This window comes from Rosa rugosa, chromosome 3, assembly GCF_958449725.1.
Source record: "Rosa rugosa chromosome 3, drRosRugo1.1, whole genome shotgun sequence".
Lineage (NCBI taxonomy): Eukaryota > Viridiplantae > Streptophyta > Magnoliopsida > Rosales > Rosaceae > Rosa > Rosa rugosa.
In genome coordinates, this window is record NC_084822.1 from 45041615 (window position 1) to 45183339 (window position 141725).

The following is a 141725-nucleotide window of genomic DNA, read 5'->3' on the forward strand; positions in this document are numbered from 1 at the left end:
GATTTGGTTGAATTTCCTGAGCGAATGGATTCCTGTTTTAGGAAAAGGGCATACAGAAGTTCGTTCCATGCATCAGGGACACCAGGTAGGCACCAGTGGCTGCAGTCTTGATGGTTGATAGGGGCTGCTCCATTAGGCCCTAGATAGTACAGAGATGCGTGGCCATCTTTTCTCCATAGAGACATGTTTGTTACATTCAGAAAATCGAATTTTCTTACATGCGACTCATTTGACCGCTCAGATAACACATCAAAGATAGTCTTGTAAACACTGTCGGATAAAACAGGCAATGGGCCTAATCCAGGTAGAGTTTCCAAGTGACAACCACCGCCAGCATTCCAATCACCACCACTGATACATAAACAGCCTATTTATTAGTGCTCAGTATGTATACCGTGCTAAAGCCTGAAGCTTAAAGAAAACACTAACATCTGAAGAACAATTCAAACTGAAATTTGATGCGACAAAGAAGCAAATAATAATCTACCAATGAGACTAAGCAACTTAAATGATAGAGCAAACCTGAAATGCACAGGAGCATAAGTTCGAAAAAGTACATAAGTCTTGCTTATGTTGACTTCACTATCAATCCAATCAAGCAAAGTTTCCATTGATCTCTGGTATGCAGTTTTAACAGTCATATTCATCTTTATCTCCTCCCCTTCTTGAAAGTAGCAACCCCTAACAAATAATGCACTTCAAAAGATCAAACATCCTATTCATTAAAGGCATATATTTCTTTCCACATGAAAACTTTGATCCTTACTCAACCATTCAATTGAAATACCTCTAAAGTACAATGTTCTTTGCTAAATATCCTTCTACTTGACTTTAAGTGGAGAGCTTGCATATGTATCTTTAAGAAATGTAATGAAAATAGCAAAAAGATCTAGAAAGTAATCAGAACATAAATCTAACTTACTCTCTTATGGTCTTCCCATAATTCCACCAGTGCCCAGCATTCAAAACCAGCACATCTGCATCCCTCCAGTGGCGGGAAATCCAGTCCATTTTATCCACTTTTAAAGCCAACTTCACCTCCTCAGGGGCGCCAGCCGGGGGATGGCCCTGAAAGACTAGAAAAGGTGACCTGTAGTATTCCACTGTGCAGTTGAAGTCCTCAAACTTAAAGACCAAAAACCCTGAGTGCTTCGTGATTGGCCTCCCATTCACCTCATAGATTGAAGTCTTGTTAGGAATTACAAAAGAGAGCATGCAGAGAAGAGACTCCCACTGGTTCCTTCCAATCGAGTCACCAGCAAATACAAGACGTCGGTTTCGAAGCTTTTCCAACATCATCCCTGCATCAAATCTGTTCTCAAGAGAAGACAGAAACCCAATAAGACCAAACTACCTGGTTAGAACAGAACTCAAAGTACGTCAGTAACTAATGCCCCTAAGCTAGAAGGAGACACGAGGTTGATCATAGTTATAACCATTATTGCAGTATAATTGAAGCTAAACCTACAGGTACACTTGATCACAATGTTAACTGTATATAAGTATATAAGTGGCTACCATCTGTTTGGACTGAAAACAAGCAAATGATAATCAATTATAAACAGAGAAAGAAAACCCAAACCTCCAATTTCAAAAAATACCAAACCCAAAAGGTTCACGGGTGCAGCTAATCATCAAAGGGGACATATCAATCAACTTGTACAATGTCCATAATTCAAATTTGTTGGAACAGAAAATGACAATGACAACAATAAAGAGAAGGCAAACATGAAACGAGAAACAGAATCCAGGAAATCAGGCCAAACTTAACAGGGAAAAAAAATCTACTTCCATAAAGATGCAAACTTTATACACATAAACATGACCATTATATCAAAAATCCTAAACATAAATTTAACTCCTGCCTATTACTCTATCATTACGACAAAACCTTTCACCTATACTAATCCAAAGCAACAGAGATATGACATTCAAAACTTCAAGGAATGAAATTCTGGGCAACTTCAAAAAGTAAAACCACAAACTAAAGAGAGATAATGGTACAAAAACCTGGGCAAGTTGCAATCTTTGGGTTGCCAGCGCCATTTGGTATAGAAGCTATCAGGCCTTCCATTCTCAGTACACCTAAACCCTCCATCTAAAAATGAGCAATTCTGGGACTGATACAGAGGATAGCTCTCATCCCAAACCCAATTCCCATCAAACACATCACAACTTTCATTCCCCTGATCAAGAAATCCTGACCGTGCTTTCCCACCAGGAGATGAACCATGCAAAAGATGAGAGCGAATCCCATGGACAACTGTGCGGTAGTCCAAGTAGGAGAAGCACCCAATGAGTAAAACAGTGACCAAGAAGAAGCCAAGAATGCCCAGAGAAGGCTCTAGAGGATTGAAGCGCTTGATTTTCTTGAAGAACTCCAAGTGGGTCATTCTTTGTGCACTGTGGAACTAGTAAAACCCACTTTGGTCATATAATGGAAGCTTAATAATTCTTCAAAGGGCGTGCTTGAGAGAGAAATGGTCCAAAGGCAAAAGGGGTGTTTAAAAAGATGGGAGCTTTGGACTTGGACAGGGAAGTGGGGTCTCAAAAGAGAGGAAAGGTGAGAGTATTAATGGTGAAAAGGCCTACGAAGGCATCTTTTGTAACTGGGTTTGGTTTTTCTTGGTCTAAGATCAGCATCAGAGTTATTAGTTTCAGTCTGTAAATCATGTTAAGCATTCAAAACGGTGGTGGTGTTTGATTGAGGCAGAAGAAGGAGATGGAAAGAGAAAGGTGTCTTAATTTGACAGGAGCGAAATGGGTTTGACGACAAAGTGAGAGTTTTTTTTTTTTTTTTGGTCGAAGCACTAAAAACATTGATGCGTGCTTCTTCCACCCACCTAGGTGGGTGCTCACCTGGGTTCTTCAACGGTGCGTGCAATACACGCGCTGTTAGGATCCTTTAGGCCAAAAAAACGTCTAGGTCAGTAAAACTTGTTTTACTACACTCACATGCCTTGCACGTGATATACAGTGGAAATAACCTAAAACCAAAAAAGAAATACACTCTAATTTTTCTCAGCAGCCGCATAGAATGGTTGGGTCTCCACAAAATATTGGGAAGGAGAAAGCAACTATTATGAATACCCAAACGAGAAGAGGAGACACAGAATATTGGGAAGGAGAGATCGAATCAGGCTGATTAAACCTCAGCATCGGTGCCTTCTGCAGATTCCCCTCCTTCTTGAAGTAGGCACGGTCCCGGAATTGTTATCCGGTAATTGTGTGTTATCTTTTTCCTTTGATTTGGGTTTCCTTGCTAATTGATTTTTGTGCTTGTTTCATATGGTTTTCTTTCAAAGAACGATTTAATTTCATGTTGTTTACATAGTACACGATCATCACTGTCCTCGCATCTTTGTTTTAATTTCTTCAATTCTTCACATAGTACTCCATACCGTATTAGCTTTTTGTACATACATGTACATTTGCAAGCATAATTAGCTATAATGGGCCACGCTCGTTCGACCGCCAAAGGTACTAATTCCAACCAAGGGAATGACATGCAAACACACCGCCAGGCGGGCTACAATCTCGGCGGCGGATCACCCCCAGATCACCGCCAACGCGCCGCCACGCGCCGCGCCAAGGTAGCATCAGAAGCTCCCAGAGCTGGGGACTGAAGCACATCAGTCCCACATCGAAAACAAAGAGAAGATCAACCTCTTCCTCACCTATAAAATGTTCTCTCCTCTCTCCTCATTAATTACGCATTCAATACTTACCTACTGTTACTTTGTCAACATAAATACATTGACTAACTTAGACATCGGAGAGTTGAAGACCGTCCAACGCGGTCTCCCTCTGACGCCCTTTGTATTTTACTTGACAGGTAGCGGAGACTTTGAGAACGTCACAAGTATCGATCCGCCCGCCGGATCAGCGTTAACAAAGGTTCAGCTACCGCCGAACTTTTAGACATTAACACTTTTGTTGGCTATCTTAACTAAGAATTGATTGGCCAATGTATGGATAGTCTCTTGGGTTCTAACTTCTTAGCTGCTTCAATTTTGAAATTTTGGTTTGCTTTGTTTCTGAACTTCATAGAACTTAGTTTTCTTCCTTTGTTTTTGTTGTTGAAAGTTTATGAACTGCTGGGGTTGAATATGGCTTATAGGCTTTGGGTTGAGATTTCAGTCTATTCCTCAGTTAAGATGTTCTTCATTAGCTTGCGGATTGCTTGGATGTAGATTTTCTTTTATGAGGTGACACCACAAAAATATTAAGAATTAATGAAATTTCAACAAGTGTGTCAAGTTCTGCTGCATTTAGAACTGCAAGGGAAGAATCATGAGGTTTCTTTCTGTTTAACATGTTTATCATATCTTCTTCCTTTGATATTCAATTAACTCCCCTGTGATTTGATTTGGACATTACTCTACCTAAGGTTTCTTTCGTACAAAACTAAATACATATGGTATTATTTTTTTCGCACACTATTTGTTCTTTAGAAAACTTTTGAGGTTTCGTTTTCAAAAGATTTTGGAGTTTCCCACCTAATAGATTTTTTCCTGTGGTTTTCTTTAAATCTTTCAGGTATCTGACTAATTATGGTTCCAGGTAACCCCTTTGTTCTTCTCCATTGAACTAAATTTGGTTTCCCAAACACCTGTGGTTTCTTTTTTCAATTGATCTCAATTCCTAAACAATTTGAACAAATCCTGACCCATTTTAGCTTAGTCTTTCCCTTCTTATGTCACTGTTTGGTTAAGCTTTTACATTATACTGTTTGGTTTAGTATGCAATTGCTATGAATGGGAGAAAATGATTTGGATTAATTTCATGATTTTCATCGTCTGTATTTGCAGGGGTCCATTCACTTGCAATTGTCATGACTGAAACAGAAAGAGGAAGACTTGAGCAATACAAAGGTAAGGGCATAAGGCATGCTTATGCAGATTGCAGATTAAGGTTTGTCCTGCAATTGAAGGTTTAACTTTTTTTTTTTTTCAGGTCTTGATGTTTTGGAATTTATATAAGGGGTTCAAACCAGGTGAATGGACAATATATATCACTGCAAGAAAGAGATTGGTTTAGCAATTTATTTGGATTTGCTTACTGAATGATTTTGATTCCACGTGTAGTAATGGATCCATTGCAATCACTATGCGGAAGGAAATAACGAGGTTATCTGATGAATGTGTATGTAATTGCTTAGTGTTACTGATTTGAGTCTCCTTTCTTTTTTTTTCTTTTCTTTTTTTTTCTTTTTTTTGCTTATTAATATATATTTTAAGCTGTGGGAGGGGAGAAACATGAGTTCTCTTCATGTCCTTGTGTGTTTTTTTACTCTCACTTTTAACACTCATTGTTAGACTTACTGTTTCGTGCATCCATTACTTATTATGGACTACAATACCATTTTCTTTTTTGGTGAAGGACTATGATACTCTTTAGACTAGCAAGAAACATGGGACAACTGCATTCTTTATGTCATCCTCAGTTGGTATGTGTGTACAGTAATGGCAACGATATTATGCCTAGAATATTCCTTCCCAAGGGAAGAGGTTTCAAGCAGTCATTAGAGATGGCAACTAGAGAAAGACTCGCCCCTCAACTTGCTACTGCCTAAACTGTTAAAAGCAATGTATTGGTAGTTAAACTTATAAAAGATATTTATGCTGTTTGTGGTAAATGGTACTAGGCAATCAATTGTATCTTTTTTATTTTGTTACTTATGTACGTAAATGAAAATTTTTCTTCTTCTTTTTTTGGTTACATAATACTTGATATGAATGCAAAGATTTGTCCAACTTAGGTAATACCATTAACATGTGTCTAAGGACATCTAGGTTATATCTTGGTCTTAACTATTAATGAAATGACAGTTTGAGTAATTTATTGTGAGAGCCCGTACCCAAAAATGTTTTTATTTTGTTTTTGTTTGGTTGTTGTGGTAGTCATATTTTCAGTTTATCTAGTGCTACTGTTTTCATAGACTTTGTGATATCCTTGTGTATTATTTTTGTTTCCATGATAAGCTTAGTCCTCGTAATTTTTGTTTGTTTGGTAGTCATATTTTCAATGAGGATTAGTATGTGCAGCTTCCAACTTTGCAGCAACCCATTGTCTAACTAAAGTCGACAAATCTTGCGCAGCTTATACAAATTGGACCTCCAGAGCAATTGATTTCGACCGCATTGTTCATTTGACCACGAAATCTTCAATCCACTGCTAAATCAAAACCCACGAAATTGAATTTAATATCAATCCTTAACCCTTAAAATTGCCCAAAATTGAATTGATTAAATTGAAATCATACTTGCATTGAATTGATTGATTGCCTGAAATTGAAGAGGGAGACTGACGGAAGTAGGTTACTTTGATCTCTGAGAGAATAAAGAAGGTGAGAGTCTGAAAGACTGAGAGGGAGTGAAAGGAACTGTCCGGTGAACAAGACGTAGACTCGGCCACTCGGGATTCCAGTTCGGCAGCGGTTTATGGCTTGGGGTGGGCTTGACAGTCCTACACCCAATTAGAAAAACCTAAAAAAAATAAAAAATAAAAAAATCAAGCCTCCCAAGTCCTCTCAAATTTATTTTTTTTGTTGAAATCTTTTTAGTAAGTTATACCTCAAAATTTATGTAAATAATTAACATTAGTCACATGAACATTTGCATGTCAAAAAAAGACCAATTCACCGGAAAAAAATTGTGAAAATATACTGTTAAGTTATTTCTCAAGTGGACGTCATAATCATTTGAATAATGTATTAATATAGTAATTGAATAGCGCAAGTTGATAATTTTACACTAAGGTGTAATCTCAAATTTATTAATTTTCAATTTCAATTATATGGATCGTACAAAATCCTTATATGTCTACTAATGTATTCTACCTTGTTTATTAGTTATATGAAAAAGTATACCTTTCATAACCAACAAGGCTGAGGAAATAGAATTTATGAAATTCAACCGCTGGATATTTTCATGACATGAAGAAATGGCTATGATCAAAGTTTCAACTATTTTCGTTTTCGTTTGGATCTTGATCTCTGTGGTCAACCGTAAACCCTAAATACACATAAAACAAATATTCACATAACCACTCATCCACAACCCTTTTTTTTCAAGCTGTCAGGTCTCACACTCTCGTGGGTATGAGCTATATAAACCAATTTAAAATTTGCAGAAATTCTAGTTCCTTGTGGTTCAGCTCCTCTTAGGGAGGTATAAGCGTAAAAAAGGTTGACCGTTTTGTTCCATATTGAAATGACGGCGGATGCGGTTAATAATTTTACACGGTACCTACTAAGACGCTATAAATATATGGGTAATCTCAAATTTATCAATTCACGATTTCGATTATATGGATCGCACAAAATCCTTGTATGGCTACTAATGTAGTCTAACTTGTTTATGGAAAAATAACGGCGGATGCGGTTAATAATTTTACACGGTACCTACTAAGACGCTATAAATATATGGGTAATCTCAAATTTATCAATTCACGATTTCGATTATATGGATCGCACAAAATCCTTGTATGGCTACTAATGTAGTCTAACTTGTTTATGGAAAAATAACGGCAGATGCGGTTAATAATTTTACACGGTACCTACTAAGACGCTATAAATATATGGGTAATCTCAAATTTATCAATTTACGATTTCGATTATATGGATCGCACACAATCCTTGTATGCCTACTAATGTAGTCTAACTTGTTTATGGAAAAATATACATCTCATATCCAACAAGGTGGAGGAAATAGAATTCATGAAATTCAACCGTTGGATGTTTTCATGACATGAAGAAATGGATATGATTAAAATTTCAACTATTTTCGTTTTCGTTTAGGTCTTGATCTTTGTGGTCAACCGTAAACCCTAAATACACATAAAACTAATATACACATAACCACTCATCCACAACTTCTTTTTTCGAGCTGTCAAGTCTCACATTCTCGTGGGTATGAGTTATATAGACTAATTCAAAATTTTCAGAAATTCTAGTTCCTTGTGGTTAAGCTCCTCTTAGGGAAGTATAAGCGTAAAAAGGATTGACCGTTTTGTTCCACATTGAAATGACGGCGGATGGGGTTAGTAATTTTACACGATACCTATTAAAACTCTATAAATATATGGATAACCTCGAATTTATCAATTTCTAATTTTGATTATATGGAGCGGCAGGATCGCACAAAATCCTTATATGCTTACTAATGTAATCTAACTTATTTATTAGTTATATGGAAAAATATACATCTCATAACCAACAAGGTGGAGGAAATAGAATTCATGAAATTCAATCGTTGGATGTTTTCATGACATGAAGAAACGGTTATGATCAAAATTTCAACTATATTCGTCTTAATTTGGGTCTTAATCTATGTGGTCAATTGTAAATCGTAAATCTTATTTTTTTTTTTTTCAAATTTTATTCAATTTGATTTTTAGGTCACTAATTGCCACCATATTTGAGATAATCAATTCAGTTTATTATAAATTGAAAAAAAAAAAATCCAATTGCCAACCATATTTTTAGATAATAAATTCAGTTTAGTATCAATTGAACAAAAAAAGAAATAAAAAATAAAGAACAAAGTGAAAACAAAAAGGGAATGAGGTGGCTCGAACTTGAGCTGCCACCCCAAACGCATCATGCATTAGCCACCGCACCAACACCAAGACTTTTCTTTAATGACTTTGGTTTATTAACTTTAATTCGTTCTGACGGCTGATTCTTCTTCTTCCTTCTCCAGATTCTGCAATTTCAGTCTTTAATCCCTTCTTCAACATTCTTCCAGCTATAATTATCCATCTATTCACCCATCAAATTCGATCCACCATTTAATTCCTAAACCCACATATTCTAAATCAAACACGATCTAGCTTCACCGTTGACTTTTAGAAGAGGATCACAGCCTTGATTAGCTTCAGAATCATTGTGATTCGAGCTGAATCTGGTTTTGGAAGAGGCTTATTAATACCGAAGAAAAAGAGATTTAAAAGTCTAGAGCACAAAGCAATTGTGAGTTTGTGACTCGATTTCCATTTTTCCACACCATAAAAATTCACATCAAGCAGAAGACCAGTGTCCAGTGAAACGCTAAATTGCTTGGCTGCGCAAGAAATTTTTGGTTTGGTTTCCAGGCGGCAATGGTGATTATATGTCGACTTCCCTATCAATTAATACGATCGAAATTTAGTTCCTAAACCCATTAAACCCATATATTCTAAATCAAACACAATCTGTTTCTTGTTCGCCTACTTCTCGATTTCGTAGATGAGGCACAGCAGTCGACGACCTTGACGATGAAGGCCTTGCGGCCAGCGTAGCGATCGTGGAGGAGGATTCGCCCAAAAAATGAAGAGGACCTCTTCGTAAACAAGGAAGAAGAAACAGAGATTTACATTTACCCATCCATTGGTTTTTTACCTCATTGATCGAAGAGTTTTTTATTTGAAACCGTGACTGTGTCTCCGTCTATTAACTAACGACCGATCCAATGGCCTACATTGGCTAGTCGCGTAAGGAGCGCCAGATCTCTTGACAGCACACGGGGTGACCACCCACCTGGGTGGGTGGAAGAATTTTCGTTGTTTAAGGCTTAAATTACTCACACTTTGTTGGTGTGTACTGTGTCGATTAATGTAACGTAATCTTTAATTTAACTCCCCACAAAACCACAAGAAAATCATGAAGGCAAAGATCTTGATGCTAAAACCGCAATTAGCTTCTCGAATTAGTGATGGATGGTCGTGTGAACGTGCGTTTAAGGCCTAAAAGAATTTTAATTTCCAAAAATGGTCACTAATATTTTACCATTTGGTTTTTTTTGCCCCCTCTTGTTTCTTTCATTTATTTATGGGTTTTTGTCCATTTACCCATTTTTAGGGGTTTTTTTTTCCCACTTACCTCATTAAGTTTTTTTAATTTCCTCTTACACAAAACACTCTAAGGAGATCTTCCATAATACTCTATTAAGGTTTTTTTTTTGTTTTTTAATTTTTTTTAATACCATTTTACCCTCACCCCTTTGTTATTTAGAGAGAGAGAGAGAATGTGATACGCTCAAAGCAAGCGCATAATTTAACCCTGAAAACATCGTTAGTAGTATAAGCAAATAGGGATCGTTCTATTCCGGGGATTGAGGGTACACCTGTCATTGTCAAAAAACAAATAAAGAATTAAAATAATAAAGTAAAAAGTATTATGTACAAAAATAAAATAAAGAATAAAAATATATACAAGTTAATATAAAAAGGGGGGTTTTGAGATTATAGAATTGGAATTAAAATTAAATGAAATAAAGAAATTGTAAAAACACATATACAAGGGTGGAACACAAGAAACAAAGATCAAAACTACAATCATATGAATGAAATCCAATTACAATTCCTATAGTTGATTATCTATGTCATGAGAAATAAGTTGACCATGTGAAACATTCGAAGCAAATGATTTCCCATATTTTACTTTCCTTGAATATTTAATCTAAATGAAAGCACCTAAATTAAACCTATTGAACATGCAATCATAGTCTAGAAAACTAGCTAATCAAGAACACATTCAATGCATGAAGAACAAAGAAAGGATGTCAACCAAAGTGCACAACCTAGTATGAAAAAGTCCATCTATTTGCAATCCTCCTTAATTGATTTCGACTTTTGTCCAAAGCCTTTACTACTTAAATCTAGCACCAATTACATGCATATATCCTAAGTTGGCCATCAAAGAACACATACATATAAAAGTTTTCCATAATCCAAAATCAATTAAGCAATCTCACATAAGCAACATAAAAATCAACATAAAGAAATCACAATTTTTATTCCAACATAGAAATTGGGCTTAAACTTTGCCCTTAATGTTATTGTTAACTAGAAACAAATTCCTACGAAATTAAATAAGGAAAAAGAATGAATTACACCGTGAGTTGGAGATGGAGATGGAGTGCTTGAAACGTTGAAATCTTGAATCTTGGAAGCAAGCCTTCAAGGTGGACGATGGAGGATATGATATTCCCGGCTCCTTCTTCTTCTTCTTCTTCTTACTTGAAAACGCAGAATTTTGCAACTAGAGAATGGAGAGAAAAATGGAATGGAAATGGAGAGACAAAGAAGATGAAATGGATGAAGGAATGTTTGAAACGTTGAAATCTTGAATCTTGGAAGCAAGCCTTCAAGGTGGACGATGGAGGATATGATATTCCCGGCTCCTTCTTCTTCTTCGCTTGGCTTGGTTTCTCCTAGCCGGAGTAGGAAAATGTGTAAAATTGACATTTTAGTACATTTCCATTTTTCTCCACCATTTATAGGTAAGTGTGGACCTAATGCTCATTTCACCATCATTTACTCCAATGTACCTAAGAAAATAGAAATTGAGTTAAAAATCGATTCGTTAAGGAATTAACTAAGCAAAATGTGAGGAATTAACTATTAAAATACCACATTAAAATGCTCCTATCAAATTCCCCCACACTTAGCTTTTGCTAGTCCCTTAGCAAAATCAAAAACTAACAAACCAAAAAGACTATGACACAAAACAAAGAAACCAACGAAAAAAATGACTAAGTATGGAAACAAAAACACAAAGACTCAAAGAAACCAAAAACGTAAAACACAAAGCAAAACACAAAGAAAAAAAAAAACGTCACACATAAAAGAGTAAATTCAAAGACAAAGACCAAGATGTTGACATCACAAAGACCTCTATTGCCCTTTAACATATTGTCTCAGAAATCTCTTACTTTCACAACACCAAGATTAGCACTCAACCAAGAATCAATGTTAAGCATTCGAGAGTTAATTAAAACATATGATCCACACATACACAAGTAGGACTTGGTTGTAATAATGGTGATTGGGGTTTAGCTTAGCATGCTTCAGACAAGTATGATTCATATCCTCACAAGGTATATCCACTTTTTCTTCTCTCAGATCAAGGCAATGCTTAAAAGCTTATAATCACTCATTTATATGTGAGAGAACATATTTTAAGGCAGTCAAATAGCTCACATATATAAGAAACGAAAAGCACTTTGTGAATATAATTTTTTTTTTTTCAAAAGATCTCATGAAGGATATCAACTACTTGCACGAATGGACCCAAGCCATAGGTTCAACTCTTGTAACTCATCTCCACATCAAAGGCTGTCCCATCTTAGGGATCAAGAAGGTCCTCTCAAAGGTTGTAATGGGGCTAAGGCTCAAGGTTTAAAGAAATGAAAGGTAAGGATTATCAAAGTGTCCTAAAAACCTAGTAGAGCTCATATGAATGTATAGATCTCGAAATATTTCACCAAGGCATTGCAAAAACGTCACTTCCCCATAGAGGTAATATAAGAGGGCCAAATGTCTTCATGTTGGGCCCAATCTTCAATATAAACTTCCCTTGAACTCTAGTGAAATGGACAAAGGCCAAATTTTTCTGTAGTGGGCCTTCAATTCAAAGCAAACTCCAAAATCACTAAGTATGGGGGATGAAAGTCCATAAACATATATATATATTTTTTTTCTTTTTCTTTTTAGCCGTACACAATTTTTCTCTTTTCTTTTCATTTTTCACGGCTTCAACATATCTTTTTCTTTATGGACAAGTCTATCCCCACACTTGAACTTTCACCTCTTCTCAATCTTCATCCTTAGCACCAAACCCATGTAGTATGTCTCAAAAGATAGCTCCACTAAGTCCTTAGAACAAAGGGTAGGGTTGTAACTATACTAAGCTTCATGGTTAAGGATTTTAAGGGTGATGAACGAAAAGGCTCAAAGTAGGCTCAAAGGGGCTTATCTAGGGGGGTCCCACGACGGGCACAAATGGGGACACAAGTTTATTTGGCAATGGTGGTAATTCCTAGAGAACCTCTATCCCTTCCAGAATCAGGGCCATGTATTGATATCACGTCTCAACAAGCACAAGAGCGAATTCTAGCATTCTCTAGTCCATTAAACTTAATCTATGGCAAGCAGTCAATCAAGATGAAAGAATAATGAGATCATCAAAACATCGCCAAGAAATTAAGAATATATTTTTCATTTCACTCCAAGAAAAAGGGACATGGTTCAATTATCTCACATGGCTTTATGAATCACACCTCATCTTAACATGCTCATATTCTGTACCAAGGTCATGCAATCCATATCCACTACAAGGCACACATTTTTCATATATCTCAATTAACCAAAGAATACCATGTTTAAAATCATCTCAATGTTGTGATCCTCTTTTAGTCATGATTTCAGAGATATGGAATCATCCCAGACAGTTGAAAGGCATCCTAAGACTCAAAACAAAAACAAAAGCAACGAAATTTTTTATTTTTCTGACATTTTTCGATTTTTTTTTTTTTTGTTTTGTTTTCTTTTTATGACAAAAACTAACTACAAGCATTAATCCTTCCCCCCACACTTAAATCATACATTGTCCTCAATGTTAAACAAGTTAGAGCATGCAATGAACAATTATCATGTGAATGGAATGATTAACTCAAGAAAACCTAAAAACAAAAACTAAAAACGCAAATAACAAAGATACAATCAGAAAATAGTAATAGAGGAGATAGAGTTTAAGAGAGCAAATCTGCGTTGATGGCTCCTCCACAGCTACGGTTGAGATGGGTTGCCTCCCATGCAGCGCTTAATGTTTAAAGTCTTTCAGCCTAGACTTGTACCTCCATTTACTCCTTTGGAGGAGCGGTATGCGGGCGAGTGGCAGCCTTCTTGCTGGTTTCAGCCTTCGGAGGAGGGTTCTGATGGAGTGACATAAATAATAAAAAAAAACGGGGGAGGCAAGGTTCGAAACCTTAACCTGCTACACGAAACCTTTGTCCCCAACCACTGGAGCACAAGCTGTGCTTAATATAATGTGTACAAATTTTATACTTATTATGTCATAAACGAACATAATAAAAATAAACGAGAGGCGAGGTTCGAACCTCAGACCTCTTGTACACGAACTTTACACTCAACCACTCGAGCACGGCTGCTCACGTTATTATCCATACCAATCCTTTTATTTAAACCAACTGTTTCAACTGTTTCAACAATTCGGCACAAAACATCCAAGACTGTTGCAGAAACCCAGCCCAACTCATCCAAAACTGTTTCAGAAACTCGGCCCATCATGTCCAAAACTGTTTCTGAAACTCAGCCCATCAGGTCCAAAACTGTTTCTGAAACTCGGCCCATCAGGCCTCCACCCACAGCTACAGTGATGCCTTGATCCGAGACAGGCCCAAGTACGGCCCACTTGTGTCACGGCTTATCCCTTCCGTGATTTACGGCAGTCAAATCTGCTTTCGGCTACAGCTGTCTGCCACAGCGCCTCGAGATTCCCTCGGTCCCCTTACACGCTCTCCACGCGCCAACAACTTTTCCGGGTTTCAGGGCGACTTTAATCCATCGCGTAGAATGAATCACAGGAATCGTCCATCCAACGGTGGAGATCTGCTCACCTCGCTCTATAAATAGGTGCATTCTGAGGGCGCAACTGTTCACTCCAAAGGAACGAAAATCTCTCCTGAGTTCCAGCCCCTCTCTCCCAACTCTTCAGCTTTTCCTCTTCTTTCAAAACTCAAAATATTTCTTCTTCGATTCAATCCTTCTCTTCTGATCTTCTCTCCCATCTAGTTGATTCAATCCCATCTTTCCTCTGAACTTTCAGATCTCCAACACACCATCATCATCCTTAATCCCTTTAACAACAACTCCTTCAAACACTTGACAACTTTACTCTTCGATCTTCACATCCCCTCAACCCATCACCATGGAACCACGAACTCTGCAACTGATGGAGCTACAAACCCAGCAACAAATCGAGGATGGAGGAAACAACCAAGCAGCCGGGAGTAGTGCCAACACAGATTTCTGGCGAAGCCGTGCCAGGTGGGTTCCTACTCCAGATCAAATAAGGATCCTCAAGGATCTTTACTACGACAAGGGAGTTAAGCGCCCAACTACAGAGCATATTCACGAGATCTGTCTCCAGCTGAACCAGTATGGACATGTTGAGGGCAAGAACATTTATTTTTGGTTCCAGAATGTCAGGGCTCGAGAGAAGCAGATGAAGAGGTGCAATCAGGCTGCTCAAGTGCCCATGGGAACTAGTTCTCCTGGTACTGGTGGATCCATTGATCTCAATTTTGGGTCCACTGGTTCTACTGGTGCTGGTGGATCCATCGACATCAATTTTGGGCCAGCTGGTGGATCCATTGACATCAATTTTGGGTCCACTAGTTCTACTGATGATGGTAGATCCATTAATCTCAACTTTGGTTCCACCGATTCTACTGGTAATGAATGATTTCTTGATTTAAAATTTGTTTCATATTCTTCCTCACACTTCAACACTAATACCAGTACAACTCTTTTGGCACAACAGGAGGACAAACATCCCAGCAACAACGAGGAGGAGATCACCAGGAGATTGAAACCCTTCCATTGTTCCCCATGCATGGTGAGGACATCTTGGGCATCATGAAGACTACTTCCGAGGGAGGTAGCGGTTATGGCGGTGGCTCTCACATTTCCCTTGAGCTCAGCCTCAACTCCTACAGAGATGCAGACATGGCTTAGTATAGAGTATTATTATTATTATTATTTTTTTTTTTTTTATTATTATTATTATTATTATTATTATTTATTTATTTATTTTTTTTTTTTTTGTAAATAGCTGAAATTAATAAGACTGAATGAATGCATTTTTTTTTTTTTTTTTTTATTATTATTTTTTTTTTAATTTTTTTTATTATTATTATTATTTTTTTTTTTTGTAAAAAGCTGAATTTAATAAGACTGAATGAATGCATTTTATTTTATTTTTATTTTTATTTTATTTTTATTTATTTTTATTTATTTTTATTATTATTAAAAATATAGGACTCAAAAATATTTATAGGACACAAAATGAAAGACAAAAATATTTATAGGATTCAAAATGAAAGACAAAAATATAAATCCCTTCCCCCACACTTAAATATTGCATTATCCTCAATGTAATCAATTAAAAGCATGCAATGAAATAAGTAAGCATATAGTGATGGAATTTACGAAAATAACTACTAAAACAAAAAGAAAATGGAGGAGTAAAAGGGGAAGAGAAAGCAAATCTGATTATATTCTGAATTGGGTTGCCTCCCAAGCAGCGCTTGTATTTTACGTCTTGCAGCCAGACGGTACCTACATTAAATAAAGTTAGTAACTTAATATTAACAAAGAAATACAAAAAAAATATAAACAAGTAACTATGAATTACAAACTACAAGTATAATTAACAAGTATTTTGTACACAAGACACAAGTTAGGTACACAAGTGAGTAAAAAAAAAACATGAAAAATATTTACACAAATGTTTTTTTTTTTTTTTTTACCTTAGTGTATCACAACATTTTGTTACATTTTCTTTTGTCATAAATATTATTGATATCAAATCTAATTCCAAGCGGTAAATCAAGTGGACATGCGGCCCAAGTATAGTCGCCTAGACACAAAGTCCCTCCTACATCCGTTGGGCAACCTTACTGAAATGGCCAGGTAGGGGAGGGCGAACACAAGAGGAAAAATCCATTTTGGCATGAGCTAGGCCCATTTATAAGCACTTCTGGATTCAAAAACCCGTCATGAACGTTGTCCCCTTCCTAGACACCATCTCACATAGGATATTCTTACTAGGATGTAAAAGGTCCTAAGTGTGTTAGACAGTTCAATGAATGTTAATAAAGGCCGCCCTCAACCTTAAGGGACCTGAACTAGGTACCAATAAGGGGTTTAGGCCAATATTAATAAACACGACTTCACCTATTCCATTCAATTTACAACTTACAATTAAAACTCGTGTTCAACAATATAAAAAAAACAACCTAAGTAATTAATTAACTAAGTTTCAAACAGTTTATATACAATAATTATAAACAAAAACAAGTGATTTTTCAATTCCCCGGCAACGGCGCCAAAAATTGATACGCTCAAAGCAAGCGCATAATTTAACCCTGAAAACATCGTTAGTAGTATAAGCAAATAGGGATCGTTCTATTCCGGGGATTGAGGGTACACCTGTCATTGTCAAAAAACAAATAAAGAATTAAAATAATAAAGTAAAAAGTATTATGTACAAAAATAAAATAAAGAATAAAAATATATACAAGTTAATATAAAAAGGGGGGTTTTGAGATTATAGAATTGGAATTAAAATTAAATGAAATAAAGAAATTGTAAAAACACATATACAAGGGTGGAACACAAGAAACAAAGATCAAAACTACAATCATATGAATGAAATCCAATTACAATTCCTATAGTTGATTATCTATGTCATGAGAAATAAGTTGACCATGTGAAACATTCGAAGCAAATGATTTCCCATATTTTACTTTCCTTGAATATTTAATCTAAGTGAAAGCACCTAAATTAAACCTATTGAACATGCAATCATAGTCTAGAAAACTAGCTAATCAAGAACACATTCAATGCATGAAGAACAAAGAAAGGATGTCAACCAAAGTGCACAACCTAGTATGAAAAAGTCCATCTATTTGCAATCCTCCTTAATTGATTTCGACTTTTGTCCAAAGCCTTTACTACTTAAATCTAGCACCAATTACATGCATATATCCTAAGTTGGCCATCAAAGAACACATACATATAAAAGTTTTCCATAATCCAAAATCAATTAAGCAATCTCACATAAGCAACATAAAAATCAACATAAAGAAATCACAATTTTTATTCCAACATAGAAATTGGGCTTAAACTTTGCCCTTAATGTTATTGTTAACTAGAAACAAATTCCTACGAAATTAAATAAGGAAAAAGAATGAATTACACCGTGAGTTGGAGATGGAGATGGAGTGCTTGAAACGTTGAAATCTTGAATCTTGGAAGCAAGCCTTCAAGGTGGACGATGGAGGATATGATATTCCCGGCTCCTTCTTCTTCTTCTTCTTCTTACTTGAAAACGCAGAATTTTGCAACTAGAGAATGGAGAGAAAAATGGAATGGAAATGGAGAGACAAAGAAGATGAAATGGATGAAGGAATGTTTGAAACGTTGAAATCTTGAATCTTGGAAGCAAGCCTTCAAGGTGGACGATGGAGGATATGATATTCCCGGCTCCTTCTTCTTCTTCGCTTGGCTTGGTTTCTCCTAGCCGGAGTAGGAAAATGTGTAAAATTGACATTTTAGTACATTTCCATTTTTCTCCACCATTTATAGGTAAGTGTGGACCTAATGCTCATTTCACCATCATTTACTCCAATGTACCTAAGAAAATAGAAATTGAGTTAAAAATCGATTCGTTAAGGAATTAACTAAGCAAAATGTGAGGAATTAACTATTAAAATACCACATTAAAATGCTCCTATCAAAATGGAAGAGAGAGAAACCATAGGAGACTTCGACGGAGCCGGTCGCCGGATTCCGGCCAACTTTCGTCAGATTCCGGTCACCGGCCGCTGGATTCATGTCATCGGCCGCCGCCCACCAGACTTTTCTGAAAACCTCGCCGGAGATCCCTAAAGAGGTCGTCCGAGATCTCATAGGTTGCCGGAAAAGTTTATTACCCCAAATAGACGTCTATTGCTCCCGAATAGAGGGGCAATAGAGGTTTATGAAACCTCATCGGAAGTCTCCAAAGAGGTTGTTGTAGATCTCATATGGGGTCAGAGAGGTTTATTGCCCTCTGAATAAACTTGTATTGCCCCCCAATAGACGTCTATTGCCCCCTAATACCCCTTTATTTCTTAAAATTAGACAAATAAAACTTCGATTAAAAAAAAAAACGAGGAGATTACATCAATTCAAAATGTCTATTGCCCCCCGATAATTTTTTTTTCTTTGTTCTTTCCTTCTGGGTCTTCTGCCCCCACTTTACTAAAAATAATAATAATAATAATAAATATATTAAATTCTGCACTCATTTTACAAAAAAAAAAAAAAAAACGATTTAGGCACCCATGTCAAAAGCCGGATGCGTTTCTCGCCGGTGTTCGGAGCTCCGACTCCAAAGTAGTTGCATCTGGTCGAGCTGGTCCAAAGTAGATCATTCAATCAATCACAGCTTAAGAGACAACGACGCCGGTGATGCCGAAGATGACGACGATGAAGTCGGTGCTGGAAAACAACGGGGAAGAAGGCCGACGGAGGGATTAGTGCGGGGAAGAAGGTTCGGATCGGACTCGGAGCTTTTGTAATTAAGATCCTCGTCGTCGACGACGACAACGTCCTTGCACAGAGAGAGAGAGAGATGGATCCTCGGGTCGTCGTCGACGTCCTTGCAGAGAAAGAGATCGGTGATGAGAGAGATAGTCGTCGACTTCTTCCTTGCAGAGAGAGAGAGAGATCGGTGATGAGAGGGAGTCGTCGATGGCGTCCTTGCAGAGAGAGAGAGTCGACGTCGTCCTTGCAGAGAGAGATCGATGATGAGAGAGAGTCAGCGAGAGAGATAAGAGTGACGACCTGTAATTTTTTAATTTTTTGGAACCCAAAATCGTCATTTAGTTATCAAGTGGGGTTAGTGGGAACAAAATTTTGTTGGTGGTGTAAGTGGGCATTTTAGTATATTTTGGTGCTATGGGTCAAGGACCCTTTATTTATTGTGTTTCTTCCTTTCTCCTTCCTTATGTCCATTTACTGAAATTTGAACTACACTAACCTCACTTACCCAAACATCTTATAAGATTGCCCACTTACCCAACAAATTACATATTTTTTACCCATATTACCCAATTAAGTATTTTATTTATTTATTTTTGTTTATTTTTTAGACTATTTTGCCCTCCATCTCTTTGTCACTTAAAGAGAGAGAAGTCATTGGAGATTTCACCGGACTCTGGTCACTGGTCGCCGGACTTCGTTCATCGGGTTGCCAAAAACCTCAACGGATGTCCCTAAATAGGTCGTCGGAGATCTCATAGGTCACCGGAGAATATTATTGCCCCCAAATAAAACCCAATAAATTGTTTATTGCCCCCCAATAGAATGATTATCCCCCCATCCCCCAATAAAATGATTATTTCCCTCAATAAAATGTTTATTACCCCCCCCCCTATAAAAAGTTGATTGCCCCTCAAAAAGGATTCCTGAACATTTGTGTTGTAGTACTACCACCCAAAAAAACGATTCAAAACTATAGAAATTAAAACAAAAGAAGATGGAATAAATAACCAAGGTACTGCTACTATATTACAATAACGAAACTTGTTGTGGCTGTTTCATCATATAGAAAACGACGTCGTATCCTCCAACGGCAAACATAGACCGAACTCGGACAACTTCCTCAGACAATGATGTTCAATGAAACATAATAGACTATGTATAATCATCATCATATTACTCCTATCATAATATTAAAAATAAACAAACAATTACTTGGGGCACGCCGACGGTGACTTGCTGTTACTTCTCACCAGATTCTCGACTATCTGAGCCAGCGAATTCACCTCCCAAACTTGAAACAAAATCAAATCCCAAACTTGAAGCAGTACTAACTATATATTAAGCATGGTTATTGAGCAATTCACATGCAAAACCAATTGTTTCTTAGAGGATACAAAATTGACGAGGCGGCTAGAGTTATCGAAGACGTAGCAATTGGATCTTGGCGCCAAAATCAAGGCGGCCGGAAGACCTGAAAAGAGAAAAATCGAAAGCTCTATGAGTGAAGGAATGGCGAGGCCGTCGTGGATTATCGGAAAGGCTTGAAGTGGAGAAGAAAAATAGTGTCGTGACGCCACGCCATCAGCCGGCGCAACTCGACCTGGACTTCTGTCCTTCAAGAGCTCAGAGTCAAAGATGACTGGAAGGTTTACGATCGTCTGGAACGTGAACAGAAGCTTCTCCTCCTTCATCGCTATCCGATCCCCAACGCCGAACTCTGCCACCAACTCCGGCTACGAGATTTCCATCCCCAACCGCCTCGTCAATCGCCGTCTAGTCCTCGTCCGGCGGAGATGGTGGTGAACTCGGGATCGTCAAGGCTGACGGGGTGGTTGGTGTCTACTGGTTGTGAGACTCTGAGTCGACTCGGTCGGGGAAGGAAGGAAGAGAGAGAGAGAGAGAGAGAGAGAGAGAGAGAGAGAGAGAGATCTACATGTTTCAGTTTAATGAATAAGGCAAAACTGTCATTAAATGTTAAATTGGGTAAATGAGAGTTTTTTACTCTTAGTAGAGTAAGTGGGAGTATATTGGCCCAAATTTGGGCATCGAGTCAAGAACCCTTCTTACAATCGGTAATTCGGTATTTCTTCCTCAAATGACAGCACATGTGGATTTTTTTTAATGTAAAGTCTGATTTTTATCAAGGGTGTTCATTTAGTGGTCATTAATTTTGTGGTCACCTCCCTTGAATTTAATATGAATGAATGAAATTGACATGCTTAAAATTTAGGGTGGTGCTATTCACACACCCATTTTCTCTATTCACACACCCCCTTTATTTTTCTATTATTTTAATTCAATTTATTTTTACAAATTACCCTAACTACCCTCCCTTGCAATTCTGATTTTTTTTTTTTTTCTGTTTGGCAAGTCAATCATCCCTAAATCCTAAACCTTTATTTTCCCACATACGAGGACTTCAAAACTTTTTGTGATTCCTTATTTTCCCGCAGGTGAGGACTAACATTGTTGACTATGTTCAATCGTATTTTTGCTATTCTGGCCTTGCATAATACATTTTTATTATTTTTTATTGTGAGATTAGCAATTACATACTCATCATTGTGTATAAACGGTTGTGGATTTTTTGGCTAGTTCACTATAAGATGCTTTGATTCCATGCTGATCAATGTACTATGCTACTTTGCAACATTTGAGATGTTATTGCATATAATCTAATTGTTACATACTGAAAATAATGTTACAAAGTCTAGTTTTTTTTTTTTTTTTTTTCAGCCTAATGTTGAACTTTTATTTGTGGGTGAGTGTTCTTTCAATACAGTTATCTAGAATACATTATATTAAGAGTTTCATACCATTGATTATGCGTGTGTCTGCATTTGTGTAGGTCCTCAGGTAAGTCTTGTTCCATCATTTCATTTTGAACTATACTCCAATTTATTTTATTTATTATTATTATTATTTTTTTGTACCTAGTCCCAAATTTGCAGACTGCGTTTGAAAATAGCTTATTGTCAATCTTTAAGAGACAAGAAACTCTAATAAGCTAGGTGCAATAAACCCGAGACAACAAAGGAGTAAAGCATGCATCTTACCCCTCCTACTTGTATAAGGAAAAACTTTGCAATTTAGATTTAGTTGGATGAACGTAATTACCTGGGAAGCATATTCTTTGTCTAATAACACAGGTCTTTCCACTTAATGAATGCATTATTTTTCCTAGGTAAAAAAAAATTGATTTATTGTATAATGATTTTTGATTCATGATTGACTTCCCAAATAGAAAAAAAAAAAAACAAAAACAAAAAAGAAAAAGAAAGAGGGAGGGTAGTTAGGGTAACTTGTAAAAATAAATGGAATTAAAGTAATATAAAAAAAGAAGGGGTGTGTGAATAGAGAAAATGGGTGCATGAATAGCACCACCCAAAATTTATGAATCTAATTCTAGTTTATTATATTCAAAGGAACACATTGAAATCAGGCCAAGTGAACACCACTCTGATTTATAAAAGTTTGAGAAATTTTTGGAACAAAAATATATTTATGACATTTTTTTTTTTGAAAGGAATTACGGATAGTTATTGATGGTTTGTTGTAGTTAATTTCTAAAGTTCATGAAGTTGAAGAAAAAATTGAAAGAGATAATTTGGAAGCAGAGTTGTAATGAGGGATGTAATGAGTAATCTGGGGTCACCTAGATGTTGAAATTTTCGGGAGGTAGAGAAAGATAATCTGGGTTCATTTACATGGTCTACAGTAATGAGGAGCGTAATGGATTAGAGTTTTAGAGTTAGGGAGTGTGTAAGTTTTTTGAGGCAAGATGCCGAGTGGAGGGAAAATGTTCACAAGTGGTACTACCGGAATTTAACTTTTTGGATCACTTGTCGGAAATTTTGGATGAAGCTTGGAGAATTCGGCACGGTTAATTAAAATTAGAATTGCATGGATGTTGTTGATGAAATTCAAATAACAGGGATTAATATAATGTTGGACCTAAAATTAGAATAGGTAAACTGAGAAAATACTTTTATGTTTATGTAAGCTTCTAAAATCCTACATCACCATGACATACACTATCTACTCATGTCAATTTTCAATTTTCAAATACCTTCAACTTTTATGTAATTGTCTTCTTTTTTTTTATTGGGTGGTTTGAAGCAACTTTTTATGTATTTGCAAGTCCATTTTCAAATACCTTCAACTTTTATGTAATTGTCTTCTTTTTTTTTATTGGGTGGTTTGAAGCAACTTTTTATGTATTTGCAAGTCCATTGATAAAGAGGAAAAATAAAGGGAATAGAATTTGGTCTTGAAAACCACTTATTGGACATGAAAGGACATGCCGTCCATTTACTTATTGTCACCTCAAATGTTAAAACTTATACGACTGGTCTTTCTCAATCAAATATGAAAATATAAAATAATGAAAGATTTAACCATTTTAAACGAGTACATCCAATTAATTATAGAAGGCTTCTTTCATGCCACAAACGCTAGAATGAGAAATTTAGAATTATTTGCAAGTCCATTGATAAAGAGAAAAACCAAAATGAAAAAAATAAAGGGAATAGAATTTAGTCTTGAAAACCACTAATTGGACATGAAAGGACATGCGGTCCATTTAGTTATTGTCACCTCAAATGTTAAAACTTATACGACCGGTTTTTCTCAATCGAATATGAAAGTATGAAAGGACACTAAAATAATGAAATATTTAACCATTTTAAACGAGTACATCCAATTAATTATAGAAGGCTTCTTTCATGCCACAAATAGGCCTCATCAAAAAACTCGCGGATCAAGTGGGCCGATGGAGGCCCGCCGGCCCAGAGGGCTAAAAGCCCTGCCCGGCCCGTTAAAAAGCCCTCAAAAGCCCGCCTCGGGTGGGTAGTGGGCCGCCCGCAAAAGCCCATGGAGGCCCGTAGGCCCGGCCCGCCAGGCCCGGCCCGTAAAAGCCCGTAAAATATTATATATATATATATATATGTGTGTGTGTGTGTTTATATATATATATATATATATATATATATATATATATATATATATATAGATGTGTCACTGATGTGTGTGTGTTTATAAATATATTTATATATATATATATATATAATATGTGTGTGTTTATATATATATATATATATATATATATATATATATATATATGTGTGTGTGTGTGTGTGTGTGTGTGTGTGTTTATATATATATAGAGAGACATATATATATATATATAAGTGTGTGTGTGGAAGTTCTTATACTTCTATATAAAATATGTGCATATATATATTCTAAATATCGGTTGACCAATTCGATCGGATTCGAAAATATGGTGAAATTTGATGAATTTTTTACCACACTCATAATTTATTGTAATAAACTCATCTAACGGTCGGTTTTTCCATTTTCTTTGAATTGATAGGGGTTGCTCTTTGGAGTGTATGATATATAAATATAGGTTTATAAGAGAAACTACGTTTGACCTAGTTGATCGAATTCGAAACGATAACCAAATTGGTTGGATTTTCTACAACCACCATAAAATATTACAATCTCTCAATCGAGCGGTTAGTTTCTCCGAATTCATCTTCCACTTCATGGTTGTTTTAGAATGGACCTCAACAATTTAAATGTAATGTATAAGTCATACAACTTTAGGAGATAAATTAGTATAGGCCAACGTATTTGTAATTAAAAATTGAAATTTTAATCTTATGTCCACACACATCCATCGATGAATTATTTACAAGCGTGATGTAAAAAAATAAACAAGTTTTGCGTTCATCACGCCATCGGTCAACCACGAAAACATGCAAGTGACTACAGTTGACCAATCCGATCGGGTTCGAAACTATGGTGAAATTGATTAAATTTTTAACCACACTCATAATTTATTGTAATAATCACATCCAACGGTCGGTTTTTCCATTTTCTTTGAATTGATAGGGGTTGCTCTTTGGAGCGTGTGATATAAATATAGGTTTATAAGAGTAACTAGGTTTGACCTAGTTGATCGAATTCGAAACGAAAACCAAATTGGCTAGATTTTTTACAACCACCATAAAATATTACAATCTCTCAATTGAGCGGTTGGTTTCTCCAAATTCATCTTTCACTTCATGGTTGTTTTAGAATGGACCTCAACAAGTTAAATGCAATGTATAAGTCATACAACTTTAGAAAGAAAATTGGTATAGGCCAATGTGTTTGTAATTAAAATTAATTTTTTTTATCTTATGTCCACGCACATCTATCGATGGAATATATACAAACGTGATGTGAAAAAAATGAGCACGTTTCACGGTTGTCACGTCATTGGTCAACCAGGAAAACATATAAGTGACTACGGTTGACCAATCCGATCGAATTTGAAAATATGATGAAATTGGCTAAATTTTTTATCACACTCATAATTTATTGTAATAAACTCATCCAACGGTCGGTTTTTCCATTTTCTTTGAATTGATAGGGGTTGCTCTTTGGAGTGTATGTATATAAATATAGGTTTATAAGAGTAACTACGTTTGACCTAGTTGATCGAATTCGAAACGATAACCAAATTGGCTAGATTTTTTACAACCACCATTAAATATTACAATCTCTCAATCGAGCGGTTGGTTTCTCCAAATTCATCTTCCACTTCATGATTGTTTTAGAATGGACTTCAACAATTTAAATGCAATGTATAAGTCATGCAACTTTAGGAGACAAATTAGTATAGGCCAACGTATTTGTAATTAAAAATTGAAATTTTTATCTTACGTCCACACACATCCATCGATGAAATATTTACAAACGTGATGTAAAAAAATAAGCAAGTTTTGCGTTCATCACTCCATCGGTCAACTAAGAAAACATGCAAGTGACTACAGCTGACCAATCCGATCGGGTTCGAAATTATGGTGAAATTGACTAAATTTTTAACCACACTCTTAATTTATTGTAATAATCACATCCAACGGTCAGTTTTCTCATTTTCTTTGAATTGCTATATGTTGCTCTTTGGAGTGTTTGATGTATAAATATAGATTTATAAAAAATTAGTGCCTTTAAAAATTTATTTATCAATAAATTAGTATCTATATATAAATAAAGATTTTTTTTTGGTACAATATAAAATTATAGATATGTTATCTTTGATTGTATTTGATCATTATCCAATGAATTTCCAAAGCTTGATTAAAAAAAAATATATTTGTGTCTTTAAATATTTATTTATACATAAAGCCCGCAAGGCCCGGCCCAAAAAAGCCCGCAAGGTCAAGCCTGGCCCGGCCCGAAAAAGCCCGCAAAGCCCGCTTTATATAGACGGGCTTGGATCCGTCTATTTTTAATAAAGCCCGGCCCGGCCCGGCCCGCTATTATTTAAAAATATACCAAGGCCCGGCCCGGCCCAAGCCCGCTATGAATGGGCCCGGGCCGGGCCGGCCCGGCCCGTTGACGACCCCTAGCCACAAATGCTAGAATGAGAAATTTAGAAACATTTGACAAATTTCAAAATTAAAAAAAGAAGAAGTTAATATTAACAAAATAGATGATAAGAAAGAAAATGGGAAGAGGTCACCATCCTTAATGTTAACAACCAGGAAATAATGGATATATATACACACACACACACACACAACCTTGCTCAGGAGCGGATATCTGTACTTAAGCAAAAGGTACGGATTTCTATATTTGACTCACTTTTCGATCATATTTTCACATCTTAACTGTTCAGTTTTTAGGTCCTAATGTATCATCTCTACAAATTTTCAGCTAAATTGATAATCGTTAAGGCATCCAAAACTGCAATTTACACGAACGAACCGAATCTGTCGAACCGGAACCGTTCGTGTTTATAATGGTAAATTGCATTTTTTGATGCCTTAACGATCATCAATTTGGCTGAAAATTTGCATAAGTAATCTACTCATATATACCTAAAAACTGAACAGTTAAGATGTGAAAATGTGATAGAAAAGTGGGTGAAAACTAGAAATCCGTTCCTTAGCTTAGGAACAGACGTACGCAGCCAAAAAGGGGCTGTATATATATATATATATATATATATACAGTCCGGCTACACTAAGGACGTCCTTAGTTTTTCTTAGGTACGGATTTCCGGTTTTCACCCACTTTCCGATCAAATTTTCACATCACATCTTAACCGTTCAGTTTTTAGGTCCTAATGTATAGATCACCTCTGCAAAATTTCAGCCAAATTGGTGATCATTAAGACATCCAAAACTGCAAATTACAACAATGTAAACGAACGGTTCCGGTTCGACAGATTCGGTTCGTTCGTGTAAATTGCATTTTGGACGCCTTAACGATCACCAAATTGGCTGAAATTTTGCAAAGGTGATCCATACATTAGGACCTAAAAACTGAACGGTTAAGATGTGAAAATGTGATTGGAAAGTGGGTGAAAACAGTAAATCCGTTCCATAAGAAAAATTAAGGACATCCTTACCTGAGAAAAATCCTATATATATATATATAGAGGCCCGATTAGGAGCGGACGTCCGCACTTTCGCTAAAGTGCGGACGTCGATGCAGCAGCGGCTTCCAGGCGATAGCGGCGGCGCGGGGTTGGCCGGAGGGAGGCAGGAGGCGTCCCAGACCTCTGCTGGCCGGCGTTCGAGGTCGGAGGAGGTCGGGCTTGCCGGTTTCTGGGCAGCCACCTCACCTGCAGTTGCAGGTTCTGTGCAGCACCGCATAACCATCGCCGGCGACTCCACCGGACCGCAGACCCCTCCGCACGACCCCCAGCGTCCCTCCGGCAAGCCGCGCCGCGCCGTTGCCGCTCGATCGAGGCCGGAGGAGCGATGTCCGCACTTTTTCTGGGTTGCGGACGTCCGCTCTCTAACGGCTTTCTATATATATATATATATATATATAATTGCAAAATTGAAGCCCCAACCCATTCCCACAAGCCACAATCTTCCCGAATTTTGGGGTCAAATCAATTAATTATCTAGTTGAGAATATTGGTGCCTTGCATATATTCCTTTTCTGAAAACAGAAATAAGATAAATAATTGAAGATAAGAAATTAATATTAACAATGAAACTAGTACATGACAGCTAAATTCCGGTGGTACCACACGTGTGTCAAATCTCAATTATTAATCTTTTGTGGGTTAATAATAGACCTGTAAATGGACCGGATTTTGATCCGGACCCGCTCCAGATCCGTAGCTATTAAACGGGTTTGGATCGAACATTTTGATCCGTTGATCCGTTAATGATCCGAATCCGTTAACCCGTTTAATAAACGGATCGGATTTGGATTTAGGTCGATCCGATCCATTAATGATCCGACCCGTTTTAGTAATAAATAAATATTATTTTTTATTAATATATTATTATTTTTTAAAAATATAAAATATAAAATATAAAATATTAAAGATTTCTAATATTACTTTTTTGCAGAAATCTAAGAGGCAGTCTTTGTAATTATTGTCAAAAATAAGTAATTTTATTTTTGGTGATACTCTTCATGTAGATCATGTTATTTTAATATTTTATTAATATCTTATGAGATATTATGATATAAATTTAATATTACTATTTAAAATTTAAAAATATTTGAAATTATAAACGGATCGGATTAGCGGATCGGGTATCCGTTAATCCGACGGGTACGGATTTGGATCGAGGTATCAATGATCCGCCGGGTTAACGGAGCGGGTTTGGATCGAATTTTTTTTTTAGTAAACGGATTTGGATTTAGGTCGATCCGATCCGAACCCGATCCATTTACAGGCCTAGTTAATAATAATACTAATTACTAATCAGAGATTCCCCATTTTCAGTTTCATAATGCAGCACTCCCCTCCCACTTTCCAGTCCATTTGTAATGGGGAAATAGACAACAAAATGAGTTGCAAACCGAAACATTTTGCATTCTGTGCACATGATTTCGAGATCATTTGGCTTTCTTGATTTTTTATCTTTGATCTATTCGGATCAGGTTGTAATTGAGGTTTTGTTCTGTTATCTACATGTTCTCCAGCTAAAGAAAACAAACAATTTGCACAGAAGACATGAAGGACAAAGTTTAGAACTTGCTTCTGCAATATAGTCAAGAACTCGACAGCAATGTTGGTTCCCATGTCCCGACAGACAGGTTTTGCAGATTGCAATGTAGCAGATTCTGCTGTTGAAACAACTTTCAGAATAAACGCAGGCAAAACCTTTTGATTAAGTGAAGCAAGATTTGAATTTTACATCAGAAGAGTACAAACGCGGAATGTTTGTCAGAGCTGTTTCAGTTAAGTGTTGCGAACAAAAACCAGTAATGTCTTCACAATACATAGTAACAGAAGGATATAAATGCAGCAATGCCACTCAAGATACAAAGTCTATCTAACCTGCTTTCGCTTCTCATCTTCTCCTCTTTGAGCTCGTTCTGCACTTTCGAGTACAAATTGCACGACTCAAGAACTTCACTGTAGTTTTTGCTACGGCGGCAGCTCAGCGCTTCCTTGAGAATTAGCAAACTGTTTCTTCCATTGACATGAGAACCTTCCATGTCTTCTAACTGCATGCTCAATTCTGTTAACTTGAGGGTTGTCTCAGCACCTTCTCCTTCAGTACAAATCACTCGGAACTTCATGCTGAGGATGCATTCCACTACTTGACAAGGAAGGATGTCTCTAGCAGGAAGAATGGATCCGAAGCGAATCACAAAGTCCTTGTCTGTTGGCCAATGCCTTTGACCACCAATAGGGCACCAGCTAGCAAGATTAGCAGCTTGCTTCATTTTTCTATTTACGACTATCCAACTAAGCCGGAGGCCATCACGGAGCCCCCGCCATAACTTCCCATCTTTCCTTTCTGTCTCCATAGATGTGATTGGTGGCAGGCCGTTAGCAACAGAAAGGAAAGCTTCCCCGTCATCATCATCTCTAGCTGCATAAGTAAGAAGATCAATTCGAAATGGGCAGTTGTAAAACCAACCATTGAAGCCGTTTGCATTTGGAATCCCCCAAAGAACTTTTGAGCAAATTAGTTTATCCTTGTACCGGATGTCCACAATTGAAACAAAATCTGATGGTGATATACTTTCGAACTCATCCATGTCACCGTAATATTCAGCTTCGGTCCATTCTTCCGGGTACTCAAGGTAGTCATTCCATTGGTAGTCAGTAACTTCCTTGTTTACAATAAGGGGAAAACAATCAGCATAGAACTTTCTGAACCCACCAATGGACGATATTAAACTCTTGACATCTTCCCTATTAGTCGAAGGCCACATAGAAGAGCATACATCTTCCCATAACCTCTCTTCTTTTGAGATGGAACAGAATGCTGCACATGTACATGCTGCAGTAGCTAAAGTTGGTCCATCGAGACGTCTCAATATATCATAGAAAAGGTCTGTGTTCAAAGATGCCATGTTCTCAACTGGTGCAACTGACATTGTAGTCGATCTCTGTTATCTGAAATACAAAGCCATATGATAAATCCAACTATAGCACTCCAACTATTCACAAATAATTTCATGATATGAAATCACACAATTTCAAAACAAGTTACACAAACAAGTGCCTTCAAATCATACGACCATTTTCTTATTCATTCTAGAATAGTATTTTAACGTCAACTACTTGATAATGTGCTTTAGTAGAGAGCTTTGCCCCCAACTTGAAATATGTAGAGTAACTATAGTTGATCCACTACCAGCATGGGAACTAACTATTACAAAGTTTATATGCGTAACCAAGTTTCACGTAATTTTTTTTTTTTTTTGGACAAATGTTTGACAGTAATTTGAAGTGATTGGACAAAGAACCAAAAATAGAAGAAGACTATGAAGGAGAAAACAGTAGTTACTCCCAAATATTCATTAGTCAAATCAAAGCTCCAAGCTTGAAAATCCTTTTAAGATAACCAAGTATTGCATTCCTTTCAAAGATTCTTAGAAACCAATAAAACCTAATCCTAAGCTCCTAACCATTTATCTTCACAAAACCGAACAAGGACATTAAAAAAATAAATAAATAAAGGGGAGTCAGTAACAAGGACTTGAAAGAAAAAAAGTCAGTGAACTGCCATTATCACATTATTACTTACACCAAAAGATCACTTAACTCATTATCCAAACCGATGATGGAAACAGTACAAGAAAGAGGAAAGGTGTTCATAATGATAACTTAGTCTGGCAGGACAATGCAGTAAATGCACCCACAATTTCATAATTCAACTCAAAGCTTCAAGCTTGAAAATCATTTTAAGCAGAAACATTATAACCAACATTTAAATTCCTCCCAAAGATAATACAGTCCCTATAAAACATAATCCTAAACAGTGATCGTTCACAAAAAAGAACAAAGTTTAAAAAGAGTAGAAAGAAAAAAGGACAAGAAAGTTGATGACAATTATCACATTATTGTGGAGTGTTTAAATGACAATCATTTTAAGCAGGAACATTATAACCAACACTTACATAATACAGTCCCCATGAAACATAATCCTAAACATTGATCTTTCACAAAACTGAACACAAAGATTTAAAAACAGTACAAAGAAAAAAGAAGGAAAAGAAAGTGAAATGACAATTATCGCATTTTGTGGAGGTATGTTTAAAAGAGAACTATACAGAAGAGTAAGAACAAAGACCACTTAGATCCACATTAAAAGTTTGAAACCAATAAAGGAAATAGTACAAGAAAGAGGTTATAACATTATTGTTATCCCCAAAGACCACTTAAATCATCAATGGAATAATTAAGGAAACAGTACAAGGGAGACCACTATATGCAAAAGACTGTTTTGGGTTTTATATAGAACTATTAGAAATCAGTCAAATTACTATATAAGCTGCCGAGTTGCAAGTGGTTCCTTGAAAATTGAACAAAGAAGACTTGCAGATTGAGGGATCTTGAACTTGCTTCTGTTTAATGTAAGCGTAAAGACATGAAACATTTCAAATCAACAATTGGGGAATGAACAATTAAATATACTTCTTGCATTGATTGAAAAGAGTCTGATGCTTATATGCATATCCCGACTACCCAACTTGAGTGTGTGTATAGTTAGAAAAGATGGCAATTACTACCAAACAGGATGAGTAAAAAACCTAAACCAGAGATAATCACTCTCTAAATATGTGAGTTAGCAATCACCAATTCAACTAACTCAATCAGTTACTACGGTTTTGGAAAGAAGGCATAGTGAGAGGAGCTCTTTCTTCTTCTATTCTTTTTACATATCCACAATCCAGAATAAAAGTAGATACCAAGGTCATATCTGACTTATATTGTTCTACATAATGCAGGCTTCATATGAATTCAAAGGCATTGATACCTCTGAAACCAAAATATACAAAACCAAGTTTTCATTCTATGAGCAGTAAGAGATAATGACTTAGTAAGAGGAGAAGATAAATCTGACAGAACAGTACTCCAACATGAATGACTATACATCACATATTGGATTCTCTCCTTGGCAAATGAGACACGTAATTGATTGAAAAATTCAATTCAAAAATGATAAAGACAGAAATCAATACACGCAATAAAGACCAAACATTTAAGAGGCGGACAGGGTAGGAACCAAAAAAGGCAACTCAAAGAGTACCAAAATTCTGCAGAAGAAAATGAAACATATCATGGGCAATTCCCTTTCTTTTGTGACTTCAAAAGAAAAAGGTTCCAATCTAAATGCTTCCATAGGGATGCCTTGATCAATGAATGAAACACAATCCACCCAAATCAAAACTAACCCACCAAAACAAAAAATCTTCATCACACAAACAAGAAATGAAACTCTTGCACAATCAGAACCAAGAAACTGGAAAAAACAGGAACTGGGTTTGGTTTTACCAACCTCATAGATTAGTCATGAACAACTCCCACGAACAAGAACAATGATGCTGCAACCAAAACACAAGAGGCCGGCAACCTTTTGACTTTTTGTAGTTTCCAATGAAGAGGAAGAAAGGAGGAACCTTAAAGAAAAGGTATGCAAATCCGATGAAGGGTGTTTGATCAAAGAGGTGAGAGAGTCGTGAGTCACTTTCCACAAGTTTTTTGGAAGGTTATGGACTGGTGCACAGTACCTTTCTTTGTCTTCGTTACCAAATTATTTACAAGGAAGAGGGAAACAAGTACAAGTTATGAGATTTTTGTAGCTTTGGCTCTCTCTCTCTCGAAAGTCGAAACTCTCTGCAAATGCGACCAGTCTATTTTGTTTTAACCACACAAGTTTGGCCACATCATTGGTAGAATTTATTGGACCAACCCATGCCATATGTCCTCATTTATACCCACCTCTATCTATCCACTTGTAACTAGTGTTTGTTTGTTTTTTTTTTTTTTTAGTGAGAATTCTTGTAACTAGTGTTTCCATTAGGGATTCTTAAAAATGTTTAATTCATGTTCTTACCAAAAAAAAATGATCTTCTTTTCATTTTTTTCTCCTATTTTAAGGGGAGGAGGGAGCATTAACATGAATTAGGTCAATGAAAGAGAATTTTCAGCCATACTTTCCCGCCACGTGGTACGTTTGTCCTACGTAAGAATCTCTCTACTTACTTCCCGTGTGTTTGGTATGATTCCACAATTTATAAGCAACAATATAGTACTTGGACCAGTCAATCAATCAATCAATCATCTCCCACTATGGGCCATTCTGTACAAGTACAATGGTGGTTTGGCTTCTTCAATATCATTCATGTTCATATGCTACCCTCTATACAAGAAGCCATGACCAACCACTCCCAAGCTCCACCTCAATTCAACTCTGATAGGTCCCAAGTCTATCGCCCGGTTGGTCACCGGTTATAGGCGACCGGTGAGAACTACAAGATGTGATGGTTTTATAAATTCATCACAAACCTAAATGATGGGGGGGGACTTTCTAAACTAATATTTCCGAGAAGATGACACCTCGCCAGCACCAGAAATATATGGACGTCTCTCTTTAAGCTCCATGTCGTAATATTACATAAGATAAAAATCTGGACTCTATTTGATAACGACATGATGCCAATGCTCCATACCTTCAGGCTTCAGCTTTATACAAAACATTAACTAGGCATTTCTAGTGTAGTATCTAGAAAATAGTGGCTTTGCATTCGGTAGGTACAAGCACGTTCACGATATTGATTTCAATTTTGATAAAAATTTGATAATCTAGATTCATTCATTAATAAAAATTGATAAATAATACATAATTTTGAACACACTTTTAATATCGCTCAAATACTGATAAATTTAAATGTTAAGAAATTATAGTGATCGATTGGAATGGTAGGGTTTTCTTAGTACTTCTTGTTTAATTATAGACTTATAGTAGACTAAAATTTGCTCACACCCTATGACCGCGTTTGTTTCCTTCATATAAGGACATAATAGGATAAGATATATCCAATCTGATTGATCAGTGTGTGTGTGTTTGGAGCCTTGAATACCTTGTTGCTAGAAAATATTTATCTTGTCAGACTTTGATAACAAATCCTGTTAGAGAGGTAAGATATAAGTTATCCATTCACCCACCACTCAATTAACCACGATAAAATATTAGAGAATGAAAACCACGTACTTGCCCCCCGCCCCTCCCTCAAACCATGGCGCTCTCTCCCAGTACCACAACTAATTGGCAAACCTCCATCTTCGTCTTCAACCTTCCGAACCACCTACTTCTCTAATCGTCGCTGCCGCACCGCAACATAATCCGATCACCGGATTCAATGTTTGTCGCCGCCGCCTATGGGTTTCTCAAGACTAAGCTGATAGGCCTCTTTCATTGATGGTGAATTCGATATTGATCTGGAATTGTTTGTTTCCATCTATGTCAGTGTTGAGCTTCTTGCTTTTCTTTAATTTTTAGATATCCAATTTTCAGTCCAACTTGTATATTGTTGCTCCAAACACTGAGTAAGATTGAGATTTTACAATCCAATCTATTTCCAATTCAATCCAAGTCAGTCATGGATACTAATCTATTCTAGTCAGGTCTGCCAAACGAGCCTATGGGTGTGGAGAAGTGGGTGGTTAACATTCTAGACGTTGGTAGCTAGTTTTTGAAAATAATAATTGTTTTTATTAATTATATATTTATATTTGGATGAAAAGTCACTAACAATTAGAAAAATATAGGCTTAATAGCCAATTTGCTAACTTAGGTTTCACCTTGGTGTCAATTTGCTACCCTAGATTTTATTTCAGCCAATTTACTACCCTAAGTATTATTTCTGCCAATTTGTTACTTTATGTTTTCAAAATTAGCCAATTTTGCCACATGTTCGTCATATTAATTTGTTCACTTCTTCATCCAAACATTGATTAATTTTGAAAATCTAAAGCACCAAATGGCTAATTTTGAAAATTTAGAGAAGTAATTTAGTTAATTTTAAAAGCCTAGAGTAGCAAATTTGAAGGAAGGGTAGAGAATGAGCTAAAATAGTAGCAAATTTGCTAATTTTAAAAACCTAGAGTAGAAAAATGACTGAAATAAAACCTAAAGTAGTAAATCGAGACTTGGGTAGCAATTTGGCAATTAATCTAAAATAATATAAAGTTATTTAATATTCTAAAGGTATAAAAGTTTTTAAAAAATCAGTTATGGTGAGCAAGCCTAAGAATTTCTTAAATATAATATAGATAAATTATAAATATAAAAGGGATGAAACATATTGGGCAGGTCATTGTTCCTAAACCCAATTGTCATGGGCTTATGTAATGTCATAAGAGCCCAACATACACAAGCAAGCCCAGAGGCACAAGCCTGGAAAATTATCAATGGGATTTCCTGGGAATGATTTAGATTTCTTCTAGAAAATAGAACCTGTGGGCTGTGGGCTGTGGCAGGAGTTCAACTAAATAATTCTCATCCATGGAAGCATAGTTCGATGCCAAAGGTTTCAATAAGGCACAGAAATCCATAATAGATAGGGTTTAATACAGCACAGAGTTCAAATTAAGAGCAAACTGGTGAATAATAACATAACATAAACTAAAAATTGAAATCCCACAAGCTCAAAAATCCCCAATTGAACTACCTCAAGCATCCTTGGGGGTCTCGTCAGTCTTGGTGGCGGTATCCTCCCCCTCGACGACGTCGTCGTCGGGATCGCGGGCCGGGTCAGACTTGTTCATGGCGGATCGGGCCTTGTCAAGGATGGGCTTGAAGGCGAGCTCTATGGCCAACCATCCGACCGCCAGGGCTCCGAGCACAATCGCCGCTTGCTTCGTAGCTGAAGATTTCGCCATCTCCGTCTTCTTCCCTTTGCTTCACCACCACTCGCGTTCTTCCTTTGAAAGCAAGTAAAACTTTTGACCAGGTTTCAAATTTCTGTACGAGTCTCAGTCGACGACGACTGGGTGAGTGGGAGGAGAGTTATATATAGGGTTCTTTTCGGATTTTGGGCCTGTGGCCCATTTTGGATTTGTTTGAGAATCGCACAGTTTGGAAATGCCTACACTGTATATCGCTGTATTTATCCATTTTAAAATAAGTAAATAATGCATTTTAGCTTTTTCCCCAAGAAAATAAGAGAAATAAACCCCTAACTAAAGAAAAAAACTCCTAACCACAAGGTGCAGGGGGCAAATTCCACGAGCTTCCAAGCCCCGTACCCCCAGGCCCCAGGTAACGAGTACTCGGGTTCGATTTTAGCTGAAAGCATCTGTCCATACCTGAAGTGGATTATTAGTCTTCTTACTTGTCAGCTTTCGAGAAATCACTTTAAACAAACATTTCTAATACAAACCAACAGAACAGAAGACAAACTAAACTGGTCTCAGCTCGAGGTGCATTTCCCATTTTCATGTAAGCCCTTAGTCCCATAAGAAAGAGAAAGGGTAATATGAACCACGACAGTAAAAGAAGGTAGAAGCTGAGAAATGTAAAAGAGAAGCTAATACTACTTAAAGCTGCTTATGCCTATGGCGATCGCATGATGCGCATTGACATGGTGATGCTCCTTCATGCTGCACATGGTCATGGCCATATGTACATGACTTCTGAAAATCAGGAAAACCACCAACTGGCTCAGAGAAGTAAAGGAAAGCTAATTTTGGACAACCCAAAAGGAAAGTAGATATGAGAAGTCAAGAGCATATTGATTACCAAGTTCATAATGAAAGCTAATTTTGGACAACCCAAAAGGAAAGTAGATATGAGAAAGTCAAAAGCATATTGATTACCAAGTTCATAATACCATTTTAAGAATTTCACTGGGAATAGACAATCGAATAACAGTGCAATGCTTCATTCATGTCTCCAAGATCATAGATAAGTACTTCCTACAAAGGTGTTTACATAACCAGGAAAAAGTGCCGCTCATTTCATGTCTCCAAGATCACAAACAAGTTCGTCCTACAGAGGTGTTTACAAACCAGGCAGGCCAAGTTCTTGCCACAAAAATTAACCAATGTGGCGTATTTAACGACCACCACGGCCACGACCGCGTCCACGTCCACGGCCCCTTCCCCTTCCCACAGGCCTCCCTGAAATTTTTAAAGGTAAAAGCAATTAGAAGATTCATGACAGTGATTCACAATATCAAAGATCGTAAATTAACAATGTGCTCAAAAGAGAAGGTGTCCAAGCCAAATACAAGCTTGTAGTACCTGCAGTTGGCTTCTTGGGCTTGACCCTAGGCGTCTCTTCGACCAGCAGAGTCTCAAGATTCAAGCTGTCAGGAAGGATGTAGTATCGAATATTGTTACCCCTCACACTGAGATGATCCAGAGTCACTGGATTCTTCCCCCTGAGTGTAAGTTTCACCGTCTTCAAATGTGTATTCATACTGATATCTACACCTGTAACAAGCAGTAAATTACAAGTCAGAACAGCTACTTTTCCCCCTTGTTAAACTTTAACAAGTTTAAGTTCAATTCTTAAAAAAAAAACTGAAACAAGAACTTACTTTGAACAGTAGCAACAGAAATTAACTGTTTTAAAGTTATAGTTGAATTAGATTACGGATGTACACAGACTCATCTCATACATATTTTAGATTAGTGATCAAATCATTTCCCCATAGCACTTTGCAATACCATTTACCAATTCAAGTCAAACTTCTGTTCCTTGAGGAACACATTCCTTTTTTGGACAATAAGAGAAGATGCTTGAAAACAAACTTAAAAGCATCTTCCGGCCATTACAAAGTAAGGACTCCAGAGTTCTGCTGAACTTGGTAACTTATGCTTAGCTAAGGAATTATCAAGTAATGCATGGAAGTAATCACTGTGTTCGTGTTCTGAAATGGCATCCATGGTTTGGAGGCAGACCAAAACTATACAAATCTTCAAACCCCAATGTAAGGATATTCACTAGTTATGACTCTTTTGACTCCGACCTCCATTTTGATGAGTGGAAGCCATTTCAAAGCATGCAACTTCAGAATCATTGTGCTCATGCACTTTATGTTCTGATATGGCATCCTTGGCTTGAGGCCCGGGAAAACCAACACCCCAAACCTTGAAAGTTAAGTATATCCACAAACTCTGGCTATTGGGCTTCAAAAAACAAAAATGGAAATAATTCGAAACTCATAACTTCAAACTTCTGAAATGCCATCCACGGTTTGGAGCCAGAGCAAAACTAGTCAAGGACATTTGCAAGATCTGATTTTGACTCCACAACTTCAAACAACAACAACAACAACAAGCAGAAGTATTTTAAAGCATATTTTCAAATACGATACATGCCTACAAACTATCTGATGTGGAAACTTTTAAACACTGTGTTACACAACTGATGCAAGTGTAATGATGCTCTTAAATCAGTCTGACCTCATACAGATGTAAATGTGCCCAAAACAAGTTCAGTATTCTAAATACATGGACATATCCAGGCAGGAGCAAACCCAAAGTCTAAGATAATATTTTTCCGATATTATATGCAAGAAGCAAACTCAGACTTACGAGCAACAAAAGTGTTGCAAATTGCCAACAAACTTACACTCAACAAGACATTAATAACTCATAAAACCAGTCAATTGCATCTTAGTGTACTCTAATTTGAGTGGTAACAGTCTCCTGGTAATCCTTCTACATGCTCAAACTACAAGAATTGGTTGACCCCCAGAGGCGTGCAAACCTAATTCTCTAACTCCATATGAAACAAGGCTCCGCTGTGATTCAATAGTGGGAATATCTGATTTCACTAAAAGCAAACAATGACGAGGGAGATTTCACACAAAGAGAAACCAGCATCTTATCTATTCCATGATTCGAAGATTGAATTAAACAAATAAGGGCGGTCTAAGCTACCAAAACCTAGCAAGTAGCAACCAATTCCATTATAAGCTAATTAAAAGAGAAGAGTAACAGCGCGGCGCAAAACCTAGGGTTTTATTAAACCCTAAACGGTACAAACTTGATAAAGCAGAGAAAACGGTAAGAAAGGAGCAGAGGGAAACCTGTGATGGTGCCATTCACAACGGTGCCGTTCTTGAGCTCGATCGACACGGTTTCGTTGTTCAACTTCATCAAGAACCTGCACATCGTCAAAATTAAGGCGTATCAGTACAAACCAATACATCGATTACAGTAAAGAACTGAGAAATTTTACAGAGAGAAAGAGAGAGGAGGAGGAGGACTGACCTGACGAGCTTCATTGTGGCGATGAGAAATTGGAGAGCTAGGGCTCCAAGTTTTTCCAAAAACAAAGCGGGAGAGTTGGGGGGGATCTGTCTGTGCCGCACTAGCTGATTTTAACCTTAGGGCTCGGGTTGTAGCAAAGACTGAGCAAACGACATCAAATAAGTAGACGCCCTTCTTATATATAGTGGGACTACTTTACGACACCCCAAAAGCTGTCGGTCTATCAATTGGACCTTTCTGAAGATGTGTGTATACTGGATTGGGCCACTCCGCCGCAATGACGAGCTTTGGCCCAACATGACCCGTCAAAACTCAAAAGATGTTAGCATAGAACGATTGATTGCCAAGTACGGCACGGCTCCTACTAAAACGCAATGTCATAGAGGAACATACAGAATCCAGTATTCCAATGCATATGACCACCGCGTGCTAGAGGACGACCAGAGGCGCCTCGCAGGGCGACTCGCCGGTGAATCATACCACAGTCAGGAAAAAGACCTTGACGGTAGTTCATGTGCGAGAAAGAGAGCGAGTGCATTCCATCTGACATATTCAATAGTGTATATCGTATTTGGGTTATTCATCGAAATTCACCGATTGGAAGTGAGAATAGCTTAAAAAAATGATAGGAAAATAATTTGATATAAAGAAAAAATGGCAAATTACCAATAACTACAATCTCAGCCCATATAGCATGCCTGTTTTTTTTTTTTTTTCTAATTCCCTTGCGGTACTGTAGCTGAACCCAAATTACCAAAATAACCTCTATAGACTTAATGTACTGGGCTTCAGTATCATTCTGAGGAATTGCATATTTAATGTACTGAGCTTTAGTATCATTCTGATATACACGATTTGCAGTTCTTTCCAGTTTCTAGAGGCAATTCTAAATGATTAACCGATTGAATTGTTTGTATACACATAAAAGAGCCAAAGTTATGTGACCTTGCACCATTTTTTGTTTGTTTGAAACTTAGTAATAAAATCGATCCATTAACATTAACCAATAAAGAAGAGACTACAAAAAACCTGCATCTCTGTCGATTTACTTTCATCAAAATCCTATCAACTCACAAACACAAATCCATATCCGCAAAAGATCAACATTTTGCTATTAATCTCACTTAACAAAACAAAACGATTCAAAATGATCAAATGTAAATCTTAATCCTAATCCAATCCAACACATGGTCTTTGATTGCCTTCAATTATCACCTACTTTCGAATACCAGCTCTTGTCAAGGTGAAGAAATCTCTCCACCATGGTTCTTCTCATGTTCTTCAATCGGTACATCATTTTTGTCTATTGTAGCAGCTTTCCTCTTTGCCATTTGTGATTAATATGTGTATATGATAAATGCAAATATATGAGTATTGACCCTCAATAGTGTACTAACCCTCAATAGTTTACTGACCCTCAATAGGGTACTAACCCTCAATTTGATTAAAAAACCAATGTAGCTTATAAGAATACAAAGGACCTAATCAAAAGATCCTCACAGTTGCAGCAGATCAATGACCAGAATTTCAATCAAAAAAAAAAAAAAAGACTAACAGCAGTAATAAGATCAAACATCCATAGAGCCTATAGGTAGACATAATTTCAATGACCCTTCCATAAAGTAAAGCTAACAAATCTGTCCAAAATCGCAAGCTCAACTGAACCGATAATAGATTTGAGTTTAATACCTCATGCAATCAAGCGAATGTACTCATGAAGCTAAAGCTATTTATCCTCATATATAAACATCAAATGAGGTTGCAATACACATAAGGTTACTGACCCTCAATAGCATACTAACCCTCAATACACATGGTTCTCTAACTTCAGTTATACCATTCACAATCTCAAACCTCTTAAATCAACCATCACATACAGAAAGGCACATATGTCATCATTGCATATTATAAACTTAAAGATGTCACTCAAAGAATGATCTTGACATGTTAATGAAGTAATCATTATGGAACATAAACTCGATACAATTCGGCACCATTATGTATCCAAACATTTTAAGACATGTCTAAGTAACATCATACTGACTTATAACAACATTCTCCAACAGAGCATGTCAATTATGAAGATCACAAAAAAAAAAAAAAATGAATCAGCCTCTCTATTCTACAAAGCTCCAGCAAACCAATTCGAAACACTCAATTACGAAAACCAGAACCAATAGTTATTCTCCTAACACAAGTTTGAGGATAATAAACATAGTGTTAGTGAAATCATGAAGCTAAGGCTACTAACCCTCAGAAACTAAAGCTCATACAATTTCTTTTGTACTATTGAGTCACAAAACTCATCATTTTCCATCAGAACAAGCAAATCTCAGAAAGCTACTGACCCTCAGAAACTAAAGTTAATGATCTTTAGAAGGTCCATAAAATCATAGATTACACATACTGCAGCATTTTAGTGCTATTGACTCTCAATAATCATAGATTGCACATATTGCAAGCATTTTAATGGTAATGAGTCTCAATAAGCTCATACAATTCATCATCAGTCACATAACATCAAGTTTCCCTACCTAGCAACTCATCTTAATTGATACTGACCTCGCTCTTCGGTGGATTTGCAGGCTGAGAACAAACCCTAGCTTCGCTGCGTTCCTTGCCGGAAGATTTGCAGGCCAAGACCAAAAAATAGGTTCTCCGTCTAGCTTCGCCGCCTAGCTTCACCATCTCGCTTCGCCACCTTGCTTCTTCGTTCTCTTTGATGCCTCGCTTCTTTGCCTAGCTTCACCGCGTCGCTTCTCCGCCTCGCTTTTCCGATCTCAATACGAATCTAGATATCGATCTAGATCTCTTCTCCCCCTCTCTCATTTACTATTCAAAATTCCAGTTTGAATGAGAATTTCAAATTCATCGTCTTGATTGATTTCAATTTCGATCTCGATCTCAATCTATATTTGTTATCTCTCTCTATCTTTATCTGTCTCTTTATTGATTATCTTCCTCTATTAATATATTTAGGGACATTTTCGTCAGGAAATAGGCCGCACGGGGTTTGGGCCTTGCGCATGGGTCAAAAACAGTACCACCGTAAGGGAAATATAAAAAACAGGCCTGTTAATGGTAAATACTGGACTAAAAGTGTAGTTAGTGGTAATTTGCTAAAGAAAAAAAGTTAATGAAATTCATACTTTCTAATTTTTAATACACGATCATTTTTATTTTTTTTAGTTAAAATTCTTACAAAAAAAATAAAATTTACATTATTAAAAAAGTAAATATAGAGTGTAGATCGTAAAATGAAGAATGTAAATCAAAGCGCAGGATCTTGCGGAAAAACAAAATGGACGAACAGGAATTATCACTCTGGCGTAAAGAAAGTAAAAAAAAAGAAATAAAAAAAGAAAAAGAGGCCAGAATGGCGGTTCTGAGATGTTTATAAACGAAGAAGTATCTCTGAAACAGTTAAGTTCGTAAACTCTCTCGTCTCTCCCAAGGTCCAGACCTAAAACCCTAACTTCTCCTTCTCCATGACTCTTATCGATTCTCCAAATTGAAGCCATCTCCAAGTCGATGGTACATCATTCAATCCATCACTTCTTTGCTTCTCTTTGAAATCTCAATCCCCTCTGCATAACAGAATTGGGGATTTTGTAAGTTCTACTGTTTCAATTTGTTAATTGTTGCCTTTGTTTGGGTCTACTGCTTTATTAGGATAGAGAAGAGAGACGGATGGGGTTCAAAAGAAAATTCCAGTATGAGGATCCAGCGATTCACAATAGGAACCAACAGCCTTATGATCGATACGCGCTTCCAGAAGGTAGTGCTAATTGGTTTGGTCATGAACTGGGGATTCGTATTCGGTTTTCGAGCTGATGATTGTTTCGTATGGGTTTTTAGGTTGGGCTGGTTGTCCTGCTTTCGGAGATGAAATTAGTGGTATAATTCCTTCAAAAGTACCTCTGGGTGAGTCTTTTAGTGACCACATTCGAGGTGAAACATACACTCCAAAGCAAGTCATTCATCAACAAAGACTTCTAGGAAGAGAAGTAATTCCTTTCGATTCAAAATTGACCCTACTTTAGTACTTTAGGTGTGTTAACTGACTGATTTTTCGTTTGACTTTCATTTTTCAGCTTGGTTTAGTGATTGATCTAACAAACACGACTCGATACTATCCCTTATCCGATTGGGGAAGGGAAGGTATTCGTCATGTTAAGGTAAGTTTATGTGTGTAATCGGTACTCTGTTGCTAGTTACTGAAATTTATCTGTTTATTCATGTCCATAAATTTGTATGCACCAGATAAAATGCCAAGGAAGGGATTCAGTACCTGATAGTGAATCTGTAAATAAATTTATCGATGAGGTAAGCTGCTTCTGTGTTAGTGTCGTGCCAGATTTCATGGTTACACACTATGAATGCTTTACAATTTTTTTTTTATTTTTCTACCTCTTAACTGCTTTATATCGAGATGCTTTTTTTTTCTTTTGGGTATTTAGTGATATAAAGAAGGCTTATCTCAGTGATTGACTAGTAACTTCTTTCTTAGGTATCAAAATTTTTCTCCCAGAGAACAAATCCAATGAAGTTTATTCTTGTCCACTGTACACATGGGCATAACCGCACAGGTTTCATGATTGTTCATTACCTTATACATACCAAATCAATTACTGTCACTGAGGTAAGTAATTAGTTCTGCAGTTATCATTTTAGTTACGATTAATCTGTCCCGCGATTTTAGATTATTCATTACACAACTGTCCATTCTGCAGGCAATAAGTCAATTTTCCAGGGCTCGTCATCCTGGGATATATAAACAGGACTATATTGATGCGCTATACTTGGCTTATCATGAAAGGAAGCCTGATTCAATTGTTTGCCCTCAAACTCCAGAGTGGAAGAGAAGTTCCGATCAGGACAATGTATGTGTTTGGGGATCATACTTGCATCATGTTTTTAAGTGTGCTCCTTTTCTTTCTTTTTTTTTGGAAGAGAACATTTTCTCTCGTTTATGTTACTCACTGGAATGGTTAAAATGCTGAGCTGGCAATACACCGATCAGTTTATACGCTAGATCATACGTATGTATAAAGACAGTGCTTACGGTATCAGTGTCTTAAATTGATGACCTATTTAGCTGCAATACATTATATAACAACATATTAACTTCAGGGAAATATATATGTGCAAAGATTGAGGTGCATTTACTTGGGTTTCCATGGTTTAACTGAAAGATCTGGAACCAGAATAGTATTTGTCTCAGTGTCATGTCTGTTTAATGTTTCATGATCCCTCTGAGTTCAGTTTTAAATAAATGCCAGATTTGAGGCATCAGAATGATTTGATTAAAGTCCCACTTCTAAGTTCAACGCCTAGGAAAGAAGTTATACATGTGGCTCTGCTTATAGTTACTGAATATGGATTTTTTTAATTATTATTTTTTATATCTAACTTTCTTTCCCTTTAGGAGAATCATGTGAGAAATGGAGCAATGACGATTGATGATGTTTTGGGAGATACAATACCTTTTGACCAGCAAAAGATGTTGCAGGAAGCCTGTTATCATGCACTCGACTTGGTTATAACGGTAGGCTCCCAAGTGTGATACCTGGAGTTTGGCTCTTAAGCCTTTTTACAGGATGCTGTTGTCAATATATAAATTTATTTCTGGCCCTCTTCAGGGTAGAGGGAAGTTGCCGTTTCCAGGGTCGCATCCTGTTTCTCTCAACAGGTTTGGTCTAACATCTTTCCTTCCAGTGATTTTGACTTAATTGTAAATATCTTTTTATTAAGTATTGTGTTAAGATGATGCTAAAATTTATATGACATACTGGATCTTTAGAGAGAACCAACAATTACTAAGGCAGCGCTATTACTACGCCACATGGAAAGCTGATGGAACTCGCTATATGATGCTAATTACTTGGGATGGGTGTTACTTAATTGATAGAAGGTTTCATTTCCGAAGGGTCCAGATGCGTTTTCCTTGCAGATTTTCAAATAAGGTCAGTGTCCACTTCCACATTTGCCATATGGAATGTGCTTCGCTCGATGTGAGGTGTTTCTGTAAATGACTCTCACCTCTTTGTATAATTATTCTTTCAAAGGTTATACCTGAGAAGACTCATCATTTTACATTACTTGATGGAGAGATGATAATTGACACGGACCCAAATACCCAAAAGCAAGAGAGAAGATACCTCATTTATGATGTCATGTCAATTAACCAAGCCTCAGTCGTGAAGGTTAGTGAGGAATTGGAATCTGTTTTGCTGGCCCCCCCTTTTACTTTTGATTTGGATTGTTTATTCCCAACCTCATGATTGCAGGGAGGTATCTACATTTTTATTTATGTATTAATTTAGATTTATCTGTTTTGATGGCAAGCAATATTTGTATTCTTTTGTTTTCTGGCTGTTTGGGAAGGAGTGTTGTCTGCTTATGTACCCTTTGTATTCATAAGCATGGGCATACTTAGATGCCATTGTATGTTCACTGGCAGTTTTCTATCATAAAGCATCCTATTATTGGAATGTTACTTGACCTGTACGATTGAAGAGATTTTATGGCAGAATGAACTTAAAGTTTTTAGAAATTATCTTGTCCTCGGCAGTTCATTGCCATTTTTTGAGACTATCTCCAAGCATTTGATTTGAGGTTAAAGGGTAGAGAAACACTATAGGGAGCAACTTTTACGCTTCAATTGTCAGTCATATATTCATGTCCCCCATGTTGTGTCAAGCATGATGTCTTCTGCTTAGGTTTATGCTTTTGACTGCCAACTTTTGATATGACAAGTAATCTCCGCTTTTATCAATTAACTAATAAGGTGATAACTAAAAATCTTCCAGCTGCCATTCCATGAACGGTGGAAGATGCTGGAAAAAGAAGTGATCGAGCCTCGAAATATGGAACGTGATACTCTTTCCAGGAGTGCAGAGCCGTATTACAGATATGACTTGGAACCGTTCAGTGTACGTATGCTAACAACCAAGGATTACTTAAACCTCTTTTGAACCCACATAGCAAGTAATCTGAAGTTGCATATTCTGTCAAGATTGGTAGTTTACTTTGTTATAGATGTTCACCAGGTGAGGAGGAAGGGTTTTTGGATACTATCTACTGTTACCAAGCTTTTGAGGAAATTCATTCCTGGACTTTCACATGCATCTGACGGTCTGATATTCCAGGTGATTTTTGAACTCTTCAGAGAGCAGGTTCATAATGTGGATGATAGAATAATTGAAACCAATATTTTGGTCAAACTTGTAGCATCTAAAGGTTACTGAGTTCCATATTCAACAATTCACTAGTGATATCATTAGATACTATACACTACTATGCTATTGTTGATGATTCGTCTTTTTCAGGGCTGGGATGATCCTTATGTACCCAGAACGCATGAAGGTCTTTTGAAGTGGAAATTTCCTGAAATGAATTCAGTTGATTTCCTGTTTGAGGTTGTATTCCGACTCTGTACTTAAGATCTCGTTTATTTTATGAAGTTATTCTGAGGGAAGAATTAAAAATATTTTGTGTTTGTGTTGACAGTTAGGAGTTGATGATCGTCCGCTACTTTTTCTGAATGAGCGTGGAAAGAAGAAGCTGATGTCAGGCTTTAGGGTTGTTTTTAAAGGTCGACTTAAAATGCCCTCTATTTGCTTGATACTCACCTTGACGAATGTTGAAGTGTAGCCAATCAACCTTTTTATTTCATCCTTAATTGTCTGTTGCTGTGGTGCTGAAATTGCAAGATCTTGCATTTTATGGTGGAAGTAACATAAATTCTTGAGATGAGAAAAGATAATTCAATAGTTCTTCTTTTAGCCAAGACATAGAGTCAAATCAATTACATTGTTATATTGGTTTGAATTTTGGTCTTAATGAGTGTTTCAGTGTTTTAATACTGTAGTACGTACCTAATACAGATAGTGTTGATATTCAAAAGCTTGGCTTGGAATCTAACACCGTGGTATTGCAGATGAATTGGACCCAGCTTTTTGTTCGGGGAAAATCGTGGAGTGCGCCTGGGACGCAGAGGGACACGTGTGGGTCTGTTTGCGGCTAAGGCCAGACAAATCGACGCCAAATGAGTTCATGACATATACAAAGGTATCTACTATGTCCTGTCCTTTTGTAATCTTGCTGCATTTTTGAAACAATTGTCCAGACTGATGAAGAAGCTGTGGCCTCCCAAAATCAAATAGGTGATGAAAAGCATTAAGGATAATATAACGGAGGAAGTTGTGTTGAAGGAGATTGATGAGATTGTCCGCCTACCTATGTATGCTGATCGAATAAAGACTGATATTAAGGCACACGAGCATACTTCTTCCGCCCGGCGTAGGTGAATAGCCAAAAAATACATATCGTCACTAGACACAGGACAGCAAATTCATCACAGTACACAAATATGAGCTTAAGTTCATCACCCATGTATTTTAGTTTTTTTTTTTTCTTTGGTCAAATTAGCCAAAAGAATTATTATTAATTTGTAATATCATCATAAGCAGAAGTTTTGTATCTTTAGTCGTTTTGTTCTGGATCCGTGTTGTACACTAGCAATGAGTTGATCATTTAATTAAATTGATTTCATTTTTATCAGCACCAGCTCGTTCTCAAGAAGTGAATGTATTGTTGATTGATATTCGAAATGAAGAGATCCATACAGGGATGTTTGTGGGCAGATCGGCTAACGATGAAAGCAATAAGTTCTATGTTGTGATCAAAGTGGACAAAATTTTCCACCGAAGAAAAACATTGACTCTATAGTCTATTCATTCTCATAGCAATAGGCCGGTATGCCACTTTCCAAGAAGGTGAAGGTTATACTGACCAATTGCCAGGGCCTCAATTCTTCGACAATTAGGAACTTTACGTTATTACAAGAGCTTCAACTCCTTTATGTTTTCTTGAGAGTAGCCATTGTGAGCTTACCGTTAGGGTGAAATCTTGAGAGTATCCATCAGGAATGATCACCGAGGTCACAGAAATCATCGCGGACACCAAAAGGCTCCAAAGAAACTCAGAAAGAACAAGAGGGTTCGCATATGATGAGTTTTGGTAAGGGTTTTGGAAATGTTGAGTTTTGAGGTATTGGATAAGTGACTAGTTTGTATGGTTTCCTGGAATCCAAGATGGAGAGTTTGAAAGTCACTAGCCTTTGGGCAATACTGGTACTTTTACACTAGCAGAAGAAGAGCCTTGTAAAATGTTCCTGAAGCTTTTTTATTGTAGAAAAACATATAATTTAATTGGACAAGGCATAGAGAGTTAGATCGACTACACTGTTTTAGATTTTTATTGTTTAGATCTTGATTTTTATTGATGACAAGTTCTACCAATTTAAATTCTGGCTACTACACTGCTTTAGATTGAATTGTGTTTACTGTTTACAAGCAATAATGAAGTACAACTTAAGTTAATTGTTTTGATCAAAATGCATCTATAAGCTTAGGTCAAGCGGCCGGCTAGCTATTTACTTTCCTTAATCAACTAGTTAATTGTATCAACTTTTCCTTGATTGAGTGGGATATCTTAATCTTAATTTTCCTGAGCTGTCTGGGAAACACTTGTATATATCGCCTTAATCACCTTCTATTTCACACCAATTTTCGTTTCAATAAGTTGCGACTTCCGAGTGTTGAAAAGCTACGTACCGTCACCATGGTGACGAAATCCCAGACCACCAAATCCGGAGAAAGGATCAAAGAGATCAGAAGTCTGAGATCTTTGGAAAAACCAATTCAGAAGAGAAAGTCCACTCTGAAGAAGAGCGCGAGCCAGCTCGAGATTCTCTGCGGTGCGCAGGTTTGCTGCATTTTGGTGGGGCCAACTGGGAATGTTGAGGTCTGGCCGGAAAACGCAGCCGACGCCGTATCCATTATCACCAAGTACAAACAATGCAAAAAGAAAACAAAGCTTTGTAGGGAGGTCAACCGATCCAAGACCGTGGAGCAGTTTGAAGAAAATAAGGGTTTGGCTATGGGTGATGATGACATTGATCAATCTCTGGAGAACTTTGAGGAAGACAAGGGGTTTGATATTGATCAATTTCTGAATAACACTATGGAGAACTTTGAAGATCAAAACAAGTGTATCGATATGGGTGATGATATTGATCAATTTCTCATGAATAACACAATGGAAAATGTTGAACCAAACAACGGTTTTGATACCGATCATGATTTTGATCAATTTCTGAATGATTTTTTTGGTGATACTAATGATCTTAAAGTGGGCTTTCCAGAGTGGTTCAACCAGCAATGCTCACATGCCAACACCAGGGTTTGAGGTTCATCAGATTGATAATGTATGTGGAGTGTGGCCGTGGGAGACATTATGGTCCACGCCACAATACTCAGGGTTCGACGGAGCATACTACTTGCCGAAATTTGAGAATGATGACACTAATATTAGTCTTTCTTTGTCAAGAGCAGCCAAAATTGATGGGTTCTAACAAAACTTTTCGAGATATTGGAAGCAATTAAAGAACTTTTTGTTATACGATAACTGTTGTACGGTTAGGAGAGTTAAATCAAGATCCTCTACTTATGTAGATGAGAGTTATGTTACTAGATTAGAAGGTAATGAGTTCGAATAAACTATATGAATGACTGTTCGTAATTATAGTTTTGCAGTTTCTAGTTCATTTTATTTTCTTAGAAAGCCATGTAAATTCAATTAGCTAGTGTAGAAATTATTACCCATGTAGCATCTCCAATAGCCTCTGCGCTACTTAGGGATTCATAAAAATGCTGCTCCGATCATGTTCAAAACTTTAGGAAGCCAAAAATAATTTTAAAAATAATAGTTATTAATTTTTTTTTTTTGAATCAAAGAAATTACTTATCATTAATCGATGGCTCAAGTGAGCTGTTTACAATCATTCTCAAGTACATCTAAGATGTCTTCTGGTGCATGACTAAACCAAACTACACCTTGATCAGCTTCAAAACCCAAGCTTGCTAGGCGATGAGCCACATTGTTGCATGTTCTAGGAGTGTAAACTAGCTTCACTCCTTGCAGTTTACATGACAAACACAGCAATGGGTAGTTGTCCACAAGATCTTCCCGCACATCATTAGTGCAGAGCAATTTTATGTGGAACTATTCTATAGATATGATGAAAAATTCAACCCTCTGATATAAATCTATGGAGAATACACTAGACTCATGGTTGATTATTGTAATTTCCTCCACTATCCCATACATATCTAAAACAGAAGAACCATGTTGATTTCAAGTTGCTACGGAAATAAGTAAGAGAGAATCAGTTTAGGGACAATAAATGACACCTAAATGCAATGAAAATAATACTTGGAAAACATATTTGTACGAGATGATGAGCAAATATGGTATTGTTGCCTACACTAACCAAGAGTCGACAATTCATTGAAAAAGTGCTAGCACCTCTGTAACTCATATATGGAGGATGAACTTCCCAAAAAAGAAAAAAAAGTTGCTGCAATTCCAATTCTTCAAAAACTGAAGGAGGTCCAACTACTGATTTTTGAAAGTATGAATATAATCCTAAAAAAAAAAGCTTTTATTGATTTCATTGGACGATGACCATTATAGGAAAATTAGAGAGGTGTAGATAGCAAATTGGTTATTTGTAAAAGTAAGTTGGAGGTCTATTAAGTGGAGAGGTCCAAATGCCAATTTTGGAGGTATGAATAGAAACTCCCTATTTGAAATTGTGGTTCCCGGTAAATATTTTGAATTTAAGCTTGAGTATAATTTGGGAATATATATTATAGATTGAGTATTTGTCATAATTTTTGGGATTAATGTAGAATTGTGGATGCATTAATTATTGTGGAGAAACTAGGAGAGAGAGGATGGACTATTGACCTCAACTTATGACACCAGAAGAAAGGGGATGGACTGGTAGTCATAACCGGAGATGAGGCACTAGAAGAGAGGGGTGTACTAGTGGTTATGCATGGTTGTTGTTGTGACACTAGGAGAGAGGGGATGAACTGGTGGCCGTGATGATTATTGATCTGACACGTGTTATGATTGTATGTTTGAGTATACTTTGAATTATCTGGATCAATAAATGCCATGACATGATGAGAATTATATTTATGAAAATATTGTTTGATATGCAAGTTAATATTTTACTTGATACAATTGACTGATGGAAGTGTGGGAATATTATTATAAATTATTGTGGAGATAGTTGTAATTTAGGGGGAGCAGGTAGGCTCAGGAAGATTGAGGATTGGACTTGTGCTATTAGAAGCGTTTATTTGTCTTGCAGATTTGGATAGTCTATTTTTAGGGAAAGTTAAGCCGAATTTTCAGTAGAACTTCTTCTAAAGTGGGTTTCGCATGGCCACTTCGGATTTCAGGGTCAAATTCGGAGTACTGGGTCATGTCACTGACACTATCATAGGGTGCCAACACCACCTAATTGGCACGATCAAAACCCCACGGCCCTCCTCGAAGAATCAGATTACGATCTGACGGATCCGATAACATAAATAAGAACGATCATCATGCTCTTGGACAGTATAACGACCATTGAGTCGGCAGGCACGCTGGAACATTATCAATGAGCGTTTGTTAAAAGCTTGAGCAGTCAGAAGCTTCCCCACCAAGTACGTATGTCACCTTCGCATCCCCTCTAAGCACACTGCCATTTCATCCATAGCTTCCATCTTCGACCTCTTTAGTCTTCACATAAAAAGGTAGCGTTCTGCGTATCAAAATTTATTCTCTCTCACGCTCGCTAGTGTTTTTAATGTTGATTTTTTGTGGACAAGTCACATTGTTTCTTCCTTCACAAAGAAATGAAGCTAAATTTTTTTCATTAAAAAAAAAAAAAACTATACAGAATTCAAAGAAATGAGACGCAACCCACATTACGAAATGATCAAATTTAATTAAAATCCAACTCGTCCATTGTTCTCATACAACAAACACAACTCGTCTACTGTTACTCACACAACAAACATAACTCGTCCCCAATTCCACGCTGGCAATCCGCACCTAAATCGTCCACTCCTCTCACATAATTCCACGCTGGCAATCCGCGTATTTAGAGCAAGTTCACCCGTTGGGGGTAAATGTCAAGATCACTGGGTCAAGACACTGTTCATTGGCACTGGACATGTGTTTCCACCTGTTTTGTTTCTTGACATGTCAGTTACTGTTCATTGAAAAAAAAATTAATTTTTTTTTTTATATTGTAAAATTGAAATATATTTGATGTAAATAGATGGTAATAATGGACATTTATGGATAATTGATGTAGAACGGATGACAACATTTGTCGAAGAGTAGCTTGATTTGGCATTCGGTTTGCTACAAGTTTGGCATTCGGTGTTAGAATTGTGATTGCTATAGCTTTTCGAAAAGGGAACGACGCTAGGAAGAGAACTCGTTGCTTTGCCATGACGTGTGGGCTTTTTCTGGCTTTCAGGATCGTTTTGGCCTCAAAACTATAGTTTATTATTTTTCTGATATTTTCGATGGACAAATTATGAGCCACCTACATTTACCAACAATTTTTATTGTAATGGGTGAAGCAACCACCGACATTTTTTTAAAAAAGATTGAAACAAACACCGACAACTTTGAACGAAGCAGATCATTTGCATACTATTCAATCTAATAGTTATTGTGAACGTAATCTTATCTAAGATTTTGGATAAGATTACATAGAAGTAGGTGTCGACACGTGTCCTTATTATTTGATCACGTTTGATGGGGAAAATGTCAATAAATAGAGAAAGATGCAGCTCTCCATTCACACAGAATCTGACATTGGCAAATCTCCTCCTTTTTCATATCTCCGGAAATAACACATTTCCTCTCCTTCCCTCATATCAATGAAGAAATTATGGGCTAAGATTCGACAGTCTCGAGATGAAGATTATCAAGAGATGTGTACGACTAATGCCATTGTGATCGCAGCAGTTGCTAAAGCTGAATCTGGTAATCAAACACGACAACAGGGTTCTCGACCAGGTCATGCATCAAACGAGGAGCGATTTAGAGAAGTAAGAGGCAAAAACATGATGGAAAATTACTTTGTTGAACGTTCAGTTTTCAATGATGAGGAATTCCGAACACGCTACAGGATGAGTCACAATGTTTTCAACTGCATCTCCGGTGACGTTTGCCGCTATGACCGGTACTTTGTCCAACTAATTTTTTGGATGTAAGAGGTAAAATAAATGGTAAGGTATCTATAGGAAAAATTTTAGAATTTTTTTTCTTACCGTTTTGTTACCGTTACATGTATATACATACATATTAATCATTTGTCGTCAGATCTCCATATTAATTGAAACCAACGGCCCAGATTAATTGACCATTGGTTTCAAAAATCCAAACCACCCAACTGCATTCTTCCACGTGCACCTTTTCTGTCCCCTAATTGTCGCTACGCGACAAACATCTGCTGCAGCACTTTTCGGCGCTACGCGAAAAAGTACTGGCCTCCATGCGAGGGTGTGAACATGTCCCTCTCTCCACCATCTCGCTGACATCACCCACGATCTTGCTCTGGGTTGAGCTGGCAGCCAGCTACACTGGGTCAACAAATTTGTCATGGGCTTGCCATTTTTCTTGGCCTGGGTCATGAAAAACCTTGCTTTGGCAGGTCAAGCCTTTGGCGGTGGAAGATGGTTTTTGCAAAAACTTGGTCACCACCTCACCAATCCAAGGTGGAGACCGACCAAGGGACTATGGCTAAACTTGCTCTTAGAAGCAAATGACCCAAAACCAATTTACCTCGATTACTATGTAAAATGTCACTCTCTCTCGCGATCAAATTGTAGACCATTTGAGCGTCGTCTAGGGCTAGGGTTTCTCAGAAAATGGACAAGTATGAGAAGCTCCACCACATGGCGCTTGGGCGTCGCTTGAAGTCTAATGCGCTCGTCACTGCACTACCGGCGAGTTGGTAACTGTGAAGGAGTTCGACCCTAATGGTCATCGCTTTGGATTGAGGGAAGTGGAGGTTGAGCTGCTTGAAACTGCCTACATTCTGAAGGTCTTGGGCCATCACTGGAAAGATAGTGGAGGTATTCTTTGTGTGATTTATGAGCACAAGACTTGGATGAGTCTCCGACAGCATCTAGACCGTCTCTGTCAAAATCGAGACAAAGTTGTTGTAGCAAATCAGATTCCAAATGCACCACCGCCACCAACAAGGATAACCGACGCTCAAATCCAGTTACTGATGTATTTGCTTTTCGTCGGCATAGGGAAGTGCCACTTCGCGAGTTGTCCCCGGGCAACGCGTTGATCGATTTTGGGCCAACTAAGCTTGTGCTTATGTGCTCTGTGATTTTCGTTCCAAAAAGGCAATGCCAGTGTTGCGTGGCTTACTCGACAAGGGCCAGAGCGGTGGACATTTCACTCCCCCGAGTGAAATTTTCGGAACCTATCTGCACTACACAGCTTTGGAGCTGCTCTTGCAGGTCGAAACATACTCCTATTCCGTTGATATATGGTCATTGGGAACCATCTTTGGTAACGAATCAGAATTTATTCTATCCTAAGATTAATGTGTGGATTCTTTATTTTATCGTACTGAATTGTTAATTCCTATGCTTATCTTGGAGTGAAATTATTGTCTTAAATAATGATGCGTTTGGATGAGAAAATTATAAAATCCGGAGAAATTTATAAATGATGGAATCTTTAACTCCATCAATCTAAAATTCCAGTAATTGCAATTTCTATTGTTTGGTTGTATCTATTTAGGATTTGAAATGTGTAATAAATTAAGAAAGTTTAAAACAAATAAAAAAATAAAATAGAAAAAAGCCTTGTTTTGGAAATAAATGTTGAATACAGCAAAATAATTCGTAAATGACACCTATTTTGGTGGAAATTGAGGTGGGGAATTTAAATAATGAATTCCTTCATTTTTTTCTACAAAGAAATTTAAAATTTCCAATCTGATAATGCCAAACGAGGGAATTGGATTTTAGGAATTATGAAATCCTCACTTTTAATTAAATTCCATCATTTTTTTCCCTCATCCAAACACACTCTTAGGGCACGTTTACTTACTTGTAATGGGAGGGAATGATTACGGGGTAAAACTATTTCTATGTTTACTAACACATAAAGGAATCGGAATGATTCCGGATAAAAATATTCCTGCGTTTACTAACATATGAAGGAATCGGAATGGGTGTAGGTCTCACTTCCTTATAAGGAATCGATTCCTGAATACTCAAGAATTTGATTACGAAGGGGGGGATGAGTTTAGGAATCAACTCCTCCGGAATCAATACCGATTCATTTCTTCTCACACTCCAGTTGTCTCCGATTCATTTCTGATCCTTCAACCCCCTGCCCCCTCCCTTCCTCCAAAATGAAAAAGGAAACTAACTTTTTAATCTTCATTATAAAATGCAGAGAATGCTAGAGTGGGTTCCAGAGAATCGAATTACTGCACAGGAGGCCCTCAGTCATCCTTACTTTGCCAATATGCAATTCGGTGATTGATTTTTGTTTCTGGTGTGATATGTGGAACAGTCATCCTTACTCTGCTTTACTGCACTGGAATAGTCTTTTGTTGAGTTTGCAGTGACGAGAATATTGAAATTCTGAATACTCAATAGGAAAAAACCCCTGTTTCTTTTCTATTAGTAGCCTGAGGTTTGCTTTGATGCAAATTGCTTTGATGTGTATAGCTTGGAGTTTAAAACTTCGTTTGATTGCACAAGAGTTTATTATGTAGCAGTTTAGCTCATTTTCTCATGTTTACAGTTTACTATGGATGCACATAATTGCACAAAATCATCTTTGGAAGAAAAGTTAAATTTTTTGTTTTCCCGACGGAAGTAAAGTTAACTAGTAAAGTTAAATGGCTGACCTCCTTCTGCTGAAAATAACTTGTAAAGTTAAATTTTACTAGTTAACTGATAGAAATAGAGAAATGACTGAAAAATTGAGAGTATGCAATGCTTTATAAATTACACCGGGTAAAAGATCAGAGGGTTGCTGGTTATGCAATCACCGCCATTTTGGGTGGGAGATAGGGATCCAAACACCCTGAAGATGAGTGTATATCTCACCAAGTTCAAAGACGATGAAGATCTGGAGTCTTGTGGGTGAAAACAAATATGCACAGAAGAGCGTTTACCCTGCACTGAACAAAATGGTGCGTCCCATGACTCGCAATAAAGCAAAAGAACTGCATGGCATTATAGTATTGGTGGTGCGGTAAAACCAACTCATACATATGGTCTTCATAAGCTAACAGAAGATGCAAAAGTAGCATACTAGTTGTGATTCTATGTATCTTGTTAGTCTCCGCAGGGCGTAAGGTAACAAACAAGATGATTTTTTTATGTATGGTCTGAAGCAAACGAGATGATTAGAACCGTAGTTTTCAGTTTCTTATCTGCTTATAAATGAAAGTTTCACTGTGATTGTGATTGTCACAGTTTCAATTGGATTTGCAAACATTGAACCAAAGAGGAAAGTGCTTTATTAATTGACAAAATTGATATCTTCCATCTCTAACATCTTTCTTATTTCCCATCTCATCATAACATAGCACCATACTACATGGAATTTAAGGAATCTAAGAGTTTAATTTGTTTAAGTGGACAGTTCTGAACCAATACAAAAAAGTGAGTATTATCAATGAAAATAAAATCAACAAAGCTCTAATCTCCAAGGTGTTCACAAACTCAAAATTTTGTTCTTTCCTATCAGTTCGCTCATAACTATCATCACATTGAGCACGACAGATTTCTTAGCCGTAGTTGGAAGTCCAAAATCAACAGTGTAATAATTTGGTAAACTATTTTGTCACAAGTTAAATGTATAATATCAATCATGCTAAACTTGGATAACAGGTTAGTATGGAAGTTCCTGCTTTAGCTCTCTAGCTTGTCACAAAACTCTCTATGCTCTAAACTTGGATGGTGGCTTTTTCCAGGAGGATAGACAATGCTAAAATTGGGTGAATCAGTCACCACATGGAAAACAATTTTCTCTGGCTCCTGCACATCATTATGCCAGAATTAAGAAAGTCATCAAGCTTTCATGCTACTACTTAGGATTGAGTGTGCAAAGAATATGGCAAACATTTGGAGATGGGATCAATTGGGATGATTTTGGCTTAAGCTTGACAGAATCATGCTTTTAGGTATTGATTTTAGCTAAAGGAAAAAATAATGGGATGATTGGGAATTAAACAAAATAGTTAAAACATATTATTGGAAATGCTGGTTGAGAATACCATGGCAGTGGAAACAGTGGAGTTCACAACCACTGCACATGCCAGAACATTGTCGGAGAAGACAGCACAATGATAGAGCTGTGTATCATGCAACTTGTGTCGCCGTGTCGGTTAGGAAATTGCCTTTCCTTGGACTCGAGGGCAAAGTACTCTGCAGTCAGCTGCAAAGAAAGACAATGAAGACCTTTGGGTTAGTACTTCCAGCAAGGTGATAAAGAAATGTGACTTGCTTCTTCTGCAACGCAACTTGCTCTTCAGCACTGTGGTCATAGAATGTAGTTTTGTGGCCATAGCAGAGCAGTCTGGGAAAGCACGGCTGCTTTGGATAGTGAGGCCTCCATGTTTCTCATTTTCTGCAAAGCACTGAAAAATCATCAAGTTTGGAGATTTAAACCAAAAACAGATCCGTTTACACTTTACAGTAACCTTGTTTTTTGGGGGACTAAATGAGAAATGGTTTTTCACAACCTATATGTTCACTCACATAACTAATTGCATTCTTCTTTTTCAAAGTCTGGGGAATTGATAGTGGCATGTTTAATGTGTTTGACAGCAAGTAATGCAAGATGAAAACAAAAGTACAAATCATTTTACCTCCAAGATAAATCAGAATCCTTGTGAGTTCCACCGACCACATGTCCACCTCTTTAGTTCGCAGTTTCAACTCCTTCACCCACTGTGAGTTAGGTGGTGCAAACTGCAAAAGTCATGTATGCTTTAGCTCTAATCATCTAATCTTTCATCTGATTTATCTTGTCTGTCACTCTCCGGATATTTGAATTCACTTCTGAACAGGATATTTTGATTTTACTACATCTTCGATCTCTTTTATTCTCTGATCTATTACTTTCCTTGACTGAGACACTACATTCTGTTCATGTTGGATCAATGCTTGGTTAAGTTGCCCCCGTACCAAAACCATAAAAATTACTATAGAAGATAAAACATGCTATTATGTTCAGAAAAAATTGTGTGACCGACTGACCGCCAAATCTTGCAGTCACCATGCTAAATCATGATCCTTTATAATACGTTCACAATTCACCCATTTATACAGAAAAAAAAAAAAAAATCTTCAGATGCTCCTAAACTTATATACCAACAAAATTATGGACTTAGTACCTTAAATGCTGAACAAAAGCCTTTTCCGAATGGAAGAATATCATTTTTACCTACTCAGCAAAAACCCAATGATAACCATATGAATACCCAATCTAAGAACAGACATCAGATTGATAAAAAAGAGTCCTCATGATATGTGGTGACCTCAGCTAACAGAAAGTGATGGTATATGCATAACTGAATCACATAAAGCATATAATGGTAATAATATAATACTTCTACACTGTCATGCATAAAGTTAGTTCTATCGGTAGAGTGAAAGACACAAAAAGCATATATTGGTAAAATATATTCTACTATGAGATGCATAACCTATAGGGTTGAATCCTTATGAACTGACAGGTAATAACTTGCACTCAATCAAAAATTCATAAAGCATGAACTTCCATACTAAACTAGTTATTTCAGTGTAATCTATTTTCATTTATAACGCGAAACTTCATTTCTGTTCCTTTTCATTTTTTTCCACTCAACCAAGATTCCTACTGGATTGTCAAAAAGAATGCATTTTTGTTTTTAAACCTGGTGAACATATGATAGATATAGAATCGGTACCTTTTCACCAGAAGCAGATGATATTTATCTCTGCTGAAATTCTATATCTCCTTCTTTGCTCTCATATTTGGTTCCTGAAACTTGAAGGAAGCAGACCCACAATAAATAATGAGAGAAAGCAGCAATCAAAGAAACACAACCCAAAGTCCTGTCAATACACACCAACCATTTTCAGTTCTTTCCACTATATCAGTAGTGTCTCCCACATTTCCAGATTCCTTATCATCTTGATTCTCACAGAAACTGTAACTAACCCCAGAAACTACATCCTTATCTTCATAAAACTTTCCTGGGCCCTTTCAAACCTTCACCTGCTTCCTGAACCACAATTGAAAATTAAAACAAAATACGGTAAAACAAACTTTCAATTTACTTGGCTGAAATTATCTGACAATCAAGTCATGTTTCACCACCTAAACCCAAACAACACAACAAAAAAGGCCTTATAGCTCAGTTCTGAATTCTATTAACTTGCTCCAATGCAATGCAACTCAAATAGGTCCTTCTCCAACATGAGAAACTGAATCTATCATCATGATTGAAGCAAAATTGTGTAACAAAGTCATTGAAGGATAGAAGCCAGGTTATACAACATAATACTACGAATAAATAAATAAAGAGAAAACATACAGTGGAAGAGATATTTAGCAAGGGTATCCTTGGGTATGTACTCGGCCACCAGCAGCCTCTCGTCACCGTCGCAGCAATATCTAATCAAATTGGCAAGCCTCTTGTGCCTCAGCTTCCCTACTCCCCAAGGGCTTCATCCTTAACACCAAAACCAAATAATAAAATTAACAAAAAAAATTGAATTGGAAAATGAAATGAGAGAGCTTGCGTACAACGAATTGTTTGGGGTCCGGGCAGGCCAGTTTGGTAAACTTCTTTTACATGCAGAAGAAAACTTACATTTTGAAAACAATCAACAAAAAGTTACTTTACCCCGTTTTTTTCATGGTAAATTGGCTAATCCAAGAAAAAGTAAAAAAGAAATCACAAAATATTGACCAATCAGAATTGTCCCCCAGGTTTGTATCACTATATCGAATTCCAATTCAATAAAACAGACTGACACCAAAGGTGAAAGAAATTCAAAACCAAGCCGTCTCTTTGATTCCAGTCCAAACCTCTGCCTCTAAGAGTATCCAAAAACCTGGCCTTCCCAACTTCTTGAATATATGCAACCTCCAAGCACCAACTACACAGAAAACAACAGATCAGATTTTCAATGCCTAAAGACAGATAAATAAAATAAACACTGACCACAACAGTAATCAATGAAGAGATAAAAGTCCAACAACATCTGAGCAAAGCAAAATATACAAACAGAATTCAAAACAATAAGGAGAAAGGAAGACAAGAAATTTTGCAAAACTAAGTCTGTTGAAATGTGAAAACCATTTTACTTAGCAGATTCTTTTGTTTCTAAAAATATTCTACATTTTGTTCGACCTAAAATAGCAACAGTTCATCCAATCACTTAGTGACCATAAGTCTGGAACTAACAGAATTGCTGAAGCAAAGGAATGTGGTTTCATAGCTGACACAACCAATACTTTGCAATTTGGAAGTTGTCAATCAATGTGATGTAGAGGTTGTTAATTGCTCAATAAAGAGACTATTGTTAGAAACATAATTTATCCTAGACTTGGTAGGGTAAACAAAGTTAGTAACTAAAGCTGATCATAATTGCCTCTGACTTGTATCAGTAATGTGCTTATAAATTCCCAAACAAAGACTTCCTTTGTTCATCACAGTCAACGGTGCCTGAAAGCAAAGATATAAGTTACTTATTTCAAATACAAAGAGGAAGACCCAATTACAGGCATAGTAATTATAAGAACAAAGGGTGTCCAGGTCAGGAAGTTCCTCTAGAGCCGAAGTACTAATCAAAAACCCAGATAGGTGCTTAACCCCACATACAGTACTCTTTTCTATAATCAGCAAACAAAGAACAGTACACATGTCCAGAAAATGAAAAAAAAAAACCATAAAACAGGAACAGATCCAAATTCTATTTCATTCTGTACTGAATGTTTAAAGCTTAAAGGATCTTGCACAAAGCTATAATGATTGCATTCCTAAATAGACAGATACATATAAGCTGGGAAACTTGGTAATGTGTGCAGTTATCCAGTCAATTTGAAGCTCAATAATTGACTGTCAAGCTTGAGATCATCATCATACAAGTAAAAGTTCTGGTTTTCAATCTATCTACATTGTACAAAGATTCCATGTCACAATACAAATCAAGAGATTCCAGCTTTTTTCTTCTTTATTTTGTTACATCCAAGAAGGTGGTTCATCTAATTCTATATTTCATGTTGCCTTGTTTAACAGAGAAAAAGTGAAAGACCAAAATCATGGAAGCTAGAGCTAGCTATTCAGGAATAAAAAAAGCTATTTGTGCTAGCTGCCTTTGTTTTAGAAATAAGAGTATGTCAATGGTCAGAAGTAGCTCATTACAAAGACCACTGACTGAAGCACCAAATCATTCACATTGACAAAAGATTCATTATTTTACAACTTGGTCATATCAGTTTATACACAAGAATGCATATCAAATTGGAAAAGGAAACTTGATTATTCACAATTGGTAGGGTGAATCGATTGGACTAAATCTATTACCGCACAAATCTAGTAGTCTGAACAAAACTTTTAAATCATTAATTATATATTTCTTTAAACATTCTCAGAGTAATATAAGCAGGAGAGCGGTTACAGAGACGATAGATTCAAGTAGAAAATCATTCACATTCACAAAGATTCAGGAACCTATCAGTCTATAGGCAACAATGCATAGGGAACTTCATTACTGATATTTGACAGAGAATGTGGCCTTTTCAATATGGAACGATAGTCGATTTTGGCCTTTCCCAAACTTGCAAGTCAATTTAATAAAGAAGCAGAAGATTGCTTAAAATGGGTGAAAGGGAGATCCATTAACGAATCAAGCTTGATCAGTTTACCTGACATGGTTAGGATGAGTGAGCTCTCATGCCAACCAGCACAGAGCAGAGACGAGGCCGACAACAAGAAGCAGCACTGGGCGATCAAGTGCTGATAGGATGCGAAAACTATATAGCCTATATCCAACGGCGCCAATCCCAGCCCAGCGCAACAACCATTTGGAAAATGAGGCCCTACAACCTCAACATCAACAACAGCAAGAAGTTGAATTTGATCAACCTACCCATGGAAATCCTGGTTGACATCCTGAAGAAAGTGCCTGCAAAGTCAGTGTGTTGCATCCGATGTGTCTCTAAGACCTTGTCGATTCCCCCTCTTTTGTGACGCTGCACACGCGTTTTCTACTTGCTTCAGACTCTCATGTACCACCTGCTCCCACTCAACTTATCCTGCGCTATCTTCGATCAAATTGTTTAACTACTCATAACCGAATAACGACCTTAATTGCATTCACTGCATTACGAGGACCATGCCAATGCCCAAGGTGCTCAACTTATTGTCAGAGACATTTTGCAGTCATCCAATCCCGCCCATTACAGTCTATATTTTGTTTTTTTGGAACTTGTTTTGCATCAAAAATCGATGCGATCATGCACTCAGCTTCTTGATCAATCCTCTTCCGGGAGAAGTTCTGAGGCTCCCCCCCCCCAGTCACAGCATTGCCCAGCAAGTTTATGGTCCATATTCCACAGTGGAGTTTGTATGGGATATGATAGTATAACCAACACCTACAAGATTCTTCGTGTTACAGAAATTCTCATTCCAAAATGTCCTTCAGCGGCGAACTGTCGTGTATCCCAAGTGCTTGTACTCGGCACAAGTGTACGGCGACAGGTACCCTCAGTTCCACCTGTTTGTGGTTTAAAATGCTCAAAGAGTACACATGTGCATATGGAGATATATATGCATTGGTTGTTTAATGGTTATACTAGCGAAGGAGTTCAAGGTAGAACCCATATGTACGAATATTGAGATATGGGTGATGAAAGATTACAATAAAAAACACTGGATGCTCGATTATTCCATCAATATCCACATGCTTGAATTAGATCCTCAATTTGAGTTTTTCCGAGCTGTTTGTTGTGAGTGGGAGCATGGCATACTTTTCATAGATCAACCAGCCACATTAACATTGTTTTTGGATCTAAGACCACCTGTTGTTAGGAAGATAATCTTTTCAAATGTCCAATTAAGGGGTGTGATTTGGAGTGAAGGCGAATAATGAGTCTTAATGGGAGCTTGATTTCCCTAAAAAGTTATGCAAATTTGGTCGAAGCAGAAGAACCAGCTACTTATAGCAATTGGACTGAGGAGAAGCAAGTGCGAAGAATTTCTTTTATCTGACGAGGCATTAGTTTTCAAACTAAGTTTCTGATCCTTATTGTAATTGTAATGATAGTAATTTAATTTGGTTGATTGTATTTTATATTTTATCCATCTTCGATCTTCGTACATTCAATGTTCTAAAATTGGCGGTAGGCAGGCGATGGAAAGGGCCAAAGGGGCTTGAGCCTGGGAGTTTAGGCGTAGCCATGTGCATGCTTATTTTAATATAATTTTATTAGACAACATATAAATAAGTGCAATGAAAAACAAAAACAAAAATTATACTTAGAATGCCTTGAGCTAGGTTCCAGGCATCAAAAGGTTTGTAGTTGTGTGTCTTGTATGATATCATTCTTGACCGGCCTGGTAAAGGTTGGTTATACCTTATAGGGTTTTGAAGAACTACAGCTGCTCATTCATGTCAAGTGCAAGTACGTATAATATCGCTTTATCTAATGAAAAGAAATGTGTGTGGCAAACATTTCATAATTTGAAGAGTAAATCAAAGTATTGCTTATGCAATTGACGCTCAATGATGGTATCTTAGATGTTTTTTGATTATCCAAATAAAATTCACAGGGTAAAAAAGCCTATTAATCAAAAGAGACCTCTATTTAAAGGAGAAGGAGAAAGGGTTGAATATTTTTTGTTTTTGGTCTGAAGGGGTTGACATAATCAGACAATTAAATAATGGAGAGATTGACATACGAGGCTGCTGGCAAGAAAATTGTGTATTTGTAACACTGGAGAATTTATGAAACTGTAAAAAGTTCTCTAGTTGTAATAGAGTAGAATATTCTAGATCATTTCTTGTACTCCAAGATATTGTACATGTAAAATTCTATATAAAGAGACCTCTATTTTCAATGAAAATATTCAAGTATTCTCTCAATTTCTCTTGTCCCTAAACACCATAAAAATTATGAGAGTTTCTATTGGGACCTCCAAATCTGCTCACTTGACCTCACTCTATTATGAATTATTAAATGACATATATAACCTACTATAAAATGACTATTAAGGACAATAATTATACCAAAAAAATATTATATTTATTTTATGTAGAATTTTCAATTCAATAATATTAGATTGTATTCCTTATTATTTTCCTTATTTATTTTCATTTTCCAATTTCACTACATACTCATTCAAGCATTCATATATATTTAATAAGAATTAAAAATATGATTAAGATCATGTGACATAAAAATGTATAATATATATGTTGAACGCATATTGGTGAGGGAAAAATAAATAAATCCTCTTATGATTTATGACCTAAATCTAAGTCAATACATTATATTTGCAAAAAAAAAAAAAAAAAAAAAACTAAAAACTAAAAATATTTAAATAATTAATCATGTGGTACAAAAAATACAGAAAAAAAATAAACATTAAAAAACGAATGAATTTTTTTTTTTGAGAATAAAAACAAATGATTTTTTTTTTTTTTGCACAGCTAAAATAGAAAAAAAAAAAAAACATAATAGTTCATGGCATTTTCTTATTGATTAGACATTAATTTTTGAAACTCAAGTTTGATTAAGAAATGTATATTTAGTTAAGATTTATAGAGTGATTAAATCATTGAAATGACTAAATTTTTTATTTTAAAGATAATAATTTGTTTGCAAATTATATAAGCGAGGTTATTTGAGGAAGTTTAGTGAGTAAATTTAGTATTTGAAAATTTAATCAGAGGTGTAAAAAGCATAGAGGTCAAGTGAGTAAATTTAGAGGTTCCAATAGAAAAACTCAAAATTATTGACCGTCAATTTTTCATTTTTCATTGCTCAAAAAAGCAATAGGCAATTAAAGTGGAGATGGTCTCCAAACCAAACCCTCGGCCTCGATCAACATTGATCACCGGGGATGGCTAACACCAACATTTAAAGTCGCCAGCTATAAAAGGCCAGAAATCCACTCACCTTGCAATCTCTCAACTCCAAATAGTTTCATAACTAGAAAAAGGATTAATTCTCTATAGAGAAAGTAACAGTTTTCTTTACCTATAAATGTATATGATACAAGATCAATACAAACAAAAGAAATGTATAGGGGTCGTTTCAAAAAAAAAAGAAATGTATAGGGGCCAACTATTTGTCAATCACTATTGGCCAATTATTAACACTATACACATATAGTGTATACTTATTCAACATGCATGTATATATGTATAGAGATCAGTAAAACATTATCTAGGCAACGGAGGTGAAGTTGAAGTTGGAACAAGTAGTTTGCCTCCCCAACAAAGTCGAGCTGAACCCAACCCTCGAAGCTGCCAAATCAAACTGCACAAGATTGTCCTCCAACTGGTGCCCGCCGATCACAATCGAAGTCATCGCATTCTCTCCGCCGTTCACAAACCCTAGGCACAAAACGTCGTCGCTTACGTACACCATTGAGTTGGCCCCGAACATTCTCCAGTACGTGCTCTCATTCTGCAGCACCAGGTCGATCTCTGGTACCGACGGCCCCAGGCGCGTGCTCAACACGTTCTCCGTGCTGAAACACACCTCGAAGGGAGCCACAGCAGCTACTCTAGAGATATTCCTAGCCGCGGACTCGGTTACGAATGCTTCAGTTACGGCTTTGAAAATGGAAGCTTCTAGAACAGTGTAGGGATTCACGGTGCTGATCTTGGTCCCGCCCACGCCGGAGGAGTTGTTGATGGAGAGCAAGGTGGTGTTAATATCGAGGGCTTTGTCGTTGACTTTGATTGAATTCACGCCGATGAAGTATTCCGAGGAGGCGTCGCCCTGGGAGAAAGCCGAGGCGGTGCTAACGGGGTTGATGAAGAGAGGGCTGTATGTGAGGGACTGGGAAACGTCGATTCCTGGGAGGAGAGAGTACGGCCCGTCACCGAAGAAAGCGACTCCATTTGCGGAGGTGGAGGAGGATAAGCAGACGGCGAACTTTCTTTTGAAGCTGAAAGCCGAAGCAAATTGCGAAGAGAGGGCTATTTTAGTCCTTCCTAGACCGGCCATGCCGGAAACTCCGGCAGCGAGGCCGCTTAAAAGCGACGTCGGTGCACAAGCGAAGAGGAAGTTTGAAACGGTAACGTTTTGGCCGGGGTTTGACCCGGTCGTTGACTGGACAGAAACCACGTCTTGGGCGAGTTCACCGCCGGTGGCGGTGCGTGTGACGGTGTTGTCAGGTGTGACGCCGCATGTGTTGTTGTTGCAGCCAGGTTTGGGGGATGAGAAACAGTCGCCACAGCCGCTGGCTCCTGCGAGTGAGCATTGGGCGGAGCGGCAACGTGCCGGGCGGTACGTGGAGGACACGTAGTTTTGCTCGCAGTCTACCCAGAGGAACTGGCCGCCGAGGTCGAGGACAAGGCTGATGGGGACGAGAGGGGTTCGTTGAGCAATACGAGTGGTGTATTGGAGGGTAGAAGCGTCTTTTGTGACCGGAACGACGAGGGCTTTGGGTCTGAAGGATTGTTGAGCAAAGGTGGCAGATGTGAAGATTAAGAGTAGGGTTGAGAAGAGGGCACAAAATTGAACAGAGGAAGCCATGTTTGATCTGAGTTGTGAGAAATGGGTGTGGAGGTCATGTCTATTTATAGTTAGTTAAACGTGTAGATGCGACTATAGGGCACCGTAAAGGCTAATGTCAATAGTCAAAGGATGCTGCTGGTACTGTATTCAAGGTGGCAATTTAGCTAGCTAGGCGCCCTTGCGTCGACATTGACTTTGAACACATCACCATCTTTCTTGCATCATCGTGATTCAATTAATTCGATCTATCTGGAACATGTTATAATTCATTGAAGAGCTTAGCCATTTAATTAGATGGAACCTCGATTAATTTTTCTCCAAATCGTTACTTCACGGTATGTCGGTATGTGTATTATTTTACTTAAATATAGATCCATCATCTCAAATTAAGAAATCAATTAAAATTTTTAGATCAATCACCTAATTCCTCGACCTAATAATTAATGCCGTCTTTCTGGGATAACATATCGATACTTGATAGAGTTTTGCTTATACAACTCACTTTCATATTGAAGCTTTCTCTATGTAAAATCTACGCATATGAGGTTGCTATATATAGATAGAAGTCGAGTTATAATGCATTTAATTGATCGAGGAAGCAAAAGCCAATAGCTTACGAATGAACATGATCATAGTGAAGTCTTATATATGATCTTCACTCTCTTATTATAGAAAAACAGCGTGAAATTAAGTTTAGGTCTGCACCAAACTTCCAAAGCTAAAATTACTAACGTAAAAACAAGTATCAGTCGGATCATGCTAGCTAAGTTTCGTATACAAGATTATAAGCTAGCTAAGTTTTGTATCCAAATCAAACAATAATAGATTAGACACGTTGCTGCAGACAAGATACTTGGTGAAAACTAAAACAACTAGGGGTGAGAAGAAAAAATGCAAAACCAATTAATTCAAGTAGTTTGGTTTCATTTTTTTCACATACACGTACATACACAAAAACGAAAAAGAAGAAACTGTATCGAAAAAAAAAAAGCCGCACTTTAATTACGGTTCAATTTGTTGTTTGACTCGAACATGTAAAATCGTAGAACAACTTGATCTGCATGATTACAAGATGTAACGTTGTTGATCTATAATTCCGAATCAATTAAAATTTAGATTAGAGTTTATTTCTGTTTTAAATTTTAGATCGAGTGTAAATTTAACATATGTTATATATATCATATAAAATCTCATTTTAGATGCATGATATATGCTTTATTTTGACTGAAATTTACAAGATTTAAAAATTGAAAATGAAAGTTAATAGTTTTATCTTTAAGGAAATTATATATATGTTCAAAGAGTGTGCTTGCATGACCAGATCATTTATATATTAAAAGAAATATATATTGCTAGTTCCTTTTCCTCTTTCACTGATTTGCTACCGGCCACAAGTATGTAGATACTTAAGTTAGATGAATAAATTTATCCTGAATATATCATACATTATCAAGTTATCAGAGATCGATGGCTGCTGCTGGCATTGCCGAAAAAAAAGTTATTCAAAATTCAACTTAATATTGTAATTATGAATCCAATCTCATGGTCAAACTTGACTGTGATTCGAAATATATAAAGGAATGTAGATGCATGATAGGCGATGACATGATGTATTTGTCGTTTGTTACGGTATGCACAGCTTCACAGTAATGTTTTCTTTTATTTCTAACTACATAAAATGGAGAATAATCATATCGCAAACTGTTTACTTTCTAGAAAAAGAAAAAGTACGAGAGATTAAGGTCAAGTTATGTATATCTTTGTACGTGCTGATTGTTGAAAACGTACTGTACGTAAAGATAATGATCGATGGGGGTAAAAGTGATTGATTGAAAGTCAAAGAAGATATGTAACCTTCTGGAAGATTTCCATCTATTTGTGAGCTTAGCAAAGTTTAATTGAAGAACGAGATGATCAAAACCAACATTGCAAGCTACTGTTTAACGCTTAATCTGAGGCCCTTTTTTTTTTTCTTTTTTTCTTTTGGATAAGAACAGAAAATAACAAATTAGACGAATGAGCTGAACAAATTAAACTTTTGGATAAGAGTTTGATATGGTCTCTTGGAAGCATGTGAAGAAACGCTCTAACTTGGTGGCTCACAAATTGGCAAGATATGTACGTTTTGTCATTGGTGCAAGCTATGTTTTGCAAAGATGTAGGGCCTCCTCGGCTCCATGATTTAATTGATGCTATGCAGTCTTCTAGCTCTGTTGGGGTTCTCGGTGGGAGAACAATTTGTCCCGATATCGATGCATTCTTTGCGATAAAAATAGAAGAAAAAAAATTAGACGAATGAGCTTCTACGACATTAATTTAACATATAAATTATCAAATAAAGTTACATTAAACACCAAATGGGACAAATTTCATGTCCACAAAATTTGATATTAGTTATACCGTCAAATGACCAATTAATTAAGTTCTCGAAGTCTCTAACCACTACATGCATGCATGCATCTTCTAACCGCACATGGTAAAACTGAGGAAACTGTGACAGTTCCAAATACCGTTCATTCCAGAAAAGCAATCAAAATAGTTGCCATTTATAGGTGTATACTTTTGAAATAAGTTGTTAAGTTCCCTATAAATTACTATTGCCTGTGATCGATCGAAGATAACTCGAGAGATTATCTGAAGACGACCAATATCGATATGGCAAAGAAGCTTGTTGCGGTGTTTCTGATCTATGTGTTCGTTGTGGCAGCAGTGCAGATTCGTGAGGCTGAGGCTACTTTTGGTCGGCAAGGTAGGCAATATCTAGACGTTTGTCTAGACAGATGCGCTTCCATCCTCAAGAGGGATTTCTGTTACGTCTTCTGTGTGATGAGAAAAGAAAAGCATGGAGCAAATAACGAATATATTGCTGGTAATGAATAACTGTATTTCTTAATCTAATCAATTAGAGCATATGTTAGCGTGAGTCATAGTTCTCTATTAGGAATAAACTATAAGGGAATATATTGTTGTAACTACTTACCTTGTATATGTAGTGTAGTACACTAGTTGACAGGACCTGCCCCGAATTTCACCCTGAAATCCGAGGTGGCCCTGTAGGGCCCACCTTAGGAATAACTCTACCAAAAATTTGGCAGAGTCACCCCTAAAATGGACTACCCAAAACCTGTAGAATTACAATCACACTTCTAACAAATCAACCATAATCTCCTGGAGCCACCCTGCTCCCCAAAATCCAACAACTCCACAATTTACAACTAAAAACCGAACATTTCAACATACACAGGGGCAACACCCAAACTTTACAACAATTGTCCCACAGGTTATCAGAGCAATCTAAAGAAGATTAAGAATTCGTAATACAAGTAGGTTCAACGATTAACCTACAATATGAAAACAACAGCAGCAGATGCTATGCCCCGAATCCTACTATGCCGAACCAGCTACTCTGCAAACTGGGCATTTGAAACCGAAGGGCCCAGGGGAAAAGCACATAAAACGTTAGCGTGAGTGGACAAAATAAATAAATAAATAATTGTAAAGAAAAGTGGGTTTTGTGCTTTTCCACATTTATCCCTTTTAAAAACCCGATGCATGCAACTTTTAAGAAAAACACATTTATCGACAAATCCAAGATTCTCGTAAAAACACACCAGCCCCGCTGGTTACGAAAATAATGGACTAGCCCCGCTAGTCAAGTCACGAAAAAGTATGGGGAAGAAGTTATCACCATACGAGAAGGGAGCCTCCCAGGCTCGGGTCGGAGTGTCCCACACTCTGGAGCATCCCATGCTCTGCTCTTACTCACCCACAAACACATAGTAAGCAGGGAGGAGTACTAATAGGCTAGCTAGCAATAAATATGACGACCCAGGTATGGCGGGTAAAAACCATTAAAATCCAGTAAATCTATAAGGCTTCCCCATGTCCCACGAATAAAGAAAACACGGGTACGATTCCCAACCGTACCCGGAAATTCTCGTAAAAGTCGTATAAAGCAACAGCGTGTCCCACACGCTAAAAGAATAACTAGATTAACAATAAGGCATTCCCAATGCCAAAATCGAAAGTCAACAAATAACAAGAAATATAATTCCATCGAAATCCCATTTCGAAAAAAATATTCCAAAAATCTCAATATCGACGAATAAAATATATTAATAAATTTCGGAATCACCTCGGAAAAATAATTCGTCGAAAATCACTTAAATCACAAGTTCAAATCCGAGTGAATAAAACTCACGTTCCAAAAATCATGATGGAAAATCCAAGCAATATTCCAAAACCGAAATCATATCCGAAACTAAAATAATATGATAATTAATAAAACATTAATTCGAAAAATAAATGCATGCATCAATATTCAAAAACAAACGTCCACTCACAGTATATGGCTAGCGTGGTATCCAAGCGTAAGGATCCTCGTCGAGCGATGAGTCAGTATCTCGTCCTGTACACAATTGTATTCCGTAAACAACAATTCGATAAAACAATACGATTCTATAATGAATCCCGAAAACCCCACGTAAACTAGCAACTCCAACTCCTTTCGACTTCAAGCCAAACTTCACCATTTATATCAATCCATCGATTAAGGTATTCCATGACGGAATAAGGGAAATCCGAAGGCCGGATTCCCACAAATCAATAACCGAAACTCCACACTTTCAAAATTCACAAACAATTCCAAACTCCTCCAAAAATTACCAAACTTCATAAACAAGCTCTACTCAAATTATAGGATTTAATGGGTTAAAAATTGGAATTAAATGTCAGCCCTACGCGCCACCACGCGCCACCCACAGTGGCGGCGAGTGGGGCCCACACGCCGGCGGCCACCACCTCTGATGGCCACCAAATTTAGACAGTAGCTTCTACTCAACAAACCTAACCATTCATTCAACTACAACATCTCACAATTTTACCTTTAAGAGCTCGGATTAAGCTGATGAAGTTTGCCCAGAAAATTGCTTCGGACCCAAAGATGTTCTTCGTCGATTCGGCCTCCACACAGCAAATTGGAATGCAAGGCCTTAGGGGAAATGATCTTCGTGGAAAACCCAAGCTTCGACGGCAAGATGGTGACCGGAGGTGGCCGGAATCGCCGGAGATCGGCAAAAATAGCTAACTGCCACCGTAGCTTCCTCCGCTCCAAATCGAGCTTCTCCGGCCAAATCGTCGTAAAATACCTCCACAGGCGTGACAAGGGGAAGAAACCGAGCTTGGGGGTGGCCGGATTACGTCCTGGGTCGGCCGGAGGAGGAAGAAATCGGAAGGGGAAGAGATCCGGCCGAGAGGGGAGAAAGAGTCGGGGAGAGAGAGAAAGGAGAGTTACCCGGTTGGGTAGGTTTCCAAAAATAAAAATCTACCATCAGTAAATTTCCATATATATACAACTTACCATGAACAGTAAATTCTACATTTTTGGCCATAACTCTCGCATACTAAGTCCGATTTTTACGCACCACATATGCACGCGCTCGGTTTAACGTCCCCCACAACTTTCATGAAGAACATTTCCTCAAATTCTGACCCGAACAAAAGTCAACTTTTAGGGCCACTAAAAGTGCTGAAACGACAGTCAAAGTGAAAGTAGTTGTCGTTTACCGTCCAAATGACCAGTAAACGGGTGAATTTGGGTTCGGGACGTAACACTAGTACACAATAGTTGTAGTACGATTGTAATCTGTTTATATACACCACATAATGAGTTTAATAAAATATCAGAAAATTCATTATCTCAACCTTGTTCTATTTGACTTGGTATCAGAGCAAAGATCCAAAGGACTTTGTCTCTTTTTTCTTCTTCTTTAGTCTTCTCTCAATACGAGGCCGGAAGACAGTTGACTTAGAACCCTCTGTGGGTTAGACGACGTCGTTCTCCAACTGTTGGCAGACGTCTTCATTCTTCACGGTCAACTTCCTCATCTCACAGCTACGATTGGCTTCGCCTTCAGCCCAAGGCCGCCATTGCTCCTCTAGTCCAGACGGCCTCGTCTTCAGCCCAAGACTGTCGTCGCTCCTCTTGTCCAGTCGGCTTCGTCTTCAGCCCAAGACCGCCGCCGCTCCTCTCATCAATCCAGATCAGCCTCTCTTGATCCAGCCCGGCGTCACCAGCCCAAAATCGTTCCTCCCTTGATTACCAGACCGACGTCACCAGCCCAGAATCGTTCCTCTGTTCAGATCGGCGTCGGTGTCTCCGTCCAAATCAACGTCGGCGTCTTCTGCAGTTAAAGTGACCTGACCCATGCAACAAGTCGAACCCGGGCCAACCCGACCCATGCAACAGGTTCCAAAAAAAAAAAATTTGCACGTTCTATTATTATATTTTGGAATCTTCTGTCTCTTTCATTCCGCTGCATATTCTGTGATTTTGTGATTTTACTGCTGTATTGTTGCAATGGGTGGTGATGATAGTGAAGGACAGAGTTCTAAGATCAATGAGGTCCAAAAGATTGAGGTTTCTGTTCGAAGTTCAGATGGTGGTTCTTTTGGTGGTCCAAAACTCAATGGTACCAATTTTCGAACATGGAAGAAGATTATGTCTGTCCATCTTCGTGGCATACATAAGATGGGGCATGTAAATGGAGAAACCAAAGCTCCTGGTGAGGAAGATGTGGATGCCTATGCTAAATGGGAGGATAATGATGGATCTGTGATCGCTCTCTTGTTCAAAGCCATGACTGAAGATGTGTTACAGTTGGTGGAAGAGTGTGAGACTGCTGAAACAATATGGAAGACATTGGGGGATTTGTATACCAACGAGTCTGATTTTATACAGGTTCATGAATTGATGTGTAAAGCTACTAGTATGCAACAGAATGGGCAACCAGTAGTTGTGTATTTCACCAAGCTGAAGAATGTATGGGCTGAAATTGATCGGAAGCGTCCTTGCAAGATCAAGAATCAGGAAGATCTTGTGTGGTACCAGAAGGAGAAGAAGCTAGAAAGGGTCCATGTATTCCTGAGAGGGCTTGATGAGAAGCATAGCAGTGCCAAGGGAGAATTGCTCAGAATGACAGACCCTCCTAGTTTGAACACATCTTTTACATACATCCGCAAGGATGAGTCTCAACAAGAGAGTGTCAAACATGAATAGGTTGAAGTATCTAGCCTCGCCATTCAGGCCAAGTCACCTGCACCTTTCCTTCAGTAGCAGAGTTCAGCCCCACTTCATCAGCAAGGTTTCCCACAAGGCTTCACCAACTGCCCTCGTCCTCAATGTTCTTATTGTAATGACCTTGGGCATGTTCGAGAGACTTGTTAGAAGTTGAACCCACACCTTAAACCTAAAAAGCAAGGTTATCGTCCTAAGGCGAAAGCAGATGCTGTTCAATTGGTCCAAGAACCGGATTTCTATGGAGTGGCTGGCCAAGATCATCATACAGTAGGTGGAGCTACTCCTACAGCCTCTATAGCTGGTCGAGGTAAAATTGGTATGGCCATAAAGGTTTCTAACTTTGTTGGTTCTGATACATGGATTATTGATTCTGGTGCCTCCGATCATATGACTTATGACAAATCATATTTTACTGAATTGTCTTCCCCACCAGTGTCCTATGTAACCAATGCCAATGGTGAGGCCTTTCCTGTGTTAGGGTCAGGGTCATTTCGTATTACTCCCACCTTAGAACTTCATAATGTGTTATATGTGCCTGACTTGTCTCACCATTTGATATCTGTTCCCCAGTTGAATACTGAGTCTAAATGCTCCGTAACCTTTTATCATATGTATGTGATTTTTCAGGATCTTCTCACCAGGGAGATAATCGGTCGGGGGTATCTGAGGGGCAGGTTGTTCCATCTGGATCAGACATACGCAGGAGAGAAACCAGGAGCACAGTCCTGCGCCACTTTGACTTCGAGTTCTGATAAGCTAAGTGAAATTTGGTTGTGGCATCGCCGTTTAGGGCATCCCTCTTTTAGTCTTATGAGAAAAACCATGCCTACATTGTTTATTGGTGTGGATGAGTCTATTTTACATTGTGAAACATGTGTTTTGGCCAAGAGTCATCGTGCTACTTACTCTCCTAGTATTTCTAATAAAAGTGTTGTTCCTTTTGAGTTGATTCATTCTGATGTTTGGGGGCCATCTAGAGAACCCACTGTGTCGGGTATGAGATACTTTGTGTTATTTATTGATGATTGTACGAGATTGTCATGGGTTGCTCTTCTAAAAATCAAAGATGAAGTCTTTCCAGCTTTTCAAACTTTTCGTACTCTCGTAAAACACAATACCATAGCACCATTAAAGTCCTTCGTTCTGACAATGGGGGGGAATATGTTAATCATGTTTTCCAAGAGTTTTTTACAACCCATGGGATTGTTCACCAAACTACATGTCCACAAACACCAGAACAAAATGGAGTGTCTGAAAGGAAAATCCGTCATTTACTTGATATGGCTCGTGCCCTTTTCTTTAGTGCTCATATGCCTAAGTATCTTTGGGGCGATGTTGTGCATGCTTCCTCCCATCTTATCAATTGTCTTCCACCTAGCGTCCTTCAGGGAAAAATTCCATTTGAGGTTCTTGCATCTCATGTCTCCTTACCTTCATTTCATAATCTTCCAGCTCGTGTCTTTGGTTGTGTTGCCTTTGTCCATGTTCCTAAAAACCAGAGGTCTAAGTTGGATGCCCGGGCACTTAAATGTGTGTTTGTTGGCTACGGAGGGTATTAGAAGGGGTACAAGTGCTATCATCCACCTACCAGGAAGTACTATGTCTGTTACGTCCCGAACCTAGATTTATCGGTTTACTAACCATTTAGACGGTAAATGTCGTTTATTTTTGGACTAAATACTGTTTAGTCCTTGAACTTTTACCTAAAAAACACTTCAGTCCCTGACCTTCTAATTTCACACGTTTAGTCCCTGTACTTTAAAATTTCGGACAAATAGGTCCTTGCCGTTACTTTCCATCCAAAATATCGGTTAAATCGATGACGTGACAATTCTTTGGGGCCAAAATGTCTATTCTACCCTCACTTTTTTTTTAATAAATTAATTATTTTCTCTTTTTTTTTATTTTTTATTTTTTCTTTTCTCTTTTTCTATTTGTTTGTTTGTTTTTTTTATTTTTTTTATTCTGTTTATCTCTTCTCCTCTGCCTCATTTCTCCCTCTCTTCTCTTCACACGCCTCACCTGAAACCACGCACCATTCTCCTTCTCCATCAACTGAAATCAGCAACCAATCAGCAATCTCATATATGAGCTGCAATTCAGTTAATCAAACAGTACTAGAGCTATTCTACTACACAAATCAAAAGCTAATTCATTTCCAGAATCAAATTGAGCCAAATCACTACACAAATTTTGTCAAGCAATCATGGTGATGACTAGGTAGATACTTGAGCAAGAATTGAGAAGATGAAGCAGCTTTTCCACTTGAACTAGACAACTGCAAAAACCCAAGTAATTTGAGTATGCACCTTTCTCAACAAAATCAAAAAGCGATGAACTTTTGCAGGTACTTAATGCACAGGGATGAAAGAGAGAGGGGTAGAGAATTGAATCAATCCGAAGAACTCCGACTCAATCCGGCGCTGGTGGCAGTCGAGGCACATTTGATGCGCCATTCTGAGCTTCTTCTTCAGTTCTTCAATTTCAAGATTTCAATTTTTTGGGTTTCTTGATTTTCTTCTTTTCATTGCTAGCAAACCCACTACACTCCTTCCTCAATTCATCAAAACCCAATACAAATCAAAAACCTTAAGTCTGAATCACCACAAACTCGGGTTCAGAGTCCTCCTAAATTGAATTGCACAACTGAGCCAATGCAAACCCATAATTGCACCGCTGTACCTCCCTCATGCTTTGGGACTCGTGACCTCCACCAGAACCCGACCTGCTTCGCCTCCGTCCCAGATCTCAATCTCTCTCTCCGCCTCGGAACCCAGATCATCCCACCGTCAACGATTGAGTCGACTCGGTATCGACCTGCTTCGCCTCCGTCCCTGACCTGGATCTCTCCCTTCTCCTTGAAACCCAGATCGTCCCATTTAAGAGAAGAAGAAGTGAGAGTAACCTGAAGAAGAAGCTATGAGGGTGAGCACCGCCGAGGGCTGAGCGACGGTGATGGCGCCGCAAAAGAGGAACCCAACTTGGGGTAATTTTGGTTGTAGAGAACAGAGAGAGAGAGAGAGAGAGAGAGAGAGAAGAGAGAGAGATGACCTTGGTCATGAAGATCGGGAAGAAGAGAACAATTTGCCAATTTCCCCCAAAAAAAAAAGAAAAGGAAAAAGAAGAAGAAGAGATAAACAAAAGGAAAAAAAAAATTAAATTAAAAAAATGTGAGGGTATAATAGTCGTTTTATCGCGGAGAGACTGCCACGTCAGCGCTTTAATGGAATTTTTGGATGGAGAGTAACGGCAAGGACCTATTGGTTCGAAATTTTGAAGTACAAGGACTAAACGTGTGAAATTAGAAGGTCAGGGACTGAAGTGTTTTTAGGGCAAAAGTTCAAGGACTAAACAGTATTTAGTCCTTTATTTTTAATTTTTACTTCGTTCTGATATTTTTAGTGGTCCTAAAAGGTGACTTTTCATTCTCCAAAAAAAAAAAAAAAGGTGACTTTTGTTCGGGTCAGTTTTTGAGGAAATTTTCTTTATGAAAGTTGTAGAAGACTTTAAACCGAGCGTGTGTATTTGTGATACGTAAAAATTGGAGTTCGTATGTGAAAGTTATGAGGGAAATACGAGAATTACTGTTCATGGTAAAAATGGGATATAATTAAATAATGGATTTTTACTGTGGTAGGTTTCCAAAACCGGAAACCCACCTCTCTCCCGAACTCTCCCCTTTCCCTTTCGGGTTCTTCTTCTTCCCTTCGATTCCACGCCGTCCGCCCACCAACTGGTGTGCCACCGGCCACCACAGGAGCGCCTTCCTCCCCCCTACACCCTAGTAGCCTCAGGTTGTGGTGATTTGGCCGAGAAACCTCAAATCGAAGCAAGAACCATCACAGCTGCAGTTTGGCTCTTTCGGCAATTCCCCCATTTCTGGCCATCTCCGACCGCCAAACCTAGTCTATTAGGGGCGCCTCGAGCCGGTGATCGTTTGCCCTCAAGCTTCTAGCTCCAATTTGCTGTGTGGAGGACGAATTGAAGGAAATTTCAAACCTAGGGTTTGAAATTTCTGGGTTTTCCTTCACCGGCCGGTTTCGACTGTTTCAAGGTAAAATTTGGATGTATTGTAGTTGAGAAAAACGATCAGTGTGTTGAGTTGTTGTTGTACCTGAAATTTGGCAGCCGGTTGTGGAGGTTGTTACCGGCGCGTCGGCGCCACTCGCCGCCACTGTAGGTGGCGCGTGAATGTGTGTAGGGCTGGAATTTGGCTTATGTTGTTGAGCTAGTTACTCACTTGTGTGATGTAGATCCTGTGAATATATTTTGGGATAGATTTGAAGAAGAATAAATATCAATTTCGATCCTTTTCCGAAGTATAGAGTTAATTGAATTATGGGAACTCTGTTCATCAGATTTTCCATGATTCTGCCCTACAATAGTTAAATTATTAAGTCGGTGTTAATGGTGAAGATGGAAGGTTTTGGGAGCATAAAGACAATGTTGGGGTTCGGTTTTTATTTGCCGTAAATTTAACTTTCCGTCCTGTAATTATTGGTTTACGAACGTTTTATTATACAGGACGTGAGGAGGATTCCCACGAGGAGGGAGCGGATCGACGGCAGACTTAGCCCTATACTGTGAGTGGACGTTTAATTTAAAACAATGCATGCAATTATTTTTCTTAAGCATGAATGGTTTTATTTATCGATAAATTATTGAGCATTTTATTTTTGATTTGAATATTTGAACTATGACTTGGACTTTTGAGTTGAGACTTACTAAACTCGATTTGAGATTTATATTTGAGATTAAAATTATTGGTTGAATTATTATTTCAAGGTAATTTTCGGGAATTTTATTAGATTTGAATTATCGATTCTTGAGCTTTAAGAGAAATATGGATATGGGGTTTTGCGAGAGAATTACGCTGACGCATTATTTTCCGCTTAATTTATTCCTGAATTGAGATTATTTTTGGGTGTGCGGGGTCACACCATTGGCCTCTATATTTTTGTTACTTGTGATATAATGGGAAAGTCCTTCTGTTTTCGATTTTCGTGATTTTAACCCACCATACCTGGGTCGTCATATTTATTGCTAGCTAGCCTATTAGTACTCCTCCCCGCTTACTTTGTGTTTGTGGGTGAGTAGAGCCGAGCATGGGATGCTCAAGAGTGTGGGACACTCCGACCCGAGCCTGGGAGGCTCCCTTTCTACCGTATGGTGATGACGCTATCCCCATACTTTTTATTTATCTTTGACTAGCGGGGCTAGTCCGATTTTCACTTAACCAGCGGGGCTGGCTTGGTTCTACGAATACTTGATTTCTAAGAAAATTGTTTTTGCCTTATTGCATGCATTGAATTGGTTTTTAAAAGAATAAATGTGGGAAAGTGAGGAATTTTCTCTTCTCTATTAATTACTTATTCTTTTGTCTACTCACACTAACGTTTTATTTACTTACTTTCCCCTGGGCCATTTGGTTTCAAATGCCCAGTTCGCAGTGTTGCTGTCTGGCGTAGGAGTTGAGGCTTAGCACCATCATTGCCACCTATCCTCGATCTGTAGGTTATTTATTAACCTACCTTATGTATTATATTTTATTTTAGTTCCATAGATTGCTCTGATGACCTTGGGAGGCTTTATTTAAATATTTGTATAATTATGGAACGTGTCGGAGTTTGTGTTATTCCGAGGAAGTGGAAAGATTGGAGCTGTTGGGTTGTAATATATAAGTCCTTATGATTATGCACTTAGACTTTTATGCTTAGTAAATTGTGGGTTGTTTGTTTGGGAAGCAAGGTGGCTTCAGAATGTAAAATTGAATTAAACCTAGAAGTGTATTATCTTTGTGTCATTACAACAGGTTTGGGTTGTCCACTTTTAGGGGAAGTTCTGTCGAATTTTCCCGAAAAGTGGGCCCCGCAGGTCCATCTTGGGGTTTAGGGGGAAATTCCGGGGTGGGTCCTGACAATGTCACTATGGATGTTACCTTCTTTGAGGACATGAGTTATTTTTCCTCTTCAGATACAGCTCTTCAGGGGGAGAATTCATATTTTGAAGAACTGTATCATGGAGAGGGGGAGGAATCAGAAGGAGGAGAAGAAGAAGTCACACAGGCAGGAGGTTTTTTTACGGATCCAGTTGAGAGCATCAGCTCGCCACCTCTTGAAGCAGTAGCTCCAAACATCCAGACACCAATTTCTATGGTTGAAAATGAAGTTGAAGACACAACTGCCCCTCCTGCCATCGCTTCTACCCCTGACCCACAACTTCCTGGTACTGAAGATCACTCATTTGAGGTATGTCCACCGACTAGTACTAGTAGTAGTGAGTCTAATGTTGAGCAATATGTGTTACCAAATAGGACCACTCGGGGTCAATCAACCAAAAGATATGAATCTACTCTTACTGCCAAATCAAAATACCCAGTAGCCAATTATATGTCCACTAGGAGGTTGTCTAAGTCATATGAATCATTTGTGAATCAAATATCTGCTGTATCAGTACCTAAAAAAGTGCAGGATGCGTTGGGGGATCCAAAGTGGAGGAAGGCAATGGAGGAAGAGATGGAGGCATTGCAGAAGAACAATACTTGGCAACTTGTGCCTCCACCACAAGGCAAGAAGGCTGTAGGTTGTCGTTGGGTGTTTACTGTGAAGCATAATGCAGATGGATCAGTGAATCGGTACAAAACACGCCTTGTAGCAAAGGGGTTTACTCAGACGTATGGTATAGACTATGATGAAACATTTGCCCCTGTTGCCAAGATGAACACTATTCGGGTTCTGCTCTCATTTGCTGCTAGTTTAAACTGGCCACTCCGACAGTTTGATGTTAAGAATGCATTTCTTCATGGAGAGTTAGCCGAGGAAGTGTACATGAGCCTTCCACCTGGGTATGTAGTTGCTTCTCCTGGTGATTTTGTCTGCAGATTGAGAAAATCTCTATATGGTCTCAAACAGTCATCTCGTGCTTGGTTTGGAAGATTTTCACAATTCATGCGGAAGGTTGGTTACAGACAGAGCAACTCAGACCATACCTTGTTCCTCAAGCATCAACAAGGGAAGATAATAGCTCTAATTATTTATGTGGATGATATGGTAATTACTGGCAATGATACTGTTGAGATGGATAGACTACAGAGACAGCTAGCCTTTGAGTTTGAGATGAAGGACTTGGGTGAACTTAAGTACTTCTTAGGGATTGAGGTAGCCAGGGGGAGAGAAGGAATCTATCTGTGCCAGAGGAAGTACGTTCTTGACTTGTTGACAGAGACATGTTTGTTGGATTGCAGACCAGTTGATACTCCTATTGAGCAGAACCATTGTTTAGCTGAGTATCCAGATCAGGTACCTACTGATTGAGCTCGCTATTAGAGGTTGGTTGGGAGCTTGATTTATTTGGCTCATACTAGACCAGATGTTGCATATGCAGTAAGTGTGGTGAGTCAGTTCATGCATAATCCGAGTGAAAGTCACATGGATGCTGTTATGCAGATTTTGAAATACTTAAAGTCAGCTCCAGGAAGGGGAGTACTGTTTTCTAAACACAACAATATTCTTGAGGTTTGTGGCTTCACAAATGCAGATTGGGCTGGAAATATTACAGACAGGAGGTCGACATCTGGTTACTTTGCCTTTGTGGGAGGTAATCTGGTTATATGGAAGAGTAAGAAACAGAAAGTTGTGGCACGTTCTAGTGCTGAGGCTGAGTATAGATGTATGGCTCACGTAGTGTGTGAATTGCTGTGGCTGAGAAATCTGTTACGTGATCTGGGTTTCAAAATCAAAAGTACCATGCAGTTGTATTGTGACAACAAGGCAGCTATTGACATATCACAGAATCCAGTACAACATGATCGTACTAAGCATGTGGAAGTTGATCGTCACTTTATAAAGGAGAAGCTAGATGCCAAAATTATTAGTTTCCCTTTTGTTCCAACTGAAGAGCAACTTGCAGATATACTTACCAAATGAGTTTCCAGGAAGGCGTTTTATGACTCACTAAGAAAGTTGGGCATGGTTGATGTATATGCACCAACTTGAGGGGGAGTGTTAGCGTGAGTCATAGTTCTCTATTAGGAATAGACTGCAAGGGAATATATTGTTGTAACTACTTACCTTGTATATGTAGTGTAGTACAGTAGTACACAATAGTTGTAGTACGATTGTAATCTGTTTATATACACCACAGAATGAGTTTAATAAAATATCAGAAAATTCATTCTCTCAACCTTGTTCTATTTGACTGCATATAGTATCTAGCTCTTGTAATACTCTGTGGTGCTAATTATACGCATTAACTAATGTGCTGCAGCCAAGCTAAAAGAATACCAAGAGAAACTCGACGGGAAACGAACTTAAACAGACAACAGCGGATCGAGGAGCTTTTTATGTTAAACTATTTGTGGATCGGAGGAGGCCTCATATATATTTTAGTGGTACGTACGTACGTACTCGATAATAAATGTCTTATCTCTTGAGTGCTACATACAGGTTAATTTCACAACTTGAAATAAATGGATATATAGACGATTGCTTATCAATATGTTGTTGATAATCTGTCTTCCTATAAATACTACTAAAAATTAGTGTATACTTCTAATATACAAGTTACTTTGCTACTTTGATAAGGAAGATCCGAAATCACCTGAGGTAGTTTGCCCAATTGCCCTGTTACGATTATTGGTTGGATATAAGACTAATGTACAATGGACATATTCCGCTACTGTATGCAAATTCCCCATACAAATAATATTTAACTTATCCACAATGTACAGTAATAGACGGAACCAGTAAATACATTTTCTCCCCCTCTCAAATTTCTTCATTTTATTCTCTCGTCTTATATCTAATTTCCGAAGCAATTGTAGACACAAGAAATTTAATGAAAATAAAATTCATTAAATAGATCGGTCAATGTTTGAAATTTTGACTAAACAAGCTTAGTTGGCACATGGGTCCTACAAAAGACACACGTGGCTCATATGTCATCAAAATTATGTGAGCTTCGAGGATGACACATGTCAAAACACAAGTGATCCATTGATTGAATGACGTGGAAGCATCTTCAAATTATCGTTGATTGATTGTTGCTCGAGTAAAGCATTTAAAGCGGATTAATCGTATTAAACTGATTGATCTTGACGAAAATCAAGTATTAAATACAAATATCGATCAGATTAAATTATTTAATTCTGATTGAAATCAAGTATTAAATTCAAATATCAATCAGATTAGATTATTTAAATTCTGATTGAAATCGGGCATTAAATCAAATCGAAATTGATTGACATATTCCTTAAATAAAAGATAATTAAATCAATCAATTAAAACTGATTGATTTAATTACACAATTACGGAATGTGATTAATGCTATGTCATCGAGACGCCGATACTATAAATACCCCTTCTCAAATCAAGAGAAGGACTTCGGCCCAAATAGAGAAGAAAATACTCTCAGAATCTCTGAAGCCTCCCAAGCACGTGTGAAGAACCCTCAAGCTGCCAAATAGCCGGTTCCTCACCAACCTCAAGTCAAAGCGTTCGTCACGTGTCAACTCTCGTGATCATCATACCACTCAAGATCAAGCGTCAAGCCCTTGAGCGAAATTCATCGTCGGAGATCGAATCAGAGGATTACCAAAGATTGTAACCCGCACTTAAATTAATAAAATTATTATTTTTGTACACGTGTCTGTATCTTGTTTGTTTTCAGATTTTCGTGTTTACAAATTGGCACGCCCAGTGGGACTTTCTTTGCCTCTCATCTCTTTCTCCGTAAGACGATTCCAAACAAATCCGTTCGAGCAATGGCTTCCAAGAACACTCAAGTCATCTCGAAGAACAAATCCAAGACAACGACCTCGAAATCGAGTAGCAGCTCATCTGGTCACGTCACTCGAAGCATGGCAAAGATTCAGCCTACAACATTTGTGGCTTTGCCATCTAAGCCTCGCCAACCAATCATCACCCTAGAAAGTCCAGGGGCGGGGAAGCATGTCCCTCGAAGTAAAGAGAGACAAGCTCCAAACATAAAACCAAGAGAACGGTCGTTCTCTCCTGTCTCAGATGATCACTCAAGCACCGGATCATACCATGGAAGTCCTAATGCTGAAGAAAATGACACTTCTGGGATGCCGTCAGACAGTGCGTCTCACCTCTCAGCAATGCAAGTCATGATGACTGGGGCAACTACGCTTGAAGAGCAGGTAGCTAATATGATGGAGGCGGTTCAAAAGCTCACCAATACCGTCGAAGAAAAAGATATGCAGATTGCTCAACTTTGGAGCAGGCTCGAGAAGCAAAATGAAGAGGATTCTGCTAGGATTCCGTTCAAGAATGACAAAGACAAACAGGAAGAAACTTCAAAGACAAATGACAAAGACAGTGAAAGTCCACTTGGTTCTTTGTCCGTCCAGCAGCTGCAGGACATGATCAACAACTCCATTAGAGCCCAATATGGAGGTACCTCTCGTGATTCTCTCACATACTCCAAGCCATACACAAAAAGAGTGGATAGCTTGAGGATGCCATATGGGTACCAACCGCCCAAGTTTCAGCAATTCGAGGGGAAGGGTATTCCAAAACAACACATTGCCCACTTTGTCGAGACTTGCAACAATGCAGGAACGGAGGGAGATCATCTTGTTAAGCAGTTTGTACGTTCATTAAAAGGTAACGCCTTCGAATGGTACACTGATCTGGAGCCTGAGTCAATCGACAGTTGGGATCAGATGGAGCGTGAGTTCCTGAATCGTTTCTATAGCACGAGACGTACAGTGAGCATGATGGAACTTACTAGCGCCAAGCAATGGAAGGATGAACGTGCGATTGATTACATCAACAGATGGCGTTCGTTGAGTCTCGATTGCAAAGATCGACTCTCAGAAGTATCTGCGGTGGAAATGTGCATCCAAGGTATGCACTTTGATTTGCTATATATTTTACAGGGAATCAAGCCCCGTACGTTTGAAGAACTGGCTACGCGAGCACACGACATGGAGTTGAGTATAGCTAGCCATAAAGGGAAGAAGGAGTCAATTGTTGACCAAAGAAAAGACAAGGTCTTCGGAAGCAAGTTTGATAAGACACCGAAGAAGCCTACAAAAGAATCGATGGCCGTTAACATTGCCCCAGTCAAAATCTCTACACGAGATAAGGAGGTTATGAAAGTAGAGCCAACTCGCACCTACGACAGAACAAAGCGTTCGTTGAAGGAATGGCAACAAAAGACATATCCTTTCCCAGATTCTGACGTGGCAGGCATGTTGGAAGATCTACTTGAGAAGAAGGTGATAGAGCTCCCAGAATGTAAGCGGCCCGAGGAAATGCATCGTGTTAAGGATCCGAAATACTGCAAGTACCATCGGCTCGTTAGTCACCCAGTGGAGAAATGCTTTGTTCTGAAAGATTTAATAATGAATCTTGCCAAGCAAGGAAGGATTGAGCTAGATGTCGACGATGTTGTTGAGGTAAACTGCACTACCATCGTGTTTGGTTCATTCGAGCCTGCCCCGTTGCCTTCTCTTCCAATGAAAGCACCATATCAGCTCTCGAGGAAGCCATGCATGAGTTCAAAGTTAGAGAAAGTGAAGCGAATCCAGCAAGCGAGCCTCGCACCTGTTGCTACCCCAAAGGTTGCCTCAGTTGTTGATGATGAGGGATGGATACTTGTCACTCGAAGGAAGGCACGCATGAGCCCATCGCCAAATTTACCTATCACGCAAGCAAAATGCAAGCAATCACAAGAAAGTCGTCAGCATCTCGAGAAAGGTGGGACGAGATTTGTCAAAGGGAAGGGCAGTCCTTCCTTTCAAAAACCCTATGGTGTGGTTTCACCAACAAGAGTCTTTCCCAAAAGAGGCGACGAACAAGAAAAGGTGAGAGCTGCCCACATGACAACAAGCTATGAAATTAGTTCGAAGGATTCTGCCAAGGCTGAGTCAAGCACGGTCAATGCGAGCCAAAAGTCAGAAGAGAACGAGGTGTTGAAGCAGCTAGAAGACCTACCCTTGCACTTTAGCATCTCTGATCTACTACAATTGCCAAAATCGACAAGATGTGCTTTGGTACAGTTGTTGATCGACATAGGCAAGAACTCCGTAGAGATTAACAAGGTGAAACAGAAGGAATGCGTCACGTGTATTGCAGATTATGACGCCATCCACTTTACGGATGAAGACCTTCAGTTAGGCTCTAAGCCGCACAATAGACCTCTCTTTGTGACAGGGTACGTGCGAGATCAAAAGCTAAACCGCATGCTTGTAGACGGAGGGTCCGCTGTAAACATCATGCCTAGGTCGACTATGAAGCAGCTGGGCATTAATGTGGAAGAGTTGTCTCGAAGCCGTCTCATGATTCAAGGCTTCAACCAAGGGGGGCAAAGAGCCATAGGCATGATCAGAGTAGAAATGACAATTGGAGAATTGAAGTCGAACACTTTGTTCCACGTGAAGACCTCCTACAATTTATTGTTAGGCCGACCGTGGGTTCACGAAAATGGTGTCGTCCCCTCCACTCTTCATCAATGCTTCAAGTTCTACGATGGCGGAGTAAAAACAGTAGCAGGTGATACTAAACCATTCACGGAAGCTGAATCTTACTTTGCGGATTCCAAGTTTTACATGGATGATGAAACAGTAAGGGAAGTTCTCCCAGTTGGGGTACCCTCTACAGGGAAGACTGTAGAAGTGCGTAATAAAGAAGTGGAACCCAGCATGGCAAGAAATTTCAACGAGGAACCACATAAAGTTTCGTCAGAAACTAAAGTGACAGCTGCAAAGAACAAAGTCAATTCCTCTGCTCCAGTCCTTCGTTACGTGCCAAGGTCTAGGCGAAAAGAAGGGGAATCTCCTTTTGTGGAGGCAAATGAGCAAGAACGTCCGCGAAAACTAGATGAGAAGGACGTAGAGTTGCTAAAAGAAACATCAACCATACCGTTGACAAAGTTGAGCAACGCAACACCTACCAAGCAGTCGCTAAAGGGATTTGTCAAACCGATTCAAGGCAAGACAGAACATGGTACCCTTCCTGACAAAAGGACAAAGGAAGGATTTGACCCTAACGCTTACAAGTTGCTGGCAAAGGCTGGATATGACTTCGGATCGTCAAGCAAAGAAGGTGATCAAGTCATCCCTGGTAAGAAGGTGCATGAGCTTAATGAATCTCAAAGGAGGTTGAGAGAGCAAGGATGTGCAGCTGACCCTACTAAAGCAGGTCTTGGTTTTGTACCAGGCAAACCAGTCAAGATATCAGGAAGAAGAAAAGTTGCAAAGGCAAGCACTCAACACATTAGTGTCGAAGTAATAGAAGAAGAGAGTCAGGAATCTAAATCTACCTCTCGCGTTTCTGCACTTGATCGTATTCGTCCTAATTCTCAAGCTGCGGTGCCTGAACAAGTTGATGAGTTGGCACCCCGAGTTTCTGTATTTGATCGTGTTGATACGTCAACAAGCCGAGTCTCAGTTTTCAACCGCATCACCCAAACGACCACTCGAGCTTCTGTGTTCAATAGGTTGTCATCTTCCGATGAAGGAAATAAGAAATCTGAGTCAGTCCCTCGAAAGTCGGCACTTGAGAGGATACAAGCACCCAAAGAGCAACAAAAGCAAAAGAGAAAGATGATCGACGACCAAGGAAACGACAAAGAGATCCGAAGTCTCATCCCATCACGCATGAAGCGACGCTCTGTGTTAGAGGTGAGCTCAAGTGAACAACTCAAAGTGAAGGAGCACACCATCGTACTCACTGGTCAAGTTGGAACGAGTGATGTTGATGGCAATGGCGAGGATGAGATTGTTCAGTTTGCCTATCATATCACGATAGCAGAAGCAGAGGCTTTTGAAGAAGATAACCATGATCATTCCGAGGATGAAGTAGATGAAGCTCCTCCAGAACTTGAAGACGGGGGGCAAGCTACTGTCGATGAGCTTAAAGAGCTCAATTTAGGAACTGAGGAGGATCCAAGACCTGTCTTCGTGAGCGCTTCCTTGAGTCCTGAAGAAGAAAAGGAATACCATGATCTGCTGCTTGAATATAAAGACGTCTTTGCATGGACGTACAAAGAAATGCCTGGCCTTGACCCAAAGGTAGCGGTTCATCGTCTCGCAGTTAAACCTGAGGCTCGACCGATCAAGCAAACCCAACGACGCTTTCGGACAGAACTTCTTCCTCAAATTGAAGCTGAAGTTGATAAGTTGATTGCTGCCGGTTTCATCAGAGAGGTTCAATATCCTAAGTGGATTGCAAACATTGTTCCTGTCAAGAAGAAGAACGGACAACTCCGTGTATGTGTGGACTTTCGCGACTTAAATGACGCGTGTCCAAAAGACGACTTCCCTTTGCCCATCATTGAACTCATGGTGGATGCAACAACAGGGCATGAAGCTTTATCATTCATGGATGGGTCGTCAGGATACAATCAAATAAGGATGACCTTAGAAGATGAAGAGCTTACTGCATTCCGCACTCCCAAAGGCATTTATTGCTACAAAGTTATGCCATTCGGGTTGAAAAATGCTGGTGCAACATATCAACGTGCCATGCAGAAAATCTTCGGAGACATGCTTCACAGATACGTGGAATGTTATGTCGACGATTTAGTGGTCAAGTCAAAAAGGAGGACAGATCACTTACAAGACCTAAGAAGGGTGTTCGATAGACTCCGCAAGTACCAACTCAAGATGAATCCTCTCAAATGTGCTTTTGGCGTTAGTTCAGGCAAGTTTCTTGGATTCATTGTGAAACATCGTGGCATTGAAGTGGACCAGTCAAAGATTAAGGCCATTCAGGACATGCCTGAGCCAAGAAATCTACGCGAGTTAAAAAGTCTCCAAGGACGACTCGCCTTTATTAGAAGATTCATATCGAACCTCGCAGGCCGTTGTCAGCCTTTTAGTCGACTGCTGAAGAAGGATGTGCCTTTCGTATGGGATGAAGCTTGCCATAACGCCTTTGAAAGCATAAAGAAGTACTTGACAAGCCCTCCAGTGTTAGGTGCACCCATCCTTGGGAAGCCGCTTATCCTATACATTGCTGCTCAAGAGCGATCACTCGGAGCACTCCTAGCCCAAGAAAATGAAGAAAGGAAGGAGAAAGCGTTGTATTACTTGAGTCGAACTCTCACAGGGCCCAAATAGAGAAGAAAATACTCTCAGAATCTCTGAAGCCTCCCAAGCACGTGTGAAGAACCCTCAAGCTGCCAAATAGCCGGTTCCTCACCAACCTCAAGTCAAAGCGTTCGTCACGTGTCAACTCTCGTGATCATCATACCACTCAAGATCAAGCGTCAAGCCCTTGAGCGAAATTCATCGTCGGAGATCGAATCAGAGGATTACCAAAGATTGTAACCCGCACTTAAATTAATAAAATTATTATTTTTGTACACGTGTCTGTATCTTGTTTGTTTTCAGATTTTCGTGTTTACAGCAATATATATGTCAAACCTTAAAAATTATTCTAACATGATATCAAAGCAACTTTCTTAAAACATTACCATTCTTCATATCCGAGTGTATTTTGAAACCGTGTAACAAAACCCTGCTAATTCATGCATTACCCTAGATAGAACCACAACCTATTTTCCCTTATAATTTATATGATCCCAATTAGTCCAGCCTTCGAAATTGAACATTCATTAATTGCTTACAAATTGGCACATTCACTAGTTACAGTCCACCACCATCTACATACTATATAACTAATCAAGTAGTCAAGTAGTCAACTTGCCCCTCTCTAAACGGCTCAAAAACCTCTAGCAAAACAGAAAAAGTCAACAATAACGGCAAATTTAATATTTCTTGCATACTGGTAAGAAATGAAAGCACACAGGATTCTCTGCATACAAACTGCACTACCCCAGATGGAATCACAATTAACCCTAGCGTAATGGATGTAGATCTTAAACTAGCTACATGCACATAATTACTTTATTACTCTCACACATTGTCACGCGCATCCATCACCAACTCAATGACTCTTTAAAGCTATCGATCCACTACCAAACACAAACCAATTCAAAGCCTCAAAATGCCTTCTCCTAATACATTTCTTCTTTTGCCCTTCCTCTTATTCATGACTTCTCCTTCTCTTTCCCTCCCTCCGGCCCTCGTAGCGCCGATCTCAAAAGACCACTCTACTCTCCTCTACTCCCTCTCCCTCTACCTCAAAACCCCTCTCCAACCCACCAAGCTCCACCTCGACCTCGGCGCAGCCTTCACCTGGCTCGACTGCACCAAACCCTACTACAACTCCTCCACCTACCTCCACGTCCCCTGCGGCTCCCCTCTCTGCGACTCGTTTCACTCTTTTGCTTGCGGCAACTGCTACGAACCGCCCGGCCCGCATTGCGCCAACGACACGTGCTCTCTCTACCCGGAAAACCCTGTCTCCGGCAAGGCCACCTTGGACAACGCGCTCCTCGACGCTCTAGCCCTCCACACCACCGACGGCTCCGCTCCGGGTCGACTCGCTCTCCTCCCCCAGTTCGCCTTCTCGTGTTCCACCTCTTCTCTTCTCAAAGGCCTCGCCAAGAAAGTCAACGGCCTGGTCGCCCTAGGAAGGTCAAACCACTCCCTCCCGGCGCAGGTTAGCACCGCCCTCTCTCTGCCTCACTATTTTGCCCTGTGTCTCTCCGGTTCGGTCAATGCTTCTGGTGCAGCTTTCTTAGGATCCAAAGGGCCTTACATTTTTAACAAAATCGACGTCTCAAAGTCGCTTATTTACACTCCGCTGGTTTTGAACCCCGTCACGCGCACCGTAGTGAAGTATGGTCCTTCCGACGAGTATTTCATCGGCTTGACTGCCATAAAAGTCAACGGGAAAACGGTGCCGTTAAACAACACGTTATTAAGCATTGATCAGGATTCCGGCTTCGGCGGGACCACGTTAACTACGGATGCTCCGTACACCGTAATGGAAACTTCTATCTTCAAAGCTTTTGTTGAGTTGTTTGTGCGGGAATCCTCTGCTTTGAACCTCACGAGAACGAATGTGGTGAAGCCATTCGGTGTGTGCTACCTTGCGAAAGATATCGTGAGTACTCGTGCGGGGCCTGCTGTTCCGACCGTTGATCTCTTGATGGAGAGGGAGGATGTGATTTGGAGGATTCTTGGAACGAATTCAATGGTCAAGATTTCGAAGAAAGGAGGAGTGGAGTTGTGGTGTTTGGGGTTTGTGGACGGTGGGGCCAAACCGAGGTCTTCGATCATGATCGGAGGGCATCAAATGGAGGATAATCTCCTGCAATTTGATCTCGAGTCCAAGAGGTTAGGGTTTAGCTCATCAGTTTTGCTCCAAGGAACAAAATGTGCCGACTTCAATTTCGCTTCAGCAAAAGTTAATTTGTAATTCTATGTAATAATTTTAGGATGGAACATTGGACTCATTTTCAATGTTTTATAATGAGAAAAGAAAATGACATAAAATATGGACCAAAAATTGTAAGAATAGTTTGAATTTAGATTTTGTTTTTTTAAGTCATTTAGCTAATTTTCCGAGTAGGGGTGTTGAACCCGCCCATTACTAGAGTCCTATTGTCCATTTATTTGTCTTCGAGGTTCTAGTTTTATTTGTTTTGGGCGTAATCTTAAAAGGTGGGTGTGTATGGTATTATATTTTGTGTAACAGCTCTTTCAGGACTATTGTACTTTGTGTAACAGCTCTTTATGATGACTCTTAATGGTATGTCGTTATTGTATTACTCATGCTGAATTGAATAATGAATACTCCACACAAAAAAATTAAGTATTTTCCAATTCTGATAAGTGTGACCTCATTGCACTCCACAAAAGGCATCGACAAGCAAGCTATAAACTAATGGCGGATTGCTTAAAGCACAAGTTGAAAGGGACCGATACCATATACACGCCAATTCGCCAAACATGATGACGTACAGACGTACTAAATGCATTTATATGAAAGCTTGGAGGCTGAAATAGTATGCATTGGAACTTACAAGAGGTGGCCCAAATGGAGAAAGGGCAGTAATATTAGCAAATCTAAATGATGGTCAAAGTGGTGCAACTTGTGTTCAAGTTCTGAGAATGGCCAGTTTTGTTCAGCAATCAAACACTGAGCCTCAAGCCTTGATCAGCTATCAATTTACTTGCATCAAGCTTGAAGCTTACTAGCATTTTCACTTTGAATCTAAGGGGTTCTTCAACCTAAGTCATTTCTTCTCAATATTGTTTGTACCTTGAACAATAAAATTTTGGTTACTAGGTTAAACTAAAACAGTTCCTTCCATGCATGGCAGTAACAGCTTTCCCTCGCAGCAGTACCCGTTGGTTCTGCTCAGCTAGATGAATGTTTAGTATCCCCCTCTCGGAGATGCTTGATATGAGACGAAATCACTCTTCCCCTGCATTTTGCGCCAATATGTCGCTAAGGCACAGTGTGCACTCCCACAAACATGATCCTGAAAGACATAGTGTATCAAAGTTCATGAGATTCATTTAATTTTTATCTGGAAAATCGGATTAATTTCAGTTGAGCTCTTGACTATTTTTTTTTTTTGAAACGAGCTCTTGACTACTTTTTTGAGAAAAGGAGATAATATCATTTAATTATCCATGGCCAGAAGACACGTACATTGAATGCTGTCTTACACCAAAATCATACATGGTATAAGCTACCAGCACTACTACAATTCTCCCCAATAGCACCTTTCTTTTGGCCACCACAAAATCATAAGTGGGAATGAAGAATAGTCTTCCACCGTTTTTTCGGATCAGTGACTCATTTGGGCATCACACTGATCATCAGTGGGTTTTGACAAATTGCCTCCAACATCAGTGGCCCAACCCATCAAATATAATTTAATATTCATTATTTATTAATTCGATCTTATTATTTATCGGATTTTTTCCCTATAATGCGTACTATGCTCTCTCAGTCTCTCTCCTCTGTCTCTCATAACTGAGTTAAAGGTCACTCTTGACCAAAAAAAAAACTCAGTTCACTCACAAGATCTCTTCCATCTTCCACCGCTATCTCTTTTCCAATTTGGAACCGACGAAAGAGATATGAGAATCGATCCAATCTTTGACTAATCGCCGAAGCCATGTACTGGCGGTTAGACCGATACCACTGTTCATCGGCGATCTGAATACATAGATCCGGTCCGATGGTAAGATTCATGTACTGAACCCACTCAGCCAAGGTTTTCTTATTTCCAATTCTGGCTTTCTGATGCTTTGGTCTGTATTTATATCCTAGTTAGTTTGATTGAAATTTGGTTTTGTTATATGATTAGATCTGCATGTTAGATCTGGAATTTAAAATTGACCGGAGAGACCCTCATTGAGATTGCAGGATCGCCTCGGGGAGAGGAGAAGAAAGAGTGGAAGATGGCTACAACAGACGAGGTCGCAGGATCGGCTCCAAAGATAGTGTGGAACGAAGCGAAGCAGAGGTTCGAGTCAGAGGACCAGAAAGCCTACATAGACTACGTTCTCAGAGAAAAGGGGAAAGTGATGGACTTGGTTCACACCTATGTCCCATCTTCCAAGAGAGGCTTGGGCTTGGCCTCCCATCTCTGCGTTGCCGCCTTCAACCACGCCAAAGCCAACTCCATGTCCGTCATCCCCACCTGTTCTTACGTCTCTGTAAGTAACCACCTACCTCCCCTTTCTGGGTTCCTCTTGAATTCTCAGTTGTGTGTCATCAAACATGGTTTTTTGATTTGGGGATTTTTAAGCTGATTCTGGACTGTTGATGATCATTGGGACCTCTAGAAATGGTTGTGTTTATTTGCTTAATTGGGTATATAGACTCTTGTAATTCATAGCTATTGGAATTCGCAATCCACTTGGAGAAATGAGAAAGTTTTTGCTCTAAATCGATTAGATCTTTCATAGTCAGGTTTTGAATGAACTATAAGTTAGGTTGCTAAGTTTCCCTCTTAAGTGGTATAGTTCATTCGAAGCACCTCTCATTTTTCTCTTTCCATTTTCTATTTGGTTTGGGTTTTGTTCTCTAAGAAATCGACATGTAAATGCAGCTATCAGCCTGTATCCTACAAATGTCAATCACCTTCTTCTCCGTTAACTTTTCTAGTAATAAACTCTGGTCCCATTTGGTCATTTCCATTTTCCTCTGCCTCGGTTTCGTTGTTTTTTTTTTCTATATATATATATATATATATATATATATATATATAAACATCAAGATAATTCACTCGTACCAAGTACCATCTCTAATATCATCAAAACAGATTCTTGATTCATTTTGCTTTGGATTCTGGGCCTTTTGATAACTGGGTTTCTCTCTGATTTTGCTAAGGAGCTTTGTTCTTTTTCATTTTTGACTTTGATTAGAATGTGATTGAACATTGAAAATGGAATAAAGGAGAGAACTTTCAATGTTCCTTTTTGCTTTAAAGCAAATATTGGGTTCCTTAAACATAGTCCTGTTATTACTAATTTTTTTTGTGATTTATGATTGTGATGCATGAGGTTGATGAACATGTTTATCTGAGATGTATTAGCTTGTTGTTTCCCCTAGCAATGTATAAGTTTGTGGGTTGTTGGGAAAATTGTATGATTAACATTCATCTAATGTGGGATTTGACTTGCACATTTGAAGGGCTAAAAGTCATTGAGAGAGAAATGTTATTATTCCCCAAAGCTTTGATCATTTGTATATTACAAGTTTCTTTGTTCCCATTTGTGTAATCGTTGTACTTTTGTTATTTACTCGGGATATTTATGATTATTCAGAACAGCTACTGCTGTGTTTCACCAATCCATTGGAACTCATCAGTCCCATGGACATCTCTAGAACTCTGGCATGGTGAATCATTGTGGAACGAAAAGAACTTGTTCACTGACTGTGTTGATGTGCATCTGTGCAGGAAGGGTATAGAAGAAGAATCGAAGCTGGCAAGAAAATCAGCAACATACCTATTGACATGATCTATACATCTGGACTGATGCATGCACAGATGACTGCCATGCCTGCCAGGACATAGCACCTTTGTAAGAAGGTAATTTTAGGGGGGAAAATGGTTTAGTGTCATAAAATACCACATTATGTTGCTATTTGGAGGCATTGTGATGGTTGTAACTTGAAACTGGTGTCGATAGATGATCAAATTGGTTCCATACCATTGATCATCTATGCAGTAGTTAGCTAAGGAATGCAGATAAAAATCTGTATCAAAGGGGAAAGGAAAATGAAAAAGATACCTATTAACTCAAATTCCCGGTTTTACAATTGTATTAATGTCTGAACTCTTATTAAGTTTGTTACTTCGTCAGTTTGCTATAGTTTTTTGAATGCTTCTTTAGGATCAACATTGTTTGAGTTGTTTGATTTTCCCAAATTCATGATTGAAATATTAGGTTACTGATTGACTTGTCTTGATTTGGTTTATTTCAGTTCAGTAGTATCAAAATTCAAAGTTTCATTGTTATTCTACTATACTTGTGATCTTTATTGATGTGTTCTTGTATCAACGATAGTTGGTAATATTTGGTATTTCTAATACAGTAGCTCTCAGCCTCTATTGGTAATTACTTTCATGCGTACTCCTTGCTTAACATATCTGAGTCTTCTTCATCAGAGTTGTGAGGACCTTGTTGATCTAGTTAAATTAATTAATTATAGTTTGCAGGGGTTGATGTTAAATGTGAAGAGATAATTGAAGCAACCTCAACTGGCTCCAGTTCAATGATTTCCAAGATTGTTCAAATGGTTAGTGAACTTACTTTTACTCATGACACAAACAATTGTTTTGAGCAACCTTTCTTTTGTGCAAAAATACCAAGTCATTGAGGATATTTGTAAACATGACTGTTGTTAATACTTGTAAACATGCGCAGTGCATTTGCTGTTGCATTTGTGCTTAAAATGTGTCTGACATGGTTAATATGAAGCTTATTTCTAGGCAAGTAATTGAACACCACCACTTAAAGTAATGCTTTGTTGTTTTTATGCATGCAGAACATCACTGACAGATTCATTGACAGATATGGTATGATTGCAGAAAAGAATACATCTACCTTTGTTTTCTTTAAGGTACTAACTTCTACATTTATTGAGCTTTTCATTTGTTTGACAGAAATTATATAAAAGTTGCTGGAGGAGAGGTAGCAGATGCAGCTATGGGGAGGAACATGAAGAGATTTATGTTTTTTTATGTTGTATTTTATTTGAAGTTGTATATGAATTGTACAGTATATTTTAGAATTATACAGTACATTTTGGTGGGCCAAATTGTTAATTTTTTTTTATATATTCACCAAATTTTGCCACTGATGTTGGTGGCATTGAGAAAACACACTGATACAATAACAGTGGGAGAGAATCATTGGTATGCCACTGTTGTTTTAACAGTATGGATTGTCCCAATAGCACCTGCAATAGAGGGGACTGATATCTCATTAGTAGCTGCATAGTGGCTAATGGCATTAGCCACTATTATCAGTGTGCTTTGTCCCAATAGGGACTAATTCAAATCAGTGTGCTTTGGGGAAATTTCTAGTAGTGCAGGCAAAGGACAGGTGACCTTCACTGTTAACAATGCGCTCACTTATTGAGCCTATATACAGGAGATCAAATCCTCACTACAAAACCTCTCTTTTGAAAAGTAAACCTAGTCGCCTAGAGACCTCAATTGGTGTACAATTAGAGAGAACTAAGAAGCAAGTAGTAAAAGACTCAAAGTCAAGTACTAGGCAAGGAGACCCAGGAATCAAAAAAACGATAAATATCATATGATAGATGATAAAGTGTAAGCTACCTCATTGACCCCAAAATTTGGGCAGAAGAATCTGCTGTAAAAATCATATCCACATTCAGGAGGAGCAATCCCTGTTACAATCACTCCCATCGAGCCTGGACATTTTCCGATAGCATCGAAATTTGGCTGTAAATCTGCAACAGTGTTTCCTGTTGGAAGCACTACCGGGACAATATAGCACGTCTCACTTAATTAGTATACTATCTCTGTCCCAAACTTGAAAATATAAGCTTATATCAATAAAATGAAGTACATGAATTAGTAATTACAAGTAGATTATCCATGATGATTGTCTTCCTTAAATCGATGGCAGAAGCACCGCCCAGGGCCTCGGAGATTAATGGAGCATCGACAGAAACGAATTCAGAAGATGGGTCAGTAGGCAAATCTATAATATAATAACAAATCTTCTTCTTTTTCTTTCTGGAAGGAACCAGAAGAATAGGTGGATTGGGCGGCCAAAAAAAAGTGACTCCATATGCAGAGAGATTTGCTTCAGGAAAACTGCTTTGAAATCCTGCTTTGTATGCACATTATTGGTTAGTACGTAACTACGTGTAAGAACTTGTGCATATATGTTGGCATTTCCCTGATACAAAACTAGTGACTCCTAGTTTAGGAGGTGCGTATGATCGAGAATAATAGAAATGACACTATAGCTTGAGGAACAAGTAAAGAGCCTAACCAGGCCGGTCTTGAGCTTTTTGTGCCCAGGGCAAAAAAATTTGTGTGCACCCAACTAGCTTAAATAGACATGTAGTGATTCTTATAAATGTCATACTCTAATTTTTTTTTTTTAAGGGGTTTGGAACCCAATCAAACTGGGGGGCTCATCCCCACGCCGATTTTATTACATAAAGAAACATTATACAACGGGGGGAATATAAAACCAAAACCTTGCAAGTATATAAAAAATTACAAATTTTCCCTTCAAAAAAAAAATTACAAATTTTAACAAACAAATCATCTAAAATGATGTCTTCTTGCATTTCTTGAAGCAAAATAATCAATTATCTTTTCATAGTCAACATTTGCCAATATATTTCTTTCAATAGTTAAAATAGCTAATCCATTCAGCCTATCTCGAGTCATAATAGTCCACAGATAAGACTTTAATAATTTTAATTTTGAAAAACTTCTTTCAGCAGATGCTACCGTACGTCCCGGGTATAGTCAATAAAATCTTATAGGCAACCATAACACTTGGAAACATATCCATTTTCTTTGCAAAATCCATAATTTGAATGGATGTCCAAGGCCTATCTGTTTCATATGCCTCATTCGGCAACACCTCCTGCAAAATTTGTAACTCCATAAGCAAATATTTCGCATCAATATCAGAACCCTCACCATTTCTCAAAGCAGTTTCAAGATTCAAACAACAACTTTTCAATTCATCATCATCCAAATCAGCTAACTTTGATGCATCAAACAAGAAGCCAAAAATAGATTCAAAAGTTTTCATTTGTTCAAACTTGCTTTTTAATTGAGAAAGAGCCATATCAACTCAAACCAAAAAGTCAGTTCTAAAGGACTCTTGAGCAGATTGTTGTTCCCTTTCAGTATTTGAAATTTCATCAAAATGCTTTTTTCTGCAAACAGAACGTTTTATAGGAAATACAGGCTCAACTCTCATGTCATTTGCAATTTCTTTTAGCTTCAGTCATGGCAGAATTAAACCCATTTTCCCTATACTTTTCATAATAAGAAACCAGTCCCTCTAAATTCTTAACGGCAACATCAAGAAGCATATCTTTGGATTGTAACTTTTTACTAACGAAGTTAATTTTATACAAAATGTCATGCCAAATAACCAAACTTAAAATAAAATCAAAACTTGAAAGTTCACTAGATATCAAAGATTCAGCATCCCTACACACTTTTTCATATCATCACTAATTTCTGCCAGTATTTTTAAGGCTTCTTTGATTTGGACAACTTGAGTTTTTATAGCTTTGACACTTTCAATATGACTTTCCCAGCGTGTAGTTGACAAAGATTTCAAAGTCAAGTCATCTATATATAAATGTTTGACATGTTCCAAAAAAAGATTTTGCTTTATGACAAGAGTTTGCCATGTCACACAATACTAATTTAAGAGAATGACAACCACACGGCATATAGAAGGCTCTAGGATTTATATTAAGCAATCTTTTTTTAACACCTCGGTGTTTTCCTTTCATATTAGATCCATTATCATAGCCTTGTCCTTGCACACAATCAATATCTAAATCAAGAGATTTTAAAGCTGCGTGTAATCCATTAAAAAGCCCTAAACCAGATGTATCTTCCACATTAGAAATTCTAAAAAGAACTCTTCTATTTTTATTGGAGAACTCGACACATCCACACATCTTATAATTAAAGTTATCAGTTCTTTGTAACTTGCATCAGGAGTGCAATCAAGGATTACCGAAAAATATTTTGCCTCTTTGATTTTTTTAATGATTGCACTCTTGACATTTAAGGCTGATACGCTCAAAGCAAGCGTATAATTTAACCCTATAAAATGTCATCGTTAGTATATAGTAAATAGGGATCGTTCTATTCCGGGGATTGAGGGTACACCTGTCATTGTCAAACAAATAAAGAATTAAAATAAAACAAAGTATATTATTTACAAAAATATATACAAGGAACGAAAAAGGGGGGTTTTAAGAGTTGGTTTCCGAAAATTAAAAGAAAGAAAGAAAACAAAACTATACAAACACTCATACAAGAATGAAACATAAGAAACAAAGATCAAAACCAATTCCATAATCAAATTCGATTCAACCCTACAATTGTTCTTCCAAGTCATGAGAAAGAAGTTGATCATGTGAAACAATATTCAAAGCAAACGATTTCCCATATTTTACTTTCCTTGCTAATTAACCTAAGTGAAAGCACCTAGATCAATCCTATCAAACATGCAATCAAAGTCTAAAAAGCTAGCTAATCATAACATGTTCAACGCAATACACATGGAGAAAGGCTATCAACTTAAGTGAACAACTTAGTATGAAAAAGTTCATCTAATTGCAATCCTTTTCAATTAAATTCGATTCTTGTCCAAAACCTTTACTACTTTTGATTCAAGTTTACAAAACTATTAGGTGAATCATAAACTTAAACCTAGCACCAATTATATGCAAACCCTAAAAGTTTCGAACCATTTAAGATGAACACATAAAAGATATCAATCAAACAAATTTAATTGAACAATCTCACAAAAGCAACTATGGAATCACAAACATAAGACTCGAAATTATCATTCAATCATAAAAATTCAGAATTAAACTTTGTTCAAATATTATTGTCAACTAAAACAATTCTAACGAAATCAAACAATTAAGGTTACAAAGAAAGAGGTTGAATTACACCGTGAGATGGATGATGGAGATGGAGGCTTGACGTTTGGATTCTTGAATCTTGGAAGCAAGTCTTCAAGGTGGAGGATGGATGATGATGCTCACGGCTCCTTCTTCTTCTTCCTTGCTTGAAACGTTGAATGCACTAGAGGATGGAGAGAGAGCTTGACGTTATGGAGAGAATTTCTGAATTATGAGGTGTGTGTAAAACATCAAAATATGGGGAGTATATATAGGGGACGTTGGACTTGGCCTCCAAGCTTCATGAATCTTCTATTATTTTCCCAAGGAATTATTTAATAATTCCACATAGCTTCGACCAATCCCGTAGTGCCATGTAAGCCCTGGTGTGTCATCCAACCAATCAAAACTCTCCAAAATAAGTCCCAAATATATTATTGCCGAATATCCATGAATTAATTCTGATTTTCTTCTTTATTTTCGGCCAAAATTCCTTTAGGAATTGTAAGAACGAATCTTGACTTGTTTTTGAACCTTTTCTTCCTTAAATCTCTCCATGGACTACCTTTAACGTCCCCCCTTGATTTTCTCTTGATTTTCATGACAAAATGCAGAGTTTATTCCTTATTTTCGTCCAAAATATATTGAGGGGATTTAGGAACAAATCTGGACTTGTTTTGAGCTTTTTCTTGTTGCACAATCCCTTGAAACTCTCCCTAGAATATCTTTCTTCTTGATTTTTCACATTATCTTCATGATTTCCCACGGCAAAATCAGATTTAATTCCTCCAAAAATATCTCCATTATGTCCAACAACCCAAAATCCAATGGGCCTTCTCTCATTTGCCGAAATCCAAATTAATCCAGAAGATTCTTGGGCCTCCATGTGTCATCTTCAAGCCATAAGGTCTCCTAGTGCCTCCAGGACTCTTCTCTCAACATCATTTTTCTTCATTATTTCTACCATACTTCCTGGTTGGCTTAGGAGTCTTGTTTTGTCAAAGTTTCCTTTTCTGAACAGGGTTTCCTGGTTGAAACAGGATTTCCTGGTTGGACCAGGAAAACTTCATTTCTTCATTTCAGCTCATTTATGCAGTCCTTGAGCTCTCTCCAACGTTCTCCAGCTTTTCTTTCCCTTTTGAGCTCATTTCAGCTTGTTTGATCCAAGGACCTGAAAATAGAAACTATTACTAAATATGGAAACTTTCTAAAAAATAGTAACTTTCCTAAACAAGAAGGATTTATTTAAGGAAATAACTAAGTAAATATGAGGAAATAACAATTAAAAGGTCGCATTAAAATGCTCCTATCAAAGGCCAACATACCAATCAGCTCATTTTGAATTTTATGGCTAAGGTAATGATAATGAATTTCTCTATCTTGAATAAGTCGAAAATGTTGTTTCATTATGGGATCAAACTCAACAATCATTTCAAGTAAGCCTATAAAGTTTCCATTAGAATCTTCATAAATTTTTTCATTTGTTCCACGAAAGGCCAAATTATTCTTTGCAAGACATTTCACAACATCAATTATTCTTACCATAACCTCTTTCCAATGTTTAGTATCCTTCTTAATTAACTCTTGTAACTCTTTATCAATTGTTTGATTCTTTTTCAATCTCACTCGCAACTCAGCCCAAGTTCTCAAGTTAATGAGGTGTTCAGAACTGTTTTCATGTAAATTTAATGTTGTACCAAGATGTTTTCAATCTCTTATCCCTTCACTTGCTAATTGACTTCTCGAGCGAGCTGTTATAAATAATTTACTACAGAAACAAAAAACTTTATCTAGCTCTTTTGACTAAATCAGCCATTTTCTAGCAAAAGATTCACCATTTGGTAATTTTCAAACATAAAACTCAAAGGAAAAGTGTCGACCTAATTCATCCTTAGGAAAGTTCATATTAGTTTCTGTAATAGGTCATTTTTCTACAAACAAGTCTCTCGTGTTTGAATCTAGACTATCCCAAACTCGATGATCAAAAATATTCAAATCAAATGATGACTTCAAGCATTCAAGTTCATTGGCAATAATTTCATGGCAAGGATTTTCATTATTTTCTGTTTCGCCACTTTCATTTTCACCTATATCACTAAGTTCTTCGTTTACTTCATTCTAATTTTCTACAAGCTCATCAGAATGAATTTGTAGTTCAAGTTCATTTACTAAATTCTCAACATGATTTTCTTTTGTTTCTTTAACAAAATATCTATCTAAAGATCCTCGTTGAGATTGAATAATTTCTTCTTCTCTTTTCTTTATTTCTTTTTCTTTTTTGAAAACCTGAGAGTTGTTTCCGAGAAAACATTATTGAAACTTGCTAGAAAAAACTCAAACAAGCAAGCCAAACAATAAACTTTGAATGATAAACACTCTGGCATAGAACAATAAAACCTGGAAATCTGGAATCGGCTTTTTTCCTTCTTGTTTTTTCTTTTTGATCGAGATTGGCTTGCCAATCCAACTTCTAATTGCACCTAATATTGAAAATTGAAAATCGATGAATGAGCAAGTTGTTAGAAATCGCTTTGATTGATAGTTGATAAACATTGGAGCATAGAACAATACCTGGAAATCTGGAATTTGCTTTTTTCCTTCTTGTTCTTTCTTTTCTGATCGAGATTGACTTGCAAAACTCTAACTTCCAATTGCACCTAATATTGAAAATTGAAAACTAATGAATGAGTAGGTTGTTCGAAATCAACAGAACTAAAAAAAAAAGTAACAAGACTTTTGAAGATGTAGAACGGATGGCAGTCCGAATTGAAGAGCAGCTCGATCGTGCAAAAGGAGGAAAAACCAAGTTACTATTGAAACTTTGGAATTCGGTGTCCGATTCGATCGTGCTATAGCTTTCCGGAAAGGGAATCACGCTAGGAACAAAACTCATTGCTATGCTATGATGTGTGGGCTTTTTCGGGCTTTCGGGGTCGTTTAGGGCCTCAAAACTGCAATTTACTGTTTTTCAGAATTTTCGGTTTCCTAGTTTGTTTTAGGTTTGTTTTATTTTTACCCGTGGGCTTTAGGGTTTCATTGTTAGTCGCCCTAGGGTTTCTTTTCTCATATATAAGCAACCTTAAACGGCTGCAGAACCTATCTTTTATCATATTATCAATCAAATTGAGATTTATCTCTTTTATCTCTGGTGGACTCCAGAATCTTTGTTTTAGGTTTATTGCTTGTAAACCTTAGGTGATCTTTCCGACTGCATCATTTGATATCCAAATTTTCATTGGATATCAAAATTGAAGAACACCTAATACCTATTTTGATTTGTACCTCATCCTACATTGATGGAAAGCTGAAAGATTCGTATGATCACTGTAAAATAACAGAAACATAGAGAGGAGAAAGATTGGGTGATGGATGAGAATGAACTGAAGAATTGAGTAACCATAAAAATTGCTGGGTTTCAAGGTTTGGGACTTGGGAGAGAGCAAGAGACGCTTGGATAATCAATTTTGTGCTTGCCGTTGTGCGTTGGAAGAAGAAGTAAAGACGCAATATGTGTTTAGAAATCTGATTATTATTATTATTATTATTTATGTTCTACTCTCTATACACATAATTATATATAATTAAATATATATATTATATATATTAAATCTTATTGATAAAATCTGGTGCCCCCTCTATGTTGGGCCCTGGGTTGTCGCCAATGATGCCGATGGGCAAGGCTGGCCCTGAGCCTAACTGAATCGTGTGACACTTCAAATAAGCTTCATTCATTGCATTTACATGATTGAGTTGTACGTGCTTCATCTCAAAGAAGCCTGTGTGGTGTTACTGCTTGGTCCGGTGTATGTGATGTTTTTGTTTTCCAAAGGCAATTGAATACTGTGTGTCTATATATCATACTTTAAGTCTTTGAATTGTTCTCTTTTGGTTAATCATATATTTTTATCTTTATGATAAAATATCTTTTTATCTGTTATCTCTTTGAAAAATATGTTTCATATTAGGTGTCAATTACTGTTTAATAATTTTGATCATACTCTAATAGTTTTAGGGCGAGTCTTTCTTTTACGCATGTATAGAGTTAGCAAACATGTTTTTTAAATTACGCTTTGCAGAACTGAAATAGTGCAATTTTACTCAAAATCCAGTTTTACTCAAAAGCAAAGTAATTTTTTTTGTAGGTTTGACTTTTGACTTGTATGCTAAAGCGAATTAGTGCAAGTCAAAGTTTTTTAATTTACGCTTTGCAAAATTGAAACAGTGCAGTTTTATTCAAAAGCAAAGTAATTTTTTTTTTTTATAGGTTTGATAACTCATTTGTTCTATGTTAAGGTGAATTAGCAAGTCAAAGTCTTTTCATAAATCATTCATGTCATACTACAAGATCAGTTGGAATCAAGCATATATACACAAGGATTGAAGTTTGAAGAATTTGAGACGAGTGGAAGTGCAGTACAAGAAGCAATGAGTAGATTGATAAAAGTAGTTCAATTGGCTAGAAATAGCCTAGTTAGAGGTAACTGTGTGGGCTGTTATCCGCGTGGGGAAGAAGAAATCACCATACGACAAAGGAGCCTCCCAGGCTCAATCCTTGACTTCGACCCACAAACACAAAGTAAGTGAGAAGGAGCCTTGACTGCAACTCACGTGAGGAGGAAAACTAAAAATAAAGCAACCCAAGTATGGTGAAAGAAAACATTGCGAAAACCAAAAGCCGAAATCCATAAACCTTCCTCAAAATCTTGCAAATAAAAGCACGAGTGCGGTTCCCAATTGTACTTGAAAAATCTCAAAAATAAATAAATTAAATTCAATGACCTGTCTCATACGCCAAAATATTCTCGAATCAATAACAAATAAGCGAGATTAAACTATAAATTGTAAATCATAAAAAATAACCCAAAACTGAAATCATCACTAAAGCATTCCCAATGCCAAAACCGAAAGCCGATAAATAATCGAGAAATATAAATCCATCGAAAATCCCATTTTCGAAAGTCTTTCAGAAACATCAACATTGACGAATAAAAATATAATATTTAATTTCGGAAATCACCTCAGAAAATAATTTGTTGAAACTCAACCTAAATCATAAATCCAAATAACAAACCAAAATAGAATTCCAAACTCAAGCCAGTTTTCCAACGCAAATCATAAGCTCAATGAATGATATGATAAATAAATAAATAAATCGCTAATTCGAAAGAAAACAAATGCATATATACATCAATAATTTCTTTTAAGAAGCAAGCAGGAAAGTATTAAAGTTTGATTTTCGATTTCAGTTATTCTATTATTTATTTTTAGTCCACTCACGCTAACTTTTTTCAATTACTTTCCCCTGGGCCCTTCGGTTTCAAATGCCCAGTTTGCTGACCAAATTAGTTTAGGTCAGGCGTACATGGAGTCAAGGCATACACTGCTTCCGGAATGTAGGAGTTATCGATCCTTTATCTTTCTATTTTATTTTCTTGTATATCTTGTGTACAAGATTGCTCTGATTACATGTGGGTTAAATGTTCTTAGGTTGAGATTTGTGTTGTGTTGTGGAGTTTGTTGTGATTCGAGGAGCAGTGTGGCTCCAGGAGTTGAGGATGGCGTTTGGTATTAGAAGTGTAATTGTTTTTCTACAGGTTTTGGGTATTTCACTTTTAGGGGAAGTTCCGCCAAATTTTTGGTAAAATTTCTTCTAAGATGAGCCTTGCAGAGCCACTTTGGATTCCGGGGTGGATCGTGTCAGATTGAACATTTAAATTCTGGTCTAATCTACTTTCGTACATAAGGGATAACTAGCTATTTTACAATCTCTTAACAACGTTCTAAAAAAATTGTGGTTTCAAGTGTCTTTTCTATTCGAGTCCCCGATCTCTAGGCCATTCTACTACTTTGAGTCTTTGACTGTTTTATTCCTCGTTCATGATATGATAATCTTAGCTTCCACATTTGTAAGATGAATTAATCTTTTGGAGATATAATATATTTTCCACATTATGGACGGAGAATAACTCTAGACCAATGTTCTGTTTGTAACAATGAAGTATATCATCCGAGTCTTGGTAATCGAACTGTTGTAAAATCCCAGCAAACTATAAATCCGTCTGAAATGTTGACAGAGTTACAGTAGTTGGGAGGTTGTACTTGGTTTCCATGCATTTTGTCTAAAATCCCAAGTGACATGTGTAAATATGAGATAGAGAGCTAACAAAGCTAGCTGACATCAATTAGCTAGCAAAGATGACAATTGGACAGCACCAGTGTCTTTCAAGATGTCAATAAGATGGAGAACTTATGATGAAAGGTGTAAATTTCTGTTCAATGTAAGGGGATCTTTCCACCAATTAGATTTATCTCTTTCAAATGTTTTTCACTTGCATAGTGGAAAATTAAAGACGAGGTCAAACTAGAACAGTTCCTTCCATCACAGTAACCGCCTTCCCTCGGAGTAGCACCCTTTGATTTTTCTCATCCAGATGAATGTATAGTGTTCCCCCTCTAGGTGATGCCTGAAATTAAGTACACAATTGTATTACTATATCATCATAACATTTGAAGGGACAAGATTGATAAAGTTATGATTAGTGCAGAGAGTTTACCTGATATGCAACAACATCACACTTTCCCAGTTTCTTGCACCAGTATGGTGCTAAGCCACAATGTGCACTCCCAGTAACAGCATCCTGTGAAACACAAAAGCATATTCCTTTTAGTTTTTGTTCTTAAATGCAGTTGAGCATAGATGATATTCCGTACAATATCACAGTACTACGGTACTAGTCAGAAAAAACCTGCTAGCATCCTTACCTCACTGATCCCGAATTTCGGGCAGAAGAATCTACTGATAAAATCAAATCCAGACTCTGGCGGAGCAACTCCTGTTACAGTCACTCCAGTACCTGGACATTTTTCGATTGCATCAAACTGTGGCAACAAATCTGCAACAGTCTTTCCAGATGGAAGCACCACCTGGAAAATGTAACAAGTCTCAATGAAATAGCACATGCTAAACTCCGCAGTATTGAGAAACACAAGTATTGGAATTTGGAAAACTATTCAAACAGTGATGCATATCTTAACAGCCTAATCATTCATGCCATCGTTTATCAAAAAGGAAAATATGAATATCACATCAAGAAAAGGGAATGCAGGATTTACAAGGAGATTATCTGCAACTGTCCTCATTATTTCAACAACAGGAGCACCCCCCAAGGCATTGGAAATAAACGAAACCTCGGCAGAATTGAATTCAGAAGATGGGTCAGAAGGAGAATTCAGTTCAATAAAATAGTTATCTTGTGCTTCACCATTTTTTAAATGTGAACCGTTGGCTGCCTTAACATGATCTACAACCTTTTTAGCTGTTAGAATTCCAGACAAGGTCGAAAACTCTATAACGTCGGAATCAATCAAACCAGACATAAACAGGGTATAAGCAGCCGCTAATGTTGCATGACCACAAAGCTCAACCTGCAAAAGGATACTATTTTAAGTATTTATACCAAGCTTAACAAGAATTCTATATATCAGTATCAGTTAATTGTCACATCAAATATATCTATCAGGAGCCAAATGTCTAAAAGGAATCATTTTCACAAAGTTCTTGTTGAAGATCAAGTTTTTTCAACCGATGATAAAAATTACATGGACCCGGATAAAAGCTAGAAACTCCCAGAGAACTCATGGATCATTTTTACTTTATGAAGGGAAGTAGTAAATAGAGGTGAGCTCAGACCTCTGCAACAGGAGTAAACCATCTGAGTTTGAACCTTGGTCTGGAAGTCAAAGAAGGCGAGTGGCCCGAGCCATTGAGGCGAGTCAAGTAACATGTCTCAGAGAGATTGAACTCCGCGGCCAGAGCTTGCATCCATTGATCATCTCTGTCTTCCTCTAGCAAGCAAACTGCTGCTGGATTCCCCTTGAAAGCTGAGTCGGTGAAAGCATCCACCTGTTTAAGGACATTTCAATACTCAACTCTTTCATGTAGTAACTTGCCACTTATAATTCATACACACAGTAACAGACACAAAAGGTACCCCAAGAGAGAGATAAATAGAGTACCACAGAGTATTTCACCGGTTTCTTTGCCATGGAAAATGGTTATGCAGCAGCAGCACACTGTTTGCTGGTGGATAAGACTCTTAATAGACAGAAAAAAGTTGAGGCCTACCGGCGGCTGTCCAAATTTCTATATTTTATCAAGGCCTCATAGATCCTTTTCCGAAGTTTCCTTTTTCTCTAATTGACCAGTTGATTAGAAGCTAGACTTTTTGGTACGAAAAATACTGGTTTGGTGACTCAGAGATGTAAAGGAAATGGCTAAATTCCAGTGAGAATATTGTTTAGTATTCATTTATTGGGTGGAGATTTTGAATTAACTAATTGCAAACGAACTCACTTCAGCCACACCACCAACCCATGACTAATTCTATGGTGAGCTCGATCTTAAGTTCCTCTGTTTGACTTAGTCTTTCACTCAGGTTATGCATAACTATAGGTTGGCTCTCCCTTTATTTCAAAAAAAAAAACTATAGGTTGGCTCTCAATGAAGTGCAATGCTAGTTTTGATTCTGAACCGGCATAAACAATAGAGGAAACTTGCATATGGTTCTTATTTTGTCCATAAATAACATGGTGCTCATGAACACATGCCAATATGAGAGAGAGCTAACTAAGCAAAAATAACAGGGTACTCATGAACATGCAAGAAACTAACTATTCATCTACCTAGCTGTTCAATCATTCATATAGTTGGTTCAGTTTTACACAGGACATATATAGTGTTAGTATTTCTAAGAGAGGTGAAGAAGAAGAGAGAGAAGAGTACGTACCAGAGAGTATTTCACAGGTTTCTTCGCCATAGATGAAATGATCATGCAGCAAAGAGTCTAAGAGAGACTAAATATATAAGAGTCTAAACTGGCGGCTAGTCCAAATTTCTATGTTGGGATAAGTTTTCATTGCTCGGAATGCTCGATCTGTGTGGTTTGGTCAAGTTGCTATTTCAGTGCATGACAACAACTAAAACGTTCACAACGTTTTACAGGCAATTCATCAATGACCTGGAGAAGTCAAGGAGTAAGGTCTTTCCGACTTTCTGTGGAACGTACAAGCCGTGTCACTCTTAAAAGGGAAATTGACGTGGGAGTTAAAACAAACAAAAATCGTATTGAGGTTAGAGTTAAAAGATAAAAGATAAAAAAATTTCACTTGTAACGAAAATTCGTCAGCAATAGTCTAAAAAATAAACAGTTTCGGCGACAAAAATATGTTTGGCAATGGTCTCAAAGATTAAAATCACTTTCGCCAACAAAATTTCATTAGTCGGCAATGATGTCAAAGATAAAAAAAAAAAAAAAAAAATCTCTTTTGCCGACATATGATTAGTCGGCCATGCAAATTGTGCAAGTTCAGAAGACATACACTTTGGTGCAAAGTGTATTATGGTCATATAATTGAAAGCTGTATATCAGACATAAACGAGCTGGCTCAAATTCAGACCTTCATTCAAATTTAAAGTGCATTCCCATCATACAAGTTATTCATTTTAATTGTTTGTAAATTCACCCCGGCCAGTACTAAACTAAAACAGTTCCTTCCATCACAGTCACGGCTTTCCCTCGCAGGAGCACCCTTTGATTCTGCTCATCCAGATGAATGTTTATTGTTCCCCCTCTAGGTGATGCCTGGATGTAAACAATGATAGCATATCAACATACTGAAGTGAACAAATAGAGCTATGAGAAAAGCGTGCATGAAAAAGAGAGTACCGCATATGCAACAAGATCACACTTTCCCAGCTTGTTGCACCAGTATGATGCTAAGGCGCAATGTGCACTCCCACAAACAGGATCCTGATAGACAACAACAACAACAATGTCGACATTTATTTCAGTTTCAATTCTGAAATCATTTTCATTTCAGTTTAATCCTTGCGATCAACGTAAATGAAACTGGTAAATACCAAGCTGCAAAAGGCACAGGACAAGGGACAAAGTAGGTTATGCACATCCATAGTTCCATATATGGTTCGTGCAAGCTTCATACCTCATCGATGCCGTGTGTAGGACAGAAGAATCTACTGTAAAAATCATATCCAGACTCTGGAGGAGCAACCGCTGTAACAATTACTCCCCTTGTTCCTGGACACTTTTTGATTTCATCATACTGTGGCTGTAAATCTACAACAGCTTTTCCTGATGGAATCAGAACCTTGGAAAATGTAACAATTAAGTTTCGTGTAAGAGTACATGGTAGACTCCAAATAAGCCAAAAGCTAAATAAAATGAACAAATTTCTCCCTCTAAGAAGCACCTTGAGAAATAAAAGGATTGGGAAGCATATTCCAACTAACGATTTGAGAAAGATTGCAGGACTTACAAGCAAATCATCTGTGACAGTTGTCCTCCTTATATCAATGACTGAAGCACCATCCAAGGCATTGGATATTAACGAAGCATCAGCAGAATTGAATTCATTTGATGGATCAGCTGGAAAATTCAATTCAATAAAGTAGGAGTCTTGTGTTTCACCATTTGGAATAGTTGAACCACTGGATACCTTAATATCATCTGGAACCTTTTTAGCTATTAAAATTCCAGATAATGTGGAAAACTCAATAATGTTGGAATTTACCAAACCAGACTTAAATAGGGTAGATGCAGCTGCTAATGTAGCATGACCACAAAGATCAACCTGCAAGACAAAATCATTTTTCGAAGCTTAATTTACTGACCAGAAATTGCTAAAAGAAAATCTAGCAGGTATTAACACTACACAGAATTGAAGATAACAACAACAGCAATTCCATACTCTAAAATCCTGATAGGTATCACAAAATCCTAATGAACACCCTGGATTTAGTACATAACCTTGTTATCATGGACTCAGATCAAACACACTACTACCTTTCAACCTCGCTACTATGTAGACAAAGAGAAATAAGAACCAAAGAAAGTAAATATAGGTGAGCTCAGACCTCAGTGACAGGTGTGAACCATCTGAGACGGAACCTAGCTGGAGTAGAAGACAAAGCAGGGTCAGAAACCGAGTCAGTGAGCCGACTCAAATAACAGGTTTCGGAGAGATTAAACTCGGCAGCCAGAGCTTGCATCCACTTGTCGTCTCTGTCTTCCTCCAACAAGCAAACCGCTGCCGGGTTTCCCTTGAAAGCTGACTCAGTGAATGCATCCACCTGTGGAATCATTCATACTCTTGCAGTTTGTTTATACACACACAAACTGAAATAAAGAAGAGAAAAAGAGAGAAAGGAGAGTACCACAGAGAATTTGACAGGTTTCTTCGCCATACTGGAGATGATAATGCTGTTTTGCTAGTGGGTGAAACTTTCACGTCTCTCTAAAATTGCAGTCATGGTAAAATCTTGGTTTATTTAATCATTAATCATCAGGGACTCCCAAGCACACAAATTCTGTATAAATAGATAAATAGAAATAATAGATAATTGAGGGGGAGAGACAGAGAGTCAACACCTGCTGGCGGCTGGTCCAGGTTTCTATATCTGGTTTACTGGTTTGTCAAGTTGCTATTTTAGTGCATGACAAGGACTGGAAGTTTTTTTTTTTTTTTTCGAGTATGACAAGAACTGGAAGTTTAACGAGGTAATTTATGTGTTTTCATCGGCGACATTGAAAAGCTAAGGTATTCAACCTCAAAATGGAAACTCATGCTGGAGTTAAAATCAAACAGATCTTAGTTGCCCATTTTAAAGCATCTGGTTGTTTAATTGCCCTAGAAACATCCACTAAGATAATTCGACCATTTTGTGCAAGGGAGAAAGGGACCTAAAATAAGCTCAGGAGACGGAGACTCTGAAAAGAATGTAAAAATCATGAATTCATTGCGCCCTACAAACACAATCAACTTCTTTTGTTGACTGAGAAATTAGGACAATGCCTTTACAGAGTACAAACCTACAGATGAACAACTATTTTTACCTGAGATAATCAAGGGTGGGTGCCAAGTAACTTAATAATTTACATGGTGAAAATACACAAAGCAGCAGCAGCAGCACTAGACGCCCAGCTTTTATTATACGTTATAATATAGATGAGAGCTCCTCCCCAATGGAAATGGAATCACCAAACTCCTTGTTTGGTCATCTTCAAGAAATGGGACAGAGTGATATTTGGAACTTCAGATGAGCACCTTTTTTTCTTTGTTATCTTGGTCATCTTAGCTGACTTCCCTTTCTCTGATTCAGTTACAGTCACCGATACCAAGTTGTAGAACTGTAAACACCACCAGCTTGTTATTAAGAACATTCCATGAAGGCTTTGATAAACCAAACAAAGTTGGCAAAACATGCAGCACCTCTACCTTCAAGGTATACCATTTCTTTAGGTCCGGTTTACTATTAAGAACCTTCCAAGAAGGAGTAACAAATTTGGCAAAACATGCAGCAACTCTACCTTCAAAGTATACTATTTCTTTAGGTGGTTACTACTATCCTTTGATAGAATCCATAGGAATTTGAAATATGTGATTATTTACCTCACAAACACCATGCAGCAGTAAACGACGAAAAGGGTCTTGAACCCGTAGGATGAGAGAGTCTGCATCTTCTTCTCCAGTCTCCGTTAAATAACCACGTATACGCAACTGAAAATGAAAGAAACTTTCTTACTCAAATGATGAGAAAAGATTCCAGTTGGGTTATAATTTAATTTAGAGAAAGATGAAACTGCGTATGTGGGATGGCAAAAAGTATGTAAAGCAAACCAGCAGAGAGATAGTGAACACAAAAACAGATTTACCTCATATCCCTCAATAAGGTCTGAAACAACGCTGCGGCGAAGTGCCTCCCTTGTTCGAGAATCCACCCTACGCCATGCATTCAAGACAGCCATTTTATCAGCATCAACATTGCCCTTCTTGGTTTCACAAGAGCTCTCTAGGGAATCAATAATATTAGCCTGTCAAGATGGGATATTGGCTAGAGGTTAGTATGAACACACATGCAGTGATGTAGATACTGAAAGAATAATCAATAATTTTAGAAGGGCCCATTATCTGTTAGCTCAAAATATAAAATTCTTCTCTAATAGACAAACTTGAGCCTCCATTTGGCTGCCCAAAATCTTGAATTTAATTTTGGCCAAGTTCATTGTATTGAAATCACTGGAATGCAGGAACTTAAAAGAAAAAACCATGTCTGGAAGAATGAGAGAGGCCGAAGGACCTGTTTATCCATGTCTATATTCCTAAATGTGTCCCACTCTGGCACATTAGTCATGCAAAATGGTGACAGCGGTACATCATCACCTGTAGATTCAACCAAATCCATTGTTGTTATGAAAAGTTCTAAAAAGTAATAATCATAAATAGGCCGCTGCAGAGTGAATATATGCAAGTTCAATAACCACAGAAACTTCAGAAACACATATGGAACAAAAGTTGCTATACATAAATACTTATATTATAAGACTTTTATCAGTTATTTCAGTACCAAAAGGTGGTGGAGCAAACAAGCCTCTAATTTCTTCTGCATTCAGACGAGGAACAAGTTCCATCAAGAGGCGATCATTTAACCATCTTCGAGACCGGCGGTTGCTAACCTACAAAAGCTAAAAATCGTCACAACATGAATTGACAAGGAGAATAATTTCTCATTTGACCTTTGGAAACTGAAAAATCTTCAATATTTTATGAAGGATTAAAGCAATACATTTATTTGATCAAAAGAAGGCAATTCAGTCGTACAATTTTTGAAGGCTGTGAGCAACTTCACATGCAGAACAGACAGTTGACAGTATAAAACCCATCTATAATGAACTGCAACCTCCAAATATAACATAATTGGCACACCTTGTCAATTGATACAATTTTTTTTTTTTTTCAAGAAACTATACTTAAGAATTGCTCTCTCAACTTTATTGAACTTCCTTTTTGGCTCATTAGAGCTAATTAAATGTTCTAGTATATTATGGAAAACCCAAATTTCCAAGGATGCAGAATCACTAGAAACTTGAGACATGTTCATGCAAAAGAGCATGTCTAGAATTCATCTACCAGATAAGATAGGGCTGTCTTACCAATACACTCACCAAAGCACAAGTCATTTATGTAACTAAGGCAACAATTGGATTATTCGATTAGCAGAAAACGGATTGAAAATGCATGCTCTTTGTTGGTGAATTGAGTTCAGAAGATAATAACATGCCATTTCAATTATGTAAATCACTCCTACCCTATACGTAATACACCATAAATTCACCATCTACAGTCCAAACTGACTAGGAACAAGCAATATCACAATTGGAAAAACTCAGTTTCAGAAATAAATTTTACTACACAAAAACCAGAAGTCAACTTATTAAAGCGAATCGAGATAGTACCGTTCCAGCCAACCCTTCCAGAATCTCAATCTTCTTCTCAACCGACATTCCACGAGATTTGACACTCTCACCTGTCCAAAGGCACCATCTTTAAATCCAAAATTTCCAACACACTCATCAAATTGATCCACAAAAATAAATTATAAGCTAACAAGCAAAAAGAACTAGCAGTAAATGATCTGGGTATAAATAAAATGAACATGAAAACACAAAAAACTAATCGAATCCAATTGGTACCCAAAATTCTCACACACTGTTTCACCCTTCACACATAAAAAAAGGCCCAAGTTTGCAACTTTACTACCTCAATCCAAATAATGAGCTAAACCCATTTGCACAAGACATAAAGGAGGCATAAAAATGGTACCTTTTCTGGGTTCATGGATAGGAGAGGAGAGGAAAAGGGCTTCTTCTCTGTTGAGAACATCAGCGGTCGCCATGATTGATTGATTGATTGAATGAACAGCCTCTGGCTTTGTTTGACTCTTCTTCTTCTTCTTCTTCTTCTTGTTCTGGGTTCTGGGCTGGTGGGTGTTTCAGAGAAGGCTAGGTAGGACTTGTTCTTTGTCAAACAGAGCCTTTGAAATAATAAGGAAGAGAGAGAGACTCGGAGAAGACTGTGGAATATGCCTCTGGAACTTTTGTTTTATGCTCCTATCTCTGCGATTGTTACTTGTGAAATTGTGAGTCTGGGCACGTGGCACGTGACTGACTGAACGGGAAATTGTGGATGAACTCTCTCCTGCTGCTCTTGCTGGCCTGGTTGGTCTGCCTTGTTTTGCTGCTTGCTTTTCTGGGTTCCTCGTGTTTGTTTTGTTTTGCTTTGCTTTGGCCCAAACTCTTCGTCGGTTAAGTTTGTTCAGTTTCGGGTCTTTTCTTTTCGGCCTGCTTTCTGTTGGGCTCTTTGGTGTCTATGTTTTTCTTTTTTATTTTGAAATAATCTATGTTTTTCTTTAGGGTCGAGCAAAATTACGCTTTTTAAATTTGATCTGTTCCTTTTTCTGAGCTTCGGTTGAAATTTTTTTCGATTTTTGGCTCGGTTTTTTCAGTTTTTGGTTTCGGCTCATTCTCTTAAGTCTTGTTTGGTTCAAGGAATTGAGGTTTTTGTTCAATCCTATCTGGTGTTTGATATGTATAAGGAAAATAATAACTTTCCTTAAATAAAGAAAACTAAGGGAAAAATGAATCCTCTCATACTTGGAGAGATATTCATTTTCTCTGCATTAATATCGCATTTATAACATAATAAAAAGACTATTATACCCTTGTTGAAAATTAATATTGAAATTTTTTTCCAAAAAGTTTATGATATTGATATGATTTAGGTAATTGCAGAGTACTACATTTCCTCATTGCTTTCATATCGTTTCCAATAGGCCTGGGATCGGTTTGGCTCGGCTCGGGAATGGGCCCATACCGCGACCGATACCGAGTTGATAGTCGGCTCAGTTCGATTCGGGATGCCGGAATCTCATCTGCAATACCGATTAGTCCCGAAACTGATCGGTTCGGTACCAATCAGTCTGAACAGTTCTGAATGTCAAAATTTCCAGAAACCTGAAAAAAAGCAAGTAAACAAACGCATATTAACATGCTGGTTAGTAGACACGCACTCTTTAATAAAAGTACCTTAACAGCAGCTCTACCTACATAGGATTGCAGATTTGCAGGGTTTGCTATAAACTACATAAACACCAACTAATCCTTATCCTGATTAAAATCTCTTTCCATATAAAGAACTAAAATTTCACTACTGAAACCTCACAGATCCAACCACTAATCGACCCAAATTCAAATCAAGCTACACAATCATGCTGCTACAAAGTACAAAGCATGAATGAAAACAGAAAAATTTAGAGTGAGAGACTTACTTGCAGTTTTCCCATCGATTCGGAGTGGGAGGCTTGAAGAATCGAGTTGGAGTCAAATCGAGGCTCTTAACTTCTTCACTCTTGAACTCTGATTTGGTCTCTGTGAGAGGACTGAGATGAGGGACTGAGTGAGAGCCTTTGATTCTTCGATGGAGGGCAGAGAGGAGTGAGAGCCTTCGATTCTTCGATGAAGGGCAGAGAAACGTGAGTCGAGTGACTGACTGAAAGGCTCAGTTTAGGGTTTGTGTGAGTTGAGAATGGCAGAACGCGAAGCAATTGGGAGTTTAGGGCTGACATTTACGAAAAGTCGTGCTTCCTATTCAAAAGATCGATTAGAAAATCGGGTCGGGTCGGAAAATACAGTATGTATATGACCCATACCAATGCCGACCCGTTTACATACTTTTCGGTACGGTTCGGTTCAAGACTGTGTGGAACTGACTTTGCAGACCGACCCGATCGGTTTCGGTTCAGATCGGACGGTTTCGGTCTCGGTTTGTCGGTTTGGAATTCCCAGGCCTAGTTTCCAAATAACAGAAGGAAAAACTAATGGGAAGTTTACTTTCTCATCCAACCATTCCATGGTAATAAATAGAAATAAATTAATTCTCTTTCCATGAACCGAACGACGCCTTATAGTATAAATGATTAACAACACTAGGAGTAGATGAATTCATGTATAGATATTGTGCGGTGTGGACTTACACTCAAAATGGCTGGCTATACTACTAGAGAAACTATATTTTTGCACATCAATTACGAGCCACTCAGTTTTCATATGTTAATTCAATTACTGCGAATGTTTAGTTCAGTTGCTAATCTAAGTTGCGAATCTGTATTGCAAATCCTCGCCCTTAAAGATTGTAGTGCTAAAGTACTATTTTTGCAAAACAAAATAGAGAAATTCAAACGTGGTTGTGACAAAACCAATGTAAACGATTTTCACTTCTTACATAAATTAATATGATCACGTAACATGAATAATTGTATTTTTCATCTATATATTTTGAAGTTCATAATTTTACTACATGTTCAAATGTTCAATAACATTCGCATGATGAGCTATTTCAAACAATTTTCCCAAAAATAAGTCATTTATTTCAAATTTTACTGCGATTCTCATATGTTGTCAAGCCTAGAAAATACCCAGATTGTAAAAATTATTGAACACAGAGACCAAAATTGCAAATTTCAAACAGGGGCACAATAGGTTTTTACAAGCTGACAGAGTCTGAAAAAGCTTCACCACAGTACGTACTACGTAACCACTAATAGCAAGACAGAGCTGGGAAGCAACCCAATAATTTCTCTTCCTCATCGCCATTTCCTCTTCCTCTCTGCCGTAAAACCCTAACTTCAAGCTCGCCCTCTTCACTCCGAAGCTGAAGCCTTGTTCCAAAAAAGGTAATCTTTCACTAAGAAAAACCCATCTCACAGCTTATAGTTGTCACCATATATCTATGTTCTTGTTCTACTACTTCATTCTGTCATAAATGTACCATCTTTTCCTGTTTTGCACTTGTTTGGAGTAAATATCAACATGTGTTTCTTCATTATATTTGATTTCCTTTGGATTTGAACACAAACTATGCATGTATTGACTGTCATTAGGCTCGTCATCTGTTCCTCTTTTGCTGTGCTACCCATTTGGGTTTTTTTTTTCTTTTCAACATTTTTGTTTTCCTAATGAAAAAAAGTGGGGATTAAAATGAATTTTATAAATGGTTGTGAGGTTGCAGCTTTCCTTAGTTTTTCTAAGTTATGTTCCTGTTGTGAAATTTATGGGAAAGTTGCAAGATATTGTGGGTTAGCATTGAAAGGCTCAGGGAGCATCCCCACTTTTGAATCTTCCTAAAATAATTTAACAAAATTGATACATAGAACTATGTATAATGATTCATGCACTATGTCCTTGTTCTAATGTTAGTAGCAAACCAAAAACTTTAGCTTATATTGGTTTTGACATATGACTTGTGAGCAGTTGAGCACTAGTCTAGCTAGCTCCAGAAATGAAAACTCTGTTACTGTTTAGCTTATGGATGGAACGGAGAGCTTTGTGTTTTTCTTGGATTTGACTGTCAAGTCGTGACAGTATCATTTGGATGGTCTAATGGTCGTTATGCCTTCTCTTTGTTTGTGTTTAGTTAAGGTGAAATCTGTTTCTCCTCTGGTTGATATGGAAGGAGAGAGTAGCCATAATGACCCCTTGCAATTGATGTCTTTAAATTTTGGTGGGAGTGTTGCGAATCATGTCTCTGGTGCGCCACAACATGATCTGAACCAAAAGATGATCATGGAAGCTGGAACTAGTGTGAACCAAACTGATGCGCTTGCATTACCTTGGATGGTTCAATCCCCAATGCCGGCTCAAAGTTGTGTTGACTATCTAGCAGAAAGTTCATCATTTCTGCCAAAATCTCCTTATGAAGACATGCTAGAGAGGATTTCTTTATCTGGTAGTGGCATACATGCTGCTGGTGGAGTCTCTGAATTCCATAGAGATTTGTTATACTGCAGCAGTCTTGGAAAAGCTTCTGGTTCTAAATCAATTGATTTCTCTACGGACATGGATCCTTGGAAGGTAACTGTTTGCATTTATGTATTACTTTACTTGCCGTCTGGTCATGTTAAGATGATAAATTGGGAGCTAAAAAATGTATATTTCGGTAATTTGAAGTTCTTTCTTGTTCTTTGATGAATATCTGCATTTAGATCAAACTTCTCTGTCCGAATATCTCTATATTTAGTATCTATTCAACATACAAAAGTTTTAATGTGACTATATATATTAGTGTCAAATTCCTCCTGTTGTGGTCGTTGAAAAGAAACCATGGAAGTAGGTGACATTTCTGATGTCACTTAATGGAGAACTTGTTCAAAACATCAGATTCATGTTCATTTTCAGTTATTTTAACAACTTTGTTTAATTTCACATTCAGCTGAGATTGACTTGGCTTTTTTTGCTTCTCTGCAATGTACTAGCTACAGCATCATACTTCATGGACAGATAATTTCACTGGGTCTAGTTTTGACAATGTTTCTCAAGTTGATCAAAAGTTAACACTGGCTGCACCTGGTTTTCCTTCCCGGCCATGTCAAAGTGCTACAAAACAGAAAGCTCTTGTAACTGATCGTGTAAGCCAAATACTTTCACCGGATAGTTGAACTGATTATCATATATAATCCATGTCATTTTTCCTTTCAAATAGCAGGCATTATCTTTACTAGTTTTGTTTGTCTTAAGTTATGATCTGTGTGCCAGTTAGTGTAAATGTGATTTGTTACACATTTCCTTTCAAATAGCAGGCTCGTAGGATCCGAATTGCTGAAAGGGTAACTGCACTGGAAGAACTGCTTCCACAATCTGTAGAGGTAATATTTTGCCTATGCCAGATCATGCATGCAGTTGCTCATTGAAGAGGGTTTTTTAATGACTTGTCAATGGTTTGTTTTCTTTTATTATGTCCTTCTGATGCCATCAATCTGAATATTTTGAATTAGTAACTAGGTTACTGACATGGGCAGCTGACTCTGCATATAAACGTAAATAGAGTTTGATATGCAATACTTTCACTGACATATTAATCAAGCCTAGTGATAAGATCAAGTGTGAGCTATATACAGAATCACTGATTAATAAAGTACAGAATCTAGAGATATCATTGTGTCTCCTCCAGAAATGGAAGTACAAGATTCAAACTCATCATATAGATGAAATATGCTGCCTCAGATTATAATGCCATTTTTACAATATGATTTGGAGTTTCAGTGCTATATAAGGCTCAATTATTTTCTGCGGATACTTGACTGGTTGCATTTGATTTTGTAGGGTGGTCAAGAATTTGTACTGGATGATGTCATTGACCATATCAAGTTTTTGCAGCTTCAAATAAAGGTAGGTCTGTCATTGACCATGATTTCATGTATGCACCTTCTGCTAGCTACAAACTGAAGTTTGCTTCTCTGAACCTTTCTTAATTTTTGCAGGATCTAAGTAAAAGCAGATTGGGAGGTGAAACAATTACTGAACCGATGATTTTCCGCGAGGTATAATTAATTGTCTATGCTAGCTGAATTATAAGTGAGGCAAAGAATTCACATTGATATGTTTCATCAATATATGATCTTTTATGTTTGGTAGGGATATGGTCACTACTTCTTACACCAGCAAATGCTGAGTGAACCTCTTGAAGAGATGATAGGAAAATTGCTGGAGACAAATCCAGCAGCAGCAGACCAGCTGTTAAAGGACAAGGGTCTTTCGATGGTGCCTCTGGGTTTAACCAAGAAATTATTCTGAGCCACATAGATGCCTGGTGGACTCATATGCATATATCAAGTCTGGGTTTTGTTATATATTACCTATATTTATGGTCTCCTTCAGATAGTTACTTGAACAATCTCATCTTCTGAGCTTTAGGGAAATCATTTACATGGGTTGTTATTCAGAGTATTTAGTCTTTGACAGTCCAACACTTCGATTATTACTGCAAGCAACTCGTTACCATCCTATATGTGTGCTGGAAGCCCTTGGATGCCCTTGAACCAAATTTTTTTTTTTTTCGTATGGCGATAATGGAAGCAGATGAATTTGGCACCAAGTCATTCAGCAGGTTGATTATTTCTGTAAAATAGTACTCATTATTGCTGTTAAATAACACTTAGGCCTCGTTTGGTTCACGGAAAGGAAAGTAATTCCTTTGTCTTTCCCATGGAAAGGGAAATGCTTTCCATTCTGATGTTTGGTAACGTAAGGAAAGTTATCAGGAAAGTTGTTAAAAAGTTTGTAAATAATGTAATAAAATAATATATTGTGAGTAATAAATGCAAGGAAAGAATAGGGTAAAGTGATTCATTTGGGGTTTGGAATGAATTACTTTCCCCCTGATTTTCCCTCCTTTCAGGAAATGATTCCTTTCCTTTTGCATATCCTAAACACAGGAAAGGAACAAGAGTCATCAATTCTGCAAACCAAACGAGACCTTAAGGTAAAGCGAACTTTCATGAGATTTTGTTAAACAAGAATCGGGGCTTGCCAAGCAAGATGATCAAAGTAATTGGGTGCTAAAGCCTAAAATTGACCTATTTGAATCCTTGGGAATCTTGTTCTTGCTACTTGGGAACCAACTGGACACTAGCAAAGCAAGGTGTTGGGTCCACTATAGAATTTCAAGATCATGATAGGCTGAATTGGAAAGCACATAATTGAACTTGAAGATGATCATTTACGCATAGGCTGAATTGGAAAGCACATAATTGAACTTGAAAATGATCATTTACGCATTCAATTAATTGCTAAGAACTGTTCGGTACAATTGGAATGGCAAACAAAGTGGGTGCGGCTGCTGTACACGAATGCTGTGGGAGAAATTTTCTTCTCTTTTACTCCTTTATATAGTTCATTCCTATGGGGAAAAAAAAAAAAAAAAAAAACTAAAATCTACACCAAATAATAATGAATGAGAAAAATATACATTGACTCTGCAAAAACTTGTGTTTCTCTTTCAGTGGGTCTATGAGTCTATCTGTATGATGAGAGTTTTTGGAAGATCCGGGGATGAACCTGCTACAATGGGCAGCGTTGAAGACGAGAATATCCCTTCTATTTCAGCATTGTCAGCCAGTGCTTTTTCCAAAGAAGCCTTTGCAACTTTACTAATGCAAATCAGAAGAATCACTGTGCAAGAAAGAAGGAAATGGAAAGTCTGTGAATACTCAAAAAAGATAAGTACAAACTCAGTTAAAAAGCAAAGGAAGGTCTCCGTATAAAGCAGACCTTGCTTTTCAAGGAATGAAATATCATGAGAATTGATAAGCAAATTCAATTCAACACTAACAGGTAAAACAAGTAACAAGACAAGTGACGAGTAAATTTAACGAGCTACTCACCGGATATTCCAAAACCAAGTACTATAAACACCTGCAACCAGAAGCAGATACTAGCATTAATTTAAAAGATAAAAACACGGTGGTCTGAGAGTGACAATTTTATTGCCTAAGTGAAAAAAAAAAAAAAAAAAAAATTAACATAACACAATGAATAAAAGGTCATATAGAGATATATAGTACTTACCCAACGAGTTGTTGAAACTTCATTCCATCCATGTGTAACATCTGAAAGATCCTTAAGAGTTGTACCAACATATACCAGTGCAAATGTGATCGGCTGCGATAAAATCCAGAGCAGATCTCATCACTAGATCATTTTGTCACCGAACAAATACAAAGACATAGTCACACAGAAACAAATATATTCCCTACCAAAATGAAAAAGAGAAGATATTGAGGTAACCTTCCATGTTTAATTAATTTCTTTTTATATCCAAGTTTTAGTGTTTTACTGATTCTTGTGTCTGTTTAAAGTTCCAAACCTTCACCTAAGGTACCTGCAGCAATATAATTTTTACGAGTAAACATAGCACTTAGTAATTAAAATGAGTGACTACCATCATTCCCAACCAAGTTGCCAGCATATAGTCCCCTATGTGAACAGGAGTCACAGAGAGTAGGTAGTTCAGCATGTTAAATGGAAGCAAAGGAGCAAGCCGCAGCAGAAGAACTATCTGTTATACAAACCAAAAGAAGGGGAAAAAAGCTCAGGAGCTCCATGAAAAAGATGGGAAATCCACATAAACAAGAGTATCCAGTCAGATTCATTCTTGATAATATTAATTATAATCCACTAGCACCACACTCGCTCTATATAATGTTGATATATATTTACAATTTTTTTCTGGGGCAAGATACCATTATCTTGAGATATCAACAAAGTTAGACCAAGTGGTAGATTTCTTCTTGATAAATTAATGGAAATTTCCTATCATGTTAGTATGTTACTTTATATAGAATCACACACAAAATGGCACTCTCGTAGACAAAACATTTAGACCATGTCATGAATGTACCAATGGTGCCATTTTTGGTTAATCCCCATTGCTTTGTGCAGGAGACAGTGTGCCCAGACATATGAACTAACATATTTGGTTTCCCTTTGGATTGTTATTAGGTGCTAGGGTTTGGATTGTACTTCTAGAATATAGATTTATTTGACAGGAACGGCCGCAATGTGTCTAGAATTATGTCCATGGTATCACAACAATATTCAATGTCCAAAAAGTTTACAACTTTACCTTGAAACCAGATCTCTGAATGGCAACAGCAACAGCTTGAAACTTTGGATAATGCTTTAGTTTGGAAATAACATAAGATCTTCCAATCTACATAATGATGACAAATTATGACAAGTATAAGCATAATAAACCAGTAAATGCCAGTATGCATTTGTCAAATCCTCTGTTTGGCTTATATGGAATAGAGCATACACGTCTACACATGCGCACGATTCAAGAACTCATAAAGTCAATGGCATTAAAAACTTACTGTTCTTCCAAGAATGAATGCCGCTGTTGCACCTAATGTTGCACCGATAGAGTCTGCAATGAATCCCACGGGCAAACCAAAAAGATAACCTCCACCAAGCTGCAAAACAAAACAAAAAAAAAATGGCAAAAAAGGTTGCCACATTATTCAACAACAGAGGGGCACTAAGAAAAAGATAAAACTAAGATAAGTCCTGCACTAAAACAATACGTTGACACTAGGCACCATTAGACACCATGATATCACAAGTCAAACTTAAACACTGCCCACAGAGCTTGATCAATAATCAAAAGTTGAAAGCAACCTTGACACAAGATTTCCAATGCAAAGAAAACAAGGATAAAACAACATGACAGAAGATAAACTAAGATAAAAGTTGCTTACAGTAAGTACAGAAGCCGGAACTGCCAGCACGGTGAGAGGAATGTATGCGACAGCCCTGCAATTTTCCAAAAAAGGAAAAGTACAAATTAGCTAGATGATCCAAAAACATCCACATCTATTGTTGCCGAGTATTCAAAGGTGAGCTACGACAAAATGCACTACTTGAATACGCTACATATATACAGCAATCCAAATTAAGACTAATAGAATAAACACCACTGCAATTGTTTCTTATAATGCAAATGATATATGAAACTGATCCAAATTAAGCAACTTTATGAAAAATACTCACAAAACAAGTGGACCCCAAGGTCCAAGATCCTGCTTAATCCATAACAAGAAATCCTTCAAACTCTGCATGGAACCGAAACCAGACAAGGATTTAGCTCAGAAATTAAAGAAAGAAACTTTGCATCTACTTCAGTTGTTGCTTTAATAAGATTGAATCTTGTTTAAACCCCTGAATTAAGCTCAAACCACATTCCAAAAATGGAAGCAAAAATCAAAGATTGAGAGAGAGAGAGAGAGAGAGAGAGGTGCCTTTTCGATTGGGAGGGAAATGCAGGCGGTGGCAATGGCGGCGAGGAGGAAGAGGAGGAGGGCGAATCTGAAGGCGGAGGTCCAGGTGAGCTTGAGTTTGACGGCGGTGAGGGAGGAGAGGAGTTTGCGACGCCAAGATCTCAGATGACGGTCGTCGTCGCCGTCGAAACTGCGGGCCCCATCAGGCCTAAACGACGAGCGGGCTCTCAAGTTTGCCAGATTTAGTAGCTGAGGAAGAGTCACCGTCACCCCGACTCACCCGCCGTTTTTTTACAAAGCCCTTTTTATTAAACAAAAAAACCAATGTTTTTTTAATAAGAGTGACAACTCCATTAATATATAAAATGCACATGGTAGATAGACTACTGATAGAGTACGAAAACAAAACAAGATATCACTTCATCGGAAAAAAAAACAAGATATCAATCTAGCAAAAATATCATTGGATGCCGTAACGGATTTGATTACACACGTACCGGATGTAAAATTGTAAATTACTAATAATATTGCGGACCATAATAGCATAATTTTTCATTAAATCAACCAGTGATATGACCGATCAAATATATTCCTCACACATTTTACGTAAGAAATAGAACAATCTCTTACTTATGTTACCGATAGTGTGACCGACCATGAAAGGACAATCTTCTAACAATGTAACTGGTGATATAACCATCCCAGTATTTTCCACATAAAAAATACAACAAATAGAGATCAATCTTCTTCTAAAGTAACCTACGAACCAAGAAATTAGAAACCAAATAAAAATAACCATCAAAGCCCAACCAAGATCTATACACTTGGCCCAAACTAAGACTCGACCCATATCCCAAATCCAGACCCAGCTCTAGGCCAAAATTTAAATCCAACCCGGATCCCAGATCCAGACCCAACCCCAGGCGCAAATCCAGACCTGACCCGGATCCCAAATCCCGATCCTAGCCTTTGGACCCTTCTTCACCACGCTGTCACACGACGTCTCATGCTTAGAAAAATTGTGGGCTCTATGTTCATCGTTCTGTGATCTATATCCAGCAGCACGAGGCCAAACACTGCTTTCCATATCGCCCTCCTTGCTGCAAATCCTGGTATGCCGGACACGACCGCCACAAGGGACAAAGACATATATCCCACAACTGTGGCAACTATATCACATATTTCCACCACCAAATTCGAATGGTTAATCCTACCACCCGAGCATCTTATGGCGCTGAACTTCACAGTAGTGACCTCGTCGCGAAGAAGCAAGCCAAAATACGCAAAAACTTGATCCGCCCAGCACCTCCTCGCGTCGCCGGCCTCCCAAATCCTCCATTCTCATGGAGGAAAGTTTCAGATGCAAACCACAGCAATGGCGACCGCTCTCCACCCTTGCAAAGTGCTAGATTTTAGTATCTTCATAGTTTTGTATGTCCAAATAAATGGTAATCAAGTGCATTCATGCATTAAATTTGAGAGTGATGTTCAACAAAACACATATTTAAATAATGAATGATTTAAAGTTGCTCAACTAAAAATAAAAATAAAAATAAAATGTAAGGATTTAGGATGACTCCATAGCACGTCCAGTCGTTCATACAGGCCTAACCATGTCAATCCCTATTCAATCAAATTCTTCCTTGTCATGAACTCACTATTGATAAAACATAATTCTTAAAATGCTGTTCCAATTTATAGAACTTGAAAACTCAACCCTCTTTTTAATATCACTATTTTTCTAATTTTCTGATTTTGGAAAGAAATAATATTTCTAATGTCGAAAAAATTGATTTGGATTTGGGTTTGGGCTTAGAGCTGGGTCTAGATTCGGGACATGGGTTGGGCCTCTCATGTATGAAGATGTTTGTATATGTCTTAGGGAACCCTATGTCTTATGTTTGTCCCTTTTCTGTTTTGGCTTGTACCTCTTTATGGAGGCAAACCAGTTAGTTGTGGAGCCTTTATGAGGGCATGCACTTGTAGGGCTATGTGCTTTCTGTTTTGGCTGTAAAAGAATGTTTGTTGGAGTTATATATTTATGTTCGTTTCTTGTTAACTGTTAGGGTATCTAACTGATGTTTTTCACTGACATTTGCAGCTAATCCAAACTATTTCACAATGAAAGTTTGGCATGGAGGGTGCATAAGGGACAACAGGGAAGACAGATTACTATGAAAATGTAGACAAAGATAGGATGTCCTATGTAGAGGTAGATAATATGGTGAAAAAGCTAAATTCAGCTTATGAAAGTCCAAAGGATTAACTATTAGTATAAGGTTGGTGATGAAGATGATGAGTTGTCCAAGTTGGAAACTGAACTAGATGTTATCACCATGTGTACTGAGGATAATGAAGATATGTTTGTTGATGAAGATTCAGAAGAATATTAGTCAGATTACATCATTAATTCTGATGGGGAGTAGGAAGAGGTTGGTCTTGAATTCAACCCTAAAACAGACATGAAGAATCATGTTTTCAAATTAGGGATGAAGTTTGGTATAGTTCAGATCTTGAGGGATGCTTTCAGGGAAATGGCTATATAAGGTGGCTGGGAATATGTTTACATTAAGAATGACAAAGTAAGGCTAAGGGTTGTTCGCAAGGAAAATGATTGCCCTGTTAAGCTATTTGCTTTCAAAATGCAGCATGAGAGCACTTTGATGATCAAGGGTTATAATCCAAAATACATCTGCACAAGGAAGTTCAACAACAATATGGTGAAACTGAAATACTTAACTGCAAAGTTCAAGAATCAGATAGCCCTTACTAAAGCATGGAAATTAGGCATAGTTTCTAACGAGGTTCTTATATTTCATTCTTATTACTATTGTGTAGCTGTTGGTATCATGATTTGATGTTGTTGTATGGTGTTGCAGATTCACTAGTCAAGACAATGTCGGCCAAGATTAGAGCAATGGTATCAACACAAATGGCTTATAAGGCAAAAGAACTGTTTTGTTGGAAGTTGAGGGTTTTATAAGATACTAGTTTGCAAGGTTGAAGGATAATGGAAGTGGGCTCAAGAGGGTGGATCCAGATACTATCATAGACATTAAGTGTGATTTCAGCAACCCAAGCAAGAATCCAGTCTTCAAAATAATGTACATATGCTTGGGAGTATAAAAGAATGGAATCAAAGCTGGTTGTAGAAGTATTATTGAATTGGATGGAGCACACTTGAAAAGCTGTTTTGGAGGCTATCTTTTTATTGTTGTGAGAACTAATGCCAACAACACAAATTCAGGTGTGACATATGCAATGGTGAAAATGGAGAGCAAGGACTGATGGATATGGTTTCTGGAGCTATTGTGCAAGAACCTAGATATCAAGGAAGATGGAGCATAACGGGTTTTCATAAGTGACAAGCAAAAAGGTCTCAAACCTGCATTTGAAGAGATGGTTTTAAGTGCACATATAAGATTTTGTATAAGGCATATGTGGACTAACTTCACAAAACTATTTCCTGGAAAAGTGATGAAGGATCAAATGTGGAAATGTGCAAAGTCTACTACTTTGCCTTACTTTCAGAATGACATTGAAGACATGAAGGCCCTTGATGAGGATGCTTACAAATGGATGACAAGTACTTCAATGTAAGTTTTCTTTTTTCAGTTTATATTATATTGTATTTAATTACTGTTTTGGTTTTGCAGATGAGAAGAGGCCTCCTAAACATTGGTGCGAAGCTTTCTTCAACACAACTGTGAGCTGTGACATTATGGACAACAACTTGTGAGAGAGTTTCAACAATTGGATTATGGAAGCTAGAAAGAAGCAACCTGTGACCATGTTTGAAGAGTTAAGATTCAAGCTTTTGAAGAGGATTCATATGAGAAGTGAGAAAATGGAAGCTTTCCAAAGAAACATCTGCCACAAGCCAAAGAAGGTGTTGGAGAAGAATAAGGTGAAGGTTGCAACAGACTGTACTGCAACTTTCAATGGTGGTGATGAGGCTGAAGTTGAAAATATTGAAGGAAGTAAGTATGTTGTGAACCTATATTGAGGACATGTAGTTGCAGGAGGTGAGACTTGACTGGAATTCTATGCAAGCATGCAGTTTCTGCCATACACTTGAGGAAGCATGACCCAGATGATTATGTGGCAAATTGCTATTTAAAGAAGACTTATATGTATATCTACAACAATCTCATAATACTTGTTAATAGCATGGACTTATGGAAAAGAAATGAAGATCCACCAATCTTACCACCAGAAAATTCAAGGCAACCTGGTAGGCCAAAAACAAAAAGATTCAAAGTGTTGATGATAAGCTTGGAAGGCAGCAAAGATCTCTGAAGTGTGGAAATTGTGGCAAAGTATGGCACAATGTGAAAACATGTCAAAGGCATTTGCCACCAAAAGAAAAGAAGACTGCTGCTATTTCTAGGAAGAGGAAGGTCAGTAGTGAAGAAGGGCAAGGTTCTGAAAATTAGGTATTCCTATTTTGTAACATGTTGATTATTATTTTGAAATTATTTGAATAGCTCTTAATTTATAAGTCATTTGATATTGTTACTGCTTGCTATAGTCCAAGAAAGGGAAAGAAAAAAAATGCCCTATGACTACAAATCAGTTGAGTAAGAAAGCTAAAGAAAGAGCTGAGCATCAAGGGGTAATATTACAGTCTATATTATTTAAGGATTTTGTGAATTTGCTAGCACTTTGTTTGACATAAACTTGATTTTGTTTATTGGCGGTGTGTGTCTAGAAAAAGTTTGTTGCTGCCAAGGCTACAAAATTGGCAACAAACAAGTCTGCCCCAACAACATCAAGGCCTCAACAAGCTACAACTAGACCTACAAATTCAAGGCCTCAACAAATTGAAGGACTCCACAAGCCTCTACAACATTAAGCAAGAAGGTTGCAACTTCAACACAGTCATCTCAAAGGTCAGGTATAGGAGATGGAAAATTATAGTGAAATATACCTCTTGGATTAACATAGGCAGCAATTGATTAATGTACAACCCATTTTGTGCAACTGTGTGCTGTGTCACTTAGTTGCTAGTAAAAGATTAGAGCTAAATTACAGTCATAGTTGAACAATTGATGAAGGATGTAATGCTCTAATTTTTATTTTTGGTAAATTAGAGCTTTTTCATAGCTTGCTGCAAATACTATGCCTTTTTTTTTTCCTTCTTCTTTTTTAAAAGAGGATTAAATGATTTTACTCCTACCTCCATGGTGACTCGAACCCAGGACTTGGATCCTAGGTAGTGAACGCTCTAACCACTGAGCTAACACCACTTCGTCTTATCTTGAGTGAAAGTGAATGCTTCTTAGTTAATGGATTATTATGAATGAAATCGAATGCTTTTCAATGTATGCATTTTGGATTTTATTGATGAATTGTGATTTTTGTTGCTGTTGCCAATATATATACCTCAAGGTCCTCAAGTAAAAAAAAAAAATTAATGTATCATGGCATGACATGTGGCAGATGTGGTATTCGGGGTTAGGAGTGAAAATTTGAATCAGTTTGGAGGGAATTTTTAATGAAGAATGAAGAAAAATGCAAATGGGGGCATATTGGATAATTTACAAGTTGCATGGCATGTAAATTGCTAAGATGGCATGGCATGTATTGCCACAACAGCAAGTTAATGACATAATTTGACAGAATCTTAACGGAGTGGACCTATTGGAGGAAAATTGTGAGGTCAGAGAGTTTTTAGATTAAATTAGAATGTCAGGGACTGAAACTATGAAAGAGGCAAAATACAAAGACTAAACAGAATTTACCTCGTACTAGGTATCAAAAGTGCAAATTTATTTATGCACAAGGTAATGAAAAAAGAGTAAGATAGTTTTATCATTGTCTCTAATCAAAATGTAGTTTTAACATTGAACCCATATCTAAATAAAAGATAAATAGTGTGAAGAAGAAAGTGAGAGATAAGGAGAAAAGCTTAGATATAGAGGTACATAAACTTGAACTTTTTTGAAACTTGTGAAATCTTACTTTTTTTTCTTTTTGTATAAAGAGGATCAAAGGATTTCACTCCTACCCCTATAGTGACTCGAACCCAGGACCTGGATCCTAGGTAGTGTGTGCTCTAACTACTGAGCTAACACCACTAGGTAGTGTGTGAAATCTTACTTAAAACTAAGGCATATAAATATAAAATAAAAGGGTCTAATCAAATCCTAGAACAAAGGTTGACTGACACCGTAATCGATTCTATATTGAATGTAAGTAAAAGTTTCTTACCAAGTGTATAATAAATGTAGCTGCGAATTGAATATGTCACATTAGTAAGACATAAAAATAAGTTAAGGGAGAAGCTCACAAAAAATACAAGTATGACAAAAAAGAAAGAAATAAAGATATGAGAACTATGTGTTGAAAAAAGGATGGCCTTATGCTTTACTCACATCACCATTTCATGTTGAGCTGCTGGCACTTAGAGATGACATTTTGTTAGCCCGATCTCTGCAGCATGAAGAGGTAATGTTCAAAAGTGATTGCTCACTCTTGGTTCAAGCTATTAATTCTCCTTCTCAAGATTTGTCTACTATGAATGTGTTGATTGAGGAAGTCAAGCAATTGTTGCAAGGCCATTCTGGCTTTAGTGTTAGTCATGTTAGACGAGAAGCTAATGTAGTTGCTCATACTTTGGCCTCTCATGCTCTCTCTCAGAGATAGTGATAGTCAAGTTTGGTTTGTACTAGCTCCCAACATTATAAGAGATGTCATTCGAAACGATGTAATCGTTATCTGATTCAATGAAACTACTTTTCAAAAAAAAAAAAAAAGATTAAATACTTGTTACTCCCTGTATTTTGCCCCATAAAACAGTTCAGTCCAAAATTTTAAAATTAAACAGGTAGTCCTTATTCTATCTAATTCTCACACAATATGTCCAAATTCTCACACAATAGGTCTAAAATGACTGTTTTACCCCTCAATCCTCTTTTTTTTTTTTTAATTGTCTCTTTTTTATTTAAAAAAATTCTCTCTTTTATTTATTTATTTATTTTTCTGCCTCTCTCTCTCTCTCTCTAAGATCGATTCTTGTTCTCTGCTCTTGCTAACCTCCAGAAGATCCATTTGTATGAGAAGCTTGCTAGGGAGAAGAAAAAAGGTCTTTGATCGATTCAAGCTTTTTTTCCAGATCGTCACAAAGCTCAATTAGAATTTCAATCTTTGCCTGCTTTTCAATGGTGGCCTCGTTGGACTTTGTCGCCACCGCATTTGGCTGGGCTAGGGTTTCGCTCACTGATGTCGACGCTTCCTCCTTATGGCTGGTATTCGAAACAATCAAAAACCCTTTTTTCTTCTCCACAACAGGCTTTCCCAGAGCGGAGCCTGGGCTAGTGCCTCTCGGCGGTGGGGTGAAGTCGCATAAGGAGGAGGAGCCGACGACTGCAACGAAGACGAAGACAACGTCATTGAAGAGGTAGAAGCTAATGTTGTGGCTAGGTCCGATTAATGATCTACGTTGACCAAAAAATAGGTCACCGTCTGTGGTGTGGATAAACTCGAGGTCGGAGACGAACTTGGGGGGAGGAGGGAGGGAAGGAGAGAGAGAGAGAGAGAGAGAGAGGTCTGTTTAATTTTGGAGAGAAAAATGAGAAAAAAAAAAGTAAAAAAATAAAAATAAAGTGAAGGGTAAAATAGTCACTTTGGACCTATTGCATGTGTGAGAATTTAAGAGAATAATGGCTAAATTATTTAATTTAGAAGGCAAGGGACTGAACTGTTTTACGGGGCAAAGTACGGGGAGTAACAAATATTTAATCCAAAAAGATTCGGTTTTGGTAAGAAAAACAAGAAAACGTTGGGATTGTTAGATGCTTAAACCAATATATAAGGAGTTTATAAAAGTTAATGCACTAATAATTAACTTTGACTAAAAATAGTAATATATTTTAGAAAATATTTTCATAGAAAATAAATTAAATTTGGTATTCCATAAAATCTTGTTTGACCATCTTTAATTATGTTAATTATGATGACAATTTATCGCAATTTATTACAAAAAGATATAATAGAAATGTTAAAATATATATTTAATTAGACAAAATTAAAAAGAAAATAAACTATATGTGACAGATGAGTCATAGCACCGCAATTTAAAAAAAAATATCAGTTGAATTGCATTCAATATAGAGGATAAATTTTGAGCTTAAAATGAATTTTGTCAAAACTTAAAATTTTATGAAGGTATCAATGACTGAGATATATATGAAACATTTTTTTTTTCAATAAAGGATAAATATGAAAGAGTGCTTATATTCATACCTCCAAAATTGTCTTTTGGACCTCTCATTTTTTTTCTAGTGATAGTTGGTTTTGCCAACACATGTTAAATTACTTAATTACATAAAGACACAAGAGACCTCTACAAAAAGTACTACTTCATAATGTTTTGGAATTTTGTTTATGGTTTGCTTCTCAGTTAAGGAATGCTCCCAACTTAGTGAACTTACTATGGCATGATCATGGCCTCTTGGTGTGTTGTTTGTTTTTCACACCATGCTCAACCTACCTGAATCACCTTTGACTCTTTGAGGAGATTTCTCCTCACTTGAATCACCCTTGAGGAGATCCCTCCTCACTAAGATCATTTATGAATATTTCTCCTCACTTGAGATCCCCTCCTCGAGGAGATTTCTTTTCACGGAATCTCTTCCTAAACTAGTTATCAAAAATTTCGACCCCCACATCCTGCTGTGGTTTTCTTTGCATACATGTGTTTACTTATTCGATCATGTACCGAGTAAGAGTTCGAATTTCGTCTCCCATTGCAGCATCTGCTGCTCATCAACTTGAGGATTTTTCAAAGGCATACTATAATTCATAGATAATTACAGTTGAGTATATTTTGAAAATAAAAGTAAGGTAATTAAAAATATACCGAAGAACTATAATTTATGATCGACAGTAAGTAGCTATATATAGACCTTCAGAGGTTGTAAATTTACCCAAACAATTATCAGACATGTTTTAGCAGTCATGTCAGTGTTTATGAGCTCTATAACCTATAATCTATTTAGTAATTGAGTAATTGCAGTTGATATACACACATTCATCAATACATAAATTTAGCATTATCTATTGATTTTAGAGTATCTTTAGCAATACTAGCCATTTTTTAGTCAAATTTTAACTAAAGTAGCTAAAAAGTCATTTTAGTTAGCCACTTTAGAATTACGTCTGCATCAATACTCTCTATTTTAGCTAGTTTTGAATTTATATTATTTTTTAAATGAATATTAAATAGTTTAAATGTATTTATAAATTACATAAAATAACTTAAAATGAATGTTTTAAATTATAGAGAGCCTCATCCCGCTCTCTATATTTAGGAGCGAGATAGCTAAAAGTTATAATAGAGAGTCACTTAGGAGTCTGGTGCAGCTGCTAAAATAGATAAAAAGTTAAACATGCTCTCCAAAATAGCTAAGGAGCAAAGGTCGGCCTCCGCTCTGCAAAATCGTCCTCGTCCGGCGGCGCTTGGGCGCACGGGCGGGCCTTTGGGCCTCGCCGTCGTCGTGAGGTCGGCTGCCGGACGGGTATTGGATTGCTATTGCTCATGGGGGGGGGCCATCGAACGAGGTTTGCTTGGGCTTGTCGGATTGTTCTGGCTGGGAGGACAGACGGTGGTGGTCGTGCTAATCGATCCGGCGATCGAACCCGGATGGCAGTGGTCCTGGATCGGGGTTTTTGGTTTCTCTTCGTCTTGGCGTGTTTCGAGGTAGCGTGGCCAATGGGATTTGGGTCGCAGTGGTGTGATCGTGGCGGAGCGGATAGCGGCTGTGTGGATCGTGGCGGCGACAGTGTGGGGTGTGAGGGCATGGCTGGTTGGATCGGGGTTGGGTGGTGTGACTGTGGCAGTATGGCCCGTGTGGTGCGGTTTTGAGTCGCTGACGGTTGCGATCGTGAGATGCAGATCGTGGGGGGCAGGTTGCGGCGGAATGCGGCGGACGGAGAGAGGCTTGCCGGAGCTAGTTCGTGCGACAGGGAGCTGGAGCTGGTGGACTTGGACCGGACCAGTCTGATGGGCCTTGGTGGACCTTTTGTTGGTGGCTGTCCTCTATTTGGGCTTTAAGTTTTGGGCTGGGGTCCTACTCTAGTCCAGTGTCAATTCGGGCTAGGGTTTAGGCTCTTGGCCCAACTCTATATGTTTTTAGTTTTTTCTAAATTCAATAATTTCCTTGTATTAGAAACCTAAATCACTAGCGCCTCCGGCGTAGTACTAATGGAGGATCTCTGCTATCTCTACGATTTGAAATGTATAATGAGTAGGTCTATTCTATGTACCACTGTGGGTACTACCACTACCTTCTTGTCTGTCTATGTCCTTAAATGACAGCGGAAGGGTATGTAATGGCCTATTCTGGCTTGTGATGAATATACTATTTTCGCCCCGTGGGCATGATTCAAAAAAAAAATAGCTAATGAGCCACAATAGAGAGTCTGCTAAAAATGCTCTTATTGAATGAGAAATATATGAGAAAATTAGGGAGGTGCAAATATCATATTGATTATTTGTAAAAATAAATTGAAGTTTTATTAAGTGAGGAGGCCTAAACTTAAAAAATAAAAATAAAAATAAAAATAAAAATATTAATCTTAAAAATAAGAGAGTTTACCACTTCTCTCTTCTCTCTTCTCTCTTCTCTCTTCTTTGCATGTTCCCATAAACCAACAAACTTCTTGGGACTGGAACCCGAAAAACAAACTTCCTCGGACCCTCTGAAGTCTGAACCAACTCTTTTAAGTACACAGGCCATACTGAGGTTTTTTTTTTTTCGGAATTTTCTCTGAGTTCACTGGCCTACATTATTGGTGTGACCAAACCAAGAGGTCAGAGCAGTAACCCTATCCCTTGGGCCCAAGTTTATTATAATTATTTTCAACCCCATCAATGCTCAAGCCAATCATTGAGCCTATGTCATTATGGTACATTGAAAATTATTCACAAAAAGATAAAGATAAAAATAAAAATAAAAATAAAATTGAGAATTTTATTTGGTACATAAAAAGACTTCCAATTTTCATGACTTGAGAGGAGTATCTGGTACTATATTGCATGAATGGCGGAAAGGTATATATATAAGTCAAATAACACAGCGATGGCTACCATCGCAACATGGTCCTGCAAATAAAGGTTTTATGCATGACCAAACAAATCTGCATTTCCTTCATGCCACACTTTTCTAACTTTGAGGTCCTGGATCATGTGGTCCTAAATCCTAATGACCAAGTTGCAAAATTCAAATGCTTTGCTTCCTTCATTTCCATCCGCAAAAGAAAATAATATGATGATGCAAATAGTGTGTCCCGTACAATAAAATAGCCGGTCATGTACATATTGAGGTTTTTTTTGACGTTTGAGCACTAATAACATATGATACAGATATGATAGGACTTGGACTATGAAACAAAGGCATTACCCTGATAATTGAGGATATGAGGCTCCGTTTTGCATAAAGGGTACCTTACATCAGTGATGCAAGACTTGATTTGACAAGGGTATTTTGAAAAACATTTGGAGTTGCCTGTCAAATTTGGTTGTTATACATACCAGCGATACCATGACTACAACTTAAGTTTAACTTTTATAAGCGCAATTGTTGAAATTTTTACATAAAACTAGTTTTTGAAGCTTGTTGATTTGATACAACAATATTTTTAGAATCATAACTCGTTAGATGGTTAATTATTTTTTTAAATTACCTAAACACAATTACAAAATTTTTCTCCACGAAAGAGAAGCATTATCGAAATAGTCTCAACTCGACTCCTCCCAATAATTTCTTTTTAAGTCCTTTATTCTTTTCTTTTTGTATAGACTCACAAAAAGAAAGAAATAAATAAATAAATAAAGTCTGTGTTTCAGACATTTCTACCAACATTTTGAGCACAACGTATAGTGATCATCTCCTAAATTTGCCCATGCTTGTATTCGACCATAATGGAGATTTAGTACGTACTATAAAAATGGTGCCTTACCTAGCTATGATGATCAACTCATGATTACCTTACTTTCTTTTCTTCTTTCTGTTTTTGGAATTTGACTAATGCAATCATGTTTATGGTGGTAGGAGCCACTTGTAACTTATCAAATAATTTGAAGTTACGTAGATCAATTTCTCCATGTAGTTTGAAATTTTCTCACATAATTGACATGGTGATGATTCAATTAAGTTGATGGGATGTTGATGCAAAGCCTAAAGTAGAAAGGAGTGATCCGTGGCCATTAAAATATGGCTTTGAGTTTTTTATGAATGCTTTTCTTTAGTTTTGTTCCACATTCATTTCATTGATCCATCTATCCCTAAAGTCCCCGCGTGATCTGAATTGGTACCTTGGATGTGAAAATTAATATGACATCTCATGTGTTCATAGCCCCGTATTATATGTTTTATGATTGATTGCTATAATTCAAAGAAAGAAATTTACGTAAAAAATTAGGCTACACTAAAAATAGAAATAAATTAGATGATACTGAAAACGGAGACAGATGAAACAAAAGATTACACTGTCTATTCAAAAGCAAATAATAAATTATAAAAAAAAAACCGAGAAAGTTTGTTAAAATTAAAATATGTCAATTAGTTTCGATCTCTTATATCTATAGTGGACATATAAAGTCTATCCATTCTACATGATAGTTATAACCTCATATCTTGATCATGCTTATGTTGCAAAGGTAGTGATCATCAAGTCACTGAACTCAGTTACAGTACTCTTACAGATAGGTTCGTAACGTGTATTAATATTGTAATATAAGCTTTTACATATAGTATTTCATGATAATATATAGACTATCGACAAATGTAAATTCAGTGGAGTCCTAAGAAATTTTTATACAGAATAAAGGTTGTTATTCTAGTGCAATATCCGAATGAGAAAAGTGACCATTGATAGTCGTGATTTGACCATCACTAAAATGACCCTCTCAAAGCTGGAATTTCATTTTTATTTTGTTTATAGTTTCAAATGAAAGCTCTTCCTTTCCTAAAATAACCTAATTAATTAAATTCATGAGTATATATATATTGTTTAATTTTGTCAGAATCATTCTGATTCAAACATTGGTTTTATTAATCCAATTGCATGGGGGAGGAATAAGATCTTGTTTATAAAAAAATGCAGCATTTTACAGTTAGAGTCCAATTACCGGTAACAATCAGTTGTCATTTTAAGAATCATAATGGTGCGGCAATTTTAACATTATGGAAGAACAATTTTTTCAGCTTTTTCGTTTACAATTAAGTGGTGGTACAGACCTTACACTTTACAGTACTACCATACTCAACGAAAATGAAACCATCGATAATGACTATGTTAATTAATTACTATGAATCTATACTATTATTAAGAGAAGAGGGTTTGTTAGCCAAAATAAAAAAATTTGACAGAAATGACCTTAGAAAATTAAAAAACTTTGAGAATTAATTCAATCACAATGACAATTATGACATTTATAAAATATACTTTTATTATAAAAAAAAAACAAAAAAAAACCCACAACCCACTTTTTACTCTCACTATCTTCTCTATGTAATGACAGTTTTCTTTTTTATTTATGAAAAAAATAAAATAAAAAATACTTGCACGTGCAGAGCATGTGTGGAGAATGACTAATAATACTAGTACTAAAATTATCAGATTATACTATCTCTCTAATATGAATTTTTTTTTTGACCTAGCCGTCTGCTAGGGTTACTCGTTTTTTCACGAGCAAAACTCCAAGAGTCTTCGGCGGCATGGCTCACCCGGTGGAGAGTGATCTTTCTCTGGCGGACACGGCGCGAGTTTCTTTGGGTTCGGCTGGGCTTGCGGCTTTGCAGGCTGACCGGTGGTATCTGGTGGGTCTCCTGCTTGGCCCGAAGAGCAAGTTTCCGGGTTTCATAGGGACTATAGCTACGATATGGCGTATCAAATCTGGATTGACGATCCATGAAGTGGGAGAGCGTTTTGTGTTTCAATTTGAACGTGAGACTGAAAGAAAAATGATCCTACATGGAGGACCTTGGTTTTATAGAAATACGATGGTGGTGCTAGGAGGTTATGACGGTATCGGTCTGGTGCACGAGGTTCCACTGCATCTGGTGGAAGCATGGGTTGCAGTTAAGGGCCTTCCGGTGGGTCTTCGAAATAAGGCTGCGCTGAACTTGGTGGGATCAGCCCTGGGGCGTGTGATCCGTTTCGACCAGAATTCCCTATATCGGAAGGAAGCAGAGCAAAGGATCCGATTGGTTTTTGATGTTCGACGGCGACTTAGGGTTTGGATGCTTTTCGAGTTTTCACCGACGGTGGCGTCTGAACTATCGTTTAACTTTGAAAAGGTCAGAGGCTTCTGTCGGAGTTGTGGCCTCTTTATGCATGGTGATACAGGATGTGATGCCGGCCTGGTTGACTAAGGAGAGAGATGAGATCATGGCTCAGATCCAAGCCACGACTATGGCTGGACTGTCATTGACTGTAGGGGAACGTGGGCCTCGGACTGAGGGAGAAGAGATGAGGGTTCAGAGGGCGATGGTGATTGCGTCGAAATCGGTGGTAGAGGGGCCGGTGTTAGTGGGAACTGATCCACCACATCATACCTTGCTGGCTAGTAACTTTCAGCCTTTTCCTTCGCTGTTCGGGGATTTTAACCTAGCTGAGTTCTTGGCAACTTGGACAAAGAAGGCTGGCCATACTCCTCTGGGTAAAGTGGGGAAGAAATCCCCGATGGAGTTGATCGAGTCCATGGGGATGGATAAGGGTAAGGGTACAGAGGTGATGGCTGTTTCCCATCAGAGCTATCCTGCTTCAGGAACTAAGCGTAAAGCTGTGGAGGGACTCGATCGTTTGGGGTGTGTCTTAGACTGAACCTTTAATCCAAGTTGACGATGGGATGCAGCTTGTCCTGCAACACAAAAATGGTCAACTGATTGTCTCGCCAAGGAAGAAGAAATTGGGTAGACCAAAGGGAAGTAAGAACAAACCGAAGTGTGCAAAGGTTCTGGAGAATGAGTTTCAAGGTAGGAAGTCTAAGAAGTGGAAGCTTAGGGACAGTGATCGCCCTGGTCAAGTGCTGGAGGAAAAAGAGATAAGCAGTACCTCTGAATATATGGAGCAGCTGCTGACTGATGGTGGCATTTGTGGGGATGTTGGAGCTTCATCCTCAACTAGTAATGTTTAAATTTTCATAAGTCGCAGAATCTAGTTAGCTCGGTTGTTAACTTTTATATTTCCTTGCTTCTGAGCTCCTAGATTTTGTAAGAATAAAGGTGCTTATTAGTCCTTAAAAGGTGGGTGTACCCGGGAGTGCGTAGGTTTTATGTTAGTATAGGTCATTTGTATGTCCTACAGGATGGCTCTTTCTGTCGGCCCCTATGGGTGTGTCGTTTCTGGTACTGCTTGCTGAACATTAATATATCTGACCTCCTTGGATTCAAAAAAATAAAAATAAATAATACTATAAATTATATTGTGCATGAAAATTACATAGTATCTTACTTAATTTTCTCTTGTTAATTGATAAGTAGCTTTCAGCACCCTCACGTATATATTAACCTTATTCCTAATAAAACTAGTATCAAACTTTATTTAAATTTTAATATATATGATATATTGATATATACACGTGTACTGTGATCATTCTTATTATTATTTTTTTCTCCCAAGTTAAAGGAGTGAAAAGATAGAAGATATGGATTAAGAATTATAACCAACTAGCCTTTAACCTGTGTGTTTACACGGACAGTTGAAGAGAGGAACGTGTGATCGATACTGTGATTGTTCATTTAATTTTGTTTATTTTCATTCCATGTTTATCTAACAATTAAAAATAAAAATATATTTGACATTTTCAACATTTAAAAATAAAATAAAATAATGATGCGATAAATGATATTTTAGGTGTTTCAAATTTTGGTGAAGCCTATGACACCAAAGTTAGGCTTTCCTTTATAGTAGTAGAGATATATTGTGATTTGTAAATACACGGTGTCAACTAGAGTTTTCTCTTTTTTGAACATATTGGGTTTTCTCTAAACCATCGCTCTTGTGCACCTCGGCTCAAACTTCTTATTTTCACCGGACTTGCGTAGATGCATGCCATTTTCCTCTTTGTTGTTTTCTAATATAAAAAAATAATTAATTAAACGTTTGCAATTTTTTTTTAAAGGTAACTTTTTAAAAAGAAAAGAGAATATTATTGCAAGACCACTATTTTTTTTTTTTTTCTAATCCACTCAAAGTTGACTAAATACTACGTAGTCCAAAGTTGATCAGCACCCAATTGCCACTTCACCTGTATATAAACCCCAAGTCCCCAACCCCTCAATCACCTTCGCCACACGAAACTATCAAGGTGGGAATTGAACTAGCTTGCTTCAACTTTTTTGACAACAATTTTGTTTAGCCTCACTACAGATCGACTTCATTTCTAGTTGAAATCATTTCAATAAAAGGGAAATATACAAGTGTGCCGTGCTTCCTTCTCCTAACTACTGTTTATAACCCAAACCAACTCCTTCAGCCTGCCGCGTCTCACAAACCAACGAGGTACAATACATTTTAGATCACCTTCTTTTTCTTTCCATGCCATTTGTCTTTAATTTTTGTACATGTTTCTTTTCTTACTTTGTTTGGTATCTTTGTTGCAGATCATGACCATGAACATGATGACAATGTGCAAACAAACTCAGACGTTACCAAACGTTCCACTGTCCATTGGCGGCGGGCACAGCCACAACCTCCTCGATGTGTTGAATGTCCACCGCCAGAAGGATAAGGTGGTGATCGTAATGGGCGCCACCGGGACGGGCAAGTCAAAGCTCTCCATCGACCTGGCCACCCGCTTCCCGGCGGAAATCATCAACTCCGACAAAATGCAACTCTACGAGGGCCTTGACATCGCCACCAACAAAATATCACCTCAAGAACAACGCGGCGTCCCCCACCATTTGCTTGGAG

At 37.7% G+C, this 141725-nt stretch overlaps 14 protein-coding genes, 3 long non-coding RNA genes and 1 pseudogene across 26 annotated transcripts in view; 7 read left to right on the forward strand and 11 right to left on the reverse strand.

Moving 5' to 3' along the window:
- LOC133738938 (protein trichome birefringence-like 10) overlaps positions 1-2768 on the reverse strand; it is a 3281-nt gene extending 513 nt beyond the window's left edge. The window contains exons 1-4 of the mRNA XM_062166626.1: positions 2011-2768; positions 923-1312; positions 523-681; positions 1-351 (exon numbers count right to left, since the gene is read on the reverse strand). The exon at positions 1-351 is cut by the window's left edge and continues 513 nt beyond it. Of these exons, the coding sequence (XP_062022610.1) occupies positions 1-351; positions 523-681; positions 923-1312; positions 2011-2393 (1283 nt within the window). The 5' untranslated portion in view covers positions 2394-2768. The remainder of the gene's footprint in view (positions 352-522; positions 682-922; positions 1313-2010) is intronic.
- Positions 2769-3028: 260 nt separating this feature from the next.
- LOC133740567 (uncharacterized) lies at positions 3029-5675 on the forward strand. 3 transcript variants are annotated; one of them, XR_009861309.1, is made up of 5 exons: positions 3029-3220; positions 4540-4563; positions 4812-4874; positions 4957-5145; positions 5383-5675. It is a non-coding gene; the product is annotated as an uncharacterized LOC133740567 (long non-coding RNA). The 3 variants fall into 3 exon arrangements; XR_009861310.1 differs by having other exon boundaries at positions 4957-5129; positions 5383-5674; XR_009861308.1 differs by having other exon boundaries at positions 4957-5673.
- Positions 5676-29206: 23531 nt separating this feature from the next.
- Positions 29207-33266, reverse strand: LOC133739818 (F-box protein At2g27310-like). Its single transcript, XM_062167625.1, has 2 exons — positions 32868-33266; positions 29207-30478 (listed from the first exon to the last, which is right to left on the reverse strand). The coding sequence occupies exon 2, from the start codon at positions 30457-30459 to the stop codon at positions 29341-29343; it is 1119 nt and encodes a 372-aa protein (XP_062023609.1). The 5' UTR covers positions 30460-30478; positions 32868-33266; the 3' UTR covers positions 29207-29340.
- Positions 33267-35854: 2588 nt separating this feature from the next.
- Positions 35855-36370, reverse strand: LOC133739291 (outer envelope membrane protein 7). Its single transcript, XM_062167034.1, has one exon. The coding sequence runs from the start codon at positions 36251-36253 to the stop codon at positions 36044-36046; it is 210 nt and encodes a 69-aa protein (XP_062023018.1). The 5' UTR covers positions 36254-36370; the 3' UTR covers positions 35855-36043.
- A 792-nt stretch (positions 36371-37162) lies between these two features.
- Positions 37163-39739, reverse strand: LOC133738614 (small nuclear ribonucleoprotein SmD1b). Its single transcript, XM_062166189.1, has 4 exons — positions 39596-39739; positions 39412-39488; positions 37616-37807; positions 37163-37492 (listed from the first exon to the last, which is right to left on the reverse strand). Exons 1-4 carry the CDS (start codon positions 39607-39609, stop codon positions 37428-37430), a joined length of 348 nt encoding a protein of 115 aa, XP_062022173.1. The 5' UTR covers positions 39610-39739; the 3' UTR covers positions 37163-37427.
- Positions 39740-42971: 3232 nt separating this feature from the next.
- On the forward strand, positions 42972-48160 carry LOC133739765 (uncharacterized). Of its 2 annotated transcripts, none has more exons than XM_062167563.1 (17): positions 42972-43129; positions 43268-43373; positions 43454-43602; positions 43690-43773; positions 43859-43921; positions 44106-44237; positions 44329-44478; positions 45024-45143; positions 45238-45287; positions 45399-45561; positions 45664-45801; positions 46408-46530; positions 46648-46746; positions 46927-47016; positions 47108-47192; positions 47538-47668; positions 47764-48160. In XM_062167563.1, the coding sequence occupies exons 1-17, from the start codon at positions 43127-43129 to the stop codon at positions 47905-47907; spliced, it is 1830 nt and encodes a 609-aa protein (XP_062023547.1). In that variant the 5' UTR covers positions 42972-43126; the 3' UTR covers positions 47908-48160. The 2 variants fall into 2 exon arrangements, with proteins under 2 accessions (XP_062023547.1, XP_062023548.1); XM_062167564.1 differs by having other exon boundaries at positions 43000-43129; positions 43273-43373.
- Positions 48161-57425: 9265 nt separating this feature from the next.
- LOC133737797 (probable galacturonosyltransferase 4) lies at positions 57426-58485 on the reverse strand (annotated as a pseudogene).
- Position 58486: 1 nt separating this feature from the next.
- Positions 58487-62557, reverse strand: LOC133735302 (uncharacterized). 2 transcript variants are annotated; one of them, XR_009858908.1, is made up of 5 exons: positions 62429-62557; positions 60090-60657; positions 59626-59777; positions 59460-59533; positions 58487-58653 (listed from the first exon to the last, which is right to left on the reverse strand). It is a non-coding gene; the product is annotated as an uncharacterized LOC133735302 (long non-coding RNA). The 2 variants fall into 2 exon arrangements; XR_009858907.1 differs by having other exon boundaries at positions 59622-59777.
- Positions 62558-65728: 3171 nt separating this feature from the next.
- Positions 65729-67275, reverse strand: LOC133738945 (probable aspartic proteinase GIP2). Its single transcript, XM_062166635.1, has one exon. It carries the CDS (start codon positions 67271-67273, stop codon positions 65954-65956), a length of 1320 nt encoding a protein of 439 aa, XP_062022619.1. The 5' UTR covers positions 67274-67275; the 3' UTR covers positions 65729-65953.
- A 22869-nt stretch (positions 67276-90144) lies between these two features.
- LOC133740909 (probable aspartic proteinase GIP1) lies at positions 90145-91942 on the forward strand. The gene has a single exon (XM_062168848.1). It carries the CDS (start codon positions 90311-90313, stop codon positions 91628-91630), a length of 1320 nt encoding a protein of 439 aa, XP_062024832.1. The 5' UTR covers positions 90145-90310; the 3' UTR covers positions 91631-91942.
- Positions 91943-93595: 1653 nt separating this feature from the next.
- On the forward strand, positions 93596-93984 carry LOC133740410 (acetyltransferase At1g77540-like). The gene has a single exon (XM_062168358.1). It carries the CDS (start codon positions 93631-93633, stop codon positions 93982-93984), a length of 354 nt encoding a protein of 117 aa, XP_062024342.1. The 5' UTR covers positions 93596-93630.
- A 1033-nt stretch (positions 93985-95017) lies between these two features.
- Positions 95018-96506, forward strand: LOC133740412 (uncharacterized). The gene is made up of 4 exons (XR_009861207.1): positions 95018-95267; positions 95898-95977; positions 96227-96257; positions 96345-96506. It is a non-coding gene; the product is annotated as an uncharacterized LOC133740412 (long non-coding RNA).
- A 10077-nt stretch (positions 96507-106583) lies between these two features.
- Positions 106584-109603, reverse strand: LOC133736362 (uncharacterized). 2 transcript variants are annotated; one of them, XM_062163818.1, is made up of 6 exons: positions 109123-109603; positions 108027-108239; positions 107450-107761; positions 107099-107260; positions 106891-106974; positions 106584-106800 (listed from the first exon to the last, which is right to left on the reverse strand). In XM_062163818.1, the coding sequence occupies exons 1-6, from the start codon at positions 109165-109167 to the stop codon at positions 106693-106695; spliced, it is 924 nt and encodes a 307-aa protein (XP_062019802.1). In that variant the 5' UTR covers positions 109168-109603; the 3' UTR covers positions 106584-106692. The 2 variants fall into 2 exon arrangements, with proteins under 2 accessions (XP_062019802.1, XP_062019803.1); XM_062163819.1 differs by lacking the exon at positions 109123-109603 and adding an exon at positions 108353-109031.
- Positions 109604-109738: 135 nt separating this feature from the next.
- Positions 109739-111993, reverse strand: LOC133736363 (uncharacterized). The gene is made up of 6 exons (XM_062163820.1): positions 111570-111993; positions 111270-111485; positions 110672-110986; positions 110339-110503; positions 110062-110145; positions 109739-109977 (listed from the first exon to the last, which is right to left on the reverse strand). The coding sequence occupies exons 1-6, from the start codon at positions 111597-111599 to the stop codon at positions 109870-109872; spliced, it is 918 nt and encodes a 305-aa protein (XP_062019804.1). The 5' UTR covers positions 111600-111993; the 3' UTR covers positions 109739-109869.
- A 130-nt stretch (positions 111994-112123) lies between these two features.
- On the reverse strand, positions 112124-115413 carry LOC133736364 (uncharacterized). 2 transcript variants are annotated; one of them, XM_062163822.1, is made up of 7 exons: positions 115016-115413; positions 114649-114719; positions 113760-113868; positions 113493-113575; positions 113068-113226; positions 112805-112912; positions 112124-112542 (listed from the first exon to the last, which is right to left on the reverse strand). In XM_062163822.1, the coding sequence occupies exons 1-7, from the start codon at positions 115086-115088 to the stop codon at positions 112390-112392; spliced, it is 756 nt and encodes a 251-aa protein (XP_062019806.1). In that variant the 5' UTR covers positions 115089-115413; the 3' UTR covers positions 112124-112389. The 2 variants fall into 2 exon arrangements, with proteins under 2 accessions (XP_062019806.1, XP_062019807.1); XM_062163823.1 differs by having other exon boundaries at positions 114649-114736; positions 115016-115411.
- Positions 115414-117774: 2361 nt separating this feature from the next.
- Positions 117775-121414, forward strand: LOC133740176 (transcription factor bHLH7-like). 4 transcript variants are annotated; one of them, XM_062168088.1, is made up of 7 exons: positions 117775-117923; positions 118664-119100; positions 119502-119654; positions 119823-119891; positions 120349-120414; positions 120507-120566; positions 120661-121414. In XM_062168088.1, the coding sequence occupies exons 2-7, from the start codon at positions 118696-118698 to the stop codon at positions 120817-120819; spliced, it is 912 nt and encodes a 303-aa protein (XP_062024072.1). In that variant the 5' UTR covers positions 117775-117923; positions 118664-118695; the 3' UTR covers positions 120820-121414. The 4 variants fall into 4 exon arrangements, with proteins under 4 accessions (XP_062024072.1, XP_062024073.1, XP_062024074.1 ...); XM_062168089.1 differs by having other exon boundaries at positions 119826-119891; XM_062168090.1 differs by having other exon boundaries at positions 119508-119654.
- Positions 121415-121775: 361 nt separating this feature from the next.
- On the reverse strand, positions 121776-125889 carry LOC133737798 (uncharacterized). The gene is made up of 11 exons (XM_062165291.1): positions 125740-125889; positions 124824-125078; positions 124576-124637; positions 124284-124338; positions 123900-123998; positions 123650-123736; positions 122966-123082; positions 122593-122685; positions 122409-122439; positions 122083-122196; positions 121776-121924 (listed from the first exon to the last, which is right to left on the reverse strand). The coding sequence occupies exons 1-11, from the start codon at positions 125887-125889 to the stop codon at positions 121902-121904; spliced, it is 1086 nt and encodes a 361-aa protein (XP_062021275.1). The 3' UTR covers positions 121776-121901.
- Positions 125890-141085: 15196 nt separating this feature from the next.
- LOC133738662 (adenylate isopentenyltransferase 3, chloroplastic) overlaps positions 141086-141725 on the forward strand; it is a 1601-nt gene continuing 961 nt past the window's right edge. The window contains exons 1-2 of the mRNA XM_062166241.1: positions 141086-141314; positions 141416-141725. The exon at positions 141416-141725 is cut by the window's right edge and continues 961 nt beyond it. Of these exons, the coding sequence (XP_062022225.1) occupies positions 141419-141725 (307 nt within the window). The 5' untranslated portion in view covers positions 141086-141314; positions 141416-141418. The remainder of the gene's footprint in view (positions 141315-141415) is intronic.

Excerpts from the sequence above, each read along its gene's own strand:
- LOC133739818 (XM_062167625.1), bottom strand. The coding sequence starts at position 30,459 with ATGTCAGTTGCACCAGTTGAGAACATGGCATCTTTGAACACAGACCTT.
- LOC133739291 (XM_062167034.1), bottom strand. The coding sequence starts at position 36,253 with ATGGCGAAATCTTCAGCTACGAAGCAAGCGGCGATTGTGCTCGGAGCC.
- LOC133738614 (XM_062166189.1), bottom strand. Across the intron at positions 37,808-39,411 it reads TGTGAATGGCACCATCACAG|GTGTAGATATCAGTATGAAT; the intron begins GTTTCCCTCTGC and ends TGCTTGTTACAG. Across the intron at positions 37,493-37,615 it reads GCCCAAGAAGCCAACTGCAG|GGAGGCCTGTGGGAAGGGGA; the intron begins GTACTACAAGCT and ends TAAAAATTTCAG.
- LOC133739765 (XM_062167563.1), top strand. Across the intron at positions 43,774-43,858 it reads AAGGTATTCGTCATGTTAAG|ATAAAATGCCAAGGAAGGGA; the intron begins GTAAGTTTATGT and ends TGTATGCACCAG. Across the intron at positions 45,802-46,407 it reads ACCAAGCCTCAGTCGTGAAG|CTGCCATTCCATGAACGGTG; the intron begins GTTAGTGAGGAA and ends AAAATCTTCCAG.
- LOC133738945 (XM_062166635.1), bottom strand. The coding sequence starts at position 67,273 with ATGGCTTCCTCTGTTCAATTTTGTGCCCTCTTCTCAACCCTACTCTTA.
- LOC133740909 (XM_062168848.1), top strand. The coding sequence starts at position 90,311 with ATGCCTTCTCCTAATACATTTCTTCTTTTGCCCTTCCTCTTATTCATG.
- LOC133740410 (XM_062168358.1), top strand. The coding sequence starts at position 93,631 with ATGGCTACAACAGACGAGGTCGCAGGATCGGCTCCAAAGATAGTGTGG.
- LOC133736362 (XM_062163818.1), bottom strand. The coding sequence starts at position 109,167 with ATGATCATTTCATCTATGGCGAAGAAACCTGTGAAATACTCTCTG. Across the intron at positions 107,762-108,026 it reads GGTTTACTCCTGTTGCAGAG|GTTGAGCTTTGTGGTCATGC; the intron begins GTCTGAGCTCAC and ends ATCCTTTTGCAG. Across the intron at positions 107,261-107,449 it reads CAGTTGCAGATAATCTCCTT|GTGGTGCTTCCATCTGGAAA; the intron begins GTAAATCCTGCA and ends TACATTTTCCAG.
- LOC133736363 (XM_062163820.1), bottom strand. The coding sequence starts at position 111,599 with ATGGCGAAGAAACCTGTCAAATTCTCTGTG. Across the intron at positions 110,987-111,269 it reads GGTTCACACCTGTCACTGAG|GTTGATCTTTGTGGTCATGC; the intron begins GTCTGAGCTCAC and ends TTTGTCTTGCAG. Across the intron at positions 110,146-110,338 it reads CTACACACGGCATCGATGAG|GATCCTGTTTGTGGGAGTGC; the intron begins GTATGAAGCTTG and ends GTTGTCTATCAG.
- LOC133736364 (XM_062163822.1), bottom strand. The coding sequence starts at position 115,088 with ATGGCGACCGCTGATGTTCTCAACAGAGAAGAAGCCCTTTTCCTCTCC. Across the intron at positions 114,720-115,015 it reads TATCCATGAACCCAGAAAAG|GTGAGAGTGTCAAATCTCGT; the intron begins GTACCATTTTTA and ends GCCTTTGGACAG. Across the intron at positions 113,227-113,492 it reads ATATAGACATGGATAAACAG|GCTAATATTATTGATTCCCT; the intron begins GTCCTTCGGCCT and ends CCATCTTGACAG.
- LOC133740176 (XM_062168088.1), top strand. The coding sequence starts at position 118,696 with ATGGAAGGAGAGAGTAGCCATAATGACCCCTTGCAATTGATGTCTTTA. Across the intron at positions 119,655-119,822 it reads AAGCTCTTGTAACTGATCGT|CAGGCTCGTAGGATCCGAAT; the intron begins GTAAGCCAAATA and ends CCTTTCAAATAG. Across the intron at positions 119,892-120,348 it reads TGCTTCCACAATCTGTAGAG|GGTGGTCAAGAATTTGTACT; the intron begins GTAATATTTTGC and ends TTGATTTTGTAG.
- LOC133737798 (XM_062165291.1), bottom strand. The coding sequence starts at position 125,889 with ATGGAAAGCAGTGTTTGGCCTCGTGCTGCTGGATATAGATCACAGAAC. Across the intron at positions 123,999-124,283 it reads TTCCGGCTTCTGTACTTACT|CTTGGTGGAGGTTATCTTTT; the intron begins GTAAGCAACTTT and ends TTTGTTTTGCAG. Across the intron at positions 122,686-122,965 it reads CAACTTGGTTGGGAATGATG|CCGATCACATTTGCACTGGT; the intron begins GTAGTCACTCAT and ends ATTTTATCGCAG.